The following is a 110332-nucleotide window of genomic DNA, read 5'->3' as shown; positions in this document are numbered from 1 at the left end:
GATGTTATTGTAACGAGTAAGGTTTTATTGTTACAACCCATTGTACTTATGAATATGTTGATAAGTACATTAGTTTGAGGGGGAGTGTTAAAGAATAGAGAGTCTATGAGCATCTCGGCTGAATAGTCCCACATCGGATGGACTAATATTGCGACTATCTTGTAGAGCCTATATAAAGGGCCCAAGATGTAATAGCCAAATGAATCTCAATCAACACTATTCTCCCTCTCATATTATTTATCTAACACAATCTTCCCAAAAAATGGTTTTTAGTCCTTACACAAACCACTACGTCTTGTAGATGAATATGATGTACTCTCTCAATGATTTCATAACGATCTAGCTCTCGTCAAGAGTTGGTAAAGAGGGAATGGTTGTGGTCCGAGGTAGTTATGGTTCTTTGATAAGTTGAGAGGCAAGAGATTTATCTATTCAAGAAATTTGTTACTTTTTTTCGAAGAGTCTTCTGATAGTGTTTTGTGTATCTGTGTCCATGTCATTTTGCAAAGCTACATGAAAAAGCGTTTTTTTCATTTACCAAACAAGTATGTCACTTCAGAATACCGTCGATATATAAAATTTAATCGCTCGTGGCACATGATCTTAAAATCATCAAGATACGTGTTGTAATGGTGTTGGGTGGCTCTTGGGGTGGCAATGGGTACCCATCTACCCGGAATCGAACCGAAATCGGAACTGTTTATGCCAGTTTTGGATCCTCATTTGCATACCCGATAAGAATTTAATACCCCGACGGGTATTACCCGATTAGAACCGGTACGATTACAATACTTATTGGGTATATCCGACGGGTACCCGAATTTAATGCTTAATTAATCGACTCTTTCACAAATTTTAGGGTCCTATTACTGATTTTATGTTAATTTTGTTCTAATCATGTCATATTGAGTTTTTCACTTCACGTAACATTCTTAATCGGAGTAATCAAACTATACTCAATAACAAATTTTATAGCAACTTAAAAATATACAACAATCAGATTAGTCGTAAATTTTAATAAGTCATTCACATAATTTTTATTTAATAGATTCTACCAAAAACATTTTAGTTTTTGAATGAAGTATAACCTTCATAATTAGTGTTAAAAACAATTAAATAAGAAGTTCTAAAAAGAACTGATAAATATCCGGGTACCCGCATTTTTTTATAGGTTTCGGTTCTGGATCCTTAAATTATGGAACCGGACCTGAAACCGCTAGGAACCGGAACTGTAATATTTAATAAATTCCGGTTTTAGATAGTGAGTTACCCAAATCGGAATCGACTCCTTGACAACCCTATTGGGTGCATACAAATATATGTCAAAAATCAAATTTTGAAGAAAAATGCTATTCTTTCTCAAGGAGTCGCATTAGGAATCGGTATTCACTTACGATATAAACACACCCTAGTAAAAGTCTTTAGTTGACATAGCATCTTAGAAATTACATTTTTTTTGTTTAATTTGACATTGATCCCCATTTATTTAGTGATATTAGGACTTCTCCCCCAAAATCAAAAGTGTTCTGGCGTTAACCTCCAATTCGCATTTTTCCGTGATTTTCTCGTTAAATGGTTGGCGTGTGAAACACACGCGTGATTCGTGACGAAAAATACCCCCATCTAACCCTCTATCTAATCCAACGATGAACAATCTTTCTCGCTATCAACGGTTGTGAAATAACCTTAGCAACCCACCAATGTGAAATAACCCTAGCAACCCATCACCATTGGAGGAGGACAAGGTTTGTAGGTCGTTGTTCCCGGGGAGGTGATGGAAGAGGTGGTGGTCCTTTTTATTCTTCTTCTTTTGCTACACTCTTTTCAATTCCACCGGCTTTACTTGTACTACTACTACAGCGTCGCCGGTGATGAGAAAGATCTTTACGTGTGGGAAAAGGGTTTAGGTTTGAATTTTGGCATGGAAGCAGCACGTTGAAGGGGAGGAATATTGGGGAAAGGAGGTGGTGGTGGGAGAGGATTAGATGGAGGTTGAGAAGAATATGATGAAATTGAAAGATAATCGCTTAAAAAATTATTGTTATTGAGAAATAAGTAAACTTAATTTAAGATTCAGGTGAAGAAGAACCTGCAGATCCACCACTTCCCAAAAACAACAGTGAGGAAGATAGTGATGATGATGATAAATAACCAACCTTTGATTTGAACAACTCTTCTCCTCAGATGTTAATTATGAAGAAGAAATCTAAAAAACCATTTCTTCCATTACCGGCTTTCATGACAATTTTGATGAAGAACCCACTTTTGAAACCTCATTTTGAAAGAGAATTTCTGCAATTTCTGTTTCTTGTTAGCTAAGCTTGTTGCTTGAAGCTTTGAATCAACAAGTGAATCTAAAGCTTTGTGGGTTTTTAAATTGAAGAACTCGTTTGCTTCATGTGGATTGATTTAGGGCTTAGGTAATTATTACAAGATTCTTGTTTTGTTGTTGTTGATGATTTATTAGGGTTTGATGGTTTTGGTTCCATGGGTGAGTTGAAGAAGTATTTGGTGTTGAAGAAGGCTTAGGGTTTGATGGATTTGGTTTTGAATTTGATCTATTTCAAGTTTGCTATTGGGTTTGATGGTGAGTTGAAGAAGGATTTGGTGTTGAAGAAGGAGAGAAGAAGATGAAGATCAATCACACTCTGAAATTTTAACCGTCGGATTAGATGGGGGTATTTTCGTCAATGTGTATTTCACACGCCAATTATTTAACGAGAAAATGACGGAAAAATGTCAATTGAAGGTTAACGTCAGAACACTTTTGATTTTGGTGGTGAAGTCCTAATATCACTAATTACATGGGGGTCAATGTCAAATTAACCTTTTCTTTTGAAATACTTAGAGTTGATTCACAAGATTTCTGGAGAGAGAAAGAGAGGGAAAATCAAATAACTTGGAAATTCCACTGCCATTAGTAGAGAAAACACACAATCCAAAATCTTGGACAGAGAAAGAGAGGGAAAATCAAATAACTTGGAAATCCCACCGCCATTAGTAGGGAAAACACACAATCCAAAACCACACAATCCAAAACCCCAGATTTTTTTTTCTTTTGAAATACCGTCAATTAGAGTTGTAATAACTCAAGTACTTATAAATCTTCTTCCAACAAATTTCAGACATCTCTCTAATACCTTTCTAATACCCTGTAACATTGTTTTTTTAATTAGTTTTCTCCAATATCTTACCCTTTCCCTTGAAAATGATTTTAAAATTCAAATTTACAAGATTAAAAATGTTTATATAAGTTGTTTTTGTTCTCTTTAAAAGAAGAAACGTTATACAATTTGGGCACTCTTTTTCATATTTAAAGTACTTCCTCAAGATTTTTTGAGAAATAGTTTTCTAACATCTTCCAGGAGATTCTACAAAATTATATAGTTAGAATTAAAGATTTGACACATCAAAACAATTTTCGTGAATTTCCAAAATTACCAATATGATTAAGCATTTAAATCTTGTGCGAGAATTTTGAGATTTGACTAGTTTCTGGAAGAAGGTTGTTGATCGAATGCAATTTTGTCTTCTCTTCATAGTTTGTTGCAGATCCATTTGTGCATCTCTTATGCCTTTTCTTGTTAAAGACATATTTTTCAAGCTTGACTTGGTCAATTTGTATTGACCAAGCTTGGTTAAAAGCAATACTATTTTTGAAGGTTAGTTCACCCACTCCACAAAAAATTTACCAACTAGGAATTGCCTTTAGTGAGATTGTTTGTAACAACATTGGACATTGCATGTAAACTCTCCCTAACAATTTTTTATCATCTTTCAAACTTACTGGTTAACCTCACAAACAAACTTACTGGTCAACCTCTTTGTTGCAATATCAAAACAATTAGTCTCTATGAAATTCATGATGATCTTCTCTCTTGGTTAATACTTCATTGACTTTATTTGAATTTACCTTTCTTTCTTTCTTGATTTCATGAACTATATCTTTCTTGATTTATGTATACAACACTAGATATGTATGCATTACTGATGATGGTTATTCATACGATTAATTATGTGTTGTAGATTGTTACAAGGCATCGGAAGAGAACGGATTTTGGTTTATGTTCACTAAAAGAACACGGCTGTCTGAAAACACAACTCGGCCTAACCGTTGCACCCTGGGCGGGCATTGGAGAGCAACGACAACAAGTCGACCTATCAGAAATAGAATATCTAAAATGGAAATTGAAAAAGAAAACACTTTGGTAGACTACAAGGGAAACTCCTTGAGATTTACTAAAACAAATTTGCATGAATAGTATTAACTACTACTGCCGCCATCCAAGTTACGTACGTACCTAAAAAAATTTAACGACATCTTAACAATGTTATTGCTTCCATCTGTTTTACGTTTACTTGTATTTTAGTTAATCAACTTAATGATTGATTAACTTTGGTTTTTTAATATACATTGCAGTTTGATGAATGAGTTGTATGCAGAATTCACCTTAACAACCATAGTTCATCAAAGACCTCAATACCAGTAAAGGGAAATGCCATCAACAACAATGATCTCTTGCTATCATCGTTGCCACAAGCTTTACACTACTTGACTGAAACAATGCCGATAAACCATAAAAAAGGTATGCCTAAGGATGATAAAATTATAAATGAAACTAGGAGAATGAAGAAACAGAAGATCCTGATTTGTGGATGGAGCTGGATCCTGATATGTGGAAAGAGCTGGACGAAATGCTAAATCAAGTCTAGGTATAAAATTAGCTAGTTTTCTTAACTTGGTAGTAAGTTGAAGAATTATTATGTAACGTTTGATTGATAAAAGATTGATATAGGGTTTTAGGTAGTTAATGTATATACGAGAACTAAATTGCACTTGATCCAGTTGAAGTCGGTCTAGTCTGACCCCTCATTGGCATGTAAGCAGCCCTATAGTTACCTGGGTTCAGTGGTTTTATTTAATAAACAAAAAGAAACTCTGCTACAAGAAGAACGAGGATACCATGTTAAGTTTGTGGTCATCCAACTCAAAATCAATTGACAATGAGTGGAAAGGACCTACGCCTTATATCCTTGGTTGTTAGATACCCATTCTCCCATGTGGGACTATTCTCACAGATAGGTGTTATTTGTCAGTAAAGATGATAAATAGGTTTTACATTATTATTTCAACAACCCATTGAGAACAATTAATTGAACATTGTTATCACTATATTCTAATTTTGGTCTCAAGGTAGTGGTTAAGTGTTTGAAATTCTTTGTGATATGCATTTGAAGCTCTTTGAGGTGTTTATTTTAGGAGATCATCATGAAGGCGTAAGAAACTTGTATCACAAATAATAATGTTGTGTTAATACTTTGTGGATTCACTATTTGCACAGAAGGCATGACGGTTGATACTGCAACCGCATAATCGGTCATTAAGGAGAGATCATGGTATGCTTTTATTCTATAGCGAGTACATTTTTCTCAGTCTTTGCTAATGAAACTTTTAAATTCTGTGAAAACGTAAGTGACATATTCGTTAGCTTTTCTACATTTCCTCTATGGCGCCGTTAATGCAGGAAGTATCCAAGAGCTTAGCATTTGCACCAATGAAGGAGGCAGAAGTTCTTGAACCATTTGTTGAGAAGTTGCACTTGTTACGGGTCAAATCATCTTGGAAGTCCATGGAACATGATAACGGTCGCCTAAGTGTTCCTTAGGTTTCAGTTTAGGTTGTTGTTTTGTTTCTGTTTTATGTCTAATTTTTGTTGTTTAACTGGCACCAGGGACAAAACTAGAAATTGTTAGACGGGGGCCAAACTATTCTGGTCATAAACTAATTTAAGAAATTGATTATAGCAAACCCATTAAACGTTACCAGTTCAAACATCAATTTAGTCATGAAGATTAAACACAAACAAGAAAAATAAAATGAGACTAATACGCCTAATAGTTTTGAGTCGTACCCACTTAAAATATATTTTGTCAACATTAGTTAAATGATTACTTACAAAAATGTATACAATTATTTAATTAACTTTTAACAACAGAGAGAGAGAGAGAGAGGGAGAGAGATAAATACAAACGGGGGAGGAAGATAAAGAGAAAGAGAAAGATAAGGGAGTAGATGGGAAAGGTTAAGGGTCACCAGACATGGCCCCTCCTGACCCTTACCTAGATACATCCCTGACTGGCACGAACATCACCATACAGTTTAATGTACTTAGTTTCGAGCATATCTTTCTTTCCTTCATAAAGCTCTCGTCTTTTGGTAGCTTGACATTTTATATATCTTGGTTGGGCTCACTTGGGCATGAGCGTATTGTCTTACATAATGATTGATTTTGGGTCAATCTTATTCAGACACTTTAGATTGGCCAGCGCTTTGGGGAAAGCTAAATAGTTTCCGGGGTGTGAAATTTTAAAGGGAATATGTAGAATTTTAGAAATTTTTCGGGGAAATAAATTTTAGGGGGAAATAAAAAAAAACACTCCACCTCACCTCACTCTCTCCACCTCACCTCTTTGTCTTCTCCGATTAGGTCGCCGGCCGGAAAATTTTCCAGCCGGCGACCATGAAAAAAAAAAAATTTCACTCTCTCTCTCTAGAAACTCCGGCGAAGGGAAACCCCTTCACCGGAGTTTCTAGAGAGAGAGAGTGAATATTTTTTTTTCATGGTTGCGGGCCAGAAAATTTTCCGGCCGGCGACCTAATCGGAGAAGATAAAGAGGTGAGGTGGAGAGAGTGAGGTGAGGTGGAGAGAGTGAGGTGAGGTGGAGAGAGAGAGAGAGTTGAGGTGGAGAAGTATTTTGCTTTCCCCCTAAATAAAATTGTCAAATAAAATTGACCAAGTCTTCACACCCCGGAAACTATTTAGTTTTCCCTAAAGCGCTGGCCTTTAATTCAGGCGAGACACAATCAGGTTCAAATAAGAGAAATCCCCCTTCTTGGCTAATAGCTATAGAGTTAGGTTGATCCCTATCTTAAAAAGATTATTCCGGCATCTGCTATATGTTTTTTTAAGGTGGAAAATTTGTCTCAGCTCTCCAATTCAAAAGCCAAAATTTAAATGAGGAAGTGTTGGCCATAGCTTATGGCAGAATTAGTTTACCTAGATGGGAAGGGATATCAAGAACATCACTGGTTCCTCTTAACACAAAAAAAAAAAAAAAAAAAAGATCACTGGTTCCTGGCACCCCTCCAACAGTGAATGATTGTTCCCATTATCATTCTAATATTTACAAGTACAGTATAATTTAGGCCTCTAGCACCAATATTCCGTAAAATGAAATTCAGTAAAGAGGTTTAAAAGAATATATGGATGCACTTTATGATTTGCACTAAAGTGATTCTAAATATTCGAATACTTTAATCTTATTTTCGGAAGGTGATTTACTTTAATCGCAAGAATTTATTAACGAGATTCCTATGAAGGTCGTAAATTACAAAACAAGTGTTTGTTTGCGCATACATCTTATGACATTACAATAAAACCATTCTGGTTTATTATATAAATAGATGCTACGTTAATACGACCAATTTAGGCACTACTATCTTAGTCGTGGTTTATTAAGTAAAAATGGGGTTCTCGTATTCCTACGGTAGTAAAGTGTAACTTTGGCCGGTGTTGGTGTTTTGCGGACACATGAAATGATTGCCGAGACAAAATCTATTACGCAAACACAATAAAATTTCCCATATTATATGGAAACACAAGATCTATAGGAATTAGGAACTTTCAAATTCTATCTTTTTTTTTTTCGAACTACCTTCTTCTTTTCTCTCGGCGAAGGGCAGAGAGAGAGATTTAAATTATGGTGTTAGCCGCACAACGATTCTAACTAAGGCAGGAGAGCCGAGAGACGGAGAGAGGGACCAAAAAACAAACAAAGAGAGGGATCTAAAACTAAATAAATTTTATTCACAAGTCCTAAAACTTTGTTGCTCTCCACAATAAAGTCTTAATACTAACCAAATAGGCAAACACTCATCTTCCATGGGCAATTTTGTACAGTATTTGAAAACAATAAAACAATAAGAGCCTGTTTTCTCTATCACTTCTTCACCATCCTTCCCTATTTTTATCTGCAATTCTTTCACTCCATTTCTCTAGGGTTTTAATGGCGTTCAGTATCCATTTCTTCCCAATTTGAGTTCAAAGGATAAAGTTGAGGTATGAAATCCTATCTTGCTGTACATATATGATAAAATATTGTAGACTTAGAACTGTTCGGTGAAATGCCTCAAAGAGATTTTTCACTTGGACTTTAAATATTAATAAAATCTTGCCCATATAATGTTGCTGCATATGATCCTGAATGAACAAAATTTACCCATTTTAGTTGATTCTAGCTTCATTTAAATACTAGTTTCATTGGAATGTATTTTGCTGAAATCTTTCCCTTATGAGCTATTGAGTGAATATGTGTATCTATATGATATGAACTATTGATTCATATTTGTATGCAGTTTTCACTAATGAAAATGAAGTAACCTAGTTTTTCGACCTCAGATTTCGGAAAAAGAAAGCTGTTCAAAGTCTATTGTACACCAATCGATGGAGTGATGAAGTTGGTAATCTGAATTGAAGAACCAAGAAGTCAAGGAGGTGACTAACTAACTTGGTACAATTTTAGTTCAAAAGTGACCATAAGTAGTAGTACTAGATTGTAAGATCTGATAGTAGAATTCAATCTTTCAAGAATGGAGGGGGTTGGGGAGACGATAGAGAAGTTGTGGGAGGAGGTGAGAGAGCTAAGTCTTGGTACGTCCTCTCAGGTGGAACGATTGGATGGTGCCCCGTCACCTCTTCGTTTCCTAAGAGAGTTCGTATCACCAAATAAACCATGCATCATCTCCAACGCCACTCTTCACTGGCCGGCCTTAACCTCGTGGGCTCAAGACGATTCATATCTCTCCCAGGCCCTCGCTGAAACCATCGTCTCCGTCCACCTCACGCCCGATGGCCAAGCTGACGCTTTAGTCCCTATTCCCTCCGCCACCTCAACTGCCACCTTGTCATCCTCCTCTTCTTCTCTCTGCTTTGCTTCAGCGCATGTCCAACGAATGCCTTTCCCAGAAGCTCTTCGATACATCTCTTCAAGTTCTTCAACTCCATTCGTGGCTTATGCTCAGGAACAGAATGACTGTTTTCGCTCTGAATATGCCGCTGCTCTATCCTCTGATGTCGAGACACACATCCCTTGGGCAACCGAAGCCTTAGGATGCCTCCCGGAAGCAGTCAACCTATGGATTGGCAATCATCTCTCTACAACCTCCTTCCACAAGGATCACTACGAAAATCTTTACGCTGTCATAACCGGCGAAAAGCATTTTCTACTACTTCCTCCAACTGATGTTCATCGTTTGTACATCCGCAACTACCCGGCCGCAAACTATTCCTTTTCCCAGGTATAATTATTTGTTTCGAACTTTGCGATAAATCAATGAATCATAAAATTACCCGTAACTTTCTCTTGTCTTGTTTTCATCTTCACTAATTATCAGTCCAGGATGCTCATTTACTTGATCACTCTATGACAGGATACTGGGGAGTTCACATTGAAACTTGAAGAGCGGTCAAGATATGTTCCTTGGTGCAGTGTCAATCCTTACCCAACATCTGCAACTAAAGACCAAGAAGTTTCATCCTTCCCCTTATATTTCGAGGGTCCCAAGCCATTCAAGTGTACTGTCAAGGCAGGCGAAATTCTTTACCTGTAAGTCCCCCCCCCCCCACGTCTATTATAAAAAAATTCATTTGTATCTTCCCCTCACTTGAAAAGTAACTTGCGTGCCGCATTTTTCCTGAACACGAACTCTCTCGGTTACTTGTTTGTGTACTGTCTTTTTTAAGCATCCTTTTGCTAGTTTCGTTGTACCAGTGTGTAGGACTGATCAGTTCTAGTTAATGTAGGCCAAGTATGTGGTTCCATCATGTGAGACAGAGTCCAGACAGCTTAGGACGCACCATTGCGATAAACTATTGTAAGGATACAATTAATACTATGATTTGTTCTAAGTTATTTTTACACTTCCGCTAACTCGAATGAGAGAGGTTAATGGTTTTTCTGTTTCGTTTGACAGGGTATGATATGCAGTTTGATATTAAGTATGCCTACTTCAACTTCCTGCAGTCAATACACAAATCACTATGTCATAAACCCGAGTTGCTTAGTAAGGATTCCCATTCGCAATCCGATGAAGATGAATGTAATGTACTTTCTGAATGATAATATATGTATCATTATCTTAGCGTGGTATTTCATAACGATCTAGCTCTCGTCAAGAGTTGGTAAAGAGGTAATGGTTGTGCTCCATGGTGGTTATGATTCCTCGATAAGTTGAGGGGCAAGAGATTTATCAATTCAAGTTCTTCGCTTAGTAAGCTATTTTAGTTCATTCGATTATGGAGGCCATTTTTGTATCGGACTTAACCGAGATAAATTTATAGCATCTTAAAATTACATTTCTTTTTCTTTTGAAATACGGTTGTCGATAAAAATTTATGTTCCAATATTTGATTAACGTCCCAAGTTAAGACTTAAGAGTGTAAGAGAAAATATAGTAGAGAATAGCATATTCTTGTAATAAAAAAGGGATTTTTGAGTCAACAGTCCAAAATCTGGGGGTAAACCAAAAAAAAATCCACTCTTGCCCAAAAATTAGTTGCAGGTCCAAATGTCAGTTTTTTTTTTTTATTCCCCTCTTGCCCTTGGACGGGACATGCTGACGTTTTCCTGAAAAAAAAAATGTCTCGTAAATAAAATAATTTACCAGTACACGAAAAATTCAAAGTTTCAAAATTTTTTGAAAATTTGAAATTTTCAAACGAAATTTCAAATTCCCGCCCAGCAAACCATCTCTTCCCGAAAAATAAAATAATTTCCCGTACACAAAAAATTCCAATTTTCCAATTTTCAAACGAAATCTTTTTTTCGAAATTTTCAAACGAAATTTCAAATTCCCGGCCAAATTATTTAAATTCCCGGGCAAATTTTGAAATTTTTTTGAAAATTTTAAATTCCCCCCAGCAAAAGTGTCTAGTACAGAAAAAAATTTCCAGTAAATAAAATAATTTCCCGGTCACAAATTTTTTTTTTCGAAGTTTTGAAATTTTCAAACGAAATTTCAAATTCCCGCCCAAATTTTCAAATTTTTTTACGAAATTTCAAATTCCCGCCCAGCAAAAATGTCTAGTACAGAAAAAAATTTCCAGTAAATAAAATAATTTCCCGAAAAAAATTGCGTTTCCCGGGAATTTTTCGGTGGCTGTTCCGTAATTTTCTGAACAGTACACATTATGATGGACGGGTTGTCAGATTTTTTTTCTGAAAAAAAAATCGTTTCCCGAGAATTTTCGATGACAATTTTGTAATTTTCGATGGCATGAACGGTAAATACTTTATTTTCTAAGGGCCCTTTACGTAATTTTGACCCCCAAACTGACACATTGGACCTTCCTTTCATTTTTAGGCAACTTTGGGTGAAATTTTCATTTTGGCCCCCTTTTTGGACCAATGGCCCAACCCCTCCCTCATTAATAAACAGAATTTCACACCGCCACTAATCCCAATTAAACCGGGGTTTGAGTTGATCAGATATCATTATAAGGGTGCTTCTAAAGGCACCGGACCAAAAGGCTGTTAGCATCCGGAATTTTTATTGACTCGGGTCAATGGCCATTGATCGGAGTTCTCTATAAGCACCGGCTTTTAATGTGGGTGACGTTCACCTTCGTTCGCTTCTTCCAAAACAAAAGGAATCCCAATATTGAAAGATACAATTGGAGTTGTGAAGAAATCAAAAGAGAATGAAACCTTGTTAAAGTCGTTATTATGACGTAGTTTGATTAAGAATGAAACAATCTTCTTTATATGTGAAGAAACTAACAAATTCAAATTCCAAAAGAAGATAAAATTTGTGGGAATCAAAACATATAGGTTTTGAACGTAATAAATGGATGAAAATCAATAAGATTATATATTTAACCTCTGTTCTGTTCTTGTGGAGGAAGAAGATTATGTCGAGATCACTTTGATGATTTGCAACTAGTGCAATCAAACTTTGGTAAGATTTGTTGTCACAACTCATCTCATTTGATCTCTTCTGTCACTGGTAACACTTCCTCTTCTTCCCACTTCATTCCAACTTCTTTTCAATTTCCTTTCCTGGCAGTACAAGTGAAAAGAAAGAAGAGATAAGAAACTAAAACCTACTTCACAGTTCACACTATGATTTGTTTCAGCCAATACCAACTTATCATGCCATAATGGATGTAAACTATAGGCTTCGAAGTGGTAATAGGTACAATTAGTGCAATCAATACTTCCTCACTTCAGTTAACTAAAGAAGTATGAAGCTCACTTTAGTGATTTGCAACATGTATCTCTTCTTGTTCTGTGAAATCCAAGAAAGGAAAGATTCCGTGAAGTGGAAATTAGGTTTTGAAAGTTTAGAGAGAGAAAGTTTAGAATTCCCAATTTCCAGATTTTGGAAGAGATGGATGGAGGGGTTAGAGTTAACTCCACTTTGACCGGTGCCTACATAGTTGGACGGTGCTAACAGAGAAAAGAGCAGTTGAGCATGGTGCTAATAGAATTGGATGCTAACAGCCTTTTGGCCCGGTGCCTTTAGAAGCACCCTCATTATAAGGGCAATTGCCATAATTCAAGTGGAATATTTAGTCTTCTTTCATTCCAACAAATTTCAGACCATTCTCTCTCTCTCTCTCTCTCTCTTTTTCTTGCATACCATACCATTCTCATACTTCGTTCTCTCTCATTAACTTCATTACTCTTTTCTTTCATACAATCCCTTCCCATAAACTCTCTCTTCTATCAATTCTTCACTCAAATGGATTCATTATATTTAATTCCTGGGTTTAAGTTCAAACCCACCGACGAAGAATTGCTTTCGATGCTCGAAGGCGAACTTAATGGTAAACCTCTTTGTTCCAACATCAAGACAATTAGGCTATACGATATTCATGCCGATCTTCTCTCTGGTAATTACTCTTTACTTCACTTTGTATAAATTTACCTTTCTTGATTTCATGTTTATGTAATACTAGATATATATGCATTACTGATTGTTGTTCTTACGATTAATTATATGTTGTAGATTGTTACAAGGCATCCGAAGAGAACGGAAATTGGTTTCTTTTCACTAAAAGAACCCCTATCTCTGAAAACGCAACCCGGCCTAGCCGTTGCACCCCGGGCGGGTTTTGGAGAGCAACAACAACAAGTCAGCCTATCAAAAGTAGAGAATCTAAAAGGGAAATCGGAAAAAAGAACACATTGGTTTACTTCAAAGGAAACTCCATGGAATCTACTAAAACAAATTTTATCATGCATGAATATATATTAACTACCACCACCTCCAAGGTACGTACCTAAAAATAACTAGTGACATCTTCATAATGTATTTTTTCCATTTGTTTTACTTTTACTTGTATTTTAATTAATTAACTTATTGATTGATTAACTTTGGTTTTTTAATATATATTGCAGTTCGATGAATGGGTTGTATGCAGAATTCACCATAACAACCATAATTCATCAAAGACCTCAATGAAGCTTGAGGTCAACATCAATGAAGCTTTACCGTACACAAATGAAACAATACTGATAAACCATCAAGAAAGTACTTCCTTTACAGAGCTTGATCAAATTATCGATGAACCTGCATTAATAATGGAGAAAGAAACAATCGATGGTGATATGTCTAAGGAAGAAGCAGAAGCAAATGATGCTGATACGTGGATGGACATGGAACCTGATTTGTGGGAGGAGCTGGACGAATTTCTAAATCAAGTCTAGATATAAAATTAGTCCTTTTGATTTGGTAGTCAATAGAAGAATTATTATGTAAAACTTGATTAACAAAAGACTGATATAGTAAGTAGGGTTTGAAGTAGTTAATGTATATAGGAGAACTACATTGCACTTGATCCAGTTGAAGTCGGTTTAGTCCGACCCCTCATTGGTATGTAGGCAGCCCTAAAGTTACCTGGGTTCAGTGCTTTCTTATAGTAATAAACAAAAAAAACTCTGCTACAGGAAGAATGTGGATAGGTGTTATCTGACTGTAAAGATGATAAATAGGTTTTAAATTGTTGTCTGGACAACCCATTGAGAACAATTAATTCAATATTGTTATCATTGTACTCTAATTTTGGTCTCAATTGAGGTACTGGTTAAGCGATTGGAGTTGTTTGTGGCATGAGTTTCAAGCTCTTTCAGGTTATTGTTGAAAGATTTAGGTTTTGGATTAGGAAAACCATATACCTCCATATTTATTTATAATAGAAGAGAATTACAATGGATGGAAACAAATAACGTAGATATAGAAATAATCTTAATTCTAATATATTCATATCTTGGAGATATATATGAGAATATTTCCTTTGAACTTCTTGGGTAGGAATATTTGACTTGAATACCTCTTTCACCCTTATAACCGTCCCTCAAATTGAACGGAGGATCAAACCAAAAGTTCAATTTGGTAAATAACTTCATGGGAAGAAACTTCATGATACGATTCTTCGACATATACTTCATTGTAATGGATTGGTTGTTAAGAAGCTTTTGTTTGGTGTAGATAACACAAATAACCAAGTAACTTAGGACAGTGGTAACGAGCAAACATGACATAATCACAATGGATTTAGAGGTCATTTAATTAAAAGGTTGCACTTAGTGATCATAACCACTGTAGGTTCAGAGGCCCATGGCAACAAGATTGCACTTAGTGAACATAATCACAACGGATCCAGAGGTTCATGGCAAAAAATAATCAGCCTAAAAACTGAGGTAATAATCGACGTCCGGAAGATTTCTCAACTGGGAAGAAACAAAATAACTGCTCCTGCCAAAACTGCCCCTTTTTACGATTCTTTTATGGTACCGATTTCCACCAACACATAACTAACTTGAATAATAAACCATTAACATGAACCAAGTAACACTGTGAAGATCATCATGAATATCTTTCCTTAGATTGATTATGATCTATTTACTAGCAACTACTCCCATATAATTATCATCCAAACTACGATTTGTTGAATCAAATATAATGAGAATACTAAAAAAAAAAGATATTGACCTAATTTAATTGAAACTAATAAAAAAAATTTAATGATTCCGGCGGACGATAGTCATTGAAGCGGCTACCGCCGCCGGTTAAGCGGAAGCAAAATATGATCGAAACTATACTCATTTGAGTTTTCTAGGCTCAGATACCGTGAAAGATTTAGGTTTTGGATTAAGAAAACCATATACCTCCATATTTATTTATAATAGAAGAGAATTACAATGGATGGAAACAAATAACGTAGATATAGAAATAATCTTAATTCTAATATATTCATATCTTGGAGATATATATGAGAATATTTCCTTTGAACTTCTTGGGTAGGAATATTTGACTTGAATACCTCTTTCACCCTTATTAATTGTATCATGAAGGCTTAAGAAATTTGTATCACAAATAACAGTGTGGTGTTAATACTTTGTGGATTCACTATTTGCACATAAAGCATGATGGTTGATGCTGCAAGCCTGCAATCACATAATTAGTCATTAAGGAGAGATCATGGATATGCTTTTGTTCTATATCACGTACATATTTTCACTCCTTGATAATGTAACTCCTAAATTCGGTGAAAACGAAAGTGTCATATTCATAAGCTTGCCCTTAATGCAGGAAGTATGCAGAGGTTGTCCAAGAGCTTAGCATTTCCATGGCTTTTGCACCAATGAAGGAGGCAGAAATTCTTGAGCCATTTGTTGAGAAGTTGCACTTGTTACGGGTCGAATCATCTTGGATGTCCATGGAATATGATAACGGTCTGCTAGCAGTTCCTTAGGTTTCAGTTTATGTTGTTTTGTTTCTGTTTTCTGAATAGTTTTTGTTGTTTAACAGGCACTAACATCACCATAACAGTTCAATGTACTTAGTTTCGAGCATATCTTTCTTTCGCCCTAAATTTCTGTTCTGTTGGAGACGCTTGAAGTCTTATATATCTTGGTTGGGCATGAATGTTTTATCTTACATAATGATTGATTTCGCGTCAATCTTATTCAGACACTTTAGATTCAGGCGAGACAGAATCAGATTCAGATAACGGAAAGAACCCACCTTGGTTGATAGCTATCGTTGAACAACAATCCCCTGGGTTGGGCATGAATGTTTTATCATCCTAATATTTGTTTCCAGCTTTTCTTTATATACAAGTACTAGAGTCACCGAAAATCCAAACCAATTTGAGAGAGAAATCCAAGTCAAACAACACCATCTTAAAGGTTATGAAAACCATGGTGCATTGGTGCCTATAAAGCTTTCTTCGGTCGATGAAGGATGCTTAAAGACCGTCCGAGGACTCCGAGATCTTCCGATGAAGATGAATGTAATGTACTTTCTGAATGATAATATATATATATCATTATCTTTGAGTGGTATTTCATAATGATCTAGCTCTCGTCCGGAGTTGGTAAAGAGGGAATGGTTGTGCTCCGAGGTGGTTATGATTCCTCGATGAGTTAAGGGAGAAGAGATTCATCTATTCAAAGTTCTTCCTTCTATTAGACTATTAGTAAGTTATTTTATTCATTTGATTATGGAGGCCATTTTGAAACGTTGGACAAAATGAGGGCCAAATTTCCATTTTTCAGAAATTGGGAGCCCAAACTTTGCAGTTGGACACAAATTGGGCGACAAATTGGAATTAACCCAAGACAAATTCATTGTTCGACCCCGATAACGCGAATAAGGGTTTAGGATACTGCAATGAGCTAGCTTGGCATATATTTCCTTGCATGAAGTTGAGAAATTCCTATATTAATGCGGTTCATGTAATTTTATAGCTGCTTATGTGCTTATGAATGTTTATATTATGGTATTCAGGATTACTTAATGAAGTGTTATTTAATTTCAATGGTTGCTTATTGTGTATGTACCTAATTACATCTTTTAATATACTCATTCATTCTACCTGATGTGGGTGACAATCGACTCAGATTTTCGAAGCACATTAGAGAGAGAACACGTTGTCCACCACCTCTTGGTGTTACGGTTGGACACTCACTCCAGAATTCGGAGGTCCAATCACATGTATGTGGAAATATTAGGATTTATCGAACTTGAATATAAATAAAAGAAAGGTTGGTTAGATGAGTTGTTGGCCCCTCTGGCCTCTGGGTGGACCATGCAGGATTGTGAGCGAGCCATGGTCTTGGGCTATATAATTTTTAGACCAGCGCTTTGGGGAAAGCTAAATAATTTTCGGGGTGTAAAATTTTAAACGGAATATGCAAAATTTTGAAAAGTTTCCGGGGAAACATATTTTATGGAGAATATGGTTCAAAATAAAAAACTCTCCACCTCACCTCACCTCTCTCTCTCTCCACCTCATCTTCTCTTTCTCTCTTCTCCGATTAGGTCGCCGGCCGGCGACCATGAAAAAAAAAAATTTCGGTCACTCTCTCTCTAGAAACTCCGGCGAAGGGGTTTCCCTTTGCGGAGTTCCGGTCTGTTGAAGAACAGAGCGGAACTGGTCTGTTGAAGAACAGACTGGAACTCCGCGAAGGGAAACCCCTTCGCCGGAGTTTCTAGAGAGAGAGAGTGAGTGAATTTTTTTTTTTTCATGGTTGCCGGTCGAAATTTTTTCCGGCCGGCGACCTAATCGGAGAAGAGAGAGAGAGAGAAGATGAGGTGGAGAGAGAAGATGAGGTGGAGAGAGAGAGAGGTGAGGTGGGGGTTTTTTTATTTTTCCCTCTAACAACTTACAAAACAAAATTGTCAAACAAAATTGACCAAGTCTTCACACCCCGGAAACTATTTTGCTTTCCCCAAAGCGCTGGCCTAATTTTTATAAACGTAGGAGTTACTCATTCAACTTTGATAGTGAGACATGTATATTGGAAGTTCAAAGTTCAAACCCCGACTGTGACTGAGTTAGTATATTCAAACTAACCCTAGCTTTGGTCTAGTAACTTACCCATGGCCAAGAACATAACAATATAAAAAACCAACTGATCTATATAAAGCCTCCATTTTCACACCCATTTATTTATATCTACAACATATAACATAACCATTTCATATCATTCATTTTCAATCCTCTCTTTCTCTATCTCTCTCTCAAAAATTACAAAAAAAAAAACAGAAGTTCGAAAGCGAGTAAATAAACCAAGCTCCTTGCAGTTTAATTGTGATATTACTTCATTTTGACAACATGGGTTTAATCAATAATGTATTGATAATGGTCTTGATGATCATAATGTGCAGTACTAAACCTACTTGGGTGCAACTAATTGATGCAGGAAGGCCATTAAAAGTAGAAAATCAAGAATGGTTTAACACTAAACAATATGGGATTAAATATTATAACGACAATATTGTTCTTAATACTCAGTCACTAGTTGAGAGAGGACACCCTCCATGTAGTCCTGATTCTCGATGTACTTCCATCCCTAGCAGACGACAAACTTGCAGATGCCCACCCCACTCAACGACCCAAACTAATAATACTGTCGTATGGAATATGAATTTTGCTCGTCGGTCATCAAAACTTACGGCACCCACATTGTATGAATATCGTCATAGTAGTATTGATAACGTTCTTAGTATTCAGTCGCTTCAGAGAGGATATGATTATATTAATCTTCTTAGCAGTAATGGTAGAACCTCGGAGGAAAAAGGTAATGGTGGTCGATCCAAGCTCATAAAATGGTGGTGAAGATCACTATGAAGTTAAAGGAGCTCGTAATTGCCATCAATGAGCATGAAGAGTTAAGCTTTCTCATATTATGCATTTATTCATTCTTTTCTTTAATAATAACAATTATGGAGTATTATTCTTGTAATTTAAAAAGATAACACATAAGTATCATTTTTTTTTCTTTGTTACTTTTTTTTTTTTTTTGTCATGTGGATCTTCTTGTGGGGCCATTAACTAATTTATTATTTTGTATTTACCTGTAATTTCTTTGATTTTAATAAGTTACCATTATGGTTAAGTTTTTATTTTTGTTGAAAGTCCTAAGGCCATGTTTGTCGTGATGGAAGTGCGTGTGGATGGAATGTTATTCCTGGGAATCACAGTCCTGATTATTGTTTGGTTCGCGAGAATGCAGGGGATTCCCTCAAAATGGGTAACTTATGGTTAGCCATCATCATAGCAACTCCTTCTCTCGCTCGAACGTACCTCTATCTAGATTTTTTTTTTTCTCTTCTTCTTTTTTCATTCCAATCGATTTCATAATGGTTAAGACGAAAAAAATTTAGCCCAAACCTTTATTTATTTTAAATAAATTTTTTAATACTAATTAAATGGGTGTATCACGTTACTATTTCATATATTTACAAATTTGAATAGATAATATTGATTAAAATATATAACAAAGTTGACGTTTTATTTATGTAGTTTAAGGATATAATATGACTTTTACAAAAATTTATATTCCGATTCCTATACGAACTAAACACCAAGTTAGGAATCTATGAGGAATCGAATTCCTATTCCTGGTCAAACCAAATATCAAACTGAATGATCTGATTCCCAAGAATCGCGTTACAGGAATGTAATTTCCAGGAATCACATTCCATCCCCGCTCGACAAACATAACCTAAGTTTTTAGTTGGTTTTTGTACTTTTGAAGAATTTGCGTACCTAAACAACACGTCCCTTTCAAATAAAAAAACAACACTCATATGAGGCTTCTACTCGAAAAGTGAAAATAGAAAAAAAAAAAAAAAAAAAAAAGAGTCAGAGAGTTTTAGAGAGAGGGAGAGAGATAAGAAGCTTAGAGAGATTTATGATGGTTGTGTTGATGGTTGGAGGTGGTGGTTGGGGTTGGTGGTCGGAAGCGGAGAGAACAAAGAAGAAGTTGTGTCTGATTGTTGCCTCGAAAGATTTTAATAAAAGCTGTCATTCTTTTAAATTTTGAAGCTTCTTAAAGTTTTTATTTCTTCAAAATGACAAGTCTTTTGATTTTTTGATTTTTTTTAAAAGACTATGAAGTCGTTATATTGATTACATTTTTCTTGTTGAAGTTTATTCATTACATAATATGTATATATCATAATTCCGTTTTGGCCTTCGATTTGTGACCAACTCGCCGTTTTGGCCCCTATAAGTGTCTGGCAGTTCGTTTTGGCCCCAATTTCCTATTTGGCCCCAACATATTTTTGTAAGCTTCTCCATTCTGCCCTTATGGCAATTTTGTAAATTAAATGTATTTTCTTTCTCTTTGTCCACCTCACTAAGCAATTGCCACGTCATATTCGTCCACATAAGGTTGCCGGAAAATGTCGCCGGCGACATCAATTCCGGCGACCACCATTTTTTTTTTCAACTTCTTCTTCTCCAACCATCTCCTTCCTTCTTCTTCTTCTCTCTCTCTCTCTCTCCTTCCTCTTCTCTCTCTCTCTCTCTCTCCTTCTTCTTCTCTCTCTCTCTCTCCCCCCTCTTCTCCAACCCTTCGCCGGAAACCTAATTATTTTAGAGAGAGAGAAGAGGGGGGAGAGAGAGAGAAGAAGAAGGAGAGAGAGAGAGAGAAGAGGAAGGAGAGAGAGAGAGAGAGAGAAGAAGAAGGAAGGAGATGGTTGGAGAAGAAGAAGTTGAAAAAAAAATGGTGGTCACCGGAATTGATGTCGCCGACGACATTTTCCGGCGACCTTATGTGGACGAATATGACGTGGCAATTGCTTAGTGAGGTGGACAAAGAGAAAGAAAATACATTTAATTTACAGAATTGCCATAAGGGTATAATGGAGAAGCTTACAAAAATATGTTGGGGCCAAAACGAACAGTCGGACACTTATAGGGGCCAAAACGGCGAATTGGTCACAAATCGGGGGCCAAAACGGAATTAACCCAAAATAATATTCATTGCATGTGATTATTCTCAACAAAAAGAATTTAAATATATCAAAAACCAAGCCAATGAGATGGTTTTTTTTATTTAGGTTAGAGTTAGAATCCAACTCAAAGTATAAATTATGTCGAATCAAATTTTAGAACATTTTGTATTTTTTCTTCCATAATATGCAGTTAATGACTATTTAGAAAGTCAAGTGTGCCACCCACACGAGGACAAACAAGTGGGAGAGAGAAAGAGAGAAGGGGAGAGAAAACCCCAAAAGAATAAAAGGGTGATTGGTAAGGGGAGCTGGAAATTGTTGTTGGGGAGCTGTAGTACAAAACCAGTTTTTTGTACTACAGCTCCCCATACCAATTTAGTATTAGGAGCTATTTTTCCAGATTTGAAATTAAATAATGAAATAGAGAGGGATTAAAAAAAATAGTTATAATTAAAAAATTGTAATAGTAATTTTTCTTTTCTTTCCTATTTTTTCTTAAACCCTAAATATTTCAACAACAATACCTCTCTTTTCTTCTCCACAATCAAATTACAAAACAACCATTACTAATATCGCAAGATATTTATGATGTTGCTTCTTTAATGGAGGAAAAATATATTTTTCAATCGAACCAACAACCACCAACCCAATCAAACAGTGTTAGTATAGATGAAGATCTCTCTCAAGATGTAAGGAATTCGCAAGACAAATATTTCCGGTTAACTTTTATTTCTCTTTTTTCTTTCAACTTTAAAAATTTGCCCAAAAAGAGGCAAACTATTTCTGTTCGTTCAACAATTTCCCTAGGGAAATTTTTGTAAAATTTCCCCCCAGGTCAGGGGAAAAAATCAAATAGTTTATCTATTTGTGAAATTTCTCTATTTAGAAAAAAGTAAAATAGTTTCTCGATTTTGGTTGATGTCTTCTTCATTGGGGAAAATACTTGGGTAGAAGTCGTCGTAAATTTGTAGTTGATGAAGGAAAAAGATTGCAAGAGGGATATTTAGGAGATTCGAATTCAGAAGAGAGAACGAGTAAAAGAGGAAGAAAGCGTTTTTCTTTTTGTTATTTCTGAGATATTTGACTATATTACACTTGAGTCCTTCAGATTATGAGTTTCACATTTAAAATCTGTAACATTAAAGGTCTTTAAAATAATAATCCAAAAGTCTTATCTCCCCTTACTAATCTTTATAGCTCCCCAACCATAATAGCTCCCCAACAACAACTTCCAGCTCCCTTTACCAATCGCCAATAAAAGGGGAAGAGAAAAACCCTTTTGACTACAAAACCTTGCCTCTACCAAGTAAACACCACAACACCAAAGAAGAAGAAAGTTTAGAGAGAGAGAGAGAGAGAAAGAGTCATGTCTAGGGTTTTCAGTGGTTGCAGAGCTCTCATGGCCGCCGCCAAGGCCACCTCCACCAAGACACCCACTCCTGCTGCTGCTGGTGGTATCAAACCTCCCTCTCGTCCTACTGGTATTCTTAAGGTTACTCCCATTTCTCCTGCTTTGCGTAAGTTCCTTGGTATCCCAGAGGCATCTCGCACCGATGCTGTCAAGAAGATTTGGGAATACATCAAGGCTAACAATCTTCAGGTACTTTTCTCTTTTCTCTATCTCATTTCTTTCATTTCTAGTTAGGGTTTCGTCATTTTACTCTGATTCATGATCTTCATTGTGTAGTATAAGCTCATTTAAGTTTGTTGTTAAAAATGGATGATTCAACTTATTTACTGAAGTTCTTAATGTTCTATTTCGATTTGCATGCACAAATTTTGGATACCTGATGTGCTTATTATTGAAAATGATTTCCATGGCTAAAAGAGTTTTCTTCTTGTAAATGGTTAACCCTAACTTCTCTGATTCTTATTATGTAATGGAGACACCATTTTCCTGTATAGTTCTTCAATACCCATGTCAAGAAATCTTTGCTGGGTTGGTTCTTCAGTTCTATGATCCTTTCTTATTTTAAATTTCTTATGAAAATAAGAAAGAATATAAGGGGCTCTATTAGATCATTTTAGACCAACCAAAGTGAACTTCTATTACTGATCTCTAGAGTGGCTGGTTGCAGAAATGCTGTTTCTCTCTTCTTCTTTTTGATCTTGATTGAGATTGTCTCATATTGGGCTGGATAGATATTACTAGTTCTCGTATTCTCGTCTCTAAACATGTATATGGTACTATATATTTTATTAGCTGCGAAACTGGAAGGATGAAGATATAAATTATGTGCAGTTCAAAATGTTTTGCACTTTTAGAAATTTCAGTCAACACGCTTTAGTATTTCTCCGTGTTGTAATAGTAATACTGTATTTGATTTATGATTTTGCTTCCGCTCACGAGATAGTAGATTGTGAATGCCCCATCCGAGTGTGGATTCATTTTCTCTCCGAGGACTTTGTTTTTCACTTTTTCTTTTAGTTGTTCCTTTCTTCTCTGCAAGCAAGATTGTTTAGATTTCAGATACCTTACAAGCAAGATTGTTTAGATTCATTTTCCCTCCGAGGACTACAGATACCTTGCAAGCAAGATTGTTTAGATTTCATTAGATGGTATTATGCAGAATATGATCTCCACAGGTTCTTAGTTTCCATTTTGTTTTTTCAGCACTACTTCTAAAATTGAATATGAATTGTGAGGTTCTGTTTCATCTAAATGTGTTCACTGGTATCATGTAACTAAAGCTGTAAAGTTTAATATAAAGATGTCCTGCTGACATTATGCTTTTGTTATTTCCAGAATCCTGCAGATAAGAGGGAGATATTTTGTGATGAGAAGCTGAAAAGCATTTTCGAAGGGAAAGACAAAGTTGGGTTCTTGGAGATTGCGAGATTGCTTTCTCGCCATTTTGTGAAGAGCACTTAACAAGCAGGCTCCTGTGATGGTTACGAGTCTTCCAATAGTTACTAAATCTTTTCTATTTGAAAACTTACTTGTGCAAGGTTGGAGTTGGGTGAATTTACAATATGTTTTAGACTTGTACAAAGTGGTTAGGTTAATAGATTGACTCCTTTTGCCTATGATTAGTTTTTCATTTACCATCTCCTTGGTAATTTTGTTGACAATGTTAAATGATCATGGAATGCATTTTGGTTTTACCGTCCACTATGACATGAACATATATGATGCTTTTGATCACCTTTGTGTTAAGAACTTGTCAACACGAACCCTGTAGTAGATAATCTATGTAGTTGAAGGTGTCGGCTAGGCACACACTTGAGCACCCTAGGTATGAGGTCGAAGTCTTATCGGCTTGGGGCATCTGGGATGCCTTTCCCATGATCAAAGGTGCTCACTAAGCGATGCCTCAGAACAACTTTAGGTTAATTTCTTGGTTGTCATACTATGAATGCTTGTAACTAGCATTTCTTATGTTTACCTTTGATTCTTTTCATTTTCTCTTGAGCTTGTTTCATTTGTTTGTTTGGAGTTGAGTTCTCTTTATATGCAGACATACTGAGAAACAGTACAATGTCCCTTGGAAGATGGTCAGCGCATGAGCTATTCTAGATTTTATCTGCTCTGAACGTGAAGTCAGTTAAGGTTTTATTTTATAGTTCCTGAACAGTTATTCTGCCCCTCCAGAAAGTAATTCAGTACATTACTATGACAGTGGTGGGACTATTCTACATTTTTTCAAACCTGGAGGAATTGCAGCTGCGACAGGTGAGCTCTGAATACACTCGAAAGGGCACTCGAAAGGGCAAGAGCTAACCAAATAGAAGGTTTTTGATGTTGATAGACAAACTAGGTAAATGATAAAAGACGGGTGGACGACCTCTGTTTCCGACTGTTCAACGATTAAGCGGACGGATTACCGACAGAGCCACATCCCTCAATCCATCGGACTATTTACAAATATCAGACCAGACTAGCACTCTTATGATAACGCGGCTAATTCATCCTTCCCATAAGCAGCATACATCTCTGCTAATTCATCCTTTCCATAAGCAGCATACATCTCTGTTATATTGTGCTCTTCAAGTGTTCCTCCCCTCACTCGTACGCGAGACTCCAAACCTCCATTGTACGCGAGACTCCAACCCAGACTCCAACCCTCCATTATATTGCGCTCTCTAAGTGTTCTTCCCCCCTCCCACACATGCGGGAAACTAACCCGCCTCCCTCCAAGTGTTCTTCCCCCTTCCCACACACATGCGAGACACTAACCCGCCTCTCTCCAAGTGTTCTTTCCCACTCCCACACACATGCGAGACACTAACTCGCCTCCCACATGCACGAGAATAAAAAAGGCATTATGGGACCTTTTTTACTAGGCCAAAACAAAACGAAACTGTGTACTTCAAATCTGATCTCATTTCGAGTTAAGAAATAGACAAACAAACACGTTCCGTTGCACTGATTGAGGTCGTTTGTACTGTTTTGCGTTTCTCATGATTAGTAAAATTCAACGTTATTTTCAAATATATTGGGGTGCGGCTGTCAGTGATGTGTGAATGGAATTATCCATATGTATAGACATGTAGGTTAATGAATAATAAGATGTTGAGCTTGAGTTGGACTAACAAAGATGGATGATTAGTAACCTCGAGATTGAAGTAATTAAAAGATCCATGGGTTGTGGAAAAGCCACATAAGGCTGCTTTTACGTAGGCGCCCCCTTCACTCACGAACTCTGCCACACATTTGCCTTGACGGAGGCGCCTTTAACACTTATAGACGGCGTTTTTAACACTCCCCATCCTTCCTTCCCTTGCTTCCTGCGTCCTGCCAACGCACGCAAGAATCCTTCCAATCCTCTTATCTTTTTCTTCTGAATTTTAGGGGTTTAGGGTTACGGTTGTTCTTTCCGGCCAAAAATGACGGTTTCAGACGACGAAGCAGATGAATCCTTGGTTAACTTTCTCGAATCTGAGGTTTTCTGTGAGGTCTCCGATCAGGTTCTTCTCTCTCTCTCTATTGATTCTTAGGTACTGGTTTCTTCGGCCTTTTTCAATTCTGATTAGGGATTGTTTTTTCAGGATGAGCCCGAATCGAAGAGATTGCGCACTGATTCTAACAATAATTCTCAACCTTTGCAAGTAGAAAAGGTTGAAACCAGTCGAAAAGGAACCAAATTTCCAAGGCAGATCGATACTGGGGTTTTCAAAAATATCCCTCTAGAGCTTTTTCCTCATATCCTCAAATACCTTTCTTCCGAGGTTTGTTTTTGTTTTGTGGGTTACACGCTTCGTGTCTTTCCCCTCTTAACCCTAAATTTCTTAATTCTCTTACTTTCTGATCTGATCGTCTCATTTTCGTTATCGTTTCAATTTGGGCAGGATCTTATTTCTTGCTCCGGAGTCTGTACATTTCTAAATTATGCCGCTTCTGATGAATCCCTTTGGCACCGATTGTAAGTAACAATTTTCAGTTTTGTATACCATTCATTCATCACTTACTCCAAGTTTCAGTTTTTATTTAGGATTAGAACAAGATCACACATTTCGTTATTTTTATCTTTGATTGATAATAAAAGCTTAAAGAATTTGTCACCCATTCTGTATCTAATATGAAATTTCAATATCTGGATTTCAAAATCGAATTTTTCATTGGTTATCTCATTCTAATTTGGCTAAATGCTTCAAATGAATTGCTTGACTCTGATCAATGTCGGATTTCTTAATGTAAAACTCTTAAATGTAAATTTTGTAGGTACTGTATGAGATGGGGTATGTTATCTCCTTCCAAGAAGTTACGTCAATCTGCCTGGAAAAAACTTTATATCCAGGTACTTTTTGTATTTCTAATCATCATTACAATCATGCCTTAGTCTGATCACTCCATTTAAACTCGAGCAATTTTGTCAAGCAAGGAATCCGTCTCTGTATTTTTATATATCTCGCCCTTAGGGAATGCACCAAATTGTCAATTCTAGAACTTCCATAAAGACTACGAGACCCATATAACTAGTAACAATCAAGAAACTTCCCATTCACATCACTCTTTTCCGATGTTAATGTTTCGCAGAATTGATCAGTCAACACAGCCTTTCCTTGCTGACATACTTTGTGCTTCATTTCAAGGTTAAATATCATGTTACAATTCATACTGACAATAATTTGTTCTGCAGCGTGATAAAGAGGACATGGCTGTATTTGTTAAAAACACTTCCTCTGAGTTCAAAGAGTATTATATACAAATGCAGGCAGCAAAAAGGAGCCAGGCACCTCTTCTTTCACAAGTAAGAACCTGCTCGCAATATTTTTTATTTTCTAATTGCTATGCATATGATATTTTGAATTTGTAATAAAATCATTGAGGGAGGATGGAGCAATGAAGTAAGTCCAAAAGTAATGACTGTAATTTTTTCCTTGGTCTCTTGATTCTGATAACAAAATAAAGATTGCAGATGAGATGTTTAAGGATTAGGGTGTTGCATTTTATTTGCAGTTTATACAAGCAACTTAACCTTGCACCCCATGCCCCAGGTTGAAGCTTGTCAAGGGAATCTGGCTACTTCCTGTCTTGGCATCCATGCTCACCTGTAGTGCTAGAGGTGATTCTTAGTTATCGCATTTTACATGTGTAGGTGAATGATGACCATATAATTCTCGACAAGACAGTTGCTGATCAGGTATCTATGTGGAGAAGCAGTAGAGGTTTGTCTGATGAGGTGGTTGCTGACCATGCTTGTTCCGGGGTCACATGCTCCTACTGCCAAATTGGAGACCTTTTTCTTTGCGAGAAGACTGGACGTGTTCACTGTATGATTTTCTAATCTCCCTAGCATATTGATGTATATATATATATATATATTAACACAAAATAATGTGATTGTTGAGGAGGTGTTAATTGGGTATCTCTTAAGGACACGCCCATTAGTTATCTGATCCACATCACTTAGATGGTTGTGAACTGATATTTAAGGTCTATAGTGTTTCGTCATGACTCATGAAGCAAACTTAGTGTTTTGAGGAAGTCAGATTTGTGAAAATATGGCAGTGCTTTATATGATAGATGTTCTTTTCATGGAGCTAATATTCAGTTGTTGGTTGCTGTTTATTTCCTGCAGTATGTGATGACACATGCAGAGAAGTTGTTTTGGATGCTTCCAGTGGAACTCTGGTTTGTACAATTTCTGGGCACTGTTTTGATCGATTGCTCTCACCTTCAGAAATGGATGCTGATGATGCTGATGCTGATGATGCTGATGCTGATGATACTGTGAGTAAAAAAACCCTTCTTCATCTAATCTATTTCTACTTGGTTTAGCTCTTGATTTTCAATATTGGAACTTTGCTTCTCTATGTTACTCGATAGATTCATTTTTAGATTTTTTTTCTCCCTTGAAAGGTATCTTTCTTCTCCTTTTAGGACTCTACCTCCTATGAGACATTTACTTGACTCTTTATCTCCTAAAACTTAAACGTAATTTGAATTATAAAACGAAAACATCGTATCTACCCAAGGTCAAACCTTAGTTACTAGTCAAATAAAGTAAGCAAATAAAAACAATCATTTAGGCCTAACCCTTCACTCCAAAAGTTTCAGGAACAACAAGGTGGTGCACAAGATGAAGCAGAGCCATTCATGGGATCTGGCCGATTTGGTAAAGAATCTTAATTTGCTATAGTCAGTAGTTGCAGAACTTGCAAAATCCTTTTATCGTGCTACGTATTCAACTTTGTGTTTTGTGGTTATGAACAGCTCGAGCTTATCTCCTGGGCTATAACTGTGTGGACGAGAAGGAGCTGGAAGATACGTTGAGGTTCTGCTGATGCAATCTGACGATCGCATTCTTATGTTGTTACTGGTACTTGTTGAAGAATAGAAAATGAGGGGTTTGAAGAACAACATCTGTAGTATTTATGAATAAAAAGAATGAAGTGGGACAGGCTTGCTTGTATTTTCTAGCCCTTGAAAAGTAGTTGTAATAATATTTATTTGTTTTTGTTTATGTATGACATATCTTGGAGTACCCTTGAAGAAGCTGAGATGGGTTTTTGGTTTTGATGACTTGTAAGCTTTAAAAATATTATGACAGTTGATACATCTCAGCCATCTGTTTCTTCTGAGTCAGACTCAGACATGATTAAAAAATCTGCAAATGAAACTCAGATACTCTCGTTTGTTACTCCAGCTAATTGAGAGTTGGAATATCTTTACAATTTGGTGACTAGTGCGAAAAAATACCCCATCAAAAGGTACTTACTTTTGAACCTTCTGATGAAGCTTTGTGGGGCTTCTTCCTTTTGATTAATCTATTTCGGTTTTGCTCTTCATGATTTGTTTACATAACCAATTTGTGGGGTTTCATACTTTTGATAATTCTGATTAATCCATGTTCGTTTTGATTTTCATGACTTGTTTACATAACCAATTTGCGAGGCTTCATGCTTTTGATCCTTCTGATTAATCCATGTCAGTTTTGTCCTTCATGACTTGTTTGTTGTGGGGTTTCGTGCTTTGATCTTTTTGATTTATCGGTGTCCTTTTGTCGTTCATGACTTGTTTACATAACCTAACCTGTGAGGCTGCATACTTTTGATCCTTCTGATTCATCCATGTTTGTTTTGTACATCATAACTTGTTTACATAACCTCCTAACTTGTGAGGCTTCATACTTTTGATCCTTCTAATTATTCCATGCTTGTGTTTGCTCTTCACGACTTGTTTACATAACCGATTTGTGGGGCCGTGAATCGAAGGTTGATTCGGGGTGCATTTCTTATGTGTTTGGCTTGTGTTTATTGGGAGCATTTCGTTTTGGGTATATCCGAATAAAATGTAAAGAAAATTCTGCATTTACAAAAGTTGGACATCAAAAACTTGTCACATGAGAAGCAATTTGCAGGAGCAGACACAACACCACGTTTGACATACAAACTTTTCACGTGAGAGTTCAGTTAGCAGGTTGTCCGTGAATTCAACACGTGGCCGATCACAAAACCTCATCATGTCAGAGGATTGTATGGTCAGAGACTCAGAGGAGCAACTAATTACACTTCCAAAATACATAACGAAACTTAATCTAAATGTGGGTAGATAATTCAATGGAATAAGTTTCAAGAGTCACCATCACCAATTACTACTAAAGTGCCAATCAGCATGCTCGAGGACAATGTCAGCATTTTCTGCTAAGATGTTTGGGGTTGGAGGGCAACCCATGAACCATGCCTATGCCACTGCTGCTGCTGCTGCTGCTGCTGCTGCTATATCTTCTTCCTTCTCCCGTCGCTTCTTCTTCCCCTTCACTAAACATCATAATAATAATGCCTACTGCTGCTTCTCTTCTTCACCTTCTCCTTGTCAATCTCAACCTCAAATAAGAAGTCCTGACCTTGTCGCCATGGAATACGCTGATCTTCAGCTCAAGGACAAAATTGGGGAAGTGGGTCATGTCCGAATCCGGCAACATGTCAACCCTCTTAGTACTTCCTTCACGGTAAGCAAGCTACTCTGTTAGCAAGTTGATTGTTTCTGTTATTTTTAAAAAGCTTGAATTTTTCTAATGATGGGTAAGGTAGGTTCCTGCGGAGGTACCTGACTGGAATAAAGTCTTTCGTGATTCAACACTTCCACTCATGGTTGATATTGGAAGCGGTAAAGTATCTCTTAACCCATCTTGTATTCCTATACGCACTCTATGTGTTCGTGAAAATGATGCATATGGGTAGATTTCGTAATGTTTGTAAATGGTTAGGGTCTTAGGGACAACTTGGTGATTTATATTTTTTTTAGTCTGATTGAGAAGGAAGATAGGGATTTATCACTTCAGACTAAGTTTTTTTCCTTTTAGTCAAATATGATCTATCAACTTTTTTTGGGTTTTGGCTCTTTTGCACAAGTTTTCACTAGTAAGTTTTGCAAAAGTTTGAAAATAGTATGTAAGTTTTGCACATACTTAACATAGTAAATACACAATTGTTAGATGAGGATGAAGATTCTCTGAAAATTAGACAGAATTGAAAGTGGTCATTGATGTAAAGGGGAACTATTACGAGGTCGGGAGGAAGTTGAATTGTGCTCTTGTTCACCTTCACCTGAAGTTGTATATGTATATGACTATTATAATATTTAGTTTATGGTTCCACTTAGTATCATGTGAATTTTGGCAAATATACACAACTGTAGATACACGGTAATCATATTGCACTACTTTATGTTTAGTATAGTTGAGTTTGGCAAATTATGTTTCAATATTTGTAATTTATTAATGCCTGCGAATATTGACCTATGCTGTTTGCGTAGGTACTGAACTGAATCACGATTGTGGATTGTGCAGTTTTCACTAGACGGAATATACTTAGCCTCGTCATCTGTTGACAGGGATATAAGAATTTGAGAGGTAATTTCTCATTAAGAAATTAAACTGGATTTTTACTATCCAATATATAATTTTTTCTCTTTATTGTGCTTAGATTTTGGGTGACTTAAAATGCTTTATATCAGGTTCCTCAACATGATACATTATCATTAAAGCACGTGCTAAGGGGTCACAAGAAAGCTATTATATCTCTTTTATGGAGTCAACACAACTCTTAAGTCCTCACTGGATCGTAGGAAAATATAAGACGGGGGGATGTTAACTCTGGCGAATGCCTTTATATGTACGGAAAATTTGGGTTACGCTTTGACATCGTGATGGAAAGGAGATATTCTTAATCAATGCAGACGAGAGCATTTGAGGGTAAGATATCAATGAAACTGAAATAAAGTATTGGAAAGAAGTTAAGAGTCCGAAGAACTTAAGCTATCACCAGTCATGGTAAAGTTATCACATGCAAGGACAATACAATATTATGTCTAAATATGGACGGTCAAATTGAAAAAGTAGTCAAAGATAAATGCAAGATGACTTCTTTCTAACACTTTATTATAGTTCCATTACGATCCCACCTTGAAATGTTCTCGTCTACATTTATAGAGAATATCTCATTTCGATCATGATGCCATACACATGAAACAAAACGCACCTCAGACTTTTCGTACACATAAAGGCATTCGCCGGATTTGATATCTCACTGTCTTATAGTTTCCCGCGATCCGCAAGTTAGGACTTTACAGTTGTGTTGGCTCCATGAAAGAGATACAATAAATTTTGTGTGACCCCTTAGTATGTGCTTCATTGATAGTGTATAATGTTGAGTAACCTGATATAAAACATTTTAAGTTACCCTATGAAACTGAAGTATAATAAAGTGGAATAATTGTACATTCGATTCTAAAAATACAATTTCATTTCTTAATGAGAAATTACTTCCAAAATTCGTGTATCCTCGTCAACAGATGGTGAGGCTAAGTACCTTTCGTCGAGCATAGTTTGTCATACTCAACTATACTAGACACAAAGTAGTGCAATATGATTAGAGTGTAACCACGACAGTGTATATTCGGCAAATTTACATGATACTGAGTGGAACGGTAAACTAAACTATACTCATATACAACTTCTGGTGAAAATGAAGAGGACCACAGTTCAACACTTCAACTTCCTCCAGACCTTCTAACAATTTTCTAACTCAAGAAATCTCAAATACGGTTTTCTACGAATTTTCTTTTCAAAAAATAATTTTGTGCCCAACACCCGGTGGGAAAGAGACAAATATGTCACCACCCAACCAAAGTGGGCTTCACAAGACTAGCAATATTGATGTAGCTATCTTAGACTCTTAGTGCTCTCATTAAAAAGTTCAAACTTTCACTTAAGAAAAAAAATATACATTAAAAAACAATTGTAAGATGATATTACCTTACAATTGTTCAAACAAATAAATTTCGTGGCGTACTAATTATAGTCTATTGTTAGTTAGTAGATAGTGAATTTTATGCGTTTTCATGTTTTTAGTTCGCCTATTTATGCTTTGGGGATGTCTTGTCTCTTTAGCCCTTAGGTCACCAGTTTACCTCATAATCATATATCTCTTCTCTTGTTCCCATGCAAGCAATCTGTCACCTCTCTAAACCCATGTTATGTACCCCTTCCCATCAAAATGGCCACTTTCCATTCTTGTTAATTTTCTGTGAATCTTCATCCTAATCTAATAATTGTATATTTACTATGTTAAGTATGTTTCATTGTGGAAGGATAATCTCTTAAAAGCAAAAGATTTGGCTCTTTATGTCAGGTTTGCACTAGTAAGTTTTGCAAAAGTTCGAAAATAGTATGTAAGTTTTGCACATAGTTTATACAGGGTTTCCACAGGGAGTCCAATGTTAAAAGAAGAAATAGTGATATTGTCTTTAATCAGGATCAATAGGAAATTGGCCTCCGAATCTGTTTCCTATTATTAAAATGTCTCTCTTGCTTAGTTGATTCTAACAATTGGCAATGAATGGAGAAGCTCATGATATGAGATTTTCCTCGGTCCATGTCAGACAATTCTTACACAACTCCTCACATGTGCCACATTTGAGCCTAACCCGTGTTTTTTGTTTGGGGACGTGGAACACGTTTAGCCACTACGCCTATCACATGTGAGGATAGCCCTACCATATGAACTTTGTGAATATATTACTCAAAGCCAATTGACAATGAGTGGAGAGACCCTAGATATTAATCTTGATTACGAGAGTATCCTTTGTTTATGGAGGACTATTCTCACAGGTTCTATATCATCTTTAATTTTGTTTTTAGAAGGAAAGTAGGCCATAGAAGCTTTAGCCTGACATTCTAAAGCTTCCACCTCCTGTGTTTGCCAAAGCACTATTCCTACTTTCTTACTATCCTTACTGCATTAAAATTCTAGTATAACAGGGGCAACCCATTCAAATAGGGAAATAATTTGGCAGCCTCGTTGAACAAAACCTAAGGAGTATATCCCAAGGAATAGAGCTTTAGTAGCATATTTCCATGCCTTTCCAACCTTAGGCTACAGATTGGGTGTCAGTAAAGTTTCTAGTTGATACGAGATCAGTTTTTTTTTTGCGACATTATTTTCTAATGCTAGCTGCTTATTTTCATGAATTGGATCTACTTTTATCTACGTAGAAAGATCTCGAGTACGAGTCCTACTAATGAGAGCCAGTCTCCACTTTGCAGGTAGTGGCAGGTTCCTCATTTGGCTTGCAAAGAGATCCCCTCAAACAAAAAACTATTTAGGATTGGAAATACGCCATAAAGTACGTTTTTTTTCTTATTGTCATGAATACTTCGGACTGAATTTGTGATTGCGAAACTCAGACGTGTTCTTGTTGTCTCACCCTGGTTCCTGATGGCTGATGGGCCTTCTCGAAAATCATATGATTTATATCATTTATGTTGGCTTATTGATATGCTTTCTTAACTTATGCAGTTGGTTGAACGAGCCCAATTCTGGGTGAAAGAACTCGATCTTCCTAATATGTAATCTTCTGTTACTTGTCATACTTAATGCAAAAAAACTCATACCAACAAATTTGCTAACTCGAAGAAATCTATTGTTTTAAATGCAGACATTTCGTGTTTGCAAATGCCACAGTTTCCTTTGAACAACTCGTGTCCAGTTACCCTGGACCTTTGACTTTCGTTTCTATCCTGGTTCGCGCTTTAACTCCAGTCTTCAAGTTAAGTAGTTTTGAATTGATTTCTTCTCCTAAATTTTGATTATCTTCTCTGCAGTGTCCTGATCCACATTTCAAGAAAAGACATCACAAAAGAAGAGTCGTACAAACGCATTTAGTGGATTCTGTATTGAATAATTTGAGACCCGGCGGACAGGTAAACTCCTTTACTTGCGTAATGTACGGATCTATGACCTCGTCTATAGTTTATTTTGTCAGTTAAACTAATAAAGATTGATAAATTATCAATTTTGCCAGTCTACTCTCTTCACTTCGGAACTAAAATTGCCGTAACGTTGGTGTTTGTTTTTCTTGAAATTCAGATACAAAATCTGACTTGAGTCAGATTTCAAAATGTTTGTTATTTTATCTGACTCTGGCTGATTTTGGATCTATTGTCTAAAATAACGTTAAAAGGCTATCATGTCCTTGATGGAAACAAGTCAGATTTGGACAATCAAAAGAAAGAAAAAACACCACTTAGGTTTGATTACGATTTTGTTTTGGTTTTGATTCGCGTAGGAGGATTGGAGAAAAAAGCGGTTGTTCTGGTTCAACTTTCAAATGTATTACTTATCTGTCGAAGGCTTGAAAAGACATACCTTCTAGTGCAACTATAGATTTATAATGTTGATGTCAATTGTGAAATAGGTTTTTATTCAGTCAGACGTCCATGACGTGGCTATGGACATGAGGAACCAGTTCGATGCTCGATCAGATGTGCTCCAACACATTGATTCTGTGGAAACAATCACTAGTGACAATGAGGGATGGCTCTTGAGAAATCCAATGGGGATAAGAACAGAAAGAGAGATACATGCAGAATTTGAGGGAGCCAAAATATATAGAAGGATGTACCAAAAGAGATAAGATAAGATGAGCCGATGAGGTATCACTTTTGTACATTATCTTCGTATATTTTCAATCGTTTCGAATTTATACTACAATTAGTTTCGACATCTTAATCGATTAAATTTGTGATACTTGTGTTGTTGCTTTGCTATTTTCTCACCTACTTGCTTCCTTTAATTGGTGTATGTGCCCTTTCTGGCTTCTGCAGGACAGAAGGTTGCAGGATTCCATTTTTTCTTCCTTGTTTTGTTTTCTTATATATTTTTCTTTTCAGGTCCTTTTGCCTCAATAGGTTCTTAAGTCCCTTAGACTTGCCTCAATACCCATCTAGTTAGCTTAAGATTAGGGCACTTAATAGATTGAAGTTTATTTATCTCATTGATGGGATTAGTAAGGATTGAACACCAAAAAGGAAAACTCTTTGATAAAAGAAAAATTTCAAAGTTTAGGTTAATTTTGTATTGATGAGTGGTATTCTTAATGACATTTTTAACATGTAAGAGAGTGTTCATTTCCAGACCCCATAACATCGTGCGTACAAATATATATATTTTTGACGGATAAATAATGGTAGTGTTGAACTTGGCAACTTGCATTTAGAACTTATGAATCGGACAAAAAACTAGTTAAAATTGTCATAAAATTCTTTGCATTTTTCTTTTTAGATATCTTGCTTGAGAAGTAGATTTTCGACTTAGTTCAACTTGCTTTAAAACTTAGATATTTCTGAAAATGTGCTTTTTTGTGTTCTTTTACAAGATGGGTTTAAATAAAAAACAAATTTATACAAAGATAACAAAAATAATATTACCTGAGCTAACAAAAATTGATTGGAATGAGCAACAAAACTAAGTATACACGTGATAACAAAACTAAATCAGTCTTTTTCGAAATAATAAACTTTATTATTAGAAATATTCCTTCAAAATGGATACGATAAATTAGTGTGGGGGGGTTAATGGATAATCTTTGTTTTGTAGTCAAAAGTTAAGAACCTTCTTGTCTCCACTATATTAGGATTCAAATTGTACGTTAGATATAGACTCTGAGATATATTCCCTTCTTTTGTTAACCTCTTTGACTTTACTCCCTCTTATTTAAACCTAAAATGAAAAGAATCAGACGTACTTAGCATTTGAAAATACAATTACATGAGGGCAAAGAACAATGATACATTATATCCATTGTTTTACTTCTTAATTTCTACGGAAAAATTTGGTTCAAAATATACCCAAGTTACAAATTTATATGCGTTTTGGTTTTACTCGTGATTAATAAAAACAAAAGAAAATCATCATAATGGATTAGTGAGTATTTTTAAACTTTAATTAACACAAAAGTCACAAATGGGGAGCCAAGTTTATTGCAATGGAGGTAACTCCAAATTTTTTGTTTTTTTGTCTACCAACCCCACCCATCCTCCCATTTTAATGTCAATATAAGAAACTTGTTTGTATTGGAGAATCTAGATACGGCTTATTTCTGTTTGCCCCTAAAGATGCTACTAACTTATCATTTGAACCTATTAAATTGTCTAACACGTTTTCGGACTCTCGATTATTTTACAAAAAATTACAAAAAAAAATATCGAATTTTGCCTTCTACTTTTATGTGAAACAATGGACTGTCTTTCGTTATGGATATCACTATTGGAACAAGTACGTTAACAACACTAACTTTAAATATGTCAATTTCTCAATTAAATGAGAGTTGTCAACTATATAAACAAAAACCAATGTTGTGTCTTTGAAGATATCAACCTGAACTTGAAAAGGTGCTTGAATAAAAGGGATACAAGAGCAAATGTAAAACTAAAAGCTCCTTAAATGTTATAGGATGATGCATACCAACTTTCGAACGACTAGAGACATTATTCGCTTTGACATTTGTGAGCCTACCGTTTTAAAAGACCTCACTAAGAAATGATGTTTTAACCTCTTATGAGGAGCACCACACTCTGTCTCCCACCGATATTAAACTGTTTTTTTATAACGCGTTGTCCTAAGACTACATCTTCGTAGAGTCAATCGTGTTGATAACGTGTTATAGGATGGTGTCAGTCTTACGGTTGATATTGATATCGCACGTGTTTGGTACTTGTGAGCCTTACAATTTTAAAAAACCTCACTATGGGAGGGTGCTTAATCTCTTTAGATGAGCACCACACTCCTTCCATTAATATGGAATTGTGTTTCTACTAAACACTCTCCTAAGACCACGTCATAGTAGAGAGAATAATGTTGATGTTATCGGAAGATGATTACCAGTCTATAGGACTACTAATGATATAGGTCGCTTTGACGTTATTAGGCCTCGCTAGGTAATGATGCTTAACCTCTTCAGAAGAGCACAACCCTCTGTAGGACAATCGAACTGAAGGATCAAAATGTCGAATACGTATGATCTAGGGGGTCATACATAAAATTGTTAGAGTTGACAAATTAATTAACAAGTTAACCCAGCCACAAGTATACGCGTTGAAACGACGCGGTCGACACGCGGCTGAAGAACGAAAGAATCTCAGCAACGTTTGGTTATTACTTATATATCCCAAAAACTATTATTATCCTTCTTCATTAATACTAGTACTATTTTTTCTCCCTTCGTCCAAACACAATACTACTTGAAACCCTAATTCATTAAAACAAAGTAAGTTGATGGTCCCTTCTTCTTCCTAATTCATCTTCTTGTTATAGATCTCATCTTTTCTTTTCTATATACCTTTTTTCATATCTTAATTGAATATCTCTTAATGAATGAATGATGGATTACCCAGAATTTCATTTGATCTTAATAAACCATAACATGATTTCTTTTTTAAAATTTTCATATTATGATTGCACAATCCTTTGATTTGTTTATATGGGTATTTGTTCTTCTTTATTTTAATTATCTATTTTGGTATATATAGTTAATGCATGAGATAATCCTTCATTGTTGTGGTTATTGTGGTTATTGGGAGAAAAAGGGGGAAGAATTCATTGAAACCCTCATTACCTTTATATATCAAGAGACCCATGTGAAAATAATTTAGGAAAATTACCCTAACTAGTTAGCCATATATTAGCTAGCCCTTCCTTCTAAACCAGGCCTATTGATGGGCTTGATTTCATGACAGATTGATGTTGAAGTATAATTTAAAAGTGAAGTAAATCATTCATCTTCTCATAGATGGAAACTAACCCATGATACTCTCTTGTTAGTTGTTGAATTCGTCTTGTCGTTGTTCCATAATATGGGGTTCAATGAAACCATGATCACCAACAATGAAAGTTGTATACTTTGTCCAATTGTCGTGTGACTGATTTGTGCATAATATGTAGTTAGATTTAGTAGCTAAAATGGAGATGGATTACGTATCTCTAAGAGGTTTAAATCAAGTACTAAAAGGAAAATTACCTACTAAAACCTAGAACGATCGTCCATAACGCTATTTTCCACATTTGAATGATTTAAAGAGAATGGTATGTTCATTGAAATCATGGTACTTATGACTAGCTTTGATTACGCAGAGAAGGAGTAGCGATGTCTGATGAGTCAGATTTGCTGCTTTTAGACTTAATACGCTTGAATTAGTTGATATAAAGTTGGAACATTTTCTTATCTCATTTATTTGGTCTATGTAGTATCGATTTTATTCTGAAGAAAAATGGGAGGTGGAAAAGACAAGCATGATGACTCAAGTGACAAAGGGCTCATGTCAAACATAGCTCATGGGTTAGCTGGAGCCGGTGGACATCAATACCCCCCTTCCCAAGGTTACCCTCAACAAGGGTACCCTCCTCAAGGATACCCTCCTCAAGGATACCCTCCACAAGGTGGTTACCCTCCTCAAGGTGGACACGGTTACCCTCCCGCACAAGGTGGTTATCCTCAACACGGTGGTTATCCTCCACAGGGTGGTTACCCACCGGCAGGGTATCCTGGTCAGGGTGGATACCCACAATCAGCCCCACACGGAGGTATAGTTGCTATTATCTTGAATGTGTATTTGTTTGTGAAAGTCAGTAATTATAACTTGTAAATACTCCCTGAGAAACTACGTAAGTTTTTCTCCGACGGAAGTGGTGCTTATTTTTTTCACTTTGAGGTATGAAAGTCCAATTTGAGTCAGATTTCAGATTTTATGTTTTATCTGACTTGTGGGGATAGCTACTGAGGTATCCATTGAGGCATAAAATAAGTCCGAATTAAAATATCTTTGTCTGAAATAACATAAAAACCAATATTGTGTCTCCTGGCCAAAACAAGTTAGACTTCGAGACTCAAGACACTCAAAGTAAAGCACCAGGGGAATGAATTGGTCGGCCATCAATTAAGCGTATTTTTAAAATTTAGAGATGTTAATGGAGAGGATTTTCTTGAATATTAGGGTAATTGTTGTTGGATTATATTATTTAAACAGGAGGTAGCCATGGTATGGGAGCTATGGGAGGTGTGCTAGCTGGGGGTGCTGCTGCTGCAGCTGCAGCCTATGGGGCTCACAAGTTATCTGGTTCGCATGGTGGATCCCATATGCCCCATATGGGCCAAGGCGGGTTCATGGGTGGGATGGGTTCTCACATGGCTCACGGAGGAGGCAAGTTCAAGCACGGTAAGCACGGAGGCAAGTTCAAGCACGGGAAGCATGGGAAGTTCAAGCATGGAAAGCACGGTGGAATGTTCGGAGGAGGAAAGTTCAAGAAATGGAAGTAACAATGTCTGGGGTCTGATAACCGAACCTAATAACTATTTTATGCTTTTGGCTGTTGGATCTGGGGCTTGACTTTTTTGTTTTTGTTGACATTCCAAGAAGGCACTCTCTATATAGAGGAGATATTATATAGGAGCCATTTGTGTAGGCATACCTTTGCCTGGATCTATAAAACAAGTACTAAATATTTTGCTATTAGTATTACTAGTTAATATTTGTACATATGGCTTGGTGGTACTCTCTTTTAATGAAATTGTTCACGAAAACTTTTTCTGCACTCAATTTTGCGTGGCACATGTATAGGACCCCTTCTTGGTGTTAGGAACCTTTTGATTTTGATGTGTCTAATAGGTAGAGAGACATCTTCTAATCCTTCCCTTCATCTCCAACTTCACCATCTTCTCTTTCTCTCCCATTCGCCTATCTTCTCTTTTTCCCTCTTCGTCTCAGCCTTCACTATCTTCTCTTTTCCTCCATTTCTACTTTCATTATCTTCACTTTCCCTCCCTCAACTATCTTCTCTTTCCATCCCCCTTCATTTCCACCTTTACCATCTATCTTCTCTTTTCCTCCCCATCTCTACTTTCACCATCTTCTCTTTCCCTCCCTCAACCATCTTCTCTTTCCCCCCACCTTTACCATCTTCTCTTTTCCTCCCCATCTGTACTTTCACCATCTTCTCTTTTCCTCCCCATCTCTACTTTCACCATCTTCTCTTTTCCTCTCTCAACCATCTTCTCTCCCCTCCCCCTTCATTTCATTTCGACCTTTACCATCTTCTCTTTTCCTCCCAATCTCTACTTTCACCATCTTCTCTTTCCCTCCCCCTTCATTTCCACCTTTACCATCATCTCTTTTCCTCCCCATCTCTGCTGCCATCATCTTCACTTTTCCTGCGTCGAGAGAGAAGAGTTCATCTCCACCTTCATCATCTTCTCTTTTCATCCCCTTCATCTCCACCTTCGTCATCTTCTCTTTTCATCCCCTTCATCTCCACCTTCGCCATCTTTTCTTTTCTTCCCCTTTCATTTTTACCTTCACCATCTTCTCTTTCCCTCCCCAGAGAGAAAGTAGAACAATTTCAAAATATAGATCCTTAGAAGTAATTATTAAAAATGTATGACGATACATGAACTGAATAAGCACATTAACCATTATAAGTGGGGCAGTTTGGACCCTAACAGACATCATAAGGAAAACCTTAAGATATATCTATACTATTATACTATTAGTGTCATATAATTATTTGGGATAAATCTGAGTCCACTTCCACCAAAACTGGAACATGTTATCCCAAAAAATTAAAGACGGACGGGATGCAAACTACTGTGGATCCAGTGACCATATTCGCATCCCTATGCATGCGTTATTTTGACAAACGAACGAAATCAAATTTATGTTGCCTTAAAACACCGAGTAGGAATAAATCACAAAGCAATCCGAATAGAAATGGCAGAGTTCACTGACAAGCTTTAACTTGGGAATAAATCACAAAGCAATCTGAATAACTCAACAACCTGCATCATGTACTAGTTCTCGCATTACAAAGTATTAAGTAACCCAGAATCACTTTTGAATCATGGACACCAAGTCACTAACTACATTCATTGATACGAACTACATCTAACGATCCGAAAGGATTCAAACAAATTCTTCAAGTTGTAGACTTACAGAAACCCGAATAACGAAATACAAGAGTATATTTAAAAAAGAACTTCACTTAATTCAGCAAGATCTCATCATTAGCACAATCTTAGTCGTATGGGATTTGAATATATGCAGCATCACATACAAATGGGATATCGGCATACATACCAGCCAGAGCACATCGAATGCTTTCAAGCACTGTAAATAAGTATCCAAATGCGACGGCTGTCCAGAAATGCATTCCTATTTTCCCATTATATATACCATCTGGCATCCATCGGCTTATTGTACCAATCACTTGTAATGCAATCTCGAGTAACATACCCATCACAACATGAAAACGGAAAAAGTGGGGCCATTCTTTCTTCCTCACTACCCCAAGATATGCAGCAAAGAAATACGCCATTAAGAACCAAGGTGGTAATCTCCCAAGTGCACCAAGAAATGGGTAAGTAATGAATTCAAAGTCTTCTAAAAATGGGTGAAGATTGAATGCTGTTTCTGCATACATCCATGTTTCATGAAGCGGCATTAGGTATGGGAGACAAGCTAACATTCTCCACCACCATTTTGGTTTTTTCGTCATAGGAGGAAAGCGGAAACTTGTCGGAACATCCTTGGATGCCTTAGGAACCATCTGATATCTATTTGACACGATATGCCGTCTGGGTAATAATGGGATTGTGTGTAATAGGCTTCCATAATCTCCACTTAAGAGAGTAGTAGAACCAGCAGAAAGGCTCAACCCTGACACGAAAAATCATAATACAGTGTTTGAATAGCAAAAATACCTCAAGGAAATTAAGTTGACACATTTAACCTAATCTGATTCTAAGTTATAAGTATCAGGTAAGATGAAAATACCTCTTGGATGGCATGGTTTCTTCTGTCCCCATGAGCTGCTTGGAAATGAAGCCCTAATGGGATTAGCAAGCCTATGTTTTAAAGTCATGCTCCCAGAGATCATGGGACATCCATTGAGAATCATATTCAACTACCTAAACAAAACCCACAATTTATTTAATTCTAATTGAGAAGAAAAATGTCAACAATCAGCAAATGTTCACAGTATTAGAGAATATGAAATCTTTAAAATCAAAAAACCTATTGAAGATGCATTTGTTCTAGTACCCAGTTTAGGTTTCAGAAGAGTTAGAGAGAGAGAGAGAGAGAACCTGATAGTGATTTTGCAAGGGTAACTCCCAGTGCCAATCGAACCTTGAGCAGGCTCTCAAAACCCCAACTTGTTGTTCTGAGACCTGAGTAATCGGTGAAGAAGATAAACTAATAACAAAAAGTTAACATCTATTGGGACTTACAAATACCGACTAAAACCCGAAGCGATTTATCTAATGGTTCTAAGTAGCTTCATTATGTCATCGAGGTTGAGCTGAAAGGTGTCGGGTTTCAGTCGGGATAAATTGGTCACACTAGATTTCAATAGCAGTGGCTTCTTCTGGTGTAACGCAGTGCATCAAGTTTTGATGCTACTGTTCTCTGTTTGATGGGTCACTCAACCATATAGGAGGAGAAAACTTCTTGAAGCAATATCTTTAGGCCAGCGTAGGGGTGGGAATTCTACCCGAAAGCCTGATACACGTCACGTTTACCCGCGTCCGACAATGTCCATGGACGCTCGCGTCCGAAGATGGGTACTACCCGCCCAGCCCGGTGATTTTTCATGGGCGGGCTCGGGTGAAAAGCTCTGCCCGCCACCCCGCCCATACCCGAGCCCGATATGGTCACCCGGAGGGTGCTTATAGATGTCAATCATTTTGAGTGTTGATTATACTTCACTATAAAACCCAAGGTAGATTTGGGGTTTCTCCCAAGATATATAAACTACACATTTAAGCAACCCTAATAGTTTACCACATTGAATCTGAAAAATTCGGTAGCATAGAGAGAGAAAAAAGCATCTAAGCTGTCTCTGTAGCCGTTTCTCTCTTATTTACTAGACCTTCTTATGCCAACCTTCTTCTCTATTAAATAAGTTATTGGGATCATCTTCCATCTCTATGTAGTGGTCAAATTTTAAGATTATTTCGATGTGAAGGAATAACAAAGAAGAACTAATGGAACATACGAAGACAAGCAAAAAAGTGGAAGACAACCAAGTCTCATGTTTGCATATATAGATCTATATCAGTTGTTGATTTCTTATATTACGGAATCTGAGTATTTCTTTCATTCTCGATTTATAAATTTTGCAAAGATTTGGTATCAATTTATTTAGAGAAGCTTATTTGAACAATATCAAATTTCTAGAGTTTCTTGATCTGGTAGAAAAATATCAGATAAAGAAACCCGATGCCCGATTTGCCCGGAGCCCGACTTGCCCGATGCTTTAGTGGGCTTGGACGGGCTTTGATCATATGAGATTTCAGAAAAGCCCACCCGAATCCGCCCGAGAACCCGAGTGGGCAGAGGAGAAACTTACCCGACTCGCCCGAGCCCGACTCAGAATTACCCGTGGGTGCCCATACCCGCCCGATTCCCGCCCCTAGGCCAGCGCTTTGGGAAAGCTAAATAGTTTCCGGGGTGTGAAGACTTGGTCAAAAATTGGTCAATTTTGTTTGACAATTTTATTTAGGGGGAAAGCAAAAGGCAAGCGCTTTGGGAAAAGCAAAATAGTTTCCGGAGTGTGAAGACTTGGTCAAAAATTGGTCAATTTTGTTTGACAATTTTATTTAGGGGGAAAGCAAAATAGCTTCTCCACCTCAGCTCTCTCTCTCTCCACCTCAGTTCTCTCTCTCCACCTCACCTCTCTGTCTTCTCCGATTAGGTCGCCGGCCAGAAAATTTTCCGGCCGACAACCATGAAAAAAAAAATTCACTCACTCTCTCTCTAGAAACTCCGGGGATGGAGGTGGAGAGAGAGTGAGGTGAGGTGGAGTGTTTTTTTTTATTTCCCCGAAATTTTTTTAAAATTCTACATATTTCCTTTAAAATTTCACACCCCGAAAACTATTTAGCTTTCCCCAAAGTGCTGACCCATCTTTATCATGACTTCGATTCAAATTTACATTTCTATATATGTTCCACACACTCCCCGTTCTTTGCCAACGGTCACTCTATTCAGAAAGTCAACTAAAGAGTCGATAGCTTAAATGAATCGTTCGATATGAAAACAAAGCAATCTCTCTACTCATAATGTCAAGTAGGGATTTGAGAACTTAAATGAATAGTTCGACATGAAAACAAAGGAGCTTCAACCAAATCTTTCAGACTGATTGTCGAGTAATTTTAGGTTGGATTCAAGAAGCTAATTTTTGCACCGTATCTTCATTTGAGTGATGTATGTGAATCTGAATTGTTTGATTCAAATGGATCATATATCAACCCGATACCCGAAATAGCCATTGAAACGAGATGACATTGCGAGTCTGACAAAAAGAAACATTTCCAAGTTTGACTCGAATCAATTTAGACATAAAAGAAAACACAACCTTATTTAGAAGTGGGCAAGAGAGAAACTGAACAGAAGACTACAAAATAAAAGATCAGAATTTGAAGCTTCCCCAGTTTATTCATCTCTATAGATGTTATTTTTCGTAACTATGAACTCCTCTCTTATGAAATTGTGTAACTATACGATTTTCGTAACTATGAACTTCAGTATAACTCCGATTGTGGGGAATGTCTTCTGTAAACCTTGCTGCACTATGCACTTATACGGTTTATCCATTGTTTGTGAACTCCAAAGATGTGGCTAAGAGTCGTCCCTGTGAGCGAAAATCTACATGTCTCTCCTCTCTCTCTCTCTCTCTCTCTCTCTCTCTCCTCTCTCTCTCTCTCCTCTCTCTCTCTCTCTCTCTCTCTCTCTCTCTCTCTCTCTCTCTCTCTCTCTCTCTCTCTCTCTCTCTCTCTCTCTCTCTCTCTCTCTCTCTCTCTCTCTCTCTCTCTCTCTCTCTCTCTCTCTCTCTCTCTCTCTCTTCTCTCTCCTCTCTCTCTCTCTCTCTCTCCTCTCTCTCTCTCCTCTCTCTCTCTCTCTCCTCTCTCTCTCTCTCTCTCTCTCTCTCTCTCTCTCTCTCTCTCTCTCTCTCTCTCTCTTCTATTGGAAACTTCAACTTCGGTTTACAAATTAAGCATCACGATCATGGAGCCCTCTGCCAAGGTGGACGATCATCCATTGGAGTTTGTGGTGGGATCGGTTTCCAGTTGGGGTTTTCATCCCGGTACATGTCATAGTATATGTGTCCTGGAATATGATTTTCCACACAGCACCAAACACCCACATATTGCTTCACGCGATTCTTGAACTTCTCCTCTGTTACCTAATAATTGTGCATTATAATTCGTATTCATAGTATTAGAAGATTGGATATACTACCAAATGGGATGAGTATTCGACCAAATATGTGGGGTGGAAACTAGAAGATAATTAACTTACCTTGTCGGAGAAATTTCCGAGGCATCTTGCATGGATGAAAACTCTATGACTTTGACATTCTTGAATGAGGAGAATACTGTTTTTAACTGTTAAATGTAAAATATTTCGATCAGAAGAACTAACACTCCAATAATACGTCGTTTTATATTTGTTTACCAAATAAATGGAAGATTATGTCACCCTTAAGAAATTGAAGCACGATATGGAAAAATAAATAACTTATCCAAGCATATGTTTCAAGAATCAGATTACCGTTGCTTCATTGCTACCCTTCGGAAATTTGAGAACTCCTTGTTCAGTTGTTTCATTTGATAAGTGACAACCTTGGGATCCTTCTCGACAAAGTTTAACATCAAGCCACGAGTCTTTTATCTGCAGAACAACATTAGCTTGGTAAGAAAAGAAATATACAGTTTTAATGTAACCACCGTAGTAGTGCTTGACGTGTAGCTGAAGGTGACTAACCTCTTTGGGAAGCAATGGATTTCAAGGAATGAGTATTCCCTAAAATTGATTCTAGGGCCGAATTCCTCTCTGGTAGTTCTCTCAACATGACATTCACCTGCATTATAACTCGTAAGACTATAAACTCATACTGGCACCAATTAAGGGGTCAATTAGTGCATCAAAATAAAATAACTGGAACAACAGATGGATAATAGCTCGTTCAGCCTTCTCCACAGCCCACTTTAGGTGAAATATGTGTTTCTCTACAATGGAGAGTGAACTTCGAATCTTGCTGTTAAAAAAGAGGAACTTGTATATTTCCTGATATTCTCGCTCTTGATTAATCATTTTCTGGGTAACAAGGGAAAAATAATAGTCCTGACTCCTTCAATAGATATCTAGTAATCAAGCCTCGAATACCTCAAATATGTGATCCATTGGGCAGATAAAAGGTTGGCGTGTCATCGTCCCTTCTAGGACTCCAGGATGTGGAAACCATAGTCTATCCAACCGGCACCATAATGGAGGCATGACCTTAAAAATTTCAGAAGAATGTCAGCATTTGGAGTTCCGAAATGAGACTCGTAAAGTATCATGCTATGCTTAACAAATAAGATGGTATAGTATATCTCCTAAAATTGTCTCACAATTTTAGGAGTATAATTCTCACACTTTCCTGTACTGGTTATAACATATACGTGAAAAATAATGGGTCTATAAGATACCATGAAATAACAGTATTGGTGGAAGACAGATACTGAAAAGTGGTACTTTTTGCTTCCGCTATAGCGTCAGTTTTACACAGAGAACTGTTATATTAGAAAATGTTCTGTCTCATTTTAGAAAATGAAGCAGAGCTCTAGAACAAAGTCGAAATTCAAAACGACAACATCATACTTCCTACTGAACAAATAGACGAAAAGGTGTTTCTCAAAACATTTAGAGAAACAAGAAGAAGGTGCCAGTTGCTTTTCGTCCCAGAGACAAAACAAATGCATACATGACAAAAAGAAGGTGTGTCTCATACTTACCAGTGTACGGTTTAATAGTGAAGCAATAGCGAGTGCAGTCCTTATTTGCTTAATCTGAAGAATAATTTATATATGATTGCATATGTGCAATGTTCACAGCATTAGTATTTTAGAATAAATACTTCTGATGAATACAAGCAAGAGTAGGTAAATACATGCATACTTGGTAATTAACGAGCGAAAAGTGTGAATCAACATTATGCTTCCCATCTAGCAAGAGGCTTTTAGGGATAGATGGCTTAAATGACAAGAACCCACCTACATAAACAAATAGGAGTTAATCTCCAGAATGGTAACAATTGAATTGAGATATAGCTATGCAAATCAAGACAATTAAGATCCGCAAACCCTAGAATGAGGAGAAACTCAGATAGAAAAAGTTCATTTTTCAAAAAAGAACCTTTTTGTTACTTAAATGCCATTTAGACCTTCTCGTCCGAATGAGCACGGGACAGGCATTTAAGATAAAGAAACTACTTTCAGCTCGTCACTTTTTTAGCCACCCCTATATTATAATATAGTGGATCCGTAACCTTGTTATTTATACTATAATATACTGAATAGAATCATCTTGCTTGTGCACTCTAATGAGCTTAAATTTTCACTCAAGTTAGAAGATCCTTGTTGTAGCAACCTATTCACATAGTCTGCATATTTAAATGATACTATGATAGTATGATTTTTAACCAAAAGAAAATGAGACCATTGTTACTAGTCCTAATTGATGACGTATTTAAAATGATTATGAAGAAATAATTATATGTTTGTTCAAAAAGATAATTACATGTGGTCTTTTTTCGTTTTCTCATAGAAGTCGGTTTTTATGGGTTTGAATAGTAGTAGCCTATTTTATAGCATCAAGTGATGCCATGTTGAAATTAGGATACAGATACAGAAACTATGAAATAGAAAAGAGAGAACTTCATCCAGATCATCTCTTGTCAGATGCTTAACTGGATAAGCAAACAATGACATACCATGAGTTTACAACCCAAAATTTTCAGATAGTTCAAAAATCAAGACATTATTCATCCAAAAAAAATTTAGAGATATATAAACACTCCCAGTGAATTCCAAAGTGATATATGAACTATATCACCACAAACTGAAATAATTTTGTTATGCTAAACGTAAACTAACAAAAAGGGAACACTTTTGAAACATTATGAAACCTGTAGCTTTGGTTACGCTGCTAGGAGCAATATTTTCATACATCTTATTTACATAAAAGCATTCATTTCCCACTAACAGGACCATATACCAAAAAGAAAAGAAAGGCCTGTCTCATCACAAATTTCTTTATTCGATTATCTATTACGGTTATCAACATGTAATGAAAATATGAAAAAAGTCCATGCCACTCTGAAGATTGAAGTCGGTGCCCAAAACCAACACAAGTATCAGCATGACACACTTGATAAAGTTAGATCAGGGATGAATGTTAAAGCATCTTTTCAACCATGGGAAAATACTTCTCATAAAGATCTTCAAGATGTATGATGTGATGCAGTGATGCACATAGATTACCTGGTGAGTCATAGTACTCTGGTTCGTCATAGAACATCATGGCTTCCCGAAGACGATGACGCTTCCCTTCAGTACCTCCATATTGAAAGGTGGTATGCACTGCATATGGTTCCAATCTGAGTTGCTGATGTATAGCCTGCAGATGTAGCTTAAAGTCATAAGAAATACTCTATAACTACTACCCATGTTAATAACATCCGACTATCAAGCCGAGGTTTCACTGAGAAGAACAAAGGACCAAGGTCTCAATAAATGATTTGAAGATTTAAGTTTTGCTCGTACACACCTGAACGAAGTAAGTATGCCCACTGCAAAATATACTAGCCGGAAGAAGTCCTAACTTGAGGTTACCATCAAAAGCATACACTAGTCCATTTTCGTCATCAACAGCTGGTCCTAACTGCTTTTTCACAAGATCGTTAAAACAGTTCTGGTCCCATATCTTTTCATCAGCTAAGAGCATATCTTTCCATGTTTTTGCCAATTTTTTGCCAGAATCTGTTGGTCTCCAGTAGAAGAGACCAATATTGTAAGCAGCGGGTGCTGCACAAGGAGAACAATGACTTGTAAGTGGTATTCTTCCAATTTCTACTGCTAACATTTAGTGGAAGAAGCCTATTATGTGGATGAGTAACGAGTACAAAACAAAATATACTATATTATACCCAAAAGAAACGATAATCCTACGTCAAATCCTCAAAATTGGTTTCAACACAAATCATGCCTTTCGCAATATTTTCCACAGCTTCCAGCTTTTCACCGCAGAATGCAGAGGGCAAATTCAATCATATTAACTATTTGGTAAAAAATATATTGACTCTTTGGTAGTAAATCATTAAAATTCTTCCTAGTTAAACAAGTTCAAAGTACTGTACGAAAGGAAAGTTTCAGAACAACTATAGCGCCAAGCTTCCTCAAAGGTTAGTGCATTATATGAAGAATGAAAGTGATCGTATATCTGAGAAGGTAGATCCTCAGAAGAGAAGGACGCCAGATTACTGATTGACGGAAAAAAAAACATAAGACTTCGATTATATGCTCACCTTGGTGCCAGATTTCCAAACTGTCATCGGTAACTGATGGTACAAGTTGATCAGTTGAAGTTAAGACATCTGCTCCAGGAAAACGAGCAAAATACGGAAGAGGGTTCTGTTTTCGCGCCAAATCAGGGAATTACAATTTCAGAGGAATTCTTTTCATAATAATAGTAAGATAGTAGTCTTAAGTTATGAATAATAAGACATATTTCAATTTTTTTAGTCCACCTATTTAAAAAACTCTATTAAGAAATAAGGGTAATTCAATCACCAGAAAGGGTGAAGCAATTGTGCAAGTAATTTGTTGGTATAAGAGAAACTGAGAAGCACATGAATTGTTAATCCTAATGTCCTAATGACAACAGTAAGGAATAATATATAACAGTCTCTAAGGTTCATGATGAAACATAGATTCTAAGATCTCCCAGTTGCAACAGAACAATAAGTCAGAAAGTACAGTTATCCGAAACAAGTACGGGGACTACTGTCTCATGGTGAACCCGTAGTATTCCTTGATATAGACAGTCCACATACAGTTCTTTGTTTCTTTTCTTTCGAAACTCTTTTAATGTTCATAACTTTATAACAAAGGGCCAACAACCCTTGGTTGGAGTGGTAAGAGGTCAAGGGCTCAAGGCACGCTGACAATTAAAAAAAAAACTTTATTATAAAGAAAAGAAATGTATCAAAGAAATTCATACAATCTAAATGGAAGTGGTTTTCAAAGGTATTGGAAAATACCAGCTTAACCATAGGGGTACTAATGAAAACGACGGATTTGCAAGAACAAAAATACCAAGTAATATGCACATAATATACCTTTAACCAGACGGTATCAGTGTCACACATCAATATCTCAAAGCCAAATGGAAGCATTTCATCCACCAACATAACTTTTTCCCGGCCTATTTTGTGAAATTCAGCTGATCCCCAACCAACATCTCTTGTATCCACATTACTTCTCATATTGAACACAGGTATACCTTTCCAATACAATGCCTCTAAAATCTTGTTGTCCATCGCACCTATGCATCCAATTACAAACTTCAAGCAATGAGACAATCTAAAGGCATGAATATTCAGAGAGAAAAAAAGAGTTGGAAGCTAGGTGACTGAACTGTAACGGTTCTTAAAGAACTACCTACAAGAATGTTCGAAAGACCAAAATCAGTCAAGTGTTTAACCCAGTTCATGACAAAATCAATGAAAGCATAATTCCCAAATGTCACAATAATGATGTTATCTTTCGCCCTATGCTCCACCAGTTCCTTGGTCAACTGAAAGGACTCTAAAGGTGGCATTTTTGTACCAGGGCGTGGGACTTCCCATACAGGTTTTGCCCGTCTAGAAAGGGGCAATGGTGAAGGTACGACAACTGTACCCTCCATCGTTCGGTTGGAAACCTCCGGAGCATAATCCATTGCAAGTGAATCCATATCTGAAAAAGCATTGAAGTTAAGATACATCACGAAAAATACACAAACATGCATCCATAATTGTATAGAATACAACTAAAGATTGAAATGAGGACTTAGCGAACGACCAATGTGGTTCTTGGAAAAATTATGCATAAAAATATAGAAAAATTATGCAATCATGACTAATTCAATGTAGTATGTTTTTAGGACCAATCAACACCATAAATGTCTAAACCACCCCTTGCCTTAACCTACATTGTAAGAGGATTGAGAGGTAATTCCTATACATTGGGTTCCATCCTCTTTTTGTATTCATTATGCATGGAATTGGTAAGCAATGTTTTCACCAATTTAGAATGTAAACAAATGAATGAAGATGTATTCAAGTCCAATATATCATGAATTCAACTAATTTTAGGCTTTGTGATAGTATATACATACACAAATTGTAATATATTTCCGCAAAGTGGTGACATTTAAATGATGAATTGACCATGCAAACAAGCTTAAACTTATAAGACAAAAACCTAAATATCATGGTAAAACAACAAATTCTCATATAGAAAGAACTTATGAGGCAGCAACAACTAATGATAATGTGTTACATAAAAAACCCTTTTTACATTTTTGTACTTCAACTCAACATAGGTAAATTCAATCGAAATTGAAGTTGAAAATGATAACAGTAGAAGAAAAATTTACTTGAAGTAGTAGTAGAGCTGGTGGAGTAAAATGGGGAGCTGCGATATCCAGCGAAAATGGAAGAAATCACGTACAGAGAGGAGAGAAGAAGCCCAAGAACAAGAGTTGCGTAGATTGTCAAGGTTAAAGCCTTAGAATTGGCCATTCCCCTTAACCGATCCATCTCATAAAGAAGAAGATGATCAAGAACAAGAATTTGGATTCTGCTCTTTACTTGAGATTGCCAGAAAATTTACTCTGCATTTGTATAAGAAATGAAAACCCTATCTTGGACCAGTATTCGATTTGAGATTTCTTTCTTCATAAATGAAATCAAGAATTTTAGAAGATTATGAGATTAAATGAAATAAATCCCGGCAGATATGAGAATTTAGTGTCACATTTCAGAACGGGAAACACAATCTATTTATATATATTTGTAGAGTACTATACAGCATTTGTATTTAAAATTTTAGGTGAAAAGCCCCCAAAAATGAAACCTTTATAGCATAATGAGTCCGATATTAACACAAAAAAAAAACACAAAATAGCCCAAAATTTTACAAATTTTTAGATTCACTAAATAAATCATTTTTGTATAACTACGCCGTTTGAGATTCACTAAACAAATTATTTTTGTGTGACACCCTTATTTTATTACATTAAACAAAACATAAATAAATCTACGCATTTTACTATTTGAATTCATGCAACTTAGTTTGCATCGCGTAAATGGTGGTGGTTGCGGTGTTGAGGTTAAATAATAGTGGTGGTGATAGTAGTGGTAGGGAGGTACAATGGTAGATATAGTAATTAAAACAAGTATAATTTAGTGGTGGTGGTTGTAGTGTTGAAGTTTAGTAATGGTAATGGTCGTGGTGGTGATGGTAGTAGAGGTTTAAGTAATCGGGTCGGTGGTAGAAGTATCAACTAAAGTAATTAAAACAACTACAATTAAGTGATGGTGGTTGTATTGTTGAAGTTTAGTAATGGCGGTGGTCGTGGTGGTGATGGTAGTAGAGGTTTAAGTAAGCGGGTCAGTGGTAGAAGTATCAACTAATATAAGTAAAAGAAACAATTAAAGAAGCAAAAAATGCTTATGCTTGAGGTTAACCTTGAGTTGCTTGGACTCTCTAACATATTTTCTACCAATTGATCTAAACTAGACTACTTATTGTTTTTACGTTATAATTTTAATTTGACTTTACGGTAATCTGAGGGGTTAATTCCGTTTTGGCCCCCGATTTATGACCAACTCACCGTTTTGGTTCCAATAAGTGTCTGGTAGTTCGTTTTGGCCCCAATTTCCTGTTTGGCTCCCACATTTTTTTATAAGCTTCTCCATTTTACCCTTATGGCAATTCCGTAATTTAAATGTGTTTTTTTCTCTTTGTACACCTCACCAAGCAATTCCACGTCACATTTGTCCACATAAGATCGTCAGAATATGTCGCCGGAAAATGTCGCCGGACGGCATCTTTTTCCGGCGACCTCCATTTTTTTTATCTTCTTCTTCTCCAATCATCTCCTCCTCTTCCATTCTCTCTCTTTTTCTTCCATGTCTCTCTCTCTCTTTCTCCAATTAAAATTAGAAAAGAAAATTGTAGTGAGGTTTTTCATTGTCAAATGTACCAATCATTAGAGATTGAACCGTGCAGAAAAAACTTCCATTCAGTAAGCGCAATGTCAAAACATCAGTAACATATAGGTGAAAAAAACAAACCATAAAATTTTGGAGCCTTTTCCAGGAACAAGCATGTGTACATGAAACAAAGGCGGATGATGCCCAGAACGAACAAAGTGGTTCTTTTTATCCAAATTTTACATCTTTTGTGTTACAAAATTAAATAGAATTGCAATTTCATCAACGAAAAACTCACATAATCTATCATAATTTTTGTGTAGACTTGCCCGATTTTAGTTAATAGAATCATGATAATGTAAAACAAATAATAATAAAAGACAAGTCTAAAGATGAAAACATTCCATCGTATATACTAGATTCCAAATCTTGCAGTATTAAAACGAAAAAAGAAAATCAAATAACAAAAATAGTAAAAATGATTTTTTCTGCGGTGAGCGTGGATCGAACACGCGACCTTCAGATCTTCAGTCTGACGCTCTCCCAACTGAGCTATCCCCGCAATGTGTCAAAGTGTTTGTAATATGTTTACTTCTTGCATCATATGTAACAAATATTCTATTTTTATTCACCTATCATTTAGACAACAAGACACACAAGTCTTTGTATCAATATTATAACCCACAGTGTATATGATATACTTTCCCATGGCTTTTGAAAAAGAGATTGTGTGAAATTAAGATGATTAATAAACTACAGAGGGTCTTCTGGGAACATAAAATACGAGAGTCTACTTATTTTGTTTCTAAGTGCAATGGGATCAAGTTCAACAAAAAAAAAAAAAAAGTGCAATGGGATCGAGGGTAAAAAATACATTTTGATTATATACTAAGTATGGTTCAACTAATCATAACCTACCATTTAGAACACTAGAGAAGAATTTAGGGTAGAATTGTTTCATTGTTTGTAGGTTGTATAAGGGGAAAAAACAGAGAAAAGTTATAAAACATAGAAAAGAAAAAGATGAATGGGGTGAGAGAGGCTCGAACTCTCGACCTCAGGATTACTCGATAAAGCTATGAGACCTACGCGCTAGCCAACTGCGCCACCACCCCAGGTTGAAATTTCTCAGCATCTCCACCTATATATTATGTGGGAAAAGAATATGCATCTTCATCTACTTCTTCGTCGTAATACTTGAAAATTCCCAAATGTTGTTGACAACATTATACGAGGAGAGAACATTTAGTTACAAATATGTCAGTGAAATAAGACTATCCACTCCAAGAACTAAATTGGGAAAATAAAATATGTGAGGTATATAATACCATGGATCTTCACTTTGTGCCCTAATGCTATTTTTTGAGTAGCCTGATTCACAACACAAAGTAAGAAGTTAGCTTTTGCTTCTAATGGTACCTTAGCTGCCCTTGTTCATCCTCCCAACAACATTTGTAGTTGGTCTCTTATCAATGTTGTCCGAGATGCAATTTGCAACTCGTATGTAGATATAAAACTAATTACTACTTAAGTCGAACATGACCATCTTCAACAAAAAGAAGGTCTAGCACGACCTATGGCATTTTAAATTTGATTTCTTTCTGTTAAAATATAATCTCATCTTTTGTTTTGATTGGTAAGGCATGTAGCCAGAAGTAGTAAAATCACGTCTTCATTAGGTTAACGAAAGATCCTAATACCTAAGATTGGACTATGCTATTTCTAGTATGCATTTTAAATTTTATAAGTTTTGAATTCTGATGATCATTTTTGTTTTTGAAAAAGTCTTGACATTCATCAAGAAGTTGAAAACAACAATGAAATAATGATAAAAATAGCGACCCAAATTCAACCAATAAACAATCTATATCATTCTTCATCTTCCTATGTTCATGTAAGTATCGGTAAATATTATTTCATCAAAAAAAAAGTATCGGTAAATATTGGTAATAGATGAGTAATAATGTATGAATTTTTATCGATGACGAAAGTTCAATATGTTATGTTTTTCCGAAGAAAAAAATTCATAAGAACGGAATCTGATTTTTTTTCATCTTTATTTCTTCCTATTTCTTTTTAGATTTTATACAAAATAAAAAGAGACAGGTCAATGTCCTAACTAATTAAATATTAAATAAACGCGGATTAACAGTACAATCAACAATGCTATTGACACCGCTTAGTAATTCTCTAATACCGTCGTAGACTATTGATCCAACGGTGTCCTTCCTATAAATCATTTCTTTTGACAATACTATATCAAATAACTACCTTAAGATTATAATCTTCAGTATGTTTTCTGTAAGAAATTCGGTATAGTTAACAAATAAATAGATAAGAGGTAAATAAAGTATATTAGTAGATTAGGGCGTCTTCTCTCTTTCTCCAACCCATTTTTTTGACTGTTGGGAACACCAAAGCTAAACAAGTAAACAAGGAAAGAGAAAAATACTACTACTCGAGGTGAAAGAATTAGTCGAAGAATTGGATCTATCTTGATCAAGTTTCCATGAATTACAAAACCCATTTCAGGAAGAATCGAATTTGGTAGAAATTATAGCTGGAAAATCCTCATTCATTTTGATTGGTAAAGTTCCCCCCTTTTTCCCATCTTCATGAAGAACCCTGGATTATACTTCTTTAGTGGGTTTTGGGTTGATCAGTTTTCTTCATTTTTTGCTCTAAAAAAGTGTTTTATAGAGTTTATAGTCTTAAATATTGACTTCATTTAGTGATGATCTTATGGGTATTGTTGTTCTGAACAGTTAGATCTTATCTTTTATGTGATCTGATACCCTTTTCATTCATCTTAGGTGAACCTGGGTCGTTTTCATTGTTCATGTTTTCTTACTGGTTTACTTGCTGAGTTTCTTTCAGTGATGATAAATCAGAAAAAATAGTTCCTTTTTAATGTAATTGTACTTTTAGCTGGGGTTTTAACCTCATTTAGATGTTTGGGTTTTGGTTTTAACAATTTTTCTTAGTGTTTATCTGATCTGGAAGATCATTTATTTATGAAAGTTAATACCTTGTTCTATTCTTTGTTATGGTTTTTCTAAAAGGGATAAACTTGGAACCTTATTTGGAAGTTGTCAAGGTTAAGCGAAGAATCGCGAATCCAGAATCCAGTTACACCTTCGATCTTCAATTGCTTGCCTTGGTGTGGATCGTTTTACGAAATTAAACCTAGTTTGGCAAGTTGGTGGAGTTTGTAAAAGTAATCACTTAGGTCTCGTATGAGTATAATATTTTTTTTCAAAGGAGATGTATTGAGGCTATAGTACGACATTTATAGTAATAACATAATGATGGAGTTGTTTAATGTGGTTAAATGGAGCATAAATGCGAGATTATGGTGTTACGGTAATCGTCTTCTTGGGTTTAGAGTTTCCAGATATATCCAACTAAATGTGGCTTATGCAAGATGATAAATGGACAATTTGGTATATCATGAACATATAAGCAAACATGGCGAGTTCATTTGTAGTATTTGTGGGATTCGTTCTCAAAGCATCTGCACTTTTAAGGACTTATTGCTTTACGTTATTCCAGCTGTTCGGGAATCTGGATACTAAAAAGGAACTCTAGGAGAGGACAATTAATAACTTACAACGTCGTGTTTTGGAATTACAGCATGCTACAGAAGAACTGTGTTTATGCACTTACTGTGATACTATACTTTCTATGTCTGTCCTTAACTTGTTGCATAGAATGAGTTGACTTCCTTACTTTATGAAGTCATCGATGTGAATCACTTCGTATGTTCTTTCTCGCTTCTCACTGCTTTTGAAGGGAATTCGTAGTGAACTATTTACTGGCGATAGTTATCCGTTTCAATTCATTTATCACGTCTACTTTCAGTTGCTGGGTTTTTCGTTAAGCCTCGATGAATTGATTTGCATTTGCATGGATTTTTGGTTTTTTTTCTTTTCTGCAGGCATATGGGTTGGATACGTTGAGAAATAAAGGCTAGATCTTTTAGGTGAGCTAATGGCTTCAGGTAGTATGGTGCCCGCTTCTGGCCTAAGAGAACCCAACGGTCATATTGGTGGTGTCGGTAACTTGCCTGAGGAAATGAATGAGATGAAACTTAGAGATGAAAAGGTAGATGAAGTGATTTTTCCTCGTTCGATGGGTTGCCAACCATATTGTATTAGAAGTTACATACTATTTTGTTAAATCTTTTTAGGAAATGGAAGCGACTGTGGTTAACGAAAACGGTACAGAGACAGGTCATATAATTGTGACGACGATTGGTGGGAAAAATGGCCAGCCAAAGCAGGTATGGTAATGATTATGTTGAGTTATTTATGTGGAATAACATTTATCAGCTGTACAGACAGTTCGACTGGTGATTAGTTCTAGCAACTGTTTCGATAATTGCATGTTTTTTGTTGCTTATCCAATTAAAGACTTTCTGTGAGATAACTCTTGTAGACAATAAGCTATATGGCGGAGCGTGTTGTTGGGCACGGATCATTTGGAATTGTTTTTCAGGTAGAAGTTTTGGACCTATATGAAGCTATTTGCGTGTTTAGTTGTTTACAGAATGAGGTTTGAAATAATGTGTAAAACTTATTGTTTCTTGTGATTTTTCAGGCTAAATGCTTAGAAACAGGTGAGACCGTGGCTATAAAAAAGGTCCTTCAAGACAAGAGGTACAAAAACCGTGAGCTGCAAACAATGCGTCTTTTAGATCACCCAAATGTTGTATCTTTAAAGCATTGTTTCTTTTCGACGACTGAAAAGGAAGAGCTATATCTTAATTTGGTATTGGAGTATGTACCTGAGACTGCTCATCGTGTCATCAAACACTACAACAAGATGAACCAACGAATGCCGTTGATATATGTCAAACTTTATACTTACCAGGTATCCCGTTAGTTCAATATCTATATATTTGTTGATATATTCCAAACTCAATAATATCTAAACGGATACTATAAACCTTTTGGTCGAGATTGTGAATTACAAGTCATTAATACTTATTATGATAAACCATTTGGAGTAAGATTTTCTTTATTTAATGACAAGGCCTAATTTCTGCTGGCTTGAACGTTTGACAACCTAAATATTACTTTTTCCTATAATGGCTTTATTTACACTTTTAGCGGTCAGAACAACATCGTGTGGAGATAATTGTGCTACTTTTTTTTTGAGATATGGTTATAAAAAGTTTGAGCTCAAAGTTGGTTCGAATTAATGGTGAAATGTATGCTTCAGAAAGCATCAAACTAGACCAACAATAGACAGTCTTGAAGTTTAGACTGATGTCTTTTTTGTGAGACTGTTCTTCAGGGTGAGGTGATAATCCTTGAAGGAAATCAACCGTCGGATCATCTCAACATAGGCCTCAGGGGAGAAGTCTGTTACTAAGTGGAAACGAAGTGGGGGTGGTGCAATAAGGTTTACCTTATTTATGGTCATTTTTATGACAAATTCTTCCCTGATTTTCGTCTCACTTTACAGTGCTTTATGCTCTTTTTCTATTTTCTTAAACATCGTCTCTATTTATGTAATCTAACTTTTCCTATTGCTAGGGTAACCAACCGTCTATTACATTGAAATCCTTTGTACTCTTTTCAATAAAATGATAAGTTTACCTTTTCTTGTCGACCCTCCGGGTTAAAATATCTTTTCATGGACTCTAATATTTTGTTAAATATTTGCAGATCTGTAGGGCGCTGGCTTACATTCATGGAAGTATTGGAGTATGCCACAGAGATATCAAGCCTCAAAATCTCCTGGTACGTCAAGTAGTTTATTCATTATATCCTTCACTTCCACAGACATAGTTATAGACTTATACCTTGGTTTCAAACATCATATGTTTATCTTCAGGGCTACTATTCAGACGTCAAAACTATTCCTTTTTTCAAATTTAAATTGGATGCAGTTAATTGCAGTTTTTAATATAAAAGAGACTCTGCTTGGATATAATAAAGCAAATATCAGGGATAGTAAAAGTGGAATGATTTCTTCTTATGCCTTGATGTTAACTGTTGCGATTATTTGTAAGGAGAAGTCCGTTATCAGTTGAATGTTAAATACAAATAGTATTTCTGCGTTCTGTTTGTACTACCTTAGACGAAAATATACTTGCACGGTGAGTTATTGAGTGCTTCACATCACGAATCATAATCAATTGCCGGAGAACTCAATTACTCCGTAAATTAGACTGGATTTTGTTTAGATGCATTTAAGTTGCAGTATTTTCTTTCTTATGTATCACTTCGGTATTTGTCTGCAACAGGTCAATCCCCATACCCACCAGCTGAAAATATGTGACTTTGGAAGTGCAAAAGTCTTGGTATGCTCTTGCATCTCGAGTCTCTCCCCTTGATTTTATATTGTTCATTCTGGTCTCCCGATAATTTAGTTAGCTTTGGATTAATAGGTAAAAGGGGAACCAAATATATCATATATTTGTTCAAGGTATTATAGAGCGCCGGAGCTTATATTTGGAGCCACCGAGTATACTACAGCCATTGACATCTGGTCTGCTGGTTGTGTTCTTGCAGAGCTACTACTTGGACAGGTATTTCCCTTTACATACGGGCACAATCGGTGGACATATGTATAACTTTATCTGAACTCCTACTTCACAGTATGCTTAATATATACACGTTTTCTTTTTTTTCCCCTTCAGCCTTTATTTCCCGGCGAAAGCGGCGTGGATCAGCTAGTTGAAATCATCAAGGTGAACATTTTCCTAAATCTTGTTTTGTCATGGTGGATCCTCTATATGATGATTTCGAAGTTTCTTACCACCCTCTATCTCCTATTCTAATGAAAATGTTCTTCTACATCTCTTACATAATATTCGATACTGTGGGATATGCAGGTTCTTGGTACCCCAACAAGAGAGGAAATCAAGTGCATGAATCCAAACTACACAGAGTTTAAGTTCCCGCAGATTAAAGCTCACCCATGGCACAAGGTACTGGGAAATGGGAATCAAGTTGATATACTTTTTTCCCTTTCTCCCTTAACATCCGTCTCGAAATAATGTCTAATATTAATGTCTGTTTCAGATATTCCATAATCGCATGCCACAAGAAGCTGTCGATCTGGTCTCAAGACTACTACAGTATTCCCCTAACCTAAGATGCACTGCTGTGAGTACATCTGAACTTTATATTCGTAAAATATTTAAACTCTGAGTGTTCTTTTCATTTGCCTGGTTAACCTTGGAATATCCTGAGGAGACTAAAAATTAGCAGTATGGTTTATCTCGAGACGTATTATAAGCTTCTGCCGAATAATCAGAATCATTATGGTATTTTGCTGCCGTATTGGCGTCCACAATGGGTCAATGTTAGTCAGTAGAGTAACCAAATATTTTGGCTGTCTATATAAATCGTTCCTTGAACTAGTGTTATGGGTTTTTGTATGTCAATTTTACTTCTCTACAACAACCAAGTAGTTTGGGCTTATGAGTCTGTCTGACTCCAGTTTCAGGAACTCAGGCTGTGATCCCCTCCCTCCTTTTGTCTGTTTCTTGCTTCATTCTCTCGTGACCGTTTTTTTAGGAGGATACGGTTTTTTCTTTTAGATGGAAACTTCTGAATTCTAAAGCATACTCCCTACACTTTTTTTAACACTCGCAGAGAATCAAACTAACAACAGATTCCATAATACCACTGATTTAGCTTTGGTGTATTTATCATTTTTCATAGAGGTTTTCTGGGGAAGCTTCTTAAATTTGGAATTGGGTTTACTTGTGTTACAGTTGGAGACCTTGATCCATCCATTCTTTGATGAGCTACGAGACCCAAACACTCGCCTCCCGAATGGACGCCTACTACCCCCGCTCTTCAACTTCAAACCTCATGGTATGAACTACTTTGAACACTACCTCTCTTAAGATATTTATACTTCCATGCTTATTCAATATATGCACAAAAAACTAACACATTTTGTTCATAATCTTTCCATCAATCAGAACTTAAAGAAGTGCCGATTCAGATTTTAGTGAGGTTGATACCAGAGCATGCCCGAAAGTATTGTCCTTTTCTTGGTTAGTGATGTGAACTAAAACCTCTGTCGAAGCTTCTGACAACACTGTTCACTTAAGTTCATGACATGAATCGGCGAAACTGTTTTGCGTGATCACTTTCGAAGCTTGATTTTCACTTCACTTATAACCTGTTCTTTAGATTCCCCTTCCCTCGTGTTGTAAAATCAACAGATTAAGAAAGTTCTGCTTCTTTTTTCTGAACATCAGTGGGTGTGCAAACCCTTGTTTCTTAGCACAACAATGCTGTAACATCATGTGTAAAACCACAAAGATTAGCTCTTTTTATTTGGTTAAGTTTCACATATTTCCATCTGTTTTGTTGTTCAAAGTTTTATACCATATCATTCGACATCATGTGTAAAAACACATAATTTGGAGCGTGTTCTCGGGAAAGGTTTAGGTGTCCATAATTAGTTTTATTGTTCGATATCGTTCGACTTCAACCTGTATTGCCTTGCTACTGATCTTAAAGTCCTGGCATGAAAGATGAAGCGGCACACAAACATTTATGATACATAGAAAGTAAATAAAAATACATACAACATTCACAATCAATCAAGTAAACTTCACTGCTGAAGATTGTTCATACGAGCACACATACATAAATACATAACGAAGAACGGTACCTTCGTGTTACCTTGATGAAAATGCCTCTATAGTGACATAACTTCACATTGTACCACAGAATGTTTGTCGAAATTAGGTTTCTATCACGAACACTTGCCCTCTACTGTTGGTCTTTTGACGTGGTTCTTTCATGGAAAACTAGCTAAATATGTAATGAAGCGAGTACCTCCAATAATGAAGCTATGAATTGCATTTGGGTCTCTTCATCTATAGTCAAGAAAAGAGGAACATGTACGAAAAGAGATTTTATGCCGTTCTCCTCTGCAAACCGAAGTGAATGATAGTAGACGTAATTGCATACAAAGCGCCCAGCATCATTAGATCTCATCACCTCGTAACCCATCTTTGTCAATCTCTTAGTGATATCATCAACAGGAAGAGCAGTCTGCGATGGCATATAAAGAGGGAACTAAGAAAAGTAAAAAAAATCAACGAGCAACAGACATTTATATCACCGTCGAAAGTTGCAGGTCCAACACCTTTACAACATACTTGTAAAGAACTTTTATGTTTCGTTATTTCAATTTCACGACTGACACTAAGAGCAGTATTCAAATTACCTCTCGCCTTCGTGCAATATCTCCATCTGTAGGAACAATGGGTACATTCTGAAATGAAAGTATACAAAAACAAATCAATAAACGACAAACAACTTTTACGTTTCGTAATTTCAACTTCACAAACATATTCTAGGTCAAACGAGGCAACTACTACTAACATGAGGTCTCCATCCCATCTCATCAGGACAACGGAATGTAGCTTCATTCACTGCTTGGTTCTCAATTGCAAATTTCGTCGCACCACTATTGACCCCAAAGTGAAGCTGAAGAACAAAACAACATTTAGCAAGAACTAGCATAAAACTTAGCCATGAAACTGTTCTAAGAAGGTCAACTGGTAAGAATACTCGAATAATCAAAATTGCTATGGAAGAAACAGATCAACTCACCCAAATAATGTTCTCTGAGTTTGAAGGTAATGAACTAGATGAGTTGCCTTTTACAGCTGACTGTAATACTGAGTAAAGAGGAGCAACTGCACCTTCCCCGGCCGTCTCGAGAACATTACAACTCCCAAGAATCAATCCTTTTGGGATACCCTTTTTCTGAATATATTCTTTTAGGTTACTCACAATGGTCTCAGTTGGGTTTTCTGCAACTCCATGGAATTTCTTAAATCCAGTTACATGGATTGTTACTGCTTGAGGCCCTTCTGATCCCATTTAACTATTAAAATTACCTGAAATCAGAATGAGAATATCAATTAAATATGATAGAAATTCATGTAGAAAAAATAACTATCAGGGAAGTCAATTAATAGGAATCTTTATTACTAATTGAATAAACTTGATAAGTAAAAGATACTGTAGAACAACTCTACAAATTGAAAAACCAAACCCACACACAAGGAAACAAAACCCTAGAAAAAAAATGAGTGCTAAACATCAATTGAGAAATTCTAAGATCTCAGTCAGATAAACCTGTATAAAATGGATAATTAAGTAAAACAACATAAACCCAAAATTGAATATAGTTGAGCAAAATCACTGAACTGATTGAATCACCCAGATAATAAGGAGTAATTAAAGTTTCAATATAAAGGAAAATTAGAACCCAAATGAAAAAAAAATATCAGTGATTGATCATTAAAGGAATCAAACATATTGAAGAAGTCAGAAACAAGAACCCTTTGTTATGATCTGAGAGAAAAGTGGAGTAGTAATTAAGAAGTGAAAATTGAATGAAGGGGAAACAAATAAAGTTGTTCTTCTTACCCTTTTTTTGTATGTTGAGAAGTGATTTTAATTGTTGAGTTTATTCTCTCTCTCTCTCTCTCTGGTCTAGTCTAGAAGAGAAAAGAAAGAACTTTGTTTGGATTATATTATATAAGGCCATGGAAGAGTAAACAAACAAAGAAAGCAGTGGTTGTGGGTCTCTTCAATTGTTTTTTTCTTTTTTTGTTGAGAAGGGTCTCTTCAATTGTTAGTGAGAGAGACAATATTTGTTTGTTTGTTTAGACGTGAAATGAGTAGTACTACTTTTTTTAAGTGGAAGTGGAAACGTTGCTGTTAATTTTATTTATATATAACGACAATAATAATAATAATAAGTTAATATCGAAGAAAAATATAGAAAGGAACAGAGACATAACATTTGCTTGAACCACTCGGTCATCTCGGAAACAATTATATTAGACAGGCTTGGTCTATGGGTAGCTCACTGTCTAAGAGTAGGAGTAGTTCATTTGTTTCGGGTGTTTCTGCAACAGAAGGAATAGAGTTCTCTGATGCAATATACGAGTTAGTCCTAGCAGCTGAGGAGGTCTTTATGTGTTTGTCCTCGATGGTACAGGAGACCCCCAACCTGGACAGATTGTCCACCGAGGGTTGGAGAGAACCCTTTACAAGTGGTACACATCAGCAACAAAAAGGGCGATAGCCTTGCAACAGTGCAACTATCGATGGAGCTGGAAGCTCTTAATCACCAACATATCTGATTATGAGGGAAGGATTGTCATAGAATCCCATCATACAGTGACCTAGCTATCTGATCTGTTCCTTCGCTAGGTCAGGTACATCTTTCTCACTTCTCTAGCCGATTCCCATTGTCTTATGATATTCCAACCGAAAATAGAGAATTGTTAACTTCAATATACCGGGGGGCAGGCATAACTTGCTATGCTCAAGACCAACTCTGTTGATCCTCTCTCTCAAATTACAGGAGGGACTTTGATTCAATAGACGTTGCTTAATTGCAATTCACATTCTAATCTCAAACAATAATCATACACACCAAAAGGAAAAAAAAGAAGGTGAAATTTATCTGTGGCGTGATATGACAGATAATAAATACTGAGATTATGAGTTTCATTGCTTAATCACATATTGAGACAACAGATCGTGCGAGATTAGGTTCTTCTGTAGTTTTTTTGTCAAACCTGGTAAGAACAAAAATAATGGAACATCAATGATGACATACAAAATTATTGAGAAAGTCTGGCAAGAAAGATATTAGACGTGGTTAATTAGTGGTCATACCTTGCAAAGTTACAGAAATGGTATAGATGAATTCACGTTTCATCCTCTTCGCTATCACAAATCAAGAAATCTTTAATCTGATCTCTGAAATTGTAAGAAAATACAAAAACAGTTGCTAGATTTATTAGGAACAATTTGTGTTATTCTTTTCCTTAACCTTCTCAAATTAGATCATTAAGTCGAAGGTAGAAAGACAACTACACAAGCACAAGTAGTGCAGCTACCCAAGCCAGCAGAATTTGTTACCTTAGATTAGCTTGGTCGTCATTAATGCTGTCTTTTGGTGCTCGAACTGTCATTGCTTGTGGTAGAAGTGAATAGAACTCGTCTATAGACGATAGCTCTTTGGGGAGTATCTGAAACTGACAACTTGGACAGCAACTCGATCCAAATATTTCGCTACTTGTTTCACAATTCCTGAGTTCGTTTTTCAAACTTTCCAGGTCCGAGTTATTCAGTGGACTGTAGCAGATTGGGCAGAGAAACTCCGAAAGCACAGATTCCTCCGATTTGAGGTTCTGCTTCTTACGTCTTCGCCATCGGGAAGGCATATGATCGTTAGGGTCTTTGGTGGCCTCTGGTAGCTTATTAAAATGAAATGGGGTAAGCTTCTCTCCTGTTCTCACTATGCTTCTTTCACGAGAAGGATTTTCTTCCTGATAAATTTTGAAGAATATTTCATGAGTTCAGAGGATTTGCTAGTTTGGATCATACACTGGAAGTTTGTAATTTCACATATCAGACATGAAATAAAAGAAACCTAGTATTTACCTGCAAAACTGCAATGAAGGATGATATCAAGCCATTGATACCAGATCGAGGACGATCAATCGACTCCAAGGTTTTCAAACTGCCATTCGAAAAGAATCTTATGCTTAATATAAGATCTAGACGACAAAATATATAGCGAAGAAAACGATTATTACGAACCCGTCAAGGTGGCAAAGCATCTTGAGCTCTCGTTCAACACAATCTCGAAGAGGAAATACCAACGGGACCTCCCACCTTGCATCAATATATTGTATATCTGCAGGTAAAGAATAACCTTGTCCCTGGTGTAAGAGAAGAATGTATAAGAATAAGATCCCAATGTGTATTTCATTGTTGACAAAATCGCCACTTTCATACACTCTTTTAATGCGAGTACCTAACTTTTCTACTTTTTAGAAAGGAATATATGAACACGGTTTGAGGTAGAAATGAGACAATTGTGAAAGCCGACAAAAAACACTGCCTTCATGCTTCCCACGGGGTTCGAGGAGATCTTTACTGTGTTTCTTGTTTCCCCGTTAAGGTTTTTCTCCAAAAGCAATAGTTATCACATGCCCATGGACAAGATATCCTTCACATTATCTTGTATCTCGTACTTATCATATACAACTGCCAATTTAACTCCATGTACTCTCATGTTCAACAACTCTACCATAAGATGGATTACTAACCTTAACAGTTGCTTCAATGATGTGGCAAGCTATCCTTGATGTGCACGATCCTACAACCAGTTTGTTGTACCCATTATCTAAAGCAATCTGTTAAAGATGAACAAAAGATTCAGAAATGAGGCCTTCCATTTTTCCGAACTCGCTAGTAAATGAATGACCGAGCCGAACCTTCTGCAAGCACAGCATCCGGAGATGCTGCAAAATATCCTCCTTTCCAGTAGCGTCCGTAATAGTATGTATTAGATCTTTCACTCTATTTCTTCCTTCCATAGGGTCTGAAGAAAAAATGGTTTCAATTGGCATAATATGCACTTCCTTTTGTGGTGGAGCTAAACCCGAAGTTACCGTTCTCAAGACTTCAACTGCTTTGTCCAAGTCATGAGAAGGAATAGCAGAAATACAGCTTTCATCAACGAATGCAACTCCAACACCAAATACTGGATAAGACTTATCTCTACTTGCATCCAAATTTTTTTGTGCTTTGTCTTGCAACTCGTGCACAAATTGTAAAGCTACCCTATAACAGAAAATACTATAGTTAGTGATTGTAGGTAGAAATTAGATAATGAACGAACCTGATTACAGATTTAAATCAAAGTAAAGAAGACATACAAGCAAGAGCATGAAGGAAAGGAAACTTAATAAAGAAAGAAGAATTAAAAGAAAAAATAACATAAAGTTAATAGAAAACTAAGAGTCTAAGACCAAGTCAAGTACTTTTTCATTTGCAAAGAACTAGTAAGGTTAGGAGAGGAGCAAAATTAAAGATCACTTTGTGGTGTAACTACTAACATATTTCATTTTTTTCCTCTGGTATCACTCAATTTGCACAAATCATCCAAGGTTTAGCACTAGCTCAACTTACAAATCTCCTGAAGCATTTAGTAGTAGGTCCTAATCAAAGAGATATGGATATTGACGAGCTAATTATATCGTCAAGGTTTAGCACTAGCTCAACTTACAAATCTCCTGAAGCATTTAGTAATAGGTCCTAATCAAAGAGATATGGATATTGACGAGCTAATTATATCGTCATCGTTCCAGTCTTTCAGATGTATTTCCTCTTCATCAGCGCTAGAAGTTAGAAGGGTATGAAAACCTTCTGGCCGTAAAGACTTCCAAAGTTAATGAACCAGAAAAGGAAAACAATTACGTATTAGAGGAACACTTAGCAATAAATGGTGCTTTCTATTGTGTTCAAAAATGAATTTTGAATCATAATTGGTGATGATCAAGTATGGCTATATGGTAGCACCTTAGTATAGATAGACCCTATAATAAAGATTGTCATATATTTTATCTAAAAAGTAAATATCATAATAGTTGGACTCCAAGGGAAATCAAAATTGGCGATAAGTTTACTACTCCACACCAACGAGTAGAAAGGATGAATCAAATATTAATACAGTAATTCTAGTTTAGAGAGGGAAACCTGGAGGAAGGACCACCAGAGAAGGCCACGAGGATATTATCTGTAGGTGAAATCAAGTCTTGGGTGGTGACAGCTTGCTTGAACTTCCCAAAGAGGGATGAACGGAAACACCCCAAGCAGAGGTTACTACTGCTGCTAGTCTCGACACCATTAGAGAGGGAGGGAGAAAGAGCTTCCACCACCTTGCACTTGAAGCATATACGATTCTTGTCGACGCCAACACCACCAAGTTGCTGGTTTCCCAATAATTGCTTCTCTTCCTTCTCGTCGTAATCATCTTCTTTATGGCAACCACCATTACCACAACCTCCTCCAGATGCAGCAGAACCACAAGCCATTCTACACTTCGACTGCAGTCTTCCGTTTTACCAACCCTCTAAGGCACTGTTTCTTTCCACTGAATAACCTGGAAATTGATTTTCTGAACTCATTCAATCAGCAAGATGGTGTTTGTCTAAAATCCTATATATCCCGTGTACTAATACATTTTTATCCTAATCGATTTTAATCCTAATAGACATTCAAAGAATCAAAATTCACCAAAAGTACAAGGTTTAAAATGAGATCAAGAATTTCTCATTACTCTTTTAAGATTTGAGCTAACAATTCATAAACACACATCAAATTGACTTGAACCATCCATATATCTTAAACTACTCAAGAACAAAACCAATAGGAAGTAATATATTTACAGCATAAACAGTGAAAAAATTACTAATTAGTTCTAAAAAACATTCAATAAACCCTAAAAGTTCAAAATCTTACCTTGATGTAGTTTCTTTCACGTTTTGTTACAATACCCTAGTCTAAAACCATACAACTAGCTAAGGATGAGTAAATAAATGAAGCTACCATACCACCATGGATGAAGCTCAAACGAGAGAGGAATTAGGGCTTACAATGAGAGAGAAGGAACTGAACAGAGACAACCGAAGAGGAAGCTCGCCATTCCATTGACAGGCCCAGTTAGTAAAGCAACCCAGGGCAGTTAAAATAGGTCTTGGTCTTGGGCTTGGTCTTGGGCTTGGTCTTGGGCTTGGGAGCTATAAATATGAAGGAAAAGTTAAAAAATGCACACAGTTAAATTCTTGTATGCACACTTTTCACTTGACCAAATTAAGTTTGTTCTTACCGTCTCTATCGCAAATGGTTGTTAATTAGAGTAATCATTCGGTACTGTAGTGGATTACTCGCGTCTCTGTTAGGGGTTCGGTAACTAACTTCTGAAAACTTAAGCTTATTATCCTGAAATGCTAGTGTTGGGTCACTAGTAGGATACCCTAACAAGATAGAGAGATATACAACATGAAAATGTAGCCGCAAGAGATATTAGATAGAGCGTAATTAAGGAGGAAGATAGTGGTGATGATAGAAGTGGCTCGTCGTGATAGAAGTCGTTGGTGACGTGATAATACTAAAGGTGATGGTTTAGGATACCTCAACAAGAGCACCTTTTTTTTGTAGGCACTCGACTAGAGTGATCCACTGCAGTCAACACAATTTGACCGAAAAATATTGTAGGCGCCCTTTCCTCGGGTTGTCCAGTTTGAGAGAGAGCAAGCATACTTTCACTGGTTCCAATTGAGACCTTACACCATGGTCTTGGATCGTGCACTCCGAGAACATTCAGAATGTTCTAGATATGATAAATTTAATTACTACTTACAGATCTCTCTAAAACCACTTGAAATCAACCCAAAACTAATGGTATACACTTTTCAAACACTATTTAAATTCGTAAAATTATCAAAAAAAAAGTTTTATAACTTGTTTTTAATAAGAATTGGAGATCGTTGGAGCCTTTCTTTTCTCTCTGTCTTCATGAACCAACTATAGATAATACCCATTAAAAACACGAAGAAAGAGAGAAAGTAAGAGTGGAAGAGAAGCAGAGAGTGAGATAATGGCATGAGATAAATATATATACATATATATACACATACATATAGAGAGAGAAGGGAGCAGGGAGAGAAGAGATAGTAATGGTGGTGGTCGGAAGTTGTGTTGGTGATGATTAAGGGTCAAAGTTCAATAAAGTGAACTTTTGGGTTGAACAACAAAATGGGTGAAAAGTGGGATGCCTATAAAGTGGCAGGCCTAAAGCAAAAAGGTGGGGAGCCTTAGAAATACGGGGTAGTTTATGGTGGAGTTCAAGAGAAGATTTATAGGCGCACCCACAAAAGGCACCTTCTATTCGCACAAACCTCCCATATTGACTCGAAAGAGCGTCTTTAGCAACAATAGGGACGCCATTGAATCTCCCTTCACTTTTGGTGTACAAGGGGATTGCCATAGCCGACAACTATCCCCGTTCCGCTGGGACCAGATGTCCATATAAACTTCCCTAAGCAATGGTGTTTCCAGAGGCCCAACATTCATACATATCCAAGGCCCATGAGGTCCAAGTGAATATGAATTCATAGCGAGGGTATAATCCGTGTTTGATGGACATGGACAGTTCTATAATCACAATCGTGAGAGATAAAATTGAAGGGTATAGTCTAAGTCATCGAAGATAATAGTATATTTTGAAAATGATACCCTCCTCCCTTATAATATAGATTATTGTAGTGTATTCATTTCATAAAGTTTCTAAGTTCTCTACCCATTCAATTCTATCACTCACCCACTTTACTTAAGTACAAAATAAAATTATAAATATATGAAATTTGTTAGTTACACCTATATATGACGTGTCAACGAGTCAGCATTAACTTGTAACATTATAAAAACAATCAGCAAAGTCTACGATCATTATTGAGAAGAAGAATTTTAGTATAAACAACAAAAATTGATCTGTTAATGTGACTAATTAACCTAACTGTCATTCGACGACTAGGGTTTTCTTTTCATTTTCCCTCTCTCATGGTTATATATATTGTATAGTGTACTTGAACAAAGGCATTGTGGTTTGCAGATGCATGGTTTTGAAATTTAATAGATCATATTAAGTCAATTAATTACTTTAAAACCATAAACAATTTGGGGTCAAAACATGTTTAATTATTAAAATAAATGAATAAGAAATTGATTGAAATATAAAGTCAAAAGTCAAAACATAGGACTTAAGGGAGAGGAGAAGCTCTCCATACATTAACTATAATTTTACTTATTAAATCCGACAATTTATACTTAAGCCATTATTAGATGTCCTCCATTTTTATTATAATTATTAATATAGTTTAGTAGTGGGTGACTCGTGTAGTTCGTGTGCATTTACCCCTTTAAAGTACGAAAGAGGTACTCTGAAAGTATTACTGATCAGACTACCAAAGCTTCATTATGTATTTTATATGTTTATGTACCGTAAAAAAGAATTGTACAGTAAGATTTAAACAATGGTATGTTAAAGTGGAAATACGCACAGATTATTGCGTATTGTGAGTTTCACAATTTTGACATCAAAGCTCAAACCTTAGTAGATATAAGATGAATCAAACTGATCATTTACGACAAATACATATTAATTTGTTAGCATTACCGTTACGATAATTATTGGTATTAAATAAATTATATTTGTTTTGAAAAGTTAGTTGTAATTTAGTTTTTTTGATGTTGTTATGTAACTTCATATTTAATACTTCTGACTTATGACTTTTGAAGGACGCATTTTCATTTTTTTATTTTTTTATTTTTTTATTTTGGTTGACAAACACTTCCCCGCTTTTAAAGTATGTTTACATCAATCTCGGCCTTAAAGGTTGTGGCTTATTTGAAGAGTTATTCGAGTTCGATGGATTTGTTAAGGGCTTGGTGTTTTGTTTTGTTTCTTGACCGAGTAACTAGATCTCATACGTTAACGATCTTCATCATTTAGATCTTAGATTAGTATGAATATCTTATGCATTAAGTAATAGCAGATGATGTTAAAAGTGATATTTTCTGTTATCTTCTTAATGATCGAGATCTACAGTTAAATGATGAAAATTCCATCAAAATCCACGTGTAGATGTATGTATGGCAGTCAATGTGTTAACTTTTTGTTAGTGAGGCTGCCTAATATTTAGCTAGATAACACTAATAATTAAAGTGTAGAAAAGATGATGGCTAAATTGAGACACATGGGGCAAGCACTAAAGGTCAAAGTCAAAAGAAACAAAACTAACTCTGTGTCTCTGTTTAATAAAATCTAGGTAACGAGAACTTATCCCTAAAAGTTGATTTTGGGGAGTGATGGGCACGAAGACATGACCCTTTATGACTAAATTGAACAACTTCTTATTTTCCTTGGCATTTCTCTATCTAATATCCTCATCTTGTTTGTTGTCGTCATCATCTACATCAATGGATCACCTCGAAATTATAATTGGTGGCATTGGTATTTCTCGAAGCCACTAGTTTAACAACGCTTGGGTTTTTTAATGTGAACAGAGGGATCGAATTACTTTTACAGTTTAAATGTGTATTTGGGAGTAATTTTTTATGAAGAGCACTAGCATGGTGATACAAGGGCGTTTCTTCAAACCCTCAAAATAAGGTGATATGTAAATTTAGGGACTAGGGGACCATAGTTTATTTTCTAGATTTGTTATCTCATGTCATGTACGTATAATCAGACACGCGTATGTGCGTATATTTTCCCCATCATTAGAGAAAATTGAGAAAATTAAAGTGATGCTAAGAAACTCTTTTTTGTTTTCTTTTAAATGGCAAAATCTGTACCCTATTGATTATTGAGAAGAAAACTAACTACAAGTTCCACTAGAGAAAGATAAAGGGAAAAACATCAACAAAGGACTACTAGTTAACTATAATACATGTTAGAATGGCATCCTGATAAAAGGACTACTAGTTAACATCAATCCATGGGCGATTAATAGATCATGAGACCGTCCATGAATCAACTCTTTAACACCGATGATCGGCTGGAAAGAGCTTTGAAACTCCTATTTGTTTAGTTTTACAACACGTAACCTAGATGCGTAGAAATGTACCAATGAAAAATGAAAACAGAAAATGAAAAAAGCACATAACTTATTTGGCGCTATCCGCCAACGCTCTGTCATTGAGAGAGCACATACTTGAAAAAACAGAAGGAAAGTTGACAACCTTGAATTGATTTGTCGAAGCAACTATTAAACATTGAAATATAGTTGTCTTGTACATTCTTGCATGCCGTAACAACATCTCTATTTCTCTGCTTGACCTAATGTGTCATAATACAAGTACGAAGTTGCCTACTGTTAGCCAACCGATAAAAGTTGTTAGCCTTCCACTATTAGATTTTAGATATTTCTTCGTGTTCCTTTTAGGGAATAAAGACAAGAAAGATAAAAGAAACAACATAGACAATCGAATTAATTCATGCTAATCTAGTCAAGAATAGCCCATAGAATGATAGAAAGTGGAAAACCTTTGCGGCTTCTTTTATATCGACCTCTCCTTTTCCATTCATTAAAAGTTAATATCAATTAGAATAAGGACTTCTTTACAAAATTGGGTTAAGTAGATATTTTTTTTCAATTTTGCCTTTTAGGAGGGTGTAAAGTGGAAAATCACTATTGATCTTGGGTAGTTTTGTTGTCTCCAGATGGCTCAATAAGAATCAAGATTTATGTTTAGTGAGTTTTTTTTTTTTGTTTTTTTTTTTGTTTAGTGAGTTGGGAATATGACCTTCCACACAATCTTTAAGTTGATCTCCCAACACTTACTCATATTACAAAGGCCCACCTTGATTCTCCTAATATCTCAATTCTACCACAAAAATGATTTCTCCCTAAAAGAAATTTATGATACTATTAAAAATTGTTTTTTCTTTATTGCAAGCATCCATTAACAAATCCATACAAAGTTTAAACCACAATAAACATAGAAAAGCTTAAATAAATATATAAAATTAGTTACAACATAAAAAAAAAATATTGTTAAAGATTTTGTGGTGCAAAATCCAGATTATCTAGCCGTTTGATATCAAGAGATTCATATTTTCAAAACTGATAAAAGTAACAGTGAACGCTACTTAAGTTTAAGAAGTGTATTTAGAACAAATGTATCATCCCAAAAATTGATTTTTCACACTATCATAGAAAAATAATGACATATAGTACTCTTTTTTAAGTAGAACTAGTAAAACAATACATTCACGATTAAACTTAGTGCCTCGTGCCTGAACATTGAGAACTAACCACACTGAGATTTATTTTTTAGTGGTATATATGAATAGCACTATGATGATGACAATTAAACAACCAATATTCTTTGTTCTGCAAGATTAAATTTAAATTGGTTATTTGTAGGTGGGTGTTGTGGGTTGGGAACTTCTAATAAAGATCTGACATTTGTTACACCTCCAACTTAACATGACACAAATAAAATAATAAATATTTGAATAAATAAAAGCACTTAAAATACAAAAAAAAAAAAGTAAACATAAGATATTTATAGCTTATCCATGCAAAAGAGACAGAAATATAGCTGTAACCAAATAAGTAAATGCTAAAGTAAAGAAAAAGAAAGCCAATCATTCAAGTATATAAGATTGAAGATGAGATCCCCTCCTCATTTGACCTACATGCACCTTTACTACACCAAATTCCAATATCTATTACCACCAAACAAAACTACCCATCACATCCAATTTTTATCCTATCATGGTAATTGCTTTTTTCAACAACATAAAAAAAATACTAATTGCTTGCTTGCTTCAATGGCTGCCGCCCTCCCTCCCAAATAATGCCACATTAGAGTATTATATTTATTTTAAGATTAAGTTTCGTTCGATAGTTCAACAAAAAAAAAAAGTGTCGTTGGAGAATTTCATCAAAAAAAAGTGTCGCGTTAGAGATGCTCTTAGTTGTTTGTATATCTTAAGATCTTGAAACAAATCTCTATAGTTAAGTATGTGGTTTCAGCTTTCAGAACAAGTCTGCTTTTACAGGAAAGTCTTGTTTAAGTCATGAATTGAGTAGAAAAGTAAACCCACGAATGCTCAAACTGTACAAACAAATGACATTATTTTTTTGTTAGATTTAGAGAACAAAAAAACAAACACTACCTTAACTGGTATTTGGTTTTGTCTAATTGATACCAACTGGCTAACTACTGAGTCGACTGATTTTTAAGTATATTTAGTATAAGATAGACTTTAATTAAGAATATACACCAGTATGTAAAATAGACAACAGAAGAAGAATCTCCAGGCTCTAGGACTAGTCAAAGTGGTCATGGAGAGATTCGGTCCTAAATTTGGAAAGCAAATATAAAAGAACCGAAAGCGTAGTAAGCAGTGTGTAGGGTTGCTATCTATCCCAAAAAATAACTAGTATTGACGTTTGAGCTCGACCTGGTAATCCTAGATAGCGGAGTTTACAACAAGAAAATTAAATCATAAATCGATGACAAATTAGTTCATCCTCGATCCAACAATTACCTTGAGGTAGAGCTCATTAAACCGTGGTTTAACAAAGAAAAACTACACCCATGACGACTTAGTAAACAGTGACTAATTTGTGTAACATTTTTCCATTAAATTAGTACATGAAACAAATGACACATAATATTGATAGACAGGATTGACCTTGAACTCAAAATAATACAATTCAGATTCAGATTCCAGAATTGAGGATATGGTGAATATTATATATACTCCAAACTAATGGAGGGAAAAAACTAGCAGTTTGGGTCAACAATTGGGGTGTTTGGGGCCTACTAATTATTCATGCTAATTTATGTTATTAGGAGAAAGATAGAGAGAGAGAGAGAGAGTCTAAGAGAGAGAGAGGAAGCCAGTCAGAGCAGAGAGGGATGCTGAACTGTACATGAAGGTACAATGGACATAATCAAGAAGTTGGATCCTAGTTAGAGACACCTAATATAACATGGTGTGCTTAAATAAGTTACTTAATTAACATATGACATTAGTGACATTACTTAATTATATTTTTTGAGACCCAGGCAACCCATCATTAAGGGGAGAAGGTCCACTAATCTATTGCAGCACACAGCAGCCACATATCTGTTAGGGGTGTCACTGGTAGGACCCCACCACCTCCTCTCAAACACTAAATGTAACTTATTTAGTAAACATTTTAGCACAAAGTCACTGAGTTTCTAGTCGCCTTTTCGCTTCAAATGTCGTTCAAACATTTTAGCACAAACAAGTCTCTGGTAGTCTTTTTCGCTTCAAATGTCGTTCAAACACTAGATAAATGTAGATTATTTGGTAAACCATTTTAGCACAAAATCACAAGTCTATGTTAGCCTTTTTCGCTTCAAATTTTGTCACATTTCTTTAAAATCATTACTATTCCAAACTACTAGTACGGATACCAAGTATTAATTACAAATAATCAATTAGATCTAGCTTAATTGTTATGCCTCAAGGATCGATGTTTAGGTTTTCATTGCTCGCTCGAGAACAAATGAAAAATGATTAGACTAATAAGTTATAGACGCTAACTAAATGCTTAAAATCCATCTGGTAAAGAAGTATAACAGATAAACCTGTGAAATGTGAAACTCACATTAGACTATAACTACCTACAAACTTAATAATATGTACATGAAAGATTCTAATTACGAATATATATTAGTATGTGGCTAATTTATTTAACTTTAGCTTTGGTGTCCTATGGACTAAGAATGTGATTCAATAACCGAAAAGTCAAGTTTAGTTTTTCTTTCTAAAAGATTAATGTATTAGGTTGTTAAAAAGAAATACTAGGTCGTGGGCAGAAGAGAAGGAACATTTTATAGTTGAAAGTGCTATTTTTATCTTAAGAAAAGAACAATACATTTTAGGGTTTAATGGAAATCTACAGACTAAAGACATGTGCTCAAAGCTGGCATTGCATTTTTTATATTCTATTTAAGGAAACTTATACGTACCTGTCGTACTAGAGACAGAGAGAGATGACAAAGAAAGTAGAGAGAGAAAGAAGAAAGAAATGAGAGAAAGTAGAGAGAGAGAGAGAAATGAATTAGTATATGTAAGTAGGGTAGTGTGGTACGGAGCGGTGTTTTGTACAGTTCCTAGCTCTCTGGCCCCTCCTCTATCTTGGGATTGAATTTCGATCTCATAAATTTTTTGGAGTAGCTTAATTTTGGTCCACAAGACTAGACTAGACTAGCTAGGTAGGGCTAACACGGTTGATAGTTGGACCAAACCAACCCCCCATGAGACTATGGGAGTTGGCAAATCAAAGGATTTAATGGTAGATTACAGATAAGACTCTTATGGGAAAAAATGACTTCACAATTTAAACACGAGGAAATGTAAATGTTAATATCATATGACACGACTGAGGTCCAAACACATTCCAACAGATGAAAAACTTTTCAAGAACAATGTAATAGGAGTCTCGTTGTTGGTTGCTCCGCCAATCTCGGTCACGTTTTTTCGGCCATACAAACTTTACCATCAAATTAATCATAATATTTATTGGAATATTTTGTAGAAATTATTAAACCTGCAACATGTTAGAAGCTGATTGAAATGAGAGATGCTAGAATCACAAAAGATTTTGACAAAAAAAAGTTCTCAGCTGATGTGGCGGTTGTGATTTTCATCTTTCAACGGCCTAGATTTGGTCAAAGTTTGAAACCACACCCGCCACATCAGCTGGGAACCTTTTTTTGTCAAAATCTTTTGTAACTTTATCATTTCCCGATTGAAATAACGAAGATTAAACTATAAATAGTAAAAACGTAGTGAAATTGAAGATTTAGAAGATTAAACCTGCAACATGTTAGATTACCAGAATTAAAATCAATACTTCAAAAGTAATGACTTGTTATGTATTTATAACTCAAAAAGAAACTAAATGGTAAAAGTGAAGAAGGAAAAATGGGCTAGAGGTCAAAAAAACAAGGTTCTAATAGTGTTAATAGTCCACTCATCTCCCAAAATGTATGAAAAATCTAAAAGTATAAATTATAAATCCAAATCTAGTCCAATTAAATCCCAATGCATCAAATTCCATCTCTAAACAAACACTTTTTTATCTTCTTCCACTTTACCTCTCTATATATAAAAAGTCATTTATGTATTCAACATTTCTAATAGTTCATAACTCAATTTTTCAAATGCTTAGAACACAGAAGACTAACTAATAAGGATTACACACTAAAAATGCATTGTACAAACTACCAGATGCAATATGCAAGCATTGAATTAGAAATGCATTATACGAAAGATTAATATAAATTCATATTGTACTCATCATTTTTTAATAGTTTTCAACCTAATTTTTTAGAGACACTTAAAAATGCAGTTACAAACTACCAGTTGCAATATACAAACATTAAATTAGAAATTGGTTATACATTTGAAAATGTATTGTACAAACTAACAGATGCATTATACAAACTACTACATGTATAAAATCTTTTAACTGAGGGTATTTTGGACGTTTTAGCTAAATGACTAAAAATCTATAGACTTTTGTGAGTAGACCTTAGAGCAACTCCAATGTGGGGGGCTGGAGCTCCCAAATTCAAAATTTGGGAGCCCCAGCCCATGGAGTCCAACCCGGGAGCTCCGGGGCTGGGCTCTCGGTGGGGCTGGAAGCCCCATGCTCCCAAATGGGAGCCCGGGCTGGGGGGCTCCCAGCCCCTAATGTGACCGTTGGGGTGTTCCCAACGGTCACATTTAGGGTGGATTCCCTTAACCCGGACTCCCAGCCCCTAATGTGACCGTTGGGGTGTTCCCAACGGTCACATTTGATTTTTTTTATTTTGTTATTATTTTATTTTTTTTAATTTTTTTTAAATTGATTTTTTTTTATTTTGTTATTATTTTAAATACTTCTTTTTTAAGCATCTTTTTTTTTAATTTTTTATTTTTTTGTGTTTATCTTTTTGTTTTTATCTCGACGGAATAATATCACATTTTAATTCATAGTCGAAATCTAATAATTTATAGTCGAAATTTAAAATCAAAATTCCGCACACGTACTTCGCACACGTATATTATTTTGATTTGCCGGTTGGGAGCCCGACGTTGGAATCGAGAAAAGCCCCGAGGCTCCCAAAATTCAAGGGCTTCCAAAATTGGGAGCCCGAGCCCCACATTGGATTTGCCCTTAGGTTGAATTTTTCGTAACTTTTAGACTTTCACCCCATGGTTCCTCGAAGGAATCATCCTTCTTCATGTAATAAAGTGACCAGAAGCCAAGACCACATTAACACTCGTATTCCGAAAATATCCAAAAAATCCATAGTTGAATTACCAAATGCCCACCCTCAACGAAAAAAAAAGCTACCAAATGCCCTAGAAAGTACTCACACTTATTTAACACGTACTGTATATTAATTTGGTATTAATTATTGTCCTGTACAATCATTTTCATCAGGACACTACTGCAAATGCCAAGTGCATATCCCCGCCCTATGTTCCAACCTATCTTTAATTTGTACGGCTTCACTTCCCGAGTCCTAAAAACTAACTTCAAACTGCCGACCTCCTAATTTCTTTAATTTCGAACCCTAATATCAATAAAAATAAATCCAGATACATAGTTCGAAAATGTTGTCTAAGTGTAAACTGATTGATGACACGACATACTCATTGTGCACTACGACACTGCCACATCATCATCATTCTAGCCATGTTTAAACAAAAATTTTCATTCATAGATTTATAAACTCTTCTAATTTGATTGGAAGACAATATATTTGTCAATCATCTTTTATTCTTCGATAGAGAATCACACCATTTACTAAGTTTTCAAGTTATAGGCCCGGGTTCGAACTATAGACAATAGAGCCAATAAAATTTCCCGTGAACTGACTAAATAATGGCTCTCTTAGATTTTTAATCGAATAAAGATGAGGTGATCGAATTAATTTGAATTGACTTGTTAGTAATTCAATGATTATCTCTTCACACTTTTTGGAACAAGTAGAGAGTAATAGCGACCACTGACTGATGAAATAAGAAGATTCAAAATTTGTTAGAAAATTAGATTTGACTTAGGTTATTAGTAGATAAGGACTTTTTCCTAAAGATAATTTGCAGCTCTACTCCTTTATACAAGTAGAGTTTTAGCATAATCGCCTCCGTAATAAATAAGCATACCCTTGTTTCAATTAGTTTTTTGCACAAAGGAAAAATCAAAAACTAAATAAACCCTCTTGCTCAAAATCGTAAAATGAGAGAAAAAATCCGAGTAAAACTTGATATGTCTTTCCTCTTCAATTCTTCTAATGCTATAAGCTTTAGTCTCTTGAACTGAAAACTTCTTTATTGTCTTTTGTGTTGTTGTAAGTAATGTTTTAAGAATATTTGTGCTTTACAATTACTCCTACTAAAAACTCAATGAACTTGTTATGACTAAGAAAAACAAGCAAGCTAAGAAAAACAATAATGGAAGGAAATAATCGTCCAAACACAATAAATCATTTGACGAGACTAATTCCACGACGAACCGTGACGCAATGTTTTTCAATGTGAAAGAAGAACATGAATATAAAGATTTCTCAAAAAAATTAAGTATTTGTAACTAACTAAAATCCTAACATTCATCAGTCTCTTAAACTTCCTCCTAAAACTGACTGCGAGATACACCCTTTACTTTAGTGATAACAACTCCTTATAAAATTAAGACAACCGTAAGTAAAAGAAGTCAGGTTAAGTTTTCTTCGTTTGCTTGATTTTAGTATTAAAAAACTAAGTAAAGCCAAACTTGGAAACTATTTTTGTAGGAGTTCTTTCAATATATACGATTTCCATCCATGCTATATCTATATAAAATTTGATGTGTAATATATGTTATCTTTAACTATTTGAACATGTTTTACCGTATGTTTCTATAGGTCGAGATCACCTATAGTTCGAATTGGATGGAAAACTCAAGCCAAAGTTTCTTCAACGAATATTAATTGCTCCCTCTACAACACAATCCATTAACCACAACCATTATTATTGGATGGAGAACTTGTATTACCTACTTGTCTGCATTATATCACCAAATTGCAGTTCAACGACAAACAAATATTGTCATTTGTAATTGATTCAATTTCTTGCTTACATTCAAAAAGAAATTGTTTAATATTACATAATTAATAAAATCTCATACCGGATCGTACAATGTATGTAACTTCATAAATTCGTGCTCCAATGATCTCACCCGAAAACCAACTTTTGAAATCATATACTAGAAAGAAAACTGAAAATTCTTGACTTTTTCTAAATATATTTAATGTCAACTTGTTTTGGTTCAAGTATCCAAGTCCTCTCTCTGTCTATATAATTTTTAATGTATGTGGATAAGAGTCTTGTATGTGTATAGAAGATATATTGATTGATACAACTAAAATGACCACTTTTAATAGCTACCATCAGCATACTTTATTGACATTGTGCTTGACTTTTCAAAATTCGCATACCCCACAATTTTGCCTTACTAGGAAAGTCCTAGTCCCTTTCTCCTTGGTCAAAATACTCTCCCGGTCAAGAGTCTCATATGGCTTGTCTCTTGGGTTTACCATGACATGCGCCCCTAGTTAAACCACTAGGATTTGGTCAAATGAGAGCGGATTAAAACATGTATACTGAAGAAAAATGACATTATGTCCGACACGTGTTTTAGTCTAATATAACAAAATTAAGAGTTAGTGGGCTATGTAACGCAGTTAGATCTCAACAAAAAAATAAAAAATGTAACGCAGTTAGAACAAGATAAATAAAATTTGTAGTAGTGGTTACAGAAGGATTTAAAACCCAAACCTCTTGCACATAAACATGATTCATAACCACTAAACTACAACTAAATCATGTAACATTTTTGTTTAGAATAAAATTGTTATTTCGAGGGCCATACAAAATGCAAATACATGAGCCCCCTCATTCTGTTGGGGTCTAAATCGTTCGTTTTCGTGGTTTTGGACCGAGATCGCCCTTGAACGAGAGTATGTATTCAGATAAGATTTGGAGAGAGACGGTATGTGTCTCGTCTACTATCCTTTTAAATTCTGGTTGAACACTTACCAAACTAAGATCGACTGTAATAAATACGCGACAAAGCATCACAATTGTGTACGAAATGCTAGGATAACCCATAAGCATCACGTAACAAAGAGGCAAACTATTAGGACTTGATGCCTAATCATTTTTGGGTTTAAGGCTCAACAAAAATTGGCAACCATTTTTGCCAAAATCAAAAATTAAGAAAGAAAATCTACACCAATAAGCCACACCCATACCCACACATAATACCCAAACCCCTTGCCCGACTCTTGACATTTAGAGTGTCTTCAATCATTTTATAATACGAGTATCTCACTACATAAAATTGGAGTTTATGTCACCATTACCGACTACTCGAGTAACAAAATATTGACAGCCAACGCATATCATTTGAACGAAATAACTAGTAGTAGTAGTTTTTAGGTTTAGAGTGGGACATAAAAGTGTGTACCCGCTTCACCAAAAGCAAGTACTTAGAAGGAAAACCTAGGCAACATGTCACCCATACCCATACCCACATCCACATCCACATCCATACCCGAACCCGAACCCGAACCCGAACCCGTAATAGTACCCACAAAGTTGATCAGTGGATCATGTCGACGGGTGGTCAGTAAATAAATAAAGGACTGTCGAGAACGTCGTCACACGCGCTCCCTCGACTATTGAAACTGACACGTGCGATCTTCTGTCACTCTCACCATTAGCTGGCTCTATGAATTCCGTAGTTGGGTTTCCCTTCTTCTCTCTTTCTCTCTCTAGACTCTCTAGCTGTTTTTAGCATTTCTCTTCTTTCACTCCTCCCAACCTCTATGCTTATAAATATCTTCTTCACTTCACTTCTTTTGCTTCATCACAAAATCCCATTCATTCCTCTTCCTCATCATCTACTCAATTTCTCTCTCCTCTTTCTCTCTCTCTCTCTCTCTCTCTCTCTCTAAAAAACAATGACAACAACTACTATCAAATCATCTCTTGTAGGAGCATTAAACTTATCTCCTTGTTTTTCTCTCTTCTTTCTACTATTTGCTTCTCTCTTTCTACTATATTGTCTCCTAAGAATTCTAACCTCAAATGGCAAGAAATTACCCTTACCACCAGGTTCAATGGGTTGGCTTTACATTGGTGAAACATTCCAACTCTACTCTCAAAACCCTAATGTCTTCTTCTCTTCTAAAATCAAAAAATTTGGTTCTATATTCAAAACCCATATCTTGGGTTGTCCTTGTATCATGATTTCAAGTCCTGATGCTGCTAAATTTGTATTAGTTACTCAATCTCATCTCTTTAAACCCACATTTCCAGCAAGTAAAGAAAAAATGTTAGGTCCTCAAGCTATCTTTTTTCATCAAGGTGATTATCATACTAAATTGAGAAGGCTTGTTCTTAGAGCATTCATGCCTGAATCCATTAAGAATATCGTTAACGATGTCGAATCTATTGCTCTTCAATCTCTACGTTCTTGGGAAGGTCTTTTCATTAATACTTACCAAGAAATGAAATCTGTAAGACCCTCTTCTGATTTCCCCAACTTCTTTCTCTCTCTCTAGTATTCATTTTACAAAACAAAAAAGGAAAAACAGAGTAAAACAGGGGATTTCTAACTTTGAATTGCTTAATTTTTTGAATGAATTAGAACATGGGTATCAATTAATTCTCTGAATTGAAATCTGAACTGATTATGATTTTGTTTTTTGATTGAATTTGACAGTACACATTCAATGTGGCATTACTTTCTATATTTGGAAAAGATGAGATTCTATACAGAGAAGACCTAAAGAGATGTTATTATATCCTTGAAAAGGGTTATAATTCAATGCCAATAAATCTTCCAGGAAGTTTATACTATAAATCAATGAAAGCAAGGAAAGAATTAGCAGGAATTTTAGCAAAGATATTGTGTTCAAGAAGAAAGAGTGATGAAGAACATAATGATTTATTGGGTTCATTGATGAGAGAGAAAGAAGCTTTAAGTGATGAACAAATTGCTGATAACATTATTGGTGTCATCTTCGCAGCTAGAGATACTACTGCCAGTGTACTTACTTGGATCCTTAAGTACCTAGCTGAAAACCCTAGTGTTCTTCAAGCTGTCACGGTAATGGATTCTCTCTCTCTCTCTTCCCACTTCCCTTCCTTTGTTTTTTAGTTACTCAATTTACCCCACAACTTTACACCTCTTGTATTAATACACCCTTACCCCGACTAAAAACTTCACAAATTTTTATGTGCCCAAAACATTCCACATCACAATTTTCTCACACCATGGTTACACCCTACTTTTAGGTTTCACATGATTTTTTTCAGTATCTGAATCACGGTCATAACATATCTAATCATTAGAAAACTTTTTAAACTCCGCACATACTAGTTTGACAGCTCTTCATTTATATTAGACAGACAACTCTTAATAGATACTAGTTTGACAGTTCTTCGTTGATATTAGATTGAAAGTTTATTATATCAGAACGTGGAAGGTTCATTCTCTATCTCGTAGGTGCACTTAGCATTAAGATTCAAATAATATTACCACTAGAGAACTTTTAGCTACTTGATATAAAGAGTAAGTGGGCTATTTGCCTATTAGGGTTACAAGTGGGGAATAGGTAGATTAGAGAAGTGAGGGGGTAAAGCTACTAATCTAGTAATAAAAAATAAAGGGTCAATACTTATTTTAGGGTTAATAATAAGGGGTAATACTAAATTCCACTTAAAAGTTAATTATGAAAAATATTTAGTAAAATAATAAGGTTAAGGTTAATGCATGCATGATCTAATATAGTAAGTGGGGTTATGACTTTACAGGAAGAGCAAGAGGTAATAAGGAAGAATGGTCAAGAAAAGAGTGAAGGAGTAGAAAAGTATTTGAGTTGGGAAGATACCAAGAAGATGCCAATAACTTCAAGAGTGATCCAAGAGACACTTAGGGTTGCTTCTATTCTTTCTTTCACTTTCCGGGAAGCTGTTCAAGATGTTGAATATGAAGGTTTGTAAATCAATCTTCTTGTATTCCTCACCCCCAATATTAACAATCATATTTACAACTTTTTGTATACTTTTTTTTTTTGATGAAATAACTTTTTATATACTTAAACCCAAATCTCATTCTTATTAGAGTACAATTTTTTGCTTTTGACTTTTTTTTTTAAGTCTCTCTTTGCAAATTCAATCATTTATATCATATATTAATACTAATTATATACTTATTATTTATTTATATGATCTGATTTTATCTTCTCTCAATTATTTATGCAGGGTACCTAATACCCAAAGGGTGGAAAGTATTACCACTTTTTAGGAATATTCATCACAATCCTAACATCTTTCCCGAACCTGAAAAGTTCGATCCTTCGAGATTTGAGGTAAAAAGCCTGAAAATATTCAACTATAATCTACCCGTAAAACAAACGTCTTGAATAATCCGATTTTTAGGGCGATTATAGGTTGAAAGTTGACTGGCCAGTCCCAATTGGTCAGTGTCTTATCGGCACGAACAATTGAGCTAGCTAGGTCACATTTCAATATGTGGTCGACCCAAAAAATTGCCCCCACTAGCATTTTTGCTTGTGAAATGGGTTGTATTTCAAATTGATTTTTCTCAATTACCCATATCTTTTAAAAGAAATAAAAATACTAAAATTAATTTTTTCACTCAAACAGGTGGCTCCAAAACCCAATACATTCATGCCATTTGGAAATGGGACCCACTCTTGCCCAGGGAATGAGTTGGCCAAATTAGAGATTTTGGTGCTTCTCCATCATCTGACCACAAAGTACAGGTAAGAACCATATTTTCATTGGGCAGAGTCCAGATTTTTTTTGGTGCAATCTTGTGATATACAAACCAAGTCTATTTTAGGTCACACAATTTGATGGGTTTTTTGTTTCTGTGTTTTTTCTCAACAGGTGGTCAGTAATAGGGTCACAAAATGGAATCCAGTATGGCCCATTTGCTCTTCCCAATAATGGGTTACCAATTAGACTACACCTCAAGACATGAAGTTCCTAAAAACAAGCCAAAATATGTTGTTTTTTGTGGTTTCAATCATGTCCATTCCAATTTAAGAGATACTTCTTTATGAAGAAAGAGGCCCTTTGAAGGAGGCTAAGAGGGAGGGACTTGTTCTCAACAAAGAGAGAGACATAAGAAGTCCAAACCCTACTCTCCAATATGACATGGATCCCGAAATATAAATATATCTCGGGTGAAGCGATGATGATGTTACGAGCCATAGAATATGGCAGAAGACTATACATTCAGTTGTATCATGTGAAGATCTACGATGACTGATTTTGGTCTAGACAGTAAAACCTAAATGTTGAACTCATTAGACATTTTTCTTTTGAAAAAATGATATAGAAAAGGCAACCTGAAAATGTACAAACGAGCCTTTCATACATGTGAGAGAAAAAAAAAAACAGAGAAATGTGAAACAAGTTTTGATTGTTTGTTTTTGTTTGGGGGGAAATGATTAAGTGTATCATAATTACCCCATCTTGTATTTTTGTTGTAAGATTTTGTTATAACTTGTGCCCTAACGGCACATTTTAATATACTATTTATTTTTATTTTTGAGTAGATATTTCTATCGTGTATTTAGTATATCTTCCTATTTTAAGTTAAAATTTTAGAATCGGGACGATCAGTAAAGAAAGTCGAATGACCAGAAAAACCTTAATTTTGAACTCCATTTATTGTACTTTCAAATATTTAAATAAATCTTAAGATGCTTTATTTTGAATAAGTATAGTACCTTGACAAGTAATTTGACACTAAAAAAAAACCAAAATCAAGATTTATGTTGTGAACAAAATAGAAACCCTAGTTAAAAATGTAATATTTAAATTCACTTTGGTTAGTTATTTGTCTATCGAATGGAGAGACAGAGTTCCACTTGGCTCTTGGGTTCAACAAAGTTGATATAATCCAATTCAGGGACTCTTGGGCATTTGTGACCTCAAAAATAAACTAAAAGATGACGCATCTAAGCACCAATCGTTAAGCGAGCGCTTCTTCAACTATCTCGAAGTGATGAGTGGTCGAAAAATAAAGTATTTGTTAGTCACAAAAATAGTTATCATGGTCTCTCAAAAATCTTATTATTACTACTCTTCAATAGAATAGTTACCAGCTCATTAAGTTTGATTTTTGTCTGTTAAGTAATTATAAATATATCATATTTTACAGCATTAATCCTAGTGATATTTCAATACTCTTTGAATTTAGGGTTGAATTTATTAAGGTTAATACTTAGCTCTTCAAAAGATCTATAAATAAGAAATTTATTTTTAGTTTGTAAACAATAAAAGGTATTGGCAAGTTTATCTTAAATGTGGTGAAGTTCTTTCCATTTAGCCACCCCAAATGTGACTTCCCAACCACATTGGATCCTTAGGTTGTCCAACATGTAGTTTTGACCCTCATAGCTAACAACTATGTTAAGTAAAAGTTAACTGTAATTTATCTTTCTACCAATACCTTACTTACATTGTATATAACTTTGATTTATCTTTCGAACGATTATGATCTACTTCTTCATCCTCCGTTGAGGATATTTATATTGAAAAGTAGTTGTAATCTTCACTCTCTTTCTCTCTCGATCTAAATTCCACGCGACGAGGGAGAGGAATTCTTTATCTCTCTCATTCAGTGATAGACTGATTAAGGGGGTCGACATTACATATGCAGAGATAAGTAAAATTAATTGGAGAGAAGGATATTAATGAATTTAAAAGATATATTAAGATCTCATCCCTAATCCTACTAAAGTCGTAGTAGGATTTGTTGACGATTCAAACTAACGTAAATCTCACTGAAAGTTTAACTAGTCTAAAATTCGGGGCATACACTTGCATTACATGTGTTTTCTCAAGTGATGCTTCATTTTTTCTGATTTATGGTGTAAATCAACATGTGGTTGGATGGTGAAACACGAAATTATAATAATATATTTTCAATTTCTTCTCTTGAGACGTTTAATTTTGTGTAAACGTTATTCACGGTAGTCCTAAAGGCTTAGTTAGTACTTTCACGTAACACATGATCAATGACATCATCTTAACTTGTTCAGATTCTGCTCTCAGCATATGTGGTTGAACTCTCTTTGTTTGTACCATTACCTGGCATACACGATCGTGTAACATTATTTTTTTTTTGTTTATTTTATTATCACATCTATGAAGTTAAAATAAATACTACTATATAATATTATTTTGATTAGGTTTGTTAAATAAATCAATCATGGTGTTTTGGGATCCCACCTTTTGATTTTGAAAATCATCAATGATGTACATTGTACTTTGACCAGTACCATCTTCATTCACTAAATGATTGCACCAATAAACGTTGACTTGTAGCTGTACGAAATTCATTGGTTCACGTGGTTAGTAAAGTCAATTGTGTTTAATTTTTGGCATTAAACCTAGATGTTCTTCTTTCTTCATTCCTAATCATAATTATCATTTTTTTAAAAAAAGTCAAATGTTGTTACCTTGGGTTAATGAACTTAGAGTACACACAAATTAGTAGTAGTAAAAATAAATTATTTAAATTATCTGTAACTTGGATGATTGGAAATAGTGGACTAGTGAAATTAATTGATCAGTTATTCTGCTTTACTCTACTGGTACAATTTTAGAAATGTAAAACACGAGATTGTCACAATTGTACGTCAAGATGTATTTTACTTTTTTAGAGTTAATATGATTGATTTCTATTGCGTTAACAATTAGAATCACTAATACGTTTTCAATCGGCAATTATTTTAGATTTAAATTTTCAAATGAGGTCTATAATTATTTTAAAATAGAGACATGTTTCATGAGTTTGAAAGTAGTAATTATATATATATATATACTAGGGTATATCCAGTGCCTTAGGGCACGGACACTTGTATCAATCAAATGTTACGAAATTTATTGTTATATTTTATCGAGAGAGAGATTTTTATTAGTTATTATTTTTTTGTATTATTTTTTTGTTTCTTTTCTCTTAAATTAGTTATTATTTTATTGAAAGAGAGAGATTTTAATTTCCTTTTTTAACCCTTGAAATTGATTTGTTTATTTTATTTTTTATTTTTTTTGTCTTATCTCTCTAGGGTATATCCCGTGCCCTAGGGCACAGACACTTGTATCAATCAAATGTTACGAAATTTATTGTTATATTTTATTGTGAGAGAGAGATTTTTATTAGTTATTATTTTTTTTGTTTCTTTTCTCTTAAATTAGTTATTATTTTATTGAAAAAGAGAGAGAGAATTTAATTTTTTTTTTAACCCTTCAATTTTTTTTCTTAAATTAGTTTTTTTTCTTAAATTAGTTATTATTTTTTTTGTCTTATCTCTCTAGGGTATATCCCGTGCCCTAGGGCACAAACACTTGTATCAATCAAATGTTACGAAATTTATTGTTATATTTTATTGTGAGAGAGAGATTTTTATTAGTTATTATTTTTTTTGTTTCTTTTCTCTTAAATTAGTTATTATTTTATTGAAAAAGAGAGAGAGAATTTAATTTTTTTTTTAACCCTTCAATTTTTTTTCTTAAATTAGTTATTTTATTTCTAAGAAGGTAACGATTATTGTTATATTCTGGATACCCTCGTTTTTTTGTATTATTTTTTTTGTTTCCTATTCCTTAAATTAATTACTATTATTTTATTGAAAGAGAGATTTTAATTTCATTTTTTAACTCTTGAAATTTATATTGTTTCTTTTTTTCTTAAATTAGTTATTTTATTTCTAAGAAGGATACGGTTATTTTTTTTAAATAGGTAACTTTATTTCTACGAAGGACTATATTTTAGATTTTAAGAAGGAATTCTGGACAATATCCTTTATTAAAAAAAGGTGTTTGTCCTAGTCAGCGTTTTCCCTTCTGTTTTATTATATAAACTAGGGTATATCCCGTGCCCTAGGGCACGGACACTTGTATCAATCAAATGTTATGAAATTTATTGTTATATTATTGAGAGAAAGAGATTTTTATTAGTTATTATTTTTTGTTTCTTTTCTCTTAAATTAGTTATTATTTTATTGAGAGAGAGAGAGATTTTAATTTTCTTCTTTTAACCCTTGAAATTTATTTTGTTTCTTTTTTTCTTAAATTAGTTATTTTATTTCTAAGAAGGAAAAGATTGTCGTTTTTTAAATAGGTAACTTTATTTCTACGAAGGACTATATTTTAAATTTTGAGGAGGGCTTCTAAACAATATCTCTTATTAAAAAAGGATGTTTGTCCCAGTCATCGTTTTCCCTTCTGTTTTATTATATAGATATTTTATTGAGAGAGAGAGAGATTTTTATGAGTTATTATTTTTTTGTATTACTTTTTTGTTTCTTTTCTCTTAAATTAGTTATTGTTCTATTGGGGGAGAGAGAGTAAGAGATTTCAATTTCTTTTTTTAACCTTTGAAATTTATTTTGTTTCTTTGTTTCTTAAATTAGTTATTTTATTTCTAAGAAAGAAACGATTATTGTTTTTTACTGTCATATTTTATTGAGAGAGATAGATTTTTATTAGTTATTATATTTTTGTTTCTTTTCTCTTAAATTAGTTATTATTTTATTGAGAGATATAGATTATAATTTCTCTTTTTAACCCTTGAAATTTATTTTGTTTCTTTTTTTCGTAAATTAGTTAATTTAATTCTAAGAAGAAAAGGATTATTGTATTTTAAATAGGTAACTTTTGTTTCTACGAAGGACTATATTTTAAATTTTGAGAAGGACTTCTAGACAATATCTTTTATTAAAAAAAGATGTTAGTCCCAGTCATCGTTTTCCCTTCTGTTTTATTATATATACTAGGGTATATCCCGTGCCCTAGGGCACGGACACTTGTATAAATTACATGTTACGAAATTTATTGTTAAATTTCAAGTGTAATTTATTGTTAAATTACACTTGAAATTTATTTTGTTTTTTTTTTCTTAAATTAGAATTTTTATTTCTAAGAAAAGAAGGATTATTGTTTGTTAAATAGGTTTTAACCCTTGAAATTTATTTTGTTTCTTTTTATTCTTAAATTAGAGATTTTTTCTTAAATTAGAATTTTTATTTCTAAGAAAAGAAGGATTATTGTTTTTTAAATAGGTTTTAACCCTTGAAATTTATTTTGTTTCTTAAATTAGAGATTTTTTTTCTAAGAAGAAAAAAATTATTATTTTTTTAATAGGTAACTTTATTTCTACGAAGGACTATATTTTAAATTTTGAGAAGGGCTTATAGACAATATCCTTTATTAAAAAATGGTGTTTGTCCCAGTCATCGTTTTTCCTTCTGTTTTATTATATAGATATTTTATTGAGAGAGAGAGAGATTTTTATTATTTGTTTGTATTATTCTTTTGTTTATTCTCTCTTAAATTAGTTATTATTTTATTGAGTGAGAGAGATTTTAATTTCCTTTTTTAACCCTTGAAATTTATTTTGTTTCTTTTTTTCTTAAATTAGTTATTTTATTTCTAAGAAGGAAAGATTATTGTTTTTTAAATAGGTAACTTTATCTCTACGAAGGATTATATTTTAATTTTTGAGAAGGGCTTCTAGACAATATGCATAATTAAATAAGGATGTTTGTCCCAGTCATCGTTTTCCCTTCTGTTTTATATAATAGATATATATATATATATATATATATATATTCATTTGATAAGATCTGGTTTGCTAACGGATCTTTACTCCTAAAAAATGTTACTTCAATACGAATACAATAATTCACCAAACGATAGCTACCTAGCATTGTTTAAGAAACATACACCTAGCTAACATGATGAGATATCTTGGTCATATGTATTTTTACCCGATTAATTATTTAGATTTTTATGCTCGCAATTAATAAATCCATAAAGTGTTTCAATTTTTGGTTTGTACAATCAAATGGCATGTTATATTCTATAGCGCTTCTAAGTTTGTTTTACCTTTGTTTTCTATAGTCGTAACTTTGGTGTGGGCCGCTTCTACACTCCAAACTTCTGAGCCGTCGGGGCGACGTCTAACTAAATCCATGATTTCACAGATCTCCGGGACTCAGGCGAAGGGGATGCCAACGACCATCTGCAGGGGAAAGGAGAGAGGGACAGATCGGATGAAAGAGATGTCAGAGAGAAAGATTGTTAGATGTGTGTGGGCTTAAAAAGAAATAAATTTGGGTAGAATTTCATAAACCAAAAAATTTAGTGTGCCTTTATATTGATTTGTGGGCTTTTATCAAAACTTTGTTTGCTTACCACTACTATACTACGGTAGTCGTTTTTGCCCAATACTTTACAATTTTATAGGCACTCGAAAGATACGTAATCTGTTTAATGGGGTGGTCCAACTTTGTTAAGGTTGAAAAGTATAGATTAAGCTACTGCTTCACAATTAACTCATCCAATCTAATAACCTATAGCACTTAAAACCAAGTCAGATGTCTATTTTTCAATCATGCTTACAATAAGACTAACTAGGGAGACTCAAAATTCATCCTTCTTAGACGTTGAATCAAACTCTCATCAATCTCGTAAAGAAAAAGGAAATATGTCTTTTGAACAGACCGTTGCACCCCAGGGGAAGTAGATATGATAAATATTCGTCACGAGGCACAAGCAAGAAAGACCAGAATTAAACTAAATGATGAATAAAAACCGACATGTCATTAAATAAAGTAAGAGTCAATTTCTTCATTCTTTCGTTTTCGTTCTCCTCTTGGGGTAAGAGAAACCGAATAGGAAGTGAAACATGAGAGAAAGTGTGAGTATCATCTTTGTCTTGGTTTCATTTTTCTCTCCTCATTCCACTTCTCTTATCTTACCTTACCCACACAAGATTACAAGAATGTATTGTAGTATGAGGCAATTGTCAACAGAGAGAGAGAGAGCATGGAACTGTAACTGAATGAAAGACTATTTATTTGAGTTAGATAGATGTGTGTAGTGGAATAATTGGACAATCAAATGAGGAAGGAATAAATAACCCACATCTTAAATACTACTACTTAATTGTATAAATCTCAAATCCCCTTCAAGTCAAGATTCTCTCTCTCTAGTCTCCCACTTCTAGCTAGTAGTAATACTAATCACCAACTTCCTCTTAAACAAACGTATGAAAGCTATAAATGCTTCTTCCCCCCTCTCTCTCTCTCTCTCTCTCTCTCTCTCTCTCTCTCTCTCTCTCTCTCTCTCTCTCTCCTGTCTTCTTGCCTGCAAGCTACTTACGTTTGTCCCTAACCCGTTTCTCCCTCATTAATTTCCCACACAAAAGTCATCACATTATATAATAATATAATATATAAACACTTCTTCTTCTCTCAATCCTCATGCAACCCCAACTTTTTCAACCTATTTTGGTAAAGAAGAAGAAGAACAAGCTAGTACTAGTAGAGAAACCAGGTAATAAGTAAGTTGACCCATTCTTGAATTGCTCAACTACTCTTTCTTTATATTAGTAGTTATAATCATAATGACTACTCCAATTCATTTCCACATAATCATCTTCTTCTTTGTCTTCTGTTTCCTTCTCCCTTCTGTTTTCTACGGTGCTATCTTTCGAATACCCGTCCCTCCTACTGTCCTACCGCATCAACCCCTCAACAACAACGAAAACGTTCTTGGCACGGTTAACCTTCCAAACAAATTTCGAAGTCTATCGTTGTTTAGTCTCCTTCCTAGAGGTACCATTCCCCCGCCTTCCGGCCCATCAAAGCGCCATAATCAGCTCATCACTGGTTCAAGTAAGGTTGCTAATAAGAATGCTGCTTCTCCATAGTTTTGATTTAGACCAAATATCTGGGTTAAGCATGTATTTATACACTAATTAGGGTTTTATGGGTACTCTAGTGGTGCTTATATTTGTATTTTGGAATGTATGGGTTGTTGCATGGCAGGAATTATTAAACTTTTCATCTATATATTATATACTCCTATATTTTAAAGAAATATTTCTTTTCTTTCACATAACAAGTTGAATTATTTTCACTCTCAAGATATGATGTAATTGAATTAGTAACTCAGAATTTTAGTGTATTTAAGTTAGTAGTAATTCTCAAGACTTTCAGAGACCTTGAGATTGTTTTCTTTGATAAACAAAAGTACTGTTTTATAAGTTAAAACACTTTTTTTTGTCCGTTTCAGAGTTGTTAGTTTTTTTTTTTTTGAGAAATCGACTACGATTTGCTTTAGTCGTTACAAGGCATCGATTGATACATCATGAAGATGTGATGAGCACGCTAACCGCCTAATTAAACCATAATGAAAGAGGCTTAAAACCCGACAACATGAAAGAGGCGTAAAACCCAACAAATTTATTATATTATTTATTATATATATTGTCTAAATTACATGAGATAAATCTTGATGACAAACTGCTTCCACTAAGACCCGATCCACGACCTCATGGACTTAAGAGGGGTGTCCAACCGCTACACTAAAGGGTGGTGGACTCTAGAGTTGTTAGTTGAAACGATATTTTCATCCTTAACTGATATTTAACGCATTGAAGGACGCTGTTCAAGGGATGTTTTTAGAAGTTGCATACACTTAAGATAAAATTGAAAGCGTTACCGAACAAAACTTTGGAATGGTTAAAGTCAACTGTAGTCCTACTTTTAAGTGTCGTACATCTATCACATACATAGTGATGTCGGAATCTCAAACCAATTTTAGTGATCTATCACGGGTCGTATGGTTGGTCGAGTTGTCAAGATCCTAAGCAGAAATCCCTAATCCCTCTGTTGTCGAGTACTGCCTAAAGGTCAGGAGATGAAACTCTCTACAGAAATCAATTCCACCCAAGCGTGCTGAACAAACTTCTCCGCTCCTTTCGTATCACCGAATAGAACAAGCATGCTGGTAGGTCCTACGCGCAATGTGACCAATTGCTCCCCATTTTTCGGGTCTGGAGACTCTGACTGGTCTTCAAACTCATTTCTACAAACCCTTTGTTGTCCAAGAAAACAGCAGAGAGATTTTCTTTGCACAGGGTGCAGGATTCCTCAGGACGGGTACTACTTACTGGTTTGCATAACTGCAACTAGCTTATAAAATCAAGTGAACAGGAAACTAGATGTCAAAGATTATCATATCATTTCAATTGTCTCATGAATCATATACCTCAATCATCTATTCCAACTATATCTAAAGCAAAATAGATATAAAGAAAATAATTGACACAGGACAATGTCAAACATCAAATCATATCAAGAAACTATTGAATAACATGGCATTAGTTTAGTGCATTACCAATGGAGGGAGGATATGAAGAACCAAAGACACCTTTTCTTCTTCAACCATTTATTGGACTAGAAAGCAAAACCCTAGTTTAGGGTTTATTGATTTATTGGGATTGAAAGGTGATGTTTTCATACTAAAAACAATCTTCTATCTACATACAAAAGGGAGCTCAATGATGTGATGTTTGTCTCCCATCAATGAGCTCTGACAAAAACTGTTCCTCCTTTTTATTTTAATAAAACCATGTGGATTTGCGATATAACCGGGAAACGGTTAAAATCCGGTAGTGTTTCCATATAACCATACCCTGGAAGAAAATCAGGTCATGTTTCGTAATAACCATAGGCACACAAGGGTTACAGTAAAATTGGGTAATCTTTCTTTTGGCTCGACAACATTGATTGTGCCGGAAGGACATACAATATACCTTATTATGATAGAAAGAAGTTGCAAATTAAAGGTGGAAGTCCAATCCAAATTAAGGAAGTTATTATCATGAACTATTCTTGGTTACCAAAACCATATTACCAAAAATAAAATCAAATGCCCAATAACACTATGTTTTGAAAAATGAAACCAACTACATAAGTGAAGAGGTGTGTGTAGCAGAAGGAATATTAAAGAGTAACTAGAATGTAAAACAGGTGAAGCTTCCCTCACAAGACGGTGCAGGAATGAATGGATTCTGATTCGGCATCCGAGTTTCCATTTGGGGTGTGATTTACTTGTTCTGTGATGCTTCAGTAGGAGTTTTGGTGGTCATTTGGTCAACCGCATGAACAGTACTTTGGAGCTCCTCCCATATGGCTTTATAGACCATCCTCTGCCTGTTCACAGCTGATTGTCCCTCAAAGGCCGAGGATATAACATCGATGCTGCAATATCGACAAACAAACTTCTTACTGTAAGTTAAACTATTCTTTAAACCAAGAAATGACCTTATAATTGATAATGAAAATGGCTATTTAAGGACGATGCGAAGGCAAAACAGATATTCGTAGTGAATAGTATATACATTATACATGTATATATTTTTCTTCTGAAGACGAATCCATATCACAGCATTAAGCATCAAGTCACGACCCACTAAAGATATATCCATCATCTAGAAATGTCCAACTGAAGGATGAATCAGAAAATCCATGATAATGGAGTGAAACGAAAAGATGATGATGTACTTTAAGTTACAAGAGATAAATGAAGTAACACAAATTAATCACTTCCATGAAGGCAGAGCCTCTCGTTGTACTTGGACAGTCAAGGCAAAAGGACGTTCTAATGTCATCGCACTCACAGCTCATTTTTCGTTCTTCCCCTTTTCCTTTTTCTTGATTCAAGGAATAGCCCTGCTCGATCAATTAACCGGGGCTGATGACCCTAACTACATATTCACATTTTAAGCCCATGGGTTATTGTTTGCTATCGCGTTAGTGGTTCGATTGTTTGCCTTTCGACCTGAATACTGGCCAATCGCCGTGCCGCGACCATGAACTATGTCGATGATTCAAACTACGTAACAAGCCTGTCAGGTAGTCACTTAGATAGGCGCAACTGGGATTTTGTGGTAGTAGTATGAATCTTGAGCGCAATTGTACATAATCGTGCTAGACTGCTAGGACCATAAAAGTCTGCTCTAAGTTGAGGTCTCAGGCGTATATTATAAGTTTTTAACAAAAGGTTGGTCCAGAAGTAAAAAATATCAGAAGAAAATGAAGATATTATGACTACAAGGAAATATATATTTACAAACTTGTATTGATACTGGTCTTTTACGCTCTTTGTATTCAGCACCTCATACTTGCTTCACATTCGGGATACTCGTACTAGTGTAAGATGTGTGAGAGGCTGACTTTCAAGCTTCTGGTCTTTATATGTTTTTTTTTTTACTTTTATCATAAATCCGATAAAAGTAACAAGTAGAGATAGTACATCTTGATTGATTAACTATATAGAATTTATATTAACTTTTAAATACCATTGACGTACACTGATCTTCCTTATCAACTATAAGTTTTGACCCTGTCAGAGCCCAAGATTATCTAGCAGAAAATGAACAAACGACAGCGTATAAGCCTAAATTAATGCCAGTGAGGGATACTCCTTTTCAACATTTTTTGCCATGTCGGGTACTACAATACTCCGGCTGTACACTCTCAATCGTTTGGTGCCATGTCGGTACTCGATTACTCTTGTTTAGCTGTTATCAGAAATGAAACATAGACAACAACCCAAAAGAGCGTATCAAATAGGTATACCCCAGCGTATCACATACTAAACATAGTAGCATGCACGTACCTGCACTAGAGCTATACTTGTTCCAAGTAAAATTAGTTCAACTCCTACAGTCAACGGTATTGCACATGACATATTTAAACATAAGTAGATTTTCATCAGTTATTGTTCGCTAAGAGTTTGCACATGCAATATTTGACTACAGCCCCAGTAGATTAGTTTATGAAACTAACAAGATCTGCCACATCCAACGAAGAAGCTAATAATTGACACTCTAATTCTGTAAGGGCATGTGAGTGAGGAGTGCTTTTAAGACAACAGATCAATATTCTCCTGGAAAGGGGCAAAATTCACGTTTCATAGAGTCATATGTCACGCCCACTGATTCATTCACTTATGAATTATTGACAACAGAGATCCTTACAAAACCAGAGTCCCCAAAATATGCAATTCAGGATATCGCGTGGTTGTCTCCCCCACTGCTCAGTACTAAGGCAGTTTTTTTTTACTCGAGTCACAATTGACTGAGTCAAAATTCAGAATGTTAATTTTTGTCTCACTCGTCTAAATAGATGATTTGGGTTGATCTCGGGTCTATTTTAGTTCAGATGATTAAGATTCAAACGAGTCAGAAGCAGACAATGAGAAAAAAAAATACAGACACCACCTTAGACTAGTACAACCACAAAAACCAGTCTTTACTCCGTCATTTTAAGTACTTATTCATTTTGTAATGTTTTATGTAGCTTAGATTCACTAAAATCCCCTAGATCTGTTTTTCTGATATATGTTATCCAACAGTATAAAAACTAAGGCTTACAATATTCCTTAAAGCCGATTATGTAAGATACTATACCGTAACTTAAAGGAGAGAGAAAATGTAAATATGCAAATGTGTATGTATACAAATAAAGAGAATACAGCACAAAACAGAATACCCCATTCTACATGAAAATCTTTTACACTAAGGGTACGTAAGATAATGGTGAAGAGAATAAAAGTGCTCATTGCCACATGGTAAAAACTTCTTAACTAAAATAAAGTTGTTCCGGATTAGGTTGGGATTAGTAGGTGCATACCAGGCTCTAAGAATGGCAAAGTCTTACATTGCAAGAACCAGAAGAAATAAGAGTTACTCGCCCAAAGTAAATGCTTTCATTTTCTTTTTTTCCATCTGAGCTTTTCTAGTAGAGTGAACGATTTCCGTCGATTTCCGTCACAGTTATAGTTTCTATCTCCATCATGCATTTGTCTTGCTTAAACAAATCTAGACTCTATAATCAAAAGTTGTTTCTTCTTCTTCTTCCAATTTTCTTCCTTTCCCCGAAAATTGCATACATAGATATAAACCCATACTTATCTACCACAAACTTATCCTAAATGGGTAGGGTAGATTCTAATCTATGGAGTTTCTTGAAAACTAAAAACAATGGAAATCAACAACACTAATTCCACCAAATTAAAGAGTTCTTTTTAATAGTAACAAAGAGGAAGAAGAAATAAACCATCACCTGACATGACGACCATCTCCATAGGCATCTTTAACAACAACAACATCAGCACTTAATTCTTCTTTAATCTGTTCAACAACCAATAAGAATGAATTATAACACACAAAAATGGTGAAGAATCTTTTAGGAGAGAATTGAGTAAATGGGTAGGTAGGTAATACCTTGTTTTCCATGGATTGAATAAGGGGAGGATCGATTGAGCCAGGACTATTGACCTCAGTTGATCGAACGAAGAATCTATTCTGACGACTCGTTAAATTATTATTATTATTCAGCCCTTGAAATTTGGAAACATGACGAAGGTGAAGGTGGTGGTTCTTAATCATTATTGGGGAAGAAGAAGAAGAAGGGGATGATTTAGTGGTAAGAGAAATGAGGGTTCTCGCCTGGAAATAAAGAAGAGAACGACGGAGGAGAAGCGGAGATCTCCACGCAGACGACATCAGCACCGATTTACTACTACTTGCAGCCATCTCTCTCTCTCTCTTTTTCTCTCTAAAACTCTCTTCTTGTGTGAATTTTGAGCTAGGCTACCTAAAAACTAAGCGGCCTAAAACACTTCCTGAGCTAGATAAGTTTGTGCTCCTCATTTTCCCACCATACTCAAATATTTCCACCAACCTTTGGGGATTTAATTCCTTTCACGCGTGCCAAACATGACCTAAGGGTTATGGATAGGTTGCCGATCATTTTTTATCCGGCACCGGAACTTTGTGTTCGTTCAATTTTTAACTCCAATATAGAATCCAATTGGATTGACTCCGCTAGGTTTGGCCATCTGGTTCAATTTGACCTATTTGGCCTTTATGTCAGTTGTTAAGTTAATCCCATGTGAAAGGGGCAGGAGGTGCGTTAATAAGTGTGGGAAAAGCCTTACCTCTTGAGCTAGCTTTTGGGGTGAGAGAGGTCCAAAACCACCCAACACTCACCACAACCGATCACCACCAGAAACAGTCTCATTACGTATTGGTCTCCGACTCTTGGTTAAATAGACATTTATAGAATTTTTGAAGCCTAAATTCTCGATATTACTATGTGCAAACCAGTACAGACTTTGTTTTTTATGCCATATTTACCTTATGCCATCTGCCTTTCTTTTCGGGCAACCAGACAACTTTATACAAAAACTAATGGATCTTGCAGAATATGTGATTGCTCTCCAAGACCTGTTATCAACTTGAAAATTAAACGCTCTAAAACGAAAGAAAGAGAAGTACAATAAGTCAATGGAAAACGACAGAAACGAAAAGTCGTTGCTCTGACCAAACATATATTCTGATTTTAAATAAGAACTTGTTAAATACATCTGTTTCTTCAAACTAACATATTAAAGCTACACTCCCCCTTTTAGAGATTTTGCACACCCTATATACTCATAAATAATACAGCAACAAAATCACACAACCTCCTAACCAAAAGGTTGATGAGGTTTCCTAATATACCGTATTACTGTCCTTCCTCCATATTATCACTGGTATCGGGGCCTATGACAGCATCACAGGTAGTGGTGGCGCCGGATGTGGTGGCAGTGGGGTTCGAGGTGACGACATTGGGGATTGCGGTGGTGATATTGGAGGCCTCAGTGGGGGTCGCAGTGGTCGCAGTGGTGGGGATCGCAGTGGTCGCAGTGGTGGGGATCGCAGTGGTCGCACTGGTGGGGGTCGCAGTGGTCGCATAGGTGGGAGTGGTGGTGTTGGCAGTGGCAGAAACCAGTGCAGCATCTCCAGTACTGGTACTACCAGCTAAAGGAACTTTCTCGTTGTTGTTACTATTATTTGCTTCGGCCTTCTTTAACGCTGTCACTAAAGCTTCAACAATTATAGGCTCTCTGACCTCACCTGCGCCTGCTTCCACTTTTGTCGTCTTCTCGGTGGTGGAACTCAAATTCATCGGAACGCTGACAGTAGAAGTAACTTTTCCCGTGTCCTTCAACTCGAAAAATGCAGACTCTTTTGAACTTTGCAGCATTTGCAACCTGTAATCAGTTTCTGGCCGACGACACACCTTTCTCAGTGGTACAATTTCCTGCAGTTTGAGAAACAAATATCTGGCTTAGCACATGAATCACATTATACACAAAATTTAACACCTACAAATTTCCCACGTTCAAGGAGATATAGCCGAACAATGTCTTGTGAGGTTTTCAAATCCAAGAAAAACGATATACCCTAAGTAGTTGAGATCAACCAATCCATCTAACTTGTGAACGAGAACCTGAAGTAGTCCAAGCGAATGTCATGTTGAACCTCCAAGTTAATTGTTACCCATGATACTACAATCTCTGGAAGTTTAATTTGAATTATTGTTGGTTAAACCCTGTCAAAACTCGGGTCGTGAGGATCGAGGATTGACTCCTGGCGATCTCGAGCCAATCAAAGCCCCCAACTGCTTCGGATATAGCACATGAGTTCCAAGGGAGAAGCCAGTCTCAATCAGGACAGATGCCTCAAAATAATCCCTTTGAACATCTGATCGTTTCTTTTCCATTGCATCTTATTAGTGGATCGGACAATACAATTTGAACGTGACAACATAAGACGCTGGTGTAAGTTATTGGGTGTACCTCTGCTTGATCGTGAGAGTAGCGCACAAGAAACCTACACCGACACCCTCGGACATCATGTCTTCGTCTTTGTGCATCAAGAACATGTGCATCGAAGTAAAGAGCCTGATTTTTACCTTCCTGAAAAGCTCAAAAACATTATTATAAATAAACTATTTCGGTACAGATATTATAAAAGGAGCTCCTTTTGTATGAAAACTACCTGAAAACAAAGTATTAGGTCTCCAGCAAGCACTGCAACACATTCTGATGATTCACAAGGAAGAGACCTTTGTCTCACATGCTTTCGCACATTAACCCATTCATCTTCTTCCGCTCCAAATCCTGAGAATCGAACTAGTACTTCCTGGAGTCACAATAAGATGACAAAACATATTAAATAAAAAAAATTTATTGTTACTTGCATCACCCTACAACAGATATTCGCATTAGAAATTTAGAAGCTAAACAATTGCATTTTAGATTATTACCGGATCACCAGTCTCAAACATCCTATGAGAAATAAAACTGCCAACATCGTACCTGGGAATTAAGAAAGAGTTACAAATGTGAAACGAGTGGACTGACATAAGAGAGCTGTGTTATAAAGAATAATAGAACAAACAATGTAAGTATTTCTTAACACAAATGCCATAATATACTAACCATGCTCCATCCCTTGATGATTTCGCCTCAAACTCCATCAAAGAATTATTATCAGAAGTTCTTCCTGAGTTTTATGAATCAGTTAGAAATGGGTAACTGGAAATAGTAAATGCACTTAAGAATTACTTAAGTGAATGAACTGATATTTTCGATAGCAAGAACTGGAAAATGAATGATGAATCCCAAACCCATCAATAGCAACAGCACAAAATGATATATAGATGCATGTTTCATGTACTTCTCAAGATTAGAAGATTCACTATACTTTTGCATCACTACAGCGATGGTAGAAGTTGAGAAGCAAAAATACATAAAAGCGAATAAAGAAAATTGAAGCGAAACTTTGTGGAATCAACACCTCCCAGGAGAAGAAACTAGCGGAATCACACCATGAGAAGATGGAGACAGCAAAAAAGAAATCAAATGTTTGATTTAGAATCACTATCTTAACAACAATCCTTCCTTTATACCCCCAAGTTATAGCCTTTATCTAATATTCAAACAGGAAAAAAAGGACTGAACAATTACCATTACTTTTTACCTAATAACCATTAACTCGAGAAAAGTTCCAAATTCTAACTGTCAATATTCTCATCTCTGATATTTTTTATTATTCTTTGAGAAAGATACACTGCATTTTAAAAAAAGTTATAAAACTAAATTGCCAGTTTAAATTCTAAAACGGGAGGTTCATGAACCACTGGACAGACAATATAGAATTCCTTTTGCATATATGATTGACTAACTATTTTCAATCCTGAAACTACCATAACATGAAAGAATTCAACCTCATCTAATAGGAACAGGGAAGCATGCATACCCAAAAAGTGAAAATAGAAAATATGCTATATCTGGATGAAATATATCACAACATATGTTATGAGCGACAGAAATATAGTTCACCAACCACCTGAAGGAACATTCACTGATTGAGGTGCATTCTTTCCCGAAATTATATCATCACGGGCCATTGAGCTCACACTCAACTTCCCTGGAGACTTGACAGATTTTGGTTTATGTGCATATCTCCTATTCTGGAACCAATTCCATACCTGTAACGGAACTTGAAATGAGAAAAAGGCTACAAGGTTTCAAACCACTGAAAAGGTTAAGCATAAAGCAATACCTGCTTTGGTTGGACAGTATTCTTTCCAGCTCGCTCTTCTGATGCACTGTACATGAAAAGAATCGTGTTAAATATTTTTCAATGAACTTCCATCGAAGAAATAGTAGAGCCCTCCTCGAATGTTAATCTTGTTAGAGTAAAGGATCTCCACACATAGTACAAACCTGAACCTTTCAGCTAGGGAGCATAGAACTTCACGGCTTGGTACTGTATTATTGGCTTCTTGCAAACATGCTTCCATCTCCGCTACCTTATACAAATTCAACACCAAAGTGCAAAATTCAGATTATATTGTCTATGAATACCAATCTGATGGGTAACTAAAGCTCCCATCTTTAAAAAAACGCAAGTGCCGGTAATATAGAATAAGATGCGGCTATGTACTATAAGGGAAGTCTGCAGTCATAGTTGGAGCTTGGAAGACTTTATCTTCAAAAATCTTTGAGCTACTACCTATGTGTTTCTTCAGCATTGAAATAACAATGCATTAATGTAATTTCAATAATCTCAATCAAATTGTGATCAAACCCTAGAATCTCGAGTAACCAAAGCGCATAAAATAGATATATATACACATAAACCATGAATCAATGTATATCTCTTTCAATCATCCAACTAAAAAAAACAGGATCTTGAAATCGACTTATATGATCAAATGAGAATTTATAGTTTTTTAGGTCTTAGGAAAGAGAATTATTTACCTACCTCGCTAGAATAAAAACGAAAAGCAGGAGCTCCCCCGGTTTGTGGTGGTCTTCCCATATCTTGGGCTTTTGCTTCCCTTCAGATTTTTTTAGGGTTTTAGAGAGAGAAATAGATAAATTGATAGACTCTGAGAGTGTTGATTGAAATTTCAGTAGTAGGAGATTAGGGCGCGAAGGGATCAGAGGGAGAGACCTGATTTTGTTTTTCCCCCTTTTTGGCTTGGGGGGAGTTTTAAATAAGCCCCCAGCAAGCGGTAAAGGCGCCCTCCTTATACCAAATTTAAGAGGAAGTTAAAGTTTGTGCAGCGACAGGCGCTTTATAACTTCCCTTTCGGGCTTCTGGGGCGCGCTTGTAAACCTATCTTGTATGTACGATAGACGAGTGTGGTGCTCTCATAAATTATGTTTGCCAATTTACCCATAATTTCTTAAAATGACCCAAGTATCTCAAAGCTCTCTATTCCAATCTCTCCCAGATTAATTACAGCAAAAATTATCACATCAATGTCTTTAATTGTCTAGATGTTGACCGCTTATTTAAAAACGTTGTTAAAGCTTTTCTTATTTTTCGGGGACATCAATAAGCTAGTAACACTTCTTATTCAAATACTCTGTTTAAAGTAAAATGTAAAAGCTATTGATCTCGTCCAACATTCAATCTTTCATATTAACCATTGCTTAATTTGGAAGTGGATATCATGTCCTAAAAGGGCTAGCTTTGGAATGATTGCAGCTAGCAAGATAATCTTTAAAAAACACAATTAACTCTTTCAACACTCCCCCATGTGTAAAAAAAAAAAGTAATGACATTTCAATCAAGTCATGAAATCTTTTGCAACAAAAAAAAAGTCATGAGATCTTTCAAATTGATTCTTGATTTATTGTTAACCTTGAATTGAACTAGTGGTAGCAAGAAACATTAACAAAGATAAAGTTTAGTCTTTCTATTTCACTAGTAGTTCAATATGATAGATAATTATAGGTGATCGATTAATCATCACAACAATTAATGAATCTCCAAAAGTTATAATGTGTCAAAAAACTAGGGGATGCAGGAAGAAAAATGATGTTTAAAGATCACAATAGCACTAATATTTGGATCATTAGACAATTACAAGTCTTGGTCAAAATTATCAAACATAAGAGAATTAACAAAATTGACACAATCCCACATCAACATTGTGTCCATGACTTTTGAGAGTTTTTCGTTCATTTTTCTTTCTAAATTCACGGAGTAAAAAGCTAATTCTCAAAAAGATATTTTCTCGTCAACAACAGATAGCTCAGTTGGAAGTGCACTTATTCTAAAATCCTGGAGATTCCATTTTCGATTCCCAAACGGAGGTGAAATTTATAGTTTATTGAACTTGAGTTATTAAAATGTATAAATAAAGTAGTTGAATTGGGTTTTAGGTTAGTATTTTTTTTTTACTTTAGACCCATTCCTGTAATGGTTCACATTTGACGGTTATTGTGTTTATCATGTATCAATGTCATTGTAATGACTATCATAGTCAATTTCCAAAGAATATATATATATATATATATATATATATATATATATATATATGTTTTTATATATGTAAGGCACCTTAGATCAAAAATTTGTATGAAATGAAGTTGATAAACTAGTCTGGCCGACGGATTGGTCCAAAGTAATTAGTCTAATAAATCCAAAAAAAAAAGAAAAAGATTAACCTAGTTAGACGCCTGATTGATGTCCGATTATCTTATTTACACTATAATTTAGTACTAAGACATAGATATTTATGTGCAAGTTGTCGAGAAGCCTATCAGAATTAGACAAACAACTAAAAAGAGGTTTAGATAGATATGATTAAAAAATTCACACTGCGGGGAGGAACAAAAAAAAAAAAAAAAAAAAAAAGTAATTAAGAAGAAAAAAAGAAGATACATAAATTAGTAAAAGAAAAAGCATTACAAAAATGATTAGGATAATCATAATGATGTTGTCATGTTGACTCAAGAAAAAATTTATAAATATTTATAATATTATTTCCTTCTCCAACCCCACATAGGAAAAGTCCTAATCTTTCTCTATGTTAACGACCTCTCATGAGTCATGAGACTAACTCAAAGTATCTAACGTATACGGCTGTAAATTTGCATCAAATACGTTGAATTGATTAAGATTTTTGAACGTCTACATGTCATTCGACTTCTTCAAACATCCGAAAATGTAATTAACCCTATAGTGAACTACAACAGACTACATTGGTATATAATTCTCTATACCTAGATGAACTGTACATGTTTTTAGTTTCTACTTAGGTTAATAATTCTCTATACCTAGATGAACTACAACAGACTACATTGGTGTATACCCTATAGTGAGCAAAAAATACCCTATACTCAATTACTAAGTCCTTATATTTGAAATATTTCTGTATATATTATTATAACACACTAGGCAGTACAAATGAATGATTGATATTAAGCCGTCTTTAAGAAGTATAACATATTTATAAATTAAAACAGTAAGATTCGAATACTGGTTTCTCCGTTGGAGAGATATAGTCTGATAAATTATTCATGATAACACACTGTTATCTTAATTCTTTTCATTTTCATATTTATTTTGCTCGGTGGTTGGAAGAAAAATAACCATACAATATATGTTGAAATACTAGTAAAATTCAACATAAACATTGAAACTTATTGGATTCTAACAAAACCATAAAAGATAAAAATAACAAAAAAGGTTTATTGAAAACACAACACATATATCCATGGAAGAAACCTGTCATGTCCTTTTCAATTACTCCAGACTTGACAGCCATCAGTCTACAAAGAGAGAGCACCATGAGAAATTGGAACTAATGATTTGTATTTGGAGGGTTTTTATGACCAACTCCAGGGCTATTACCAGGAGAAGTAGGTCTGAAAGCATCTTGGATTTTCTTGTAACTGTGAATGGGCAACAACTCTTTAGGAACAGGTGATTTTGATGGACTCATGATCCAACTTCTTGGTATGTCATCATTACCTGCATGTAGTTCTAGCTTTCTAGCAGAAGATACTGATGATAAGAAAACAAAAATAACTACTAGTCTTATAATGAGTTGGGTTTTGGATGATGAAGCCATTAGAAGCAAAAAAAGAGAAGTTAAGAGCTTAAATGTGAAGTTGAAGTAGAGAAAAAACAAGTACTTCACTTGCAAAAAAGAAAGGTTGTTTGAAGCACAAGGTTTTTTGTTGTGTTGGTTCTTGTGAGAATGGGGTATTTAAATGGTTTGTTTTAGGGTTTGAAGACCCCACCCAAAATGTTGATTGTAATATTAAACAAGAAAAATAAAACTTTAGATTTTCGATGGAAAACGGAATGACACGGCCTGCTCATTTCTACATTCTTGGGTATCATGAAGAAGATGATGATGAATTGATGATGTATATTTGATTTTTTAAAACGAAAGAGTGCATGCATGTTTAGTGTAGGACTGATTCGTATTATTTTTCATGATCTTCAGTGTAGAAAAAAGACTGAGAATTATATGGCTACTTAATTTATGCAATTCAAAAAATGCGAATAAGCAAAAGTGAAGTTTGGAAAGTCAAAATCGAGTCAAATTTATTTGCAATGTCGAAAAAAACGACTACTGATCAAAAACATGATGTACAATGGATTCCCACTTTGAAGGTCAAATTCATCCTTTGGGCTTTCAAAAGGTCAATTTTATGATGACTATCTTTTATGGATTCTTAGTTTAAAATATTTTTTTTGGATAAATCGACTACGATCAACGTCAATCGTTACTGTGAGAATAGTCCCGCGTGGGAGAATGGGTATCTAGGAACCAAGAATAAAAGGTCCAGATCCTCTCTACTCATTGTCAATCGGTTTTGAGTTGGATGACCACAAACTTAACATGGTATCATAGCTAAGCCCACACATGATATGCTTAAAAGCCACACGTGTTCCACGTCGCCCGAAGAAATACACGTGTTAGGCTCAAAGAACCCCACACGTGAGGGGGCGTGTGAGAATAGTCCCACATGGGAAGCCACTCACATGGGAGGATGAGTATCTAACAATCAAGAATAAAAGGTCTAGGTCCTCTCCACTCATTGCCAAACCACCTAAATTTAGTGACGAAAGATACCTAAAATCCAACAACATTAAAGTAGCCTAAAGCCCGACAAACTTATCACTTATTTTCAAAGTCGTGTTTAAGGTTTTTTTTTTTTTGTTTAGAAGTTGTTTGGGATTAAAAAAAAAAACCCCTCTAAATTGAATAAAAAGGGTTAGACTATGAATTACACTCATTTAATTCATTCAATAGTTTATCTCATTTGAAACTTTTATTTGGTTTTGAATTTGAACCAAACGCTCTGAAATCTTACTAGTAATCCCGATCTCGAGGTCATGACCCATTTCCAACTTTGCAAATCATGAATCATGAAAGAGAAAAAGAAAATGAAAAATAAACATAAACTTTAAAGTCAAGGACAAATGAGAATACCTTAAAATAGTAAAACCTCACTTACCCATTTTAGGAAAAGCATGACATCCATCAAATCTCACATGTATTCTTGACATCATCATTAGTAGTGGTACTAGGTTTGATGATTGCCATAACATTGATAAAAACAAAGTAAGAAATTATATTCATTTTCTCTGTTTGGGTACATATGCTGTCTAGAAAACCAAAAGAAAATAGTGACTTAAATATTTCACATAATTCTAATAATATCATCTCATATAGAAAAAAAGAAAAAGAAAAAAAAATATTGTGAAGGAAAGGAAAGGAAAGGAAAGTAATAAAATGCATAGACCTCTAGAGGTGATTGATGGCTAACTTCATATTCGGTAAACCCTAATGAATTCTTTTACTGTAAATATCAATTTCAGAATTCAATTTATCTGCATAAAACTGATACACTCTGTATGTATTGACTCGTGACACTTGAGATATGCGAAAAGCCAACTTAAAGCTATATGATCTTATTAAATCCCATTAGGACCCATTACATTGCTAATATCATTAATGTACATGAATTTCATGAAAAGTTGAGCGAGATCTCATATATACATATACACACCATTGTTGATATATAAAATGCAAAAGGAGAGAAGTCCTCCCCATTAATTGATGTCGGCCTTAAAATCTCCTTGTAGACTCCTCATGTTTTATACTAAAAAGTTTAAATTAATGGGAGAGATTTGATTCTCCTGTCTAAAAGCTAAATCGGCTGCCTTTATCACTTTTATCCACCTTTTCTCTTCCAAACATTAAACAAGAATAATATTTCTATTCGTTTAGCATATTCTTGGCACCTCCATCAATCATTTCCATTTTTTTCGTTGTTTTGAAACCTTAAATCTTTACCCTACATAGTGTACTATGTTTCCAAATAGCGTCTTTTCGAGTTCAAATCTCAAAACTAACTTGTCCCATAAAAGAAAATTGACGGAAAAAGATCAATGTGATAACTCAGAAGTTCGATCGAGCATCTATTGTAAGAGCACAAACCTTATTTTAATCTTTGAGATGGGATTAGCAGCGGAATAAAAGTTCCTCGGACTTAATAAGTATATATAAATGAGAAATGCAAATAACATACAAATGTTTATTCAAAAGATGAAGAAGAAGTCAAAGATACCCAGTAAAACTTGTTGCGACTACGATTGCGATCTAAAGACAAAAATACACTTGCGCAATGTACTTTTTTTCTCGCTTTTTCCTTTTTGAACATAAAGAATATATATACTTTCAATGTAGTAGATGAAAACGACCCTTGGGAAGTTGTAACGGGTAATAACGGTTGGGCATGTTATTTTGAGGTTGTCATAGATTCCATTCTCAAAAACCCTAACCTAAGTAGTAGCACTACTCTCTATGTCTTGTATGACTAATTAGTATTCTGTTTGTCTCCTACTTTGCTTGGGTACTATTTGGCTAAGCTTAAAAGCAGTAAAAAGTCGCTTTTAGCTTAAATTTAAGCACTTGTTGTATTAGGGTACCGTTTGGCAAAATTAAGCTGGTGCTTATTTTAAGCCGTATTGGGCTTTTTGTATGGAAAAGCTGAAGCTACAAATTGTAGCTTCAGCTCATAACTTTTTCGGGAAGCGCACGCCTTAAAAGGCGGAGTGATGGTACGTAGGTTTAAAAAAAAATAGGGTTTTGGTTGTAGTCCAAATGGTGAGTTTTTCACTGTCTTCTTCCTCTCTTCATCTCCTTAGTTGTGCAGAGAAAGTACTATCTTATTTGTCTTTAATTAATGTCTTTCTCTCTCACTTGT

The 110332-nt window shown here is 35.4% G+C and overlaps 13 protein-coding genes, 2 non-coding genes and 1 pseudogene across 25 annotated transcripts; 8 read left to right on the top strand and 8 right to left on the bottom strand.

The window, feature by feature from the left end:
• Positions 1–7621: 7621 nt before the first annotated feature.
• LOC147569944 (2-oxoglutarate (2OG) and Fe(II)-dependent oxygenase superfamily protein) lies at positions 7622–10451 on the top strand. Of its 2 annotated transcripts, none has more exons than XM_086672465.1 (5): positions 7622–8120; positions 8460–9358; positions 9491–9666; positions 9864–9934; positions 10034–10451. In XM_086672465.1, the coding sequence occupies exons 2-5, from the start codon at positions 8651–8653 to the stop codon at positions 10177–10179; spliced, it is 1101 nt and encodes a 366-aa protein (XP_086528591.1). In that variant the 5' UTR covers positions 7622–8120; positions 8460–8650; the 3' UTR covers positions 10180–10451. The 2 variants fall into 2 exon arrangements, with proteins under 2 accessions (XP_086528591.1, XP_086528596.1); XM_086672470.1 differs by having other exon boundaries at positions 7682–8120; positions 8417–9358.
• Positions 10452–12802: 2351 nt separating this feature from the next.
• On the top strand, positions 12803–13770 carry LOC147569943 (protein FEZ-like). Its single transcript, XM_086663595.1, has 3 exons — positions 12803–12953; positions 13070–13335; positions 13462–13770. Exons 1-3 carry the CDS (start codon positions 12803–12805, stop codon positions 13768–13770), a joined length of 726 nt encoding a protein of 241 aa, XP_086519721.1.
• Positions 13771–21038: 7268 nt separating this feature from the next.
• Positions 21039–23927, top strand: LOC147569942 (protein TRI1-like). Its single transcript, XM_086656442.1, has 3 exons — positions 21039–21106; positions 22077–22415; positions 23562–23927. The coding sequence occupies exons 2-3, from the start codon at positions 22182–22184 to the stop codon at positions 23685–23687; spliced, it is 360 nt and encodes a 119-aa protein (XP_086512568.1). The 5' UTR covers positions 21039–21106; positions 22077–22181; the 3' UTR covers positions 23688–23927.
• Positions 23928–25550: 1623 nt separating this feature from the next.
• Positions 25551–28722, top strand: LOC147569941 (F-box family protein). 3 transcript variants are annotated; one of them, XM_086656439.1, is made up of 9 exons: positions 25551–25723; positions 25805–25984; positions 26105–26178; positions 26478–26553; positions 26896–27006; positions 27355–27529; positions 27838–27989; positions 28317–28374; positions 28473–28722. In XM_086656439.1, the coding sequence occupies exons 1-9, from the start codon at positions 25643–25645 to the stop codon at positions 28541–28543; spliced, it is 978 nt and encodes a 325-aa protein (XP_086512565.1). In that variant the 5' UTR covers positions 25551–25642; the 3' UTR covers positions 28544–28722. The 3 variants fall into 3 exon arrangements, with proteins under 3 accessions (XP_086512565.1, XP_086512564.1, XP_086512566.1); XM_086656438.1 differs by having other exon boundaries at positions 28311–28374; XM_086656440.1 differs by having other exon boundaries at positions 25555–25711; positions 28311–28374.
• Positions 28723–29472: 750 nt separating this feature from the next.
• Positions 29473–35686, top strand: LOC147569940 (tRNA (guanine-N-7) methyltransferase). The gene is made up of 8 exons (XM_086656437.1): positions 29473–30210; positions 30293–30368; positions 33808–33887; positions 34061–34110; positions 34200–34284; positions 34366–34464; positions 34959–35187; positions 35368–35686. The coding sequence occupies exons 1-7, from the start codon at positions 29887–29889 to the stop codon at positions 35175–35177; spliced, it is 933 nt and encodes a 310-aa protein (XP_086512563.1). The 5' UTR covers positions 29473–29886; the 3' UTR covers positions 35178–35187; positions 35368–35686.
• A 1939-nt stretch (positions 35687–37625) lies between these two features.
• LOC147569939 (proline-rich family protein) lies at positions 37626–40118 on the top strand. Its single transcript, XM_086656500.1, has 3 exons — positions 37626–37808; positions 38786–39121; positions 39565–40118. The coding sequence occupies exons 2-3, from the start codon at positions 38809–38811 to the stop codon at positions 39852–39854; spliced, it is 603 nt and encodes a 200-aa protein (XP_086512626.1). The 5' UTR covers positions 37626–37808; positions 38786–38808; the 3' UTR covers positions 39855–40118.
• Positions 40119–41357: 1239 nt separating this feature from the next.
• On the bottom strand, positions 41358–42912 carry LOC147569938 (protein TIC 20-I, chloroplastic-like). The gene is made up of 3 exons (XM_086656499.1): positions 42675–42912; positions 42364–42497; positions 41358–42246 (listed from the first exon to the last, which is right to left on the bottom strand). Exons 2-3 carry the CDS (start codon positions 42485–42487, stop codon positions 41606–41608), a joined length of 765 nt encoding a protein of 254 aa, XP_086512625.1. The 5' UTR covers positions 42488–42497; positions 42675–42912; the 3' UTR covers positions 41358–41605.
• Positions 42913–45507: 2595 nt separating this feature from the next.
• Positions 45508–52443, bottom strand: LOC147569937 (arabinosyltransferase XEG113-like; annotated as a pseudogene). The gene is made up of 13 exons (XR_015231363.1): positions 52054–52443; positions 51075–51371; positions 50753–50958; positions 49940–50045; positions 49183–49439; positions 48897–49032; positions 47533–47627; positions 47370–47423; positions 46759–46872; positions 46357–46453; positions 46144–46263; positions 45892–45977; positions 45508–45775 (listed from the first exon to the last, which is right to left on the bottom strand). The product of XR_015231363.1 is annotated as an arabinosyltransferase XEG113-like (transcript).
• A 1660-nt stretch (positions 52444–54103) lies between these two features.
• Positions 54104–54176, bottom strand: TRNAF-GAA (transfer RNA phenylalanine (anticodon GAA)). Its single transcript has one exon. It is a non-coding gene; the product is annotated as a tRNA-Phe (tRNA).
• Positions 54177–54642: 466 nt separating this feature from the next.
• On the bottom strand, positions 54643–54729 carry TRNAM-CAU (transfer RNA methionine (anticodon CAU)). The gene is given in 2 exon segments: positions 54643–54678; positions 54692–54729. It is a non-coding gene; the product is annotated as a tRNA-Met (tRNA).
• A 1107-nt stretch (positions 54730–55836) lies between these two features.
• LOC147569934 (shaggy-related protein kinase alpha-like) lies at positions 55837–61946 on the top strand. Its single transcript, XM_086656434.1, has 13 exons — positions 55837–56201; positions 57552–57718; positions 57804–57896; positions 58052–58111; positions 58214–58486; positions 59287–59361; positions 59868–59924; positions 60012–60152; positions 60264–60314; positions 60459–60554; positions 60649–60732; positions 61347–61449; positions 61560–61946. Exons 2-13 carry the CDS (start codon positions 57605–57607, stop codon positions 61637–61639), a joined length of 1227 nt encoding a protein of 408 aa, XP_086512560.1. The 5' UTR covers positions 55837–56201; positions 57552–57604; the 3' UTR covers positions 61640–61946.
• A 175-nt stretch (positions 61947–62121) lies between these two features.
• LOC147569933 (uncharacterized) lies at positions 62122–64196 on the bottom strand. Of its 2 annotated transcripts, none has more exons than XM_086656435.1 (5): positions 64036–64196; positions 63211–63500; positions 62980–63084; positions 62822–62869; positions 62122–62646 (listed from the first exon to the last, which is right to left on the bottom strand). In XM_086656435.1, the coding sequence occupies exons 2-5, from the start codon at positions 63481–63483 to the stop codon at positions 62404–62406; spliced, it is 669 nt and encodes a 222-aa protein (XP_086512561.1). In that variant the 5' UTR covers positions 63484–63500; positions 64036–64196; the 3' UTR covers positions 62122–62403. The 2 variants fall into 2 exon arrangements, with proteins under 2 accessions (XP_086512561.1, XP_086512562.1); XM_086656436.1 differs by lacking the exon at positions 64036–64196 and adding an exon at positions 63948–64022.
• A 792-nt stretch (positions 64197–64988) lies between these two features.
• Positions 64989–69153, bottom strand: LOC147569932 (Adenine nucleotide alpha hydrolases-like superfamily protein). Of its 4 annotated transcripts, none has more exons than XM_086656431.1 (9): positions 69072–69153; positions 68173–68578; positions 66909–67257; positions 66741–66827; positions 66229–66350; positions 66070–66148; positions 65545–65954; positions 65299–65382; positions 64989–65198 (listed from the first exon to the last, which is right to left on the bottom strand). In XM_086656431.1, exons 2-8 carry the CDS (start codon positions 68508–68510, stop codon positions 65331–65333), a joined length of 1437 nt encoding a protein of 478 aa, XP_086512557.1. In that variant the 5' UTR covers positions 68511–68578; positions 69072–69153; the 3' UTR covers positions 64989–65198; positions 65299–65330. The 4 variants fall into 4 exon arrangements, with proteins under 4 accessions (XP_086512557.1, XP_086512556.1, XP_086512558.1 ...); XM_086656430.1 differs by having other exon boundaries at positions 68938–69136; XM_086656432.1 differs by having other exon boundaries at positions 68173–68593; positions 68938–69116.
• Positions 69154–82868: 13715 nt separating this feature from the next.
• LOC147569931 (abscisic acid 8'-hydroxylase 1-like) lies at positions 82869–86657 on the top strand. The gene is made up of 6 exons (XM_086656428.1): positions 82869–83583; positions 83790–84176; positions 84884–85064; positions 85334–85440; positions 85739–85857; positions 85985–86657. The coding sequence occupies exons 1-6, from the start codon at positions 83026–83028 to the stop codon at positions 86076–86078; spliced, it is 1446 nt and encodes a 481-aa protein (XP_086512554.1). The 5' UTR covers positions 82869–83025; the 3' UTR covers positions 86079–86657.
• A 9087-nt stretch (positions 86658–95744) lies between these two features.
• On the bottom strand, positions 95745–99774 carry LOC147569930 (BolA-like family protein). The gene is made up of 3 exons (XM_086656427.1): positions 99195–99774; positions 99034–99101; positions 95745–96165 (listed from the first exon to the last, which is right to left on the bottom strand). The coding sequence occupies exons 1-3, from the start codon at positions 99504–99506 to the stop codon at positions 96012–96014; spliced, it is 534 nt and encodes a 177-aa protein (XP_086512553.1). The 5' UTR covers positions 99507–99774; the 3' UTR covers positions 95745–96011.
• Positions 99775–100292: 518 nt separating this feature from the next.
• Positions 100293–104473, bottom strand: LOC147569929 (protein SAWADEE HOMEODOMAIN HOMOLOG 2-like). Of its 3 annotated transcripts, none has more exons than XM_086656424.1 (9): positions 104069–104473; positions 103532–103613; positions 103368–103413; positions 103152–103293; positions 102242–102305; positions 102067–102118; positions 101799–101942; positions 101597–101716; positions 100293–101058 (listed from the first exon to the last, which is right to left on the bottom strand). In XM_086656424.1, the coding sequence occupies exons 1-9, from the start codon at positions 104127–104129 to the stop codon at positions 100480–100482; spliced, it is 1290 nt and encodes a 429-aa protein (XP_086512550.1). In that variant the 5' UTR covers positions 104130–104473; the 3' UTR covers positions 100293–100479. The 3 variants fall into 3 exon arrangements, with proteins under 3 accessions (XP_086512550.1, XP_086512552.1, XP_086512551.1); XM_086656426.1 differs by having other exon boundaries at positions 103532–103617; positions 104069–104320; XM_086656425.1 differs by having other exon boundaries at positions 103532–103617; positions 104073–104246.
• Between the last annotated feature and the right edge of the window lie 5859 nt (positions 104474–110332).

The sequence above is a fragment of the Eschscholzia californica genome, unplaced genomic scaffold (assembly GCF_041429995.1).
Source record: "Eschscholzia californica isolate CP2 unplaced genomic scaffold, dmEscCali1.0.p SCAF_1, whole genome shotgun sequence".
NCBI classification, from domain to species: domain Eukaryota; kingdom Viridiplantae; phylum Streptophyta; class Magnoliopsida; order Ranunculales; family Papaveraceae; genus Eschscholzia; species Eschscholzia californica.
This window is presented reverse-complemented; position numbering and strand designations above follow the sequence as displayed.

Bases quoted from the DNA above. Each gene is read 5' to 3' on its own strand.
- LOC147569933 (XM_086656435.1), bottom strand. From the start codon at position 63,483: ATGGGATCAGAAGGGCCTCAAGCAGTAACAATCCATGTAACTGGATTT. The intron at 63,085-63,210 runs GTGAGTTGATCT...TTTGTTCTTCAG, and splicing joins ACTCAGAGAACATTATTTGG to CTTCACTTTGGGGTCAATAG. The intron at 62,870-62,979 runs GTTAGTAGTAGT...CTTTCATTTCAG, and splicing joins AGATGGGATGGAGACCTCAT to AATGTACCCATTGTTCCTAC.
- LOC147569931 (XM_086656428.1), top strand. From the start codon at position 83,026: ATGACAACAACTACTATCAAATCATCTCTTGTAGGAGCATTAAACTTA. The intron at 84,177-84,883 runs GTAATGGATTCT...ATGACTTTACAG, and splicing joins GTGTTCTTCAAGCTGTCACG to GAAGAGCAAGAGGTAATAAG. The intron at 85,441-85,738 runs GTAAAAAGCCTG...TCACTCAAACAG, and splicing joins TCGATCCTTCGAGATTTGAG to GTGGCTCCAAAACCCAATAC.
- LOC147569942 (XM_086656442.1), top strand. From the start codon at position 22,182: ATGTCTAGGGTTTTCAGTGGTTGCAGAGCTCTCATGGCCGCCGCCAAG. The intron at 22,416-23,561 runs GTACTTTTCTCT...TGTTATTTCCAG, and splicing joins TCAAGGCTAACAATCTTCAG to AATCCTGCAGATAAGAGGGA.
- LOC147569939 (XM_086656500.1), top strand. From the start codon at position 38,809: ATGGGAGGTGGAAAAGACAAGCATGATGACTCAAGTGACAAAGGGCTC. The intron at 39,122-39,564 runs GTATAGTTGCTA...TTATTTAAACAG, and splicing joins ACAATCAGCCCCACACGGAG to GAGGTAGCCATGGTATGGGA.
- LOC147569934 (XM_086656434.1), top strand. From the start codon at position 57,605: ATGGCTTCAGGTAGTATGGTGCCCGCTTCTGGCCTAAGAGAACCCAAC. The intron at 60,153-60,263 runs GTATTTCCCTTT...TTTCCCCTTCAG, and splicing joins CAGAGCTACTACTTGGACAG to CCTTTATTTCCCGGCGAAAG. The intron at 60,315-60,458 runs GTGAACATTTTC...TGGGATATGCAG, and splicing joins AGCTAGTTGAAATCATCAAG to GTTCTTGGTACCCCAACAAG.
- LOC147569944 (XM_086672465.1), top strand. From the start codon at position 8,651: ATGGAGGGGGTTGGGGAGACGATAGAGAAGTTGTGGGAGGAGGTGAGA. The intron at 9,359-9,490 runs GTATAATTATTT...ACTCTATGACAG, and splicing joins CAAACTATTCCTTTTCCCAG to GATACTGGGGAGTTCACATT. The intron at 9,935-10,033 runs GTAAGGATACAA...TTCGTTTGACAG, and splicing joins CACCATTGCGATAAACTATT to GGTATGATATGCAGTTTGAT.
- LOC147569941 (XM_086656438.1), top strand. From the start codon at position 25,643: ATGACGGTTTCAGACGACGAAGCAGATGAATCCTTGGTTAACTTTCTC. The intron at 27,007-27,354 runs GTAAGAACCTGC...TTACATGTGTAG, and splicing joins AGGCACCTCTTCTTTCACAA to GTGAATGATGACCATATAAT. The intron at 27,990-28,310 runs GTGAGTAAAAAA...TCACTCCAAAAG, and splicing joins ATGCTGATGCTGATGATACT to TTTCAGGAACAACAAGGTGG.
- LOC147569929 (XM_086656424.1), bottom strand. From the start codon at position 104,129: ATGGGAAGACCACCACAAACCGGGGGAGCTCCTGCTTTTCGTTTTTAT. The intron at 103,614-104,068 runs GTAAATAATTCT...TGTATAAGGTAG, and splicing joins TTTTTATTCTAGCGAGGTAG to CGGAGATGGAAGCATGTTTG. The intron at 102,306-103,151 runs GTGGTTGGTGAA...CATAAAACTCAG, and splicing joins ATCAGTGAATGTTCCTTCAG to GAAGAACTTCTGATAATAAT.
- LOC147569943 (XM_086663595.1), top strand. From the start codon at position 12,803: ATGGATTCATTATATTTAATTCCTGGGTTTAAGTTCAAACCCACCGAC. The intron at 12,954-13,069 runs GTAATTACTCTT...TATATGTTGTAG, and splicing joins TCATGCCGATCTTCTCTCTG to ATTGTTACAAGGCATCCGAA. The intron at 13,336-13,461 runs GTACGTACCTAA...TATATATTGCAG, and splicing joins TAACTACCACCACCTCCAAG to TTCGATGAATGGGTTGTATG.
- LOC147569938 (XM_086656499.1), bottom strand. From the start codon at position 42,487: ATGATTCTCAATGGATGTCCCATGATCTCTGGGAGCATGACTTTAAAA. The intron at 42,247-42,363 runs GTATTTTCATCT...TTTTCGTGTCAG, and splicing joins GAAACCATGCCATCCAAGAG to GGTTGAGCCTTTCTGCTGGT.
- LOC147569930 (XM_086656427.1), bottom strand. From the start codon at position 99,506: ATGGCTGCAAGTAGTAGTAAATCGGTGCTGATGTCGTCTGCGTGGAGA. The intron at 99,102-99,194 runs GTATTACCTACC...GTTGTTGAACAG, and splicing joins TTCAATCCATGGAAAACAAG to ATTAAAGAAGAATTAAGTGC. The intron at 96,166-99,033 runs GTGATGGTTTAT...TCGATATTGCAG, and splicing joins GGAGATGGTCGTCATGTCAG to CATCGATGTTATATCCTCGG.
- LOC147569932 (XM_086656431.1), bottom strand. From the start codon at position 68,510: ATGGCTTGTGGTTCTGCTGCATCTGGAGGAGGTTGTGGTAATGGTGGT. The intron at 67,258-68,172 runs GTTTCCCTCTCT...TTTCTGTTATAG, and splicing joins TCTGGTGGTCCTTCCTCCAG to GGTAGCTTTACAATTTGTGC. The intron at 66,149-66,228 runs GTTCGTAATAAT...TTCGAATGGCAG, and splicing joins ATGCTTTGCCACCTTGACGG to TTTGAAAACCTTGGAGTCGA.
- LOC147569940 (XM_086656437.1), top strand. From the start codon at position 29,887: ATGTCAGCATTTTCTGCTAAGATGTTTGGGGTTGGAGGGCAACCCATG. The intron at 30,211-30,292 runs GTAAGCAAGCTA...TGGGTAAGGTAG, and splicing joins CTCTTAGTACTTCCTTCACG to GTTCCTGCGGAGGTACCTGA. The intron at 34,465-34,958 runs GTAAACTCCTTT...ATTGTGAAATAG, and splicing joins ATTTGAGACCCGGCGGACAG to GTTTTTATTCAGTCAGACGT.